The 106,127-nt window shown below is 39.3% G+C and overlaps 9 protein-coding genes across 17 annotated transcripts in view; 5 read left to right on the forward strand and 4 right to left on the reverse strand.

Moving 5' to 3' along the window:
• Positions 1-3,824: 3,824 nt before the first annotated feature.
• On the reverse strand, positions 3,825-24,511 carry podn (podocan). Of its 5 annotated transcripts, none has more exons than XM_037770796.1 (12): positions 24,061-24,511; positions 23,189-23,270; positions 18,480-18,773; positions 18,256-18,349; positions 15,057-15,121; positions 13,127-13,236; positions 12,881-13,037; positions 12,657-12,772; positions 12,249-12,462; positions 11,607-12,050; positions 9,663-9,811; positions 3,825-4,427 (listed from the first exon to the last, which is right to left on the reverse strand). In XM_037770796.1, exons 3-12 carry the CDS (start codon positions 18,753-18,755, stop codon positions 4,289-4,291), a joined length of 1,764 nt encoding a protein of 587 aa, XP_037626724.1. In that variant the 5' UTR covers positions 18,756-18,773; positions 23,189-23,270; positions 24,061-24,511; the 3' UTR covers positions 3,825-4,288. The 5 variants fall into 5 exon arrangements, with proteins under 5 accessions (XP_037626724.1, XP_037626723.1, XP_037626722.1 ...); XM_037770795.1 differs by having other exon boundaries at positions 18,480-18,776; positions 24,091-24,509; XM_037770794.1 differs by having other exon boundaries at positions 18,480-18,776; positions 24,061-24,300.
• A 5,600-nt stretch (positions 24,512-30,111) lies between these two features.
• scp2b (sterol carrier protein 2b) lies at positions 30,112-39,507 on the reverse strand. Its single transcript, XM_037770708.1, has 5 exons — positions 39,345-39,507; positions 38,141-38,231; positions 34,276-34,405; positions 33,958-34,037; positions 30,112-30,826 (listed from the first exon to the last, which is right to left on the reverse strand). Exons 1-5 carry the CDS (start codon positions 39,365-39,367, stop codon positions 30,731-30,733), a joined length of 420 nt encoding a protein of 139 aa, XP_037626636.1. The 5' UTR covers positions 39,368-39,507; the 3' UTR covers positions 30,112-30,730.
• Positions 39,508-44,076: 4,569 nt separating this feature from the next.
• Positions 44,077-49,742, forward strand: cpt2 (carnitine palmitoyltransferase 2). The gene is made up of 5 exons (XM_037770531.1): positions 44,077-44,652; positions 44,953-45,033; positions 46,287-46,393; positions 46,476-47,783; positions 48,638-49,742. The coding sequence occupies exons 1-5, from the start codon at positions 44,471-44,473 to the stop codon at positions 48,964-48,966; spliced, it is 2,007 nt and encodes a 668-aa protein (XP_037626459.1). The 5' UTR covers positions 44,077-44,470; the 3' UTR covers positions 48,967-49,742.
• Positions 49,743-50,540: 798 nt separating this feature from the next.
• On the reverse strand, positions 50,541-53,430 carry magoh (mago homolog, exon junction complex subunit). The gene is made up of 5 exons (XM_037768797.1): positions 53,212-53,430; positions 52,801-52,859; positions 51,919-52,029; positions 50,895-50,977; positions 50,541-50,774 (listed from the first exon to the last, which is right to left on the reverse strand). Exons 1-5 carry the CDS (start codon positions 53,300-53,302, stop codon positions 50,675-50,677), a joined length of 444 nt encoding a protein of 147 aa, XP_037624725.1. The 5' UTR covers positions 53,303-53,430; the 3' UTR covers positions 50,541-50,674.
• A 2,945-nt stretch (positions 53,431-56,375) lies between these two features.
• Positions 56,376-58,367, forward strand: aatf (apoptosis antagonizing transcription factor). 3 transcript variants are annotated; one of them, XM_037771037.1, is made up of 2 exons: positions 56,376-56,773; positions 56,978-58,367. In XM_037771037.1, exons 1-2 carry the CDS (start codon positions 56,476-56,478, stop codon positions 58,120-58,122), a joined length of 1,443 nt encoding a protein of 480 aa, XP_037626965.1. In that variant the 5' UTR covers positions 56,376-56,475; the 3' UTR covers positions 58,123-58,367. The 3 variants fall into 3 exon arrangements, with proteins under 3 accessions (XP_037626965.1, XP_037626964.1, XP_037626963.1); XM_037771036.1 differs by having other exon boundaries at positions 56,376-56,759; positions 56,811-58,367; XM_037771035.1 differs by having other exon boundaries at positions 56,377-58,367.
• A 2,134-nt stretch (positions 58,368-60,501) lies between these two features.
• uck2a (uridine-cytidine kinase 2a) lies at positions 60,502-68,875 on the reverse strand. Its single transcript, XM_037770539.1, has 7 exons — positions 68,687-68,875; positions 66,092-66,251; positions 65,765-65,861; positions 64,805-64,947; positions 63,592-63,689; positions 63,439-63,487; positions 60,502-61,647 (listed from the first exon to the last, which is right to left on the reverse strand). The coding sequence occupies exons 1-7, from the start codon at positions 68,789-68,791 to the stop codon at positions 61,511-61,513; spliced, it is 789 nt and encodes a 262-aa protein (XP_037626467.1). The 5' UTR covers positions 68,792-68,875; the 3' UTR covers positions 60,502-61,510.
• An 862-nt stretch (positions 68,876-69,737) lies between these two features.
• On the forward strand, positions 69,738-74,777 carry tmco1 (transmembrane and coiled-coil domains 1). Its single transcript, XM_037770540.1, has 7 exons — positions 69,738-70,008; positions 71,424-71,501; positions 71,605-71,664; positions 71,759-71,805; positions 72,087-72,154; positions 72,400-72,544; positions 74,281-74,777. Exons 1-7 carry the CDS (start codon positions 69,939-69,941, stop codon positions 74,377-74,379), a joined length of 567 nt encoding a protein of 188 aa, XP_037626468.1. The 5' UTR covers positions 69,738-69,938; the 3' UTR covers positions 74,380-74,777.
• Positions 74,778-81,207: 6,430 nt separating this feature from the next.
• On the forward strand, positions 81,208-94,099 carry aldh9a1a.1 (aldehyde dehydrogenase 9 family, member A1a, tandem duplicate 1). The gene is made up of 12 exons (XM_037770594.1): positions 81,208-81,354; positions 81,537-81,694; positions 87,542-87,687; positions 88,056-88,185; positions 88,887-89,021; positions 89,165-89,361; positions 90,690-90,830; positions 90,947-91,135; positions 92,556-92,643; positions 92,802-92,943; positions 93,225-93,337; positions 93,565-94,099. Exons 2-12 carry the CDS (start codon positions 81,553-81,555, stop codon positions 93,657-93,659), a joined length of 1,518 nt encoding a protein of 505 aa, XP_037626522.1. The 5' UTR covers positions 81,208-81,354; positions 81,537-81,552; the 3' UTR covers positions 93,660-94,099.
• Positions 94,100-100,753: 6,654 nt separating this feature from the next.
• The window catches only part of med8 (mediator complex subunit 8), a 7,853-nt gene continuing 2,479 nt past the window's right edge, over positions 100,754-106,127 (forward strand). For all 3 annotated transcript variants that reach the window (XM_037770854.1, XM_037770855.1, XM_037770856.1), the window contains exons 1-5: positions 100,754-100,847; positions 101,121-101,239; positions 104,862-105,006; positions 105,097-105,237; positions 106,064-106,127. The exon at positions 106,064-106,127 is cut by the window's right edge and continues 24 nt beyond it. In XM_037770854.1, the coding sequence (XP_037626782.1) occupies positions 100,842-100,847; positions 101,121-101,239; positions 104,862-105,006; positions 105,097-105,237; positions 106,064-106,127 (475 nt within the window). In that variant the 5' untranslated portion in view covers positions 100,754-100,841. The remainder of the gene's footprint in view (positions 100,848-101,120; positions 101,240-104,861; positions 105,007-105,096; positions 105,238-106,063) is intronic.

The raw sequence follows: 106,127 nt of genomic DNA on the forward strand, positions 1-106,127 counted from the left end.
GATAATAACACGTTAACGCAAATTCGTTTTAACGCCACAAATTTCTTTAACACATAAATGCAATTTGTGATTTTGAATTAACCTCTTAAAAATCTGATGGGCCACCGATCTTTCCAGGTTGGTTTTAAGGTTTTAAAGGTTTTAAAGCTAGAGTGAATATACTGATATATGAAACTAGAAAACCTAGGTTGGTACCAACCATGTCATACTAGCTTGTCGTGAAGGAGGCTAAATAACGCTCCAAAGTTATGCTAAATTTGGTGAGGAAAAACTGGCATGGCCATTTTCAAAGGGGTCCCTTGACCTCTGACCTCAAGATATGTGAATGAAAATGGGTTCTATGGTTACCCACGAGTCTCCCCTTTACAGACATGCCCACTTTATGATAAGCACATGCAGTTTGGGACAAGTCATAATCAAGTCAGCACACTGACACACTGACAGCTGTTGTTGCCTGCTGGGCTGCAGTTTGCCATGTTATGATTTGAAACTATTTTTATGCTAACCGTGAGGGTTTCTGGACAATATTTATCATTGTTTTGTGTTGTTAACTGATAAATATATAGATACGATTGCATAAAGGATGCATATTTTCCCACTCCCATGTAAATTTTAATGTGAAATTTTGAAAAGATAATTAATTAATTAAGTAATTAATTATTTTAATCTATTGACAACCCTAGTTATAACTGTAATATGTGGGCAAAAATTTGATTTGTTTGAACAGCCTCAGGAAGACTTGATTTAATTAAACTTTCCTGGCACTTGAACAGCCGAAAACAAGCACAGGTAATTCAACATAAACCGAATGGTTCTTGTTTGTTGGTTGAGTGGATTTTTTGCAATGTATCAAACACATGAACCTACTTTTCTACTGTAGTCATTTATATAACTTCAACACAACATTTTTCTCATGGGAAGATAACAGATTGTGTTCTGAGATGTATTTTTTCCCCTCTCTACAGATTCTGGCTTATATTTATGATATTGGACATGATTTATGCTCTAGCTGCATATAGGAGACAAATGATCAATGAGCAGTGATACTGCCCTGTGTGGGGAAAACCTGCTGAATTATTGATCAGATCACGCACACGTCTTCTTCAGCCTTTTCAAATAATTTATTGCTGTTTTCAATGACTGTATATGTGACAATGCTATACTGCTGTATGTGAAAGTGACACTGTATTCATAGCAATATGGTGAGTGTAATAGAATGAGTATTTTCAATGTCATATAAAAATATTTGCTATCATTTAAAAAACAAAAAAAGAAGCAGAAATGGACTGAAGTAGCAGCAGCATGGATTGAAGCTTCAGATATGTTGAAATTAATTTTATGTTTGGAGTTTTTCATTCACAAGCACATGGCAAAAGAATAACATAAAATGATGATCATATCAATCAATCATCCACGTTGCAGGTAAATTACTGGTGTTTCAGGATAATTGCTGTCATTCCAATACATCACTGGCTGTGCATCGGTCACTTTTTACCACCTTCTGACTGATTTGAGAGTAGTGCTGCTGAAACAGTACTCTCAATTCAATTAGTCATTTGAAAGAAAAGTAATTTAGGATCATTTTGATTCTGATTAATAATTTAAATAACTTATCAAGTAAATCTGTATTTCAGTATTTACTGGCTGAAGTTAATGCTATTTATCAATCTAGATTCTAGATTGTTTTGGGGTGAGTTGATGAGCGTTGGAGATATCGGCCGTAGAGATGTCTGACTTCTCTTGAATATAATGGAATTAAATGTCATAAAATACTTTGCAGTTCCATGAAGGAACTATTTTCTTTCTACCGAACTACACCCGCCAACTGTATCACTCGACTGCATCGACTCGAGGCACGGACGAGAGGCTCATAGCTAACAAATACTGCTAGCCCCACTGAGCGAGCGAATGTTACAACTCAGCCGAGGAGGACGTCATTAAAGCTACAGTTGGAAACTTTTATAAAAATAACTTTTTGTCATATTTGCTCAAACAGTCATTATATCCTGACAGTAGTACATGAGACAGATTAACCGAGCAGTCTCTGGGCAGCTGTCAATCACTGCTTGTGAAGCTCATGAACTCCAAACAAACAGTCAAACTAGGCAGCGCTGATCAAATATAAATCAAGATTCTGTTATTTCTCTCCTCAAATGTTTTATGAAACCTATTTTAGTGTACTGTTTAGCTGTAAAATTACAAAGTTTGTGACCCGGCCGCCAGGTTGAAAACTGTCGAGCCAAAACCAAGCAGCGCCCACGGGCTGGAGCAAACTTTCTCATTCTTCCCTCTGCGCAGTGATTGGCGGGTGTAGTTTGGTAGAAAGAAAATAGTTCCTACATTAAACTGCCCACAACAAGGCCTGTGGATTATCTTGAGTAACTATAGGCAACGTTTTCTCATACAACCAAAAAGTTATTCCTCCTTTCTTGTTCTTTTTTCTACGAATGTCCAGTTATACGTGTCAATTTCCGCTTGTTACAGTATACAGTCTTTTCAAAAATTAAATTCTGTCTTCACAGGAAACAACTTCCTTAGGTTTAGGCAATAAAACTACTTGGTTTGGTTTAGGAAAAGATCGTGATTTGGTTTAAAATGACTCTGGAAGTGGCGTTACTTAAGTATGTAAGTTATGTGACAAAAAAATCAACGCTGACTTCTGGTTTCACATGGGATACAAAAGCCGGTCTCCTGGGCGAAAGTCCTGTATTTTTTGACAAACCCGTCCTCCCCGACCTCCGCCCTACGCGGCGTTCTCCATTCTTTATATTTCCTGGTTCAGGATTACGTGGATTGCATACAAATTGATTTTTTTGGGATATATATGAATTACAGTGCATTACTTTTCTTAGGTATAGCTACGAACGGTGTATGAGAACAGCCTGAACCGGGTCATGATCTCTGGAAAGAGACATTGCTGTTGAGTTTTTCCAAATGTATTTTTTTTTTTTGGCACTTTGAGCACCACAAGCCGAGTGCCATCGGTAACTCACACCAAAACAATCTAGATTGATAAATAGCACTACAGGTAAGAGGGAAAAATACGCATTTTTGATTTTGGGGTGAACTGTCCCTTTAAGATTTCAGTCATGGTTGGTTTGTTTGTTGGTAACAGCAAGTGCAATTTAATAGCACAATTCTAAGAGCTCCGTTGGAAGCAGCTATCATGCTCTGAGTGGCTAATCCATCCATCTTTTGGAGTGCCTCCAACAAAAACGTGGGCTAATAGAACTCATCACGTTACAATGTTTTAATAAAAGAGTATACTGAACTCATGATCAAATATGAGCATCACGTCCAGTACGTTTATGCATCATGTCTTATAAATCCCGTGTGCTTTGAGTCTCAATTTGTATTCCACCATAAGCGCACTCCGCCAGTAACAATGAAAACTGCTGCTGTGTTTACTAACTCAATTACACAACGCAAATACAGTGATTTGCTAATGCTAGAAAATCAAAAAATCATATCAAATATGGTGCTTGATACAATGAACGTATTAAGTGTTGTAACTTCAAAGCTTCTCAAATGTGAGGTTTTGTTCTTTTTTAGCTTTTCTCTATCATTGACAATTTAATGAGTTTTTTGATTGATGATACAACAAAATTAAGCAATTTGAAAAATCCCTTAAGGCTTGTAATGACAATTTGTCATTTCTGACATTTTAAAGACTAAGAAATTAATCAACTGCTTGAATGTAAATTGAGCATACTTGTTGCAGTGTTTCATTCAACAGTTTGTGATTACTGAGGCTTCGTTGGTTCTGATGGGAAATTGCTTATCTTGCTACCCTTGGTGTTAAAAACACTAATTTCCTCACAGTATTTCTGGTAAAATCACTTTTTTAAGCCAGGGAGGGAGACAAGGCAGCCATTAACAAAATGACATAAAGCAGAGAAAGACGCACAGTGTGATCGTGTCCTTTTTCACTTTGCTTAAATTTTTGTTATTGACTCTGAAACATTTACATGGGAAAATTCACACTGACTTCTGTGAATGTATTTTTGAAATAAAGCACAAAAATCTGAATTAGATGATAGATGTTGCGTGTCAACAGTCCAAAACAAATATTTAAAGCTCAGATATAAAGATATGCTATACTAACCAGCCCAAAAAATGGAAACTACCGTAAAGTAACTTCATCCGGCATCCTGCACCAGAAATATGTAACTCTGCCATTCAGTACAATAATGGACCTGGGAAATGACATTCACAGGTTCACTCCCATTTAAAAGCCCTTTCTGTCCTTGTCACAATGCAGTCCAATGTCAGTTCAATTAAGCGCGTCTTATGTTTCCTGCTCCTCCTCCACCTCTTCCATTTTAAACGGGAGGTCGGTGTTTCCTGTGCCGATGTCCAGCACTTGCAAGCTGGACAGGTGTGCGAAAGAGCTCTCGTCCACAGAGTTCACAGACAGGCGGTTAAACCTTAAAGGAGAAAAGAAGAGAGGCATTCGTGAGATGTTTTTTCCTCACTAAACAGTTGATCAAAATAGGCTTTTGATGACCTTTCAGAGTATAAAAGCAAAAAGCCTGTCATACAGACGAGATGGTTTACAGACAGCAGGTGACATTTACAAATCACATCTGAAAGCTTTGCTCTACTCAGGGATCAGTATGGTGGGACCTATTTGTTGAACATGTGTGCCACACTGAACTGCATCAAAGACTGTATATAAGAAGTGGACGTAGTCACCGTGACGTCAACCATCTGTTTGTGGACTGCCGTTTTGAAGCCTCGAGTTTGGCATTTTGGCCGTCGCCATCTTGGTTTTTTACAACCAGAAGGGACACAAGAAGGTAAAGCCAAGTAAAATTGGACGCTGAATATTTGGACGCGACCAAACTGTTACGATAGAGTTCTGCAGGAATGAGCCATAAACCCGGAAATGAGTTAGCATTTTAGCACTTCCGATTCCCTCGTCTTGAAATCAGTGGGTTTTTTTAATGGGTTTTTGGTTAAGGCTGGCCCACACCAAAAGACTTTTCAAATTTTAACAGTTTTTGAAAATGTGAGAGACCCCACACATAACGACATGCTATGTTAAATTTAACAGTTTTGTTCCTATAGTGCGTGGTGAACAACGATTTGGCCAAAACAGCACACCACGCACTAACAGATTCATTCATGAACAACAAGAGTTCCCACTAAAAAAAGGTATATCTTGCAAAATCTAACACGACCAAACGTGACTTTAGTGTAAACAAACATGGCGGACGACGGGCAGGAAGAATTAGCGAGTTAGAGCGTTAGTTTTTGCACTACTTTGTACTGAAAATTCATGAAGGATGAATGGATGAAGTCATGGAGACACGTTAAAAAAACACCTGTGTTGTTGCCATTAATCAGTTGTTCAATTCAATTGTTAACCAATTGCCTATCGTTCTTTCCCACATGACTGCATCATCGGCTGTCCTCGGGGTTCCCCACACACAACAGGATATCCGATCGTAAATATTGAACATGTTTAATATTTACGATTTAAAATTGGTGCGGCCAGGATGGACTTCCGAGCCGATCGGGGATGTAACACTCTTAACATACCTCACAAATCTGTGAGGTATGGAGGAATATCTGTAAAGATCATCTTTAGGACCATAAAAAATCGTGGCTTTGCTGATGATCGTCGGAAGGGAGGGATCGGGCCAAAAATCAACATGATTGACAAGCTGAAGAGTTTTAATGTTTTGTTGTACAATATAAAATACGTAAGTAAATATCCCACTTGTGAATTTTGAAGCTTTTATGTGTGGTTAAGGTGTTGAGGGTTAAGGTGGTTGCTAACAAGTGGCTAAATGAGACTACTAAACGTCATCACGCTGTCTCTTCCGCCTTTACAGCATTGTGGTGTATACTCGCGCTCCTGCAACTGTGGTGTAGTTTATAGCCTAACGTTATAGCTTTTTACTTCTGGCAATTGCATCCACGCTTCCAAAATCATAAAAGTGGCGTTCATTTGTGGAGAATATCTTGTTGAACAAAACGTATCAGAAAAGTGTGTTTGCCACAGAGCTTATTTTCTGCAATAATACAAAATCCAATGGAAAAATCTCATTGGCTTTTTGTTGAGGGAACCAGTGCGATGCTAACTTCCTGGCTGGCCTAAAAAAATACATCATCTCTGCACCACCCTATCAACTTTCATGAACTGAAAACACACTGTGAAAGGGTTAAAGCTCTAAGACGACAACACGGACAACTCCCAGACCGGACAACGCCGTGGTAGCGACTTGTCAATCACAAGGTAGCCACGCCCTAAAGCATCCCCTGCTTTATGGTCTATTTAACTCTAAATGGGACCATAATTTACTAAATGAACATCATGCTGTATTGAAGGAGACTTGAATTTAGCGATTGAGACCATAAACTCATCAGTCTTCTTTTTGCAATCAGAGGAGTCGCCCCCTGCTGACTATCAGAAAGAATGCAAGTTTAAGGCACTTCCGCATTGGCTTCATTTTTCAGACCTGGAGGTTGCCCTCTGAATTGCACCCATTAATGTTTTCGATGGACCAAACACAGTCACAGATGCTTCACTCACTTAACATCAAAGCATTTCTGAAACACCTGCATCTGCTCTTATCTATCAGTGAAAATGTTCGCATATGTTTTCCATGAACTTTAACAAGCAGCCAACATGAACATGCAGTATACATGCAATTAGTAATGAATACACACACATAAATCCCACTGACAGAAAGCATTCCAGCGGCTCTAAATTGGCTCAGGCCAAAGGCTCCCAGCTGTGGGGGGTTTTAGTGAAAAAAAAGAAATGTGGCAACAGCTGATATGAACAACACGAAGTGCACAACAGCCTGGAAGGGGTCAAGGCCCGTAAACACGAGCCATAAAGCGGCTAGGTTGAGGTCAGACTGACAACCAAACAGAACAAAAGCCTTGAAAGCGCTTGCCCGAAACCTCTTTACTCTGCTGTCTGACCGCTGCTTTCAGCTGCAGTGCTTGTGGCTATAAGCCTGCACTATGTGGAATAAACCAAAGTGGAAAATTTGCTGAATGCACACAAGTTAGAGGAGATGGAGAGATTAGATACCACAGCGCGGTACTCTGCAAAATGAAGTTCGGCCAGAGTGTCCAACACACAGTAAATTTAGTTGATTAGTAACAGACCAGGACACGGGGGATTTTTGAAAAGTTTATCACAAGGTTCACTTTTTATGAGGTAAAATCTCTTTCACATAACACTGAAACTAACATTTCTTAGATTGAAAGTGAGTTTTTTAGAGTTTAAACTATGGAGTGAGGAGTTAAAAGTAGGGTTTAATGTAATAGCTGGTTTGTACTCATTTGCAGTGTTATAAAAATGTAAATGTATACACTTTCTTTAGCAAGAGTTAGATAAGAAGATTTATATCACTGTCTGGTAATTATGAAGCTACCGCCAGCAGCAGGCTGGTTTAGGAAGTCAATGCGCTTGGCCAAGAAATAGTAACATAGTATTCATACTAAGTATGATGTAAAATTGAGCATGTGCTGCGTTCCGACTGAATAGTTTGTGGATGTTGTGTGCACGAGAAATGTCCAAATGTATACTAGATTAGCAAGAATTTCTGAGGATGAGACGTGAGATTACTGGACATTCTCAACCCGCTGGCTCTTCAGACTGTCCAAATAGTTAATCGTTGGATAAAATAATTACAATGATGGTGAGTACAGTTAAGAGGAAAAGCACGGGAGCTCACATATATAAGACTATACTACTATAGAAAATATATTTAATGCTAAAATGTTTAATAATTTTGATTTTAAATACTACATACTTGATCTTTAATTTATTACGCCGTATGCAGTACATACAGATGAGTATGTAGTATGCAGTATGTTAGTATGTGATTTGCAAACACAGGTATAGTCTGGCACATAGCCCTCATAAAACAACAAGGTGTCATTTTTTGACTTTTCAAGTCAGTTTTTGAATGAATTAAAGGGTCAGTGTGTAGCATCTCAGGGGCTTTATTAGCAGAAATGCAATATAATATTCATAACTATGTTTTTATTAGTGTATAATCACATGAAACTACGAATCGTTGTGTTTTCGTTAGCTTAGAATGAGCGCTTCATATCTACATAGGGAGCAGGTCCTCTTCACAGAGTCCGCCACGTTGCTCCACCATGTTTCTACAGTAGACCAGACGGACAAACCAAACACTGGCTCTAGAGAGGGCCTTTCACGTTTTTACATTATCTGAAGGCCACCGTAGTTCTCAGATCCGCTTGTGAAACTGCAGCAACATGAGCCGCAGAGTGCAAAACTGTGGTACCACCAGTCGCCGTCTGACTTCCGTTGCTGCTAAAGTAGTGTTATTACAGTAAGGATGGTCTCTGAGCGAAGTGAACGGCGTAACCATGGTTTTGCGCTTGGCGGCTCACGTTACCTCAGTCTTGGAAAGAGAGGAATGAGTGGAGGGGTACTCAGTCGGTTGCAATCTGCAACCACACCACTAGATGCCACCAAATCCTACACACTGTGCCTTTAAACAAACAAGACATAATGTGTTTATATTGAGCTTTAGAGGTGCTGGTAAGCAGATTTTGTTACTTTTGGACAGAGCTAGGCCGGCTGTTCCCAGTCTCTGTGCTAAGCTAAACTACAGTACTGTAACCAACTGCTGGCTGTAGCTTCATATTCTGTACAGAAAAATAAACGTATTCGACAAACGCTCCTTTCAGAGATTGTGAGTTTTATGCACTGTGAATGTCATCTTTCCTCAGACACTTTCACAAGAATAAAAAGAAGGCTACAGAAATCCAAACCTTTTCATTGTCCTGAAAATCACTCTGAGCTGATTGTAAAAATATGTTTTTTAAAAATGAGGGGGAAAGATCACTGGTTTTCGTTTACCCGCCTGCAGCTGTATCTTGGAGACTCGCAGAGCAGTAAAACAAAAGCAATAATTTCATTCACATTCTTCGATTACACTGGCACAATCCTTTCCTGAGTGGAGATCGATCCAAATGGAAAACAAAGTTATGCAAGGAGCCACCCACCAGATTCCCTCAAAGCCCTGAGAACGGTGAAGAGTGTCAGATTAAAGGGATAGTACAGGTGTTTTGAAGTGGGGTTGTATGAGGTATTTATCCATAGTAGGTATATTATTTACAGTAGACGATGGTTGTCGTGCCCTCAGCATTGAGAAACAGACAGGAGCACTAGCACTGGATCAAAGCTATGAACTGCTGTGGACGGGGCCCAGCAGAAAAACGTATTTTAGCCACCTAAAAGAAAGGCTATATTCAGAATATTTTCCTTTTGTCATCTGAGCCTGCTAGCTTCTGAGAGAGCATAGATAAGTTTCACTTTCAGTTCAGTTCCATTGGAAAGGAGACGTATAGGGTTGTCTGACGGAAAGATAAAGCGGTGAAAATGTTCTAAATATAGCGTACACTTAAATGGATACCGACTATTTGAGGTGAGCCTTTCTTTTAGGTGGCTAAAATACATTTTTCTGCTGTCCCCGTCCACAGCACTGCATTGCTTTACTCCGGTGTCGGTACTCCTGTTTGTTTCCCAAGCTGGGGGCACGCCGTCCTTCAAAACACCCAAACTATCCCTTTAAGGCTTGTAACCTCAGATACCAGTAATAAGGTTGAATCTAATAACTACAACCTCCTGATTGATAAGAAATGGTTTGTGTGTCCCTTACCGGAGGAAGATGCCTTTGATGTTTGGAGTGCCTTCAAATGCTGAAGCAGGAACACTGGAGATGCGGTTACTTTGCAGGTAAAGGTACTCCAGAGACTCAGGCAGGTCAGAGGGGACGTGGGACAGCTGGTTGCCAGACAGGTCTAGCGTCTAAAATTACAAGATGCACAATGAATAATGAACATAACGAAACATTTTCCCTGATCTATGTGATAAATGATTGTAAAATGAGAAGAATTATACAGAAATATGCTTTATGTGTGTAACTCATATCCCTTTTCCCACTGCAGGAACAAATCTGAACTTAAATTGTAGCCATTGTCGCAGGCTCTGCTTTTGCTTCCACTGTTTTCCACTTTACTTTTACTCTGTGACAAAGCAGAGCAGGTACTGATATTTTCCCCTCGGGGCTTACCATAGATGTCCGCCATTTTAATGCACAGGCTTAAGCCCCGGGGCCCGATGACGTACAAGGGCCCACAAGGCTCTGGGGAAAAAAATGTCAATAAAATTCCCAGGGAGAAACGCTAGTGGGTCCATAACGGGATGCTACGCACATAAAAACACAACAGCAGAAGGGTTTTTAAGTCTGACACAACCTGCCAGGAGAATTTTTTTTCTAGCAGCTGTATAACTGACTGAGATCTGTTTCTCTTACTGACTGAATGAAGCCTTGAAAAAGCCCCAAGGCCCATGGTACTTTAATGTTGCCTTGACTGTGCTCGTTGCTGACATTGTTCAGCACTACAAACCTGTATGCTCGCCTCGACCTGACGTGACTCGGATGCTTGGGAATCCAGAACACCTACGTACTCGCTTTTATCAACACTTCCTGTACTTGCTAACCTTCTGCCCATACACCGAAGCATACCGAAGAAAAATAATGACACATACATTGCTTTACTTCTGACACATCCTCTTAGTGTGCCCTGTACACTTGTGGCTAAAGCCATAGATTGTATATAAAGATAGACGACATGACAGCTTCCCAAAAGTGAAGCCAAAACATCCTGATTGTCCCCTAGTGGCTGGCTGCAGTATAGGTCATAAAGCCCCCTCCATGTTAGCGGATGGGACATTGGCCAAACTAAAAAGTCAAAGTAAATTTTTCCCAAAGATGGTTTCTGTCATTTTTGGTAGTTCATATCACGCTGATGTATGTTCATGTGTTCATTTTTCTGATAAGTTTGGTTTTAATTAGTTATTTGATGCTATAAAAAGGGGGTGAGATGTCATGATTGACAGCTGTGATTGACAGCTGCTCTGAGTGAAGAAGTCGCGGAGCCGGAGGCTCGGGAATTGTACGAGAGAGGACATGTAACTTTAACTTTCCATAACCGTCACCAGTCTGTGTAATAGAACCTTTTTCAATTTGATCATAAATGTATTTCTACAGATATGATGGTTAGTTTTTGTTTCTTTCTAGCCAAACAGCTACCTTGGTGCTAACGTAGCAGCTAGGTGGCTCACGCTAACAGGTTGTGCCCGTGCTCGGCTCGTGATTGGCTCGGGCGGGTGTGTGGGCGGGACCTCGATACAGTGGCTCCAGACCCCTGATCACTAATGCGCAGACTCTGGCTCCAAATGACGTCAAAATCTCAAGATGGCTGCTCCCGTGTCCGGGATATTTTGGCTTCACTTTTGTACAGTGGGAGGAAGTGGAGACGCGTCGCCCATATATAGCCTATATTACAATATATTAGTCTATGCCTAAAACGTGCCAAACGCCTAATACTCAAAGACCTGAAAACTCAAAAGTTTGATATATTTAGAGGTCCAAACCAGTAAATACAGAGGCAACATAACACCTCCTGGCATTAAAATATATACACATATTCATCCAAAATGGTCCAGGGTGCAGGTTCTTAAGTTCCTGCAGCGGACAAGGGCTACAAAACATCTTGCACTAATATCTGACATGTTTCTTCCTCCCCCATCCACTCACTGTGAGCGCACTGAGCTCCATCCAGGCTCCCTGGTAGGCTGAATTCAGTTTCAGCTGGTTGTTGCTTAGGATGAGCTTCAGTAGCTTGTCCATGCCCGTCAGCGCACCGTCCGGTATGGAGTTCAGCTGGTTGTTCTTGATTTCCAGCGTCTGCAGGCTGCGGGGAAGACCCACGGGCAACGAGTGAAGGCTGTTCCCCGACAGATCGAGGGTTTCCAGAAAACGCAGCTTCCTGAAGGCATCGCGGTGCAGCTTGGGGCTGGTCAGCTTGTTGTAGCTGAGGTTGAGCTCGGTCAGGGTGTACAGCACGGCCAGGTCGTTGCGGCTTATTTCGGCAATGAAGTTGTGGAGCAACATTAGGATCTTGGCCCGCTTAGGCAAGCCCCTGGGAACCCGTTCCAGCAAGTTGTTGTACATATGGAGAGTGTGCAGTTTCTTCAAGCCCTAGTGAAAATGCAAATGTGTTATGCATGAGGTTAAAATGACGAAATTTGTCAGATGCTCACAGCAAAGCAGTTGCGCATATCATCTCTTCCAGCCTGTTCTTGCAATTGAATACACAATCTGAAATGTCCATGCTTTTACACAGCTCAGCTATCCTGTAAAAGATCCAAAAGAATATGAAATTTTAAAGAAATGTACCTGGAAGGCAGTCGGGTGGATGGAACGTGAGCGCAGCTTGTTATTGTGGAGGAGCAGGTACTCAAGGTTTCGGACAGAAGTAAGAGCGTCTCCAGGGATGCTGCGGATGGAGTTCTTCTCCAAGTGTAGCAGCACTAGATTGCGAGGCAGACCCTTGGGGACGACACTCAGGTTGTTATTTGACAAGTCCAGACACTCCAGGCTGCTCAGTTGGCTGCCAGGAGAGAAGGAGAGAAAGCCATCAAATCATGAGCTTTCTGTATGATGCTGCAATACGGGAATTCACATAGTCTTTGTCGAGTGGATTGCTCTTGTCTGGTACACACTTGAAAACACATAAATCAAGACTTTTCTTTTTCTACACTTGGCAAGATGTTAGAATATGTTAACCACTAGGGGTTTGTCCACCTGAAAGTATCGTTGTCCATTCCCTCATTGCTGAGGAGGTTGTCCTGGAGATACAGCTCTCTGAGGTTTGACAAGTTGTCGAAGGCCCCTGCTGGGATTTTCTCCAGCTTGTTACTCTGTAACAACAAGAGCAAACCATATGCTATCATCATTTACCATATTCATCAATGAAAAGAAACTATCATCCACCTAACGTCTAAATGCAAACATAACAGGTGCTGGACCTTCAGATGAAGACGGTAAAGGCTGGAGGGCAGGTTCCTCGGGACAACCCGCAGGTAGTTGCTGGACATGGTGAGGATCTCCAGGGCGTCAGAACCGTTGAACGTATAATCAGGAAGCCCTGCGTCAGTCAGCTTGTTGTTATGGAGATACACAGACCTGGGAGCCACGATCAAGGGACATTGCCAAGTGTAAATGGACATGATTCCAGGAACAAAAAGTAAATTTACACAAACACACATTCGTACCTCAGTTTTGGTTTATGGCCAAACGTGTATAGGTAGATCTTTGTGAGCTGATTAGCAGCAAAATCAGCACTGACCAAAGAGGGTGGTAGGACTTTTGGTGCTGAGGTGAGCTGCAAGCACAAGAAAAGAAGCATGACAGGACATTGTTACTATAGAGATGGCAATGTCCACTGGTTGGTTGTTCGATCAGTCAGCCGCTTCGGTCCTGAGTGAATTCACTCAACCAATATTGGATGAATTACCATGAAATTTTGTACAGAAATTCGTGATGTATCCTAATGACTTTTGCGAACCCCTGACTTTTCATCTAAAGCCACCAGCGGGTCAATGTTTGTAGAGTCACTTATCCAGTGAAACACGCACTATAGACTCCACATCTACTAGATGGGTTAGCATTCAATATTGTACAGACATTCATGGTTCTCTGAGGATGTACAGTTAATCTCTATAAACCGATTCTGCATTCATATGCATCAGAATGCAGAATCTGTAGGCAATGGGACAAGATTATGACATCGGAAGCGTTCTGGTTTGTAGTCCGAGTAGCATTGACCAATCACGTTCTGGCAGGCTTTGGTTGAATGCAGGTAAACAGTCCATGTGGAGAGCGAAAGAGGCGGAACGCATCGGCCGACTTGCAATCTGGGAAACCACCAGTTATTGTCTGACGATGATTTCGCTTTTTATTGGTTTAAAATCAGCTTGCACACTGGCTACTTGTGAAATAATCCGGTTGTACACATCAATTCCAACTCCGGGCTCGCATCTCAAGTTGCTAATCGGACTGTAAACAACGAGCAGCACGCGGTAAAGGAAGTCTCGGCCCGGATATCCGCTGGCTACACCAGAGCCCCAGAGGATTATCTGCCGCCTGACCGATAGCCGATGGGTTCCGAGATTGATGCACAGTATATAACTTTGGTGATCCCCTGACTTTTCATCTAGTGAAATCATCAGGTCAAACTTTCAACTTGCTAACCTGCTAAACTAAGATAATGACCATGGTAAACATTATACCTAATAAATGTCAGCATGTTATCATTGTTATTGTGAGCATGTCAGCATGCTAACGTTATTGGTATACGTATTATTAGCATTTAGCTCAAAGCACCACCATGCTTAAGTATAGCTTCATAGACCTGGTAGGGTGGCTGTAGACTTGTAGTCTTGTTTTTAATCATGCATGATCACATACTTTTAATAACCTTACCCAAGTAGTTTTAGTTGCCAAATTTAACCAAAAACCTTAACATTGGAGGTGGCTGACGAAACACTCACATTCATTTTTGTGATAGGCATATGGGCTGTTTTGAAAGGCAATGACACACTACCTATGTGCTTCAGGTATGACAACTTGATGGATTTTTTTGCCACAAAGCAGAGATGCTGTATGACAAGTCGTGGCAAGGTTTTCATCACTTTTGTCACTCCTACCAAACGAGCGCTACATTGTACAAAATAGCAAATCCCAGAAGCACTGGTGAGATTAGATGTTCATTTAGAGCTCTCTCCTTTATAACATGGTTTATGGATTAAAGCAGCATGGGTGTCTTTGAGGCTTAGTGAGCACTTAAAAATCCCCTATTCTTCCTGTATCCCGTTTGCCTATTCATCCCTGTGAAGGCACAAACAAATCTGTCCATCCTTTCTCTCTTTCTCTCTCTCTCGCTCGCTCTGTGTCCAAAAGGGTCAGTAACATTTTAGCTCTCACCAGCTGGCACAGCCATACTGGAAGTGATTACAAGCATAAGCTCGCACAGAGTGTATGAGAGGAGACTGCCACCTTTCTCTGCCAGCTGGCACTATGTTAGTGTATCAGAACAGAATAGAGTAAAATTATTGTGAGATGGACACAGACAAGATAAAGTTGCCATTGCATAAACAAATCTGTGTTTAGAACAAACATGTGAAAGCCTGGTGTATGACTCACCTTGTTATTTGCCAAGTATAAATAAGACAGCTGCTCAAGCATCTCAAAACCTTCATCTTCCAGACCTATAAAGAGAAAAACAAACTGAATTACCTTCCATCACAAGCTGATAAACAACAGTGAGCTGTGGAATGCCAAATTATGGAGTGATATTACTCTGCAATATCTGTCTGATTTGATATAGGCTAATCTGTGCAGAGGTGGAAATTACGTATCACTTTGCTCATTTAAATTGTTTCGTTCGGTTAAGCTCGATGATTTGTTGACAATGACTGGATTTAATTCCTTTTTCTATAAGCTAAGCAATGGTTTAACCGTCCAATTGCACATCAGTTAGCAATCAAGTCACTGTGTCTTGAACGGTGACGTTAACGTGCTGCTTCTGAATATCTTCAGTTCAGTGTAAGTTAAGTCAGTTGCTGATTTTAACCGTTTTGTTCAGTTCAGGACAAAACCAGGTCTCATAGTCATTGTTTATAGCTCAGCAACCACCTGCATCATTATTGATTCTGTGGCTTTGGCAGCGCTAGCATACTGTACAATATATCACTGCTAACCTTTGGTCAGTGACACTGATGATTCATGAAGGCACAAGTTCAACTTGACAACTCGGTGTTAAAAGATGAATCTGTACAATCTATTCTTCTGGGGCTGCAGTGGATAAAAGAAGTGGACCCAGCCGCTCTGGAGTCTGAAGTAATATTTTAAGAACCACTTAAAGCTGCAGTCGGTAACTTTGAGCAAATATGATAAAAAGTCATTTTTATGAAACTGTCCCTATGTCCTGACAGTAGTGCATGAGACGGATAATCTGTGAAAAAAAATCAGGTTCCTCTGTGTCATCCTAGTGCAACTAATGGCATTTGCGCCCAAAGGAAAACAACCAATCAGAGCCGAGCAGTCTCTGTGCAGCTCTCAATCTCTGCTCGTGAAACTCTCAAACTCCGATCAAACTGTCAAACTAGGCAGCGCTGATCAAATATGAATCAAGATTCTGTTACTGTAATGCCTATTTCTTGCCTCAAATATTTTCAGAAACATCTTGTAGTGTACTGTTTAGCTGTAAAATGAGAAAGTTTGTGACCCGGTCGCCATGTTGAAAACAGTCAAGCCGAAACCAAGCACCGCCCACCGGCTGGAGCAAACCTTCGCATTTGGCCTAAGAAGAGGTTTTAGCTGATCGACTGGACTAAAGCAAGTATTGCAAAATGAGTCCAGGCTCTCCAAGGAGTCCTCAAGTGGATATCATGAGAAATGATCCCAGTTTGAAAATGTATTAAAATGACTATTTGTAGAAACTCATCTTGTCATTTCTTCTTTACTCTATACACAATCTCTCCATATGGAGTTATCTCACAATCGTCCTTTCCCAATGGAGGATAATGGCCTTATGTTGGTCTATGTGGGGTACTATTTCAACAAAATGCTTAATTCACAATGATTTGGAAAACTGCAGAGCTTTAGCAACAGAAACACAAGCTAGCAGTGGCCACAGCTGGCCAGGAAGATAAGATCCATCAAGCTATATCTGTTCATCTTGGAAGCACTGTTGAGCACAATGAAAAGCCAGAATGATGACCAACTGGCATCAAGCCACACCTGTAACAGAGACAACAAAAGCTTAGCCAGTAGGAACAAACAATTGTTAGCGGTTCGAGGTTTGACGTCTGTTTTGCAATTCGACATTCTGTTGGATCCTGTTGTGAATGGCAGATCCACAACTGGAGCTTCAATTTTTCTTTAAAGACAAACAAAGAACAAGAGACAATCTCAAGCTGGGATCCCATCAGCCGCGACGCCAAATCAATCACTTTGATCTCAACTACACACATTTTGCCATGACGACACACACACACACACACAGGCTCACAAGGCAAAAACAATACCACCCATACACTGTCCCAGTTGGTTGGTTCTCTAACAGCTTGTATATGGCTGCAAATCATAATTTGTGTGATTACGGGTATTATGTGGCTAGCCACTATTGTAGATGTCATAGCTAGAATAGGTTATCTAATATAGGGATACTAATTGTGTCATCTGATCCTCCAAAACACACAAGAAAGAAACCATTCTATAGCTGCTCGCAATATTATTTGTACATTGATGAAGCACATCCACCCTCGACATAAGCATTAACATTTTAATGCATTTCTTTCTGCCTATTAAATCAAGACTATAAAACCTTTGCTGAATAGCACCATTATCTAGAGAAAATTATTCTGATACCCCCGTCAAACTATTGTCTGGAAGCAAAGCCTGGTGTTACAGGCGCAGTTCAATTGGGCCTAAAATAAAGAGGTGAAGTCCCAGCCCTTCCGGTGGACCACCATGGGACCTTATTTCGGAATAAGTATGTACGGTAATCAATGGCGAGAGACCATTTTTTTTATCCTGCTTGAATTACGCCATGAATCACACATATGATGTTTTGGCAATTTAAAAGATAAGCTTGCAAGTCAAAAAAGTCGCAGTTTGTTGAAGTATAAGACTGTGAAAATACGTAATTAGAAAGACTACATACCCAAGGTTAGTGTTTAGCATTTCCCGGTGATAAATAGACCAGGAATCGCTGGATAAAACACATCAGGTACGATAATGTTTCATTTGTGTGTGGATCAAGTTAGCTAGCTGGCTAGTGTTGGTGACGAATATCGTGCGAGACGAGAGATGTAGTTTACTGAGCGGTTTCACACAAAACGAAATGAAACTACGACAAACCCATGACAAACTGAGACTTTCCTGACTTGCAAACTTATCTTTTAAATTGACAAACATCATATGTGTGATTCACAGTGAAATTCAAACGGGACCAAAAATGTATTTGTCTCTCACCGTTGACGTACCATACATATTTCTTGTGAAATAAGATCCCATGGTGGTCCACCAGAAGGGGAGGGATTTCGCCTCTCTATTGACAGTAAGCCAAAAAAGTCTATATTTAATATTGACACACACCAAACAGCATGTCTCCTATAAAAAAACTCCCAGAGGCAGAATAACTAAGATTGCTCTAAAGTGATCTGACATTTAAAGGCTCTGACCTCAAAGGTATAGTTGACACAGACCCACTGCTGAGCAGAACAAGCAAGAATTCAACAGCCACAAAACAACCTTGCAAACATGTCTGCAATCTGTCGCCCTGCTGTACACCTCCTAACACTCCTGCTAGGTGTTTAGACTGTTTGACAGTGTTTACCATTTGTAGTGAGCCAGTTGTTCTGAAGGTTGAGAGTCTCGAGTTGATGCAGATGGGAAATGTGCTCGACTGTTATCTCCTCGATTTTGTTGTTCTGGAATCACGGGACAAAACAAAGACAGTAATTAAATACGACGGCAGATGATAGTTTGCACTGGTGAGCAGAATTACCAAAATGTGGACGTGTATTGCTGTTTATGTGTGTGTGCAGTTGTGTGAGAGACCTGCAGAGAAAGCTGGCGAGTTGTGTCAGACAGCTCGGCGGGGAACTCTGTGAGGTCGACTCCGGCGCAGTCAACTGCCCCTTCGGACGTACAGCTGCACTCCGGCGGACATTCAAGCGGCTCAGATTTCGTCACCGCTGTTGCGATGTCGGTCTCCATTATTGGCTCTTCCTCATCCTCTTCCTCTGGTTCGAGAGGGGCCTGGCAATGCACCAACGCCCAGGCCAGGAGCAGCACACTCAGGGCCTGCAGGATGGAATGCTTGGGAAAGGCCATGTCCACTGCTGCTGAGCTCCGCTGTTGCACAAGCACATGGACGGTAAAGTTACAAACACCAGGAGTATTTTGTTCCTGTAAACAGGACCTTGTTAGAGCTACAATCTGCTATTTCTCGGTCATTAAAGCAGTGGAAGATCGTTTTTATACGTCGAGACTTCTCGATCAGTGTAAGTTATTATTATGTTGGGTGAGTGAGATGCACCACTGAGGCTTTCAGATAAAGTTTGTGTTGTGTTGTCAGTCATCACTGACTACGTTTACATGCAAATTATTATTCCACTATTATTCCGAATATGACAATATTCGGAATTTGATACGGCTCACGTAAACAGCATATTTCCATGGATGTTCTGAATTACTTCTTACTCCCGAATGGAGCATTTTCCAATTAAGACATGCCGGATATGCCGATATTTTTAGTTTTAGAAGCATTCTTTGGACATGCATACAGCGCATTTGGAATAGGCGTCTCAATTGGGATTTTTACAGCAGTTTGCGACACACGGCCTCTTGCTTGTTTGCGGCCAGCTCTGTGCGTTGTACACAAACCAACTAATTCGACAGGTTGCAGAGATGCATGCCCAAAAGAAAAGCAATTTCTGGTCGGAAGGAGAACCACACCTACTTTTAAACATTATGAAAGACTTGGATATCAACAGGTTTTTGGATATGCGCAAATAACACAATGCTGACCTTTTCAAGAAGGAAGTTGAAGGAATGAAAGAGGGAGGCTGTGTTCACACGGTCAAACAAGTCCGCCACCGGTTATGTTAATCGGAGTATGCACGGCTTCATGTAAACGGGAATATTAGAAATATTCGTTTTCATTAGGCATGTAAACAGCTTGGTAGGAATATTGTCTTTTCAGAATAAGGGCAAAAAACAGAATATTTTGTGCATGTAAATGTAGTCACTGTGTATAGCTACCACCTCACCCACAGTGTCCCCCCTGGTATGTGGGAGAAGTTTGCCTTCAGGGCTTTCTGTCAGAAATCTCCTTAGGTTTAGGCAACAAACCTATTTGGTTAGATTTAGGAAAAGATCATGGTTTGGGTTAAAATCTACTCTTTCTGGCAGAACTTGCTGTGTCCTGTGGGAAAATGCCACTGGAGATAACCGTATCTGAGGTTTAACTTAAAGCAGCAGTGGGTAGAATTGGAGCAAATATGATTTAAAAAAAATATTTTACTATATCCTGACAGTAGTGCATGAGACAGGTAATCTGAAAAAAAGTCATGTGCCTCTGTGTCCTCCAACCAGTCAGAGCCGAGATGGAGTGCCGTCTGTGAGAGCCAGCTGTCAATCACTTGTGAAGTCCGATCAAACGGTCTAACTAAGCAGCGCTGATCAGCAGCTGTAAAATGAGAGAGTTTGTGACCCGGTAGCCATGTTGAGATCTGTTGAGGAAATACCGAGCACCATCCATCAGCCGGCGCACAGCCAATAGGAACGCTCTCTCTCTGAAATGATCTGTGATTGGCCAAAGTCTCCTGTCACGGGCTAGATATTTTTAAAACCTGAAAATAGAGCCATGAGTAGATGCATATGTCTAGTTTTCTCTCAGAACACTTGAATTACAATATGCTGAAAGGTTATTACGGAATATTTGCCCAATGATGCCAAAAATATACTGCCTACTGAAGCTTTAATGCCAGAAACTGACAGTTATTATGTCACCTGAGGCCATAAGTTACAAAAAGACTACAGCCATACTAGCAGAGGCTGTACTTAGGCACAGCGTTTCTTTCAGCTAAATGCTAACAACAGCATGCTAACATGCTCACAATGACAATGCTAACATATTGATGTATAGCAGGTATAATGTTTGCCATGTTCATCATCTTATTTCAGCATGTTAGCATGCTTATATTTACTAATTAGCAAAGTGAGGCTGATGGGAATCATAGTAGTTTTGCAGGTATTTGGTCATTAACCAAATTGACCTGATGATGGTGCTAAATGAAAAGTGATCTCAAGTCAAAAGGATTAATCCTTTGGGGAACATAAAGTATGTACCAAATTTCATTCAACCTGCTGGTAGCTCTAGAAGGAAAGTCAGGGCAGTAGTACAGACAGAATTATTATTGTAGGGGCAAAATGTTTTACAATAACATCAAACTTATTAAACTGATCAAAACATATTTTTGTGATAGATTTCTGTGAAGTGCAGCAATTGCATTTCTGAAATCTTTCCTTCGCAGTTGGCGATTAAGTCGGCTGAAGTGGAAACCATTTTTCTGAGCGGACATATAACGCAATCAAGCAGTGTTCCTCTGAATCGTCCGTGTGGGGTGTAACTTCATCACACATCTGGTTTCTCTGCAGTCGTTTTGTGACAGCAATCAAGTCCAATCACCAGCCACTTTGGTTTAGCTAAACCACAGCTAAGTTAGTCAGATGCCAAGTGTATGAGGGAATCATCATGGGTCAAACCCCGGACAGCGAGTCAACTCCAGCTGCATAGCTGGAGCTGTTCAACACACTTCCTGATTAATTATAGCACCCCAAAATCACATTTTTTCCTCCCAACTCAATTTAAACTCAATTTAGTTCTCAGCTGATATTCAAAACACCAGCGGCAAGTTAGAGATAAAAGACATTTTGACAGCAGCAGAAAGGCACTTCATAAAACAAAGCTGAGCATATTGCTTTTCTTTTATCGTATGTTCCCCGTGTTCACCACCTGTTGGCTTCAAGCACATACTCAGCCTTAAACCAGAAACTGTTTCAGAGCAGACAGCTCTTCATGACGAGAATATAGCATTTTGGCGGGAGGCTGACTGATCCTAAATGACAGAACAGAGGGTGAGAGAACAAATTCTTCTTCAAGGCAAAAAACTGTACTTTAAAGGGGCACTGCACAGATTTTTCATGTCAAAATCCATTTGTGAGTCGGAGGGAGTACTACTTAGTTTTATGAAATATAGTCAGAAAATTTTTGAAAATAGACTTCACCACATATAAATTATGCCTTAAAGGTCAGGTCGGTAGTGCTGAGAAACGAACAGGAGTACACTAGATTTAAAAAAATTATCCAACCAAAAAACCCAGCCCAGTGTTGCCAACTCATTTCCAATGAAAGTAGCTAGCAGCACTAGCTCCAAAAGTTCATAAATCTAGAGAGAAAGTCGCCAAGTCGGCAACACTGACAGTCCGTCCCTAAGACACATAAATTATGATAATTAATGTGAACAACGAACATGGCTACTGTTAGTACTCACAGCTGTCAAGCTAGCAGCTTGTGGAATACTCTGGTGAGGCCCAATGAGTGCAAGGGCAGAGTACGCGCAGGTAGACAGGTTATCATTACATTCAGGCAGAAGGAAATGATTGGACAGGCTTATTACAGTCCTACGACAGCCACAGACTCAGGATTGTTTTCTTTTTTTTTGTCAGAGCATTTGATTGATTGATTGATTGCTGTCAGGATGTAATGAGAATTTTAAAAAATATTACAAAAAATATGTTTGAACAGCACCACCAACGCTAGCTTTAATCGACTCCTCTGGTTGCAAAAAGAAGTCTGATTGTATAGAAGTCTATGAGAAAATAAACCTACTTCTCACTTGATTTAGTACCTCAGTGAATATTGTAAACATGAGTTTATGGTCTCAAGTCTTCTTCAATACAGCATGATGTTCATTTAGTAAATGATGGTCCAATTTAGAGTCAAATAGACCATAAAGCAGGGTATGCTTTAGGGCGTGGCTACCTCTTGATGAACGATCTGGCAGTTGTCCGTGTTTTTCGTCTTTTCAACCCTTTCACATTGTGTTTTCAGTTCATGAAAGTTTGTAACATTTTGGTCGCTTAAAAATGTCTCAGTCTGCGTTTGGATGTTTTTAGCTCCACCCTCTCGTGTCACTTCTGGTTGCAATAAACCAAGATGGCGATGGGCAAAAACCAAGATGGCAAGGTTTCAAAACGGCAGTCCACAAACCAATGGGTGATGTCACAGTGACGACATCCACTTCTTATATACAGTCTATGCTTGGGACCCCGAAATATTTACAAATTACAAATAATAGAAAGCCTGTGTTACAAAATGGGGGCGTGGCGTTTGAAAGATGTAATGATGGACACTTTTGAGTGGCATCGTGGGAAGTGTAGGATCCAGGGTTTTTGGAGCTTGACCCAGACTAAAATTCAGGATATATTTCACCTCTCTTTTAATCCTTCTCTGTCAAGTGCCCCAACCAAATAATAACTCATTAGGGTACCCTTTTAAAACAAGCGAAACACCCATGTATCTGTGTACCACAATGTCATGTACTGTATGACTATGTACTGCCTTTCAACTCTTTTCAATCCACCAACACTGGTCTATCCCTGCAGGGCCATTTCTAACTGGTGTATTGGAAAAGAAAACTGTATCATTACCTCTAATGACATGTATTTTAACTGATGGAGGGTTTGCATCGTTTACGCACCAGGTGAACAACAAAAGGCAGCCGGGTCTCTGTCCGCTCTCTCTGCTGTGTCTGAAGCTTCGGTCCTCACCAACTGCAAGGGCTAATTTGAAAAAAAGAGCATAAGCATCACCTATGACAACCCAATCTTTTTGCTTTCCAATCATTTCAAACAGAGAAAAATCAACAATTTTAAGAAAGTCAAATCTTCAGATATAGATTGAATAGAATAACATGAATCTAGCCTTTTGCTACTTTTTGACAAGGACATTGTGTGAGGCTAGTGTATTGGCCAAGCCAGGAAAAAGCCCTCTAATTGTGTCCACCAATGTTGGTAGAAATATTACAAGGGGGCACTCTAGACAGCTCTCAAGGTAAACGTTTAAAAGCCATCCATCAGAAGAGCCTGTTCTGTTTGTTGCACCACAACAACTACCAGAAAAGAAACGGAAACCCACGCAGCAGCATGCGTACACCCACAGCAAATTAAAAATAAAAGCCTGGGCACTTTCCTGCACTTATTGTACAATATGGACCCTGGTTAGAATAAAAACATCCAGCATCCAGGGGTCAGAGAGGAGTTTAAAGCCTTCGCTAAATCAACAGCACTCTCATGTTACCTTATAATTTAGAGGCTAGAAGTGAGAACATTATTTAATAGCAGAGATGCTGAGCATTGTAAAAGTCATCATCTTGTTTTCATGCTCTCTCTCAGCTGAGCAGAGGACGTGAAAAGGCTTTACTGCAGTGTCTGGATCGTCTGAAATACACATGCCACATCGTCATGCATGGATGAATGAGGCTGACAGCTCAATCTAAGCTCCACATAGCATAACAGCCACCAGCAAAACATGCAGCAGTAAAGTCTGCCAAAGCAACATCTACTACTTTACCCCGTCCGACCAACGTTTGCTGAAACGCACTGAAGTCTGACGTCCAGTCCAAACACAGGCTGTCCCATAGCAGGCGAGGAGTCACACAGCCACACCAGATACCCTCCAGATGTGAGAGAGAGAGAGTGGGAGTGGGAGAGGGAAAGTTAAGAGAAAGGAAGGGAGTGAGTAACAGAGACAGCTCTGACCTGAATGGGAGCCAGAAACACAAATTCTTTCCTTTTTTCTCATATTTTTTCCCGAGGAATTGATTTTTTTCCCCTCGCTGTAGCAGTTTTTGTGTAATATGTTTGTGTTGTGATCATTTTCCACTGGATTCAACAAAAACGTTCCAATCCCACATGGTTCAAGTGCGATTAGAACCATAGATTTGGGATGGGAGGCCAGATCACTTCAAATAGATGCGTATATATCTCGGATAAAACTGCTTAAAACATAGTCTTGTTCTCCAGAGGAGAAGAGGCCGATGAGTTGTGCTAAAGATCCAGTAATAAATCAAAAAAGAGGAAGAGTAGCCTGCCAAATAGGGGCGACAGGATATGATCTAATGTCCCACGTGTTTCTGGATCAGACCTTTTCTTCAACAAGCCCACCTCCCGTGTGTGAACATCTGCTGCCATTGCGATGCAATAGCACAGTTCACTGAACTTCATCTTTATCATGTGGAAGAATTCTGGGATGATTCATCACCGCTGGTAGTAAAAATATGCTTCAACAAAATATTGATTTGTTTTTGTCCGTTTTGTTTCCTCAGTTTCACACCTCATTTCTTACCTTCTGCTTCTGATTAAAAGCAATTTCAACAACCTGTGTGTGAGCAACCGTTAAAGCCTCATTACTCATCTCCACTATCACAGTTGATTTTATTTTTTTGTGTAGAAGGCATTTAACAGCTTAAAACAATGGACATCCACACTGTTAACTACATGGTTGAAATTGAATTAATCTGGCTTTTTGATGTCTGTGCCATATTAACAATTATTATATGATTATAAGAGGGTTAGATAAGAGGATCGACACTTTTATGTGTCTATAGTAAATATGAAGCTACTGTTAGCTTAGCTTTTTGTTTTATTTTGTATGTATTCATGCTGGGACAGCAGTAAGAAAGTTGTTTAATTTGACCATATGTGGATTTTGCTCTCATGAAATGTTCCGTTTTGTTGTTAAAAAGAAAAAAGAAAGAGCACGAGTAAGTTGTTATTTTACACAAGGGTTATTCTGCTATTTTTTGGGCAGACATAGTGACTTTGTGGAGTCTCTGCTGATTGCCTCACAACCTCACTGTGACAACGCTGGGCAACTCTCATAGGAATGAACGGGAGCCCGCCTCTAACGCTGTATCCAGTTCTCTTTACACCTCCATGAGACAGGCAGGTCGGTAAACAGACAGGTAGTCCGTCCAATCATTACATTCGGGCCAAATGAAATGATTGGACGGGCTTTCTACAGTCCTGCAACAGACACGGATACCAGATTTTGTCTTTTCTTTGTCAGAGCATTTGATTGCTGTCGGGATGTAATGAGAATTTAACAAATATAAAAATGGATTTAAACAGCACTATTAACCTTACCTTTAATCAGCATTGTGTGAACTCATTTGGTAAGGGCTTGAATGTATCTGACATTCACGTATATGTGAAAGCTGCATTCCAGCTTTTGAAATCATTATAACCGTTGTATCTGTTTCAAGGTTTACACAGCCAGTTTCTCTGCTTCTGTAGGTCTTAGGTATCAAAAAGCAGCCAGATGTACCCATGTATTTTCAGTCAATTTTGAATTGATGTAGAAAAAATGTAACACTTTGTTTTATTTGACCACAAATGTCCTGGATTCTTTTCTTTCAATTTCCAAGAAAGCAGCTGGTATTTATCTGTTCTTATTTTTCCAGGAAAAGCTATAATCTATGAGATAAATGCTGAAAGGGTTTATTTGCTACAGTTGAAAAAAAAGAAAAGAATAGGGAGTATACTGTTTATGTACACTGTGAAACGGAACATAAAGCTTGTGATTCATCTGCACAATCTGCTCCTTCATCAGTGATTCCTACGTTTATATAAGTTTTAAATCTGAAAGTGAATAAAAGTTTTCATCAAGTGCACCTGGACTTACTCAACACTGAGCAGTTGCAGTGAATCATCTAGAAGTGGCCTCTAGTATTTTTTTTCTAGAATAATAAATCTCCCGCTTAAAGCTATTTGTGATGGAACTGTGCAGACAGACAAGAATGAAGACGGTGATGAATGCTTGGACCGGGGTGGAAGATACTAGGTCCCTTGCGGTTAGTGAGAAGTGATGGGGTTTTGGGAGTCTCACTTACAGATCACATGCCTGCTGAGCTGCTGTTTTCAGAGAGAGAGAGAGAGAGAGAGAGAGAGACAGACCTCAGTTTGTAGCCTTGAGTCCCCTTCCTGAAAAGGGAGAAAACACACTCTGATCCATGCTCTGGTTATTACTCATCATATTTTTTGGCAGGCTGTATTCCCCTCAGAGGGGCTCTGGTCATTGCAACGTGTTTTTCATAAGTTTCCACTGGTTCATTGGCCCCTCCCAACACTCATTTTACAACAGGTTTGAACAGGTTGTTATGTTTCATGCAGCACAGCAGCGATCATGTGAGCTATTACAAAAACACCTATACTGTTGCACACATAGTCAAACAGCCCCAGCAGCATGATACTATTTTGTTTACAGCTTCTATCAGTTACAGCTGGGATATGCCTGCTCTCTTTGCACACAGCTGAGGTCCTGCCTGCATTTGTATAAACTAATCCTTTTCATCATTTACTTGGACAAACTATTTTCCACTGAGAGACGCTCTTTAAAGGGCAGCTCTCGTGTAAAAGCAAACCACGAAACAAGGATTCAAGTCCCACCCAGAGTGTGTTTGCAATGTAAAATGTGTCCAATAAAGCTTTTCAGCTGCTGCCCTCTTAGTCATCGCTGTTAAAGGGGATCTATTATGCTTTTTTCCTTTCCTTTAGTGTGATATATAGTTTTTTGTGAATGTAAAATGTCCGCAAAGTTATAAAGTCCAACGCCAAAGGGAGTTTCTGTCCCCCACAGAAACACTGCTCCTGAACTGCTTGAAACACCTCGCTTGAAGTCCCGCCTTTTCTTTCGTAAAGTGGTGATGTCACCAAGTAACACATTTGCATAACGGCTAGTTTGGCATGCCCTCAAACAAAGCAGCTAGTTAGAATGGAGCTGAAGTGGAGTCCAAAGAGTTTGGTTTGGTTTGGTTGACCAATCACAACAGTGGGCCACCTGACCAATCAGAGCAGACTTGGCTTTTCGGAGGGTGGGAGGTTTCAGACAGAAGGTAAAAAGAGGTGCTGTAAAAAGTAAAGCGTTTTTTGAACATTAAAGCGCGTAAACATGTTCATGCACCTGAAAATAAGTATAATAGGTCCCCTCTAAACCGACCCTCTACTGTATATCACCATATAGCATTTAACAGCATGCAAATCTATATGTTGTCTAATAAACTGGAAACTAGAAGATCTTGTCTTTTTTCCTGCTTTGTTGCAGCAATGGAGAGATGTTTATCTGGTGGTTATCGCTGCTCCGAACTACTTTGGAAAAGTACAACGAAAGCACATGTTGCAGCAGATAAGCGATGACGTGTATACGAGCTGAATCACCGCTGTGTTACATCACTCACAGAAAGTAGCAAACATTTCAATCAGGTCAGGGTCATAGTGACAACAAAGCAAGCAGAAACACCATGGAGGATCATTAAAGGTCTTAATGCACAGCATCACAGCGTACCAGGACTTACAAATAAAACATTTTAAAAAGAATGGTGAAAATTGTCTAGGGCTGACCCGAATGTTTCAAAGTTTCGACCGTTGCCATGGTAATCGACCTCCAAGTAGTATGTAAGTATGTTATAGCAATGTATAAATGAAATAAGGAATTACTTATCATTGGTTATTCTCAGACGGATATCGCTGTTTGTTGTGTGTAGAGGTGCAAATGTGTACAGTACTGCGGCATTGGCGCTGTCCCCGGCACTGAAATGGGGGAGATGGAGACAGACAGACAGAAGAACATGTCAGCCTGCTGCACCGCGCCGCCAAGATTCATATAACTTTGAATATTACTCACCGAAGCTTCGGAGCCCAAAACAATGGCATTCGGGACAGCCCTAAAATTGATGCAGCTGTGACTGGGAAAACCTGACTTTTAGTCAAGCTCCAAAAACAATGAATCCTACATTTCCCATAATGCAACTGTCTATAATAGCATCTTTTGATAAGCTCTCCCTTCCTGGTAAACACCCAAGTCTTTAAAATTCCCAGTTGCCACAACAGGCTCTCTGTTATAATTTGGCTATGTTCCAAATCGCATACATTTTATTTTTATTTTTAGCACGTACTGCTGCTGCCTTTACAAAGTACATACTGCTGCATGCAGTATGCATACAATTGAGACATACTACTTCGTAATAACATTGAGCCTTGAACTTTGACCCTCTTGCTCATATATCTGCTGTGCAGAGGATTGTGGGTCAGAATAGCCAGAAAAGCATGCTGGCTTGCATATTGCAACACGCGACCGGATGTAGTAGGACATGTTAGTATTTTTGGCATACTGCATTTGACATACTATCAGTGTGTTCCAAACCGCGTACTTCTGTACTTACACTTACTACTTTGAGTGCATAAGTGCGTTCACACTGGGAAGTACGGCAAAATGCAGTGCACTCAAAGTACCCGGATGTTGTACTCAAAACGGTCAGATCGTTGAGTGTGGAACGCTGGACACTTGTCGCCATCTTGGATACGTAGCGGAAGGGGCGGGACCACGACAACTATTCAAACATACGCAGATAAAAGAATAAAACAATACGTAAACATACCGTCGCATTTTCAGCCAACAGGAGGACACATCGTTGGCGTAGGCGACGACGTTGGAAACGTAATTTCCACTCTGCTTTCATTTTTTTCAGAAGATATTTTGGCGGGTAGCGAGCCGCGGTCAAATGTTGTGATCGTCATTTCCGGTCAGTGCGCCGCAGAGTATTCGATTTGAGACGACCCTACCCCATTGAAATGTACGCACTACTCAAGTGAGTACAGAGTGCACAAAGTGCACTACATTGAAGTGTACTTCTGGAAGTACGTGGATTGGAACACACTATGTTTTGGGACATACTAAATCTTTTTCTGGCATACTAAATAGTATGGAAGGATGGGTATTGGAAAGCTCACTTTGTCTCCAAGCAAAGAGTCTAGACGAAGCTCCTCCAGAGCCACAGAACACATTATACAACTGTTTTTACAAGCTGAGTAGTTCTGTTTATTAAAGGTAAGAGAACTTCATGTGTAAAATTGGTGGAGTGCCCCTTTAAGTACTCATTTTTTCGGGGGAAAGTAGAAAAACATCTGTAATTCAACTATTTTCTTTTGCCTTTTTACCGTACGTTTTTAAATTCAGCTTGTTTAACATTAAGATTACAGCATTTATGATATTATTCTACTTGTTAAGCATGTTTTAAATAAAGGATTGATGCAAGTAACCCCCACTAATCTAATTTAAATGTAATATAAGATATTAAACTTATGAAATCTCACACATACTCAAAAGCAGTCATTAGCGACCAATGAAATAACACCACTGCGACTACAGAGCAAAAGTGTAAGAGCCGAGCCAAAGCTGCAGTGGAATCTGGGTCAGAGCTAGTTAACAGATTTGTCTTTCAGCCATGCTCCTCGGTTTACAAAGGAAAAACTACAGCGTGGCAGTCTGGAACAAGGTCGCTGCAGTGATGGAAAAGTGCAAGGTCCTCTGGGAGGGGGGGGGGGGGGGGGGGGGGGGGAATACGCAGGCCCAGTGCAGAAGTCCTCATCTTAAAAATCAGGGCCAGCATGTCTATGTCTATTTGTTATTATTATTATGTCTATTTTTATGTGCCGTTTCACAGATAAACTACTCTTGCTTTTTTTGTTTACGCCTTCAAATGATTAGAAACATAAAGTCAATGGCATTAGTCAAGTAAATACAATTACTGCTTTAAGAAAAACAGACTCAAGTCAAGACCACCCGATGGACATTGCAGCTACGGCAAATTTATTTAGTAGAAATCTGTTAGAGATTCAAACAACAATGGTAGTAGTACAGCAGAAAATTACAACCCCCTTCCTTTAAATCGTCGGGCGGCCACAGTGAAAAACATTTCAATGATGTTGGTTAAAAACCTTAGAGCAAACTGCAAGTCTGAGACGAGGAGGCACTTAGATGCATGATTGTGGAAAATTACATCAATCTGCTCTACTCAAAACATTTCCGGACACTCAAAGAAAGATTTCTTTAGCAAACAGACATGGGAAGTTATTGAAAACTGGACATACAGTGAATTAGTATCCAAGTAGGGAGCACTTGTCTCTACTCTAGTGTACGGACAGCATAACATGAGAGGGACTTGATTAGAGAATTAATTATCTGTCCATCTATCTTATTCTCCAGCTATATTGGCAGGGCTGCTGACTAATCCCCTGGTCGGTCAGTGAGGTCGCTTAGTAGGGAAAGTGGTTCAGTCCTGTGATGAGAAGCTTTACGGACCTTAAACGTTTATCTGAAATCAGACTTGCTGTTAAATTCTTCGTGGTTAACTCTGTTCATTGTTCAGAGAGGTGCAGTTACACAGCTGGCTCCGGCGTCTCGTCTACAGCTTGGCTTTGCCCGGCTGTAGCTGCAGGCTCTGGAGCTTCATGGCCAGTCCCATGTTCCCTGTGATCTTCAGCTTGCCCTGGAAAAACGCCTGTGAACAAAGAGAGGGAAACGAAACAAAACAATCATCCACAGAGTTGTGAATCTGGGTACGCTCTGTACTGGAAGAGAACTACATGCTGCTAGTTTTAAGAGTTACCGTGAGAGATTAACTCAACCCAGGGAAAGTGGGGCAACAACAAGCTTATGAAATGTCAGGAAACTGCGTGGCACACAGGCGCAGAGCTGGTAGAGTTAGAGAAATGAATATTTGTGGACTGGAGTGCAGGAGGTAATGATTTGACTGCTCTGAGTAAGCAGAAATTCTTAGGATATGTTCTCAGAAGGAGAATGAAAACTTTTTCATGTGAGATTATGACAGAAAAGGAAAAGGTGAAATAGTCAATTTTGCTTTAGTATTAAAAACACCATGCAAAAGGTCGATCTGTCCACATTTCGGGGAAAAGCAGTGGAAAAACTGTGTTTCTTGAAGCATGCACAGCTGTCCTTCATGACATAAACACAGTGCAGTGACTTCTGATAATCACTGTAAATGGCCGTGGACTGATTGCAGAGAGGTGTGTCATCACAACACTCTTCCAATACAGATGACCTGGTGGGCCTCATGACTCGCTGCTTTGGCATGAAGCAATTCAGAGTTGGAAAACAGTGTCCGGAATTAACTTTTTGACTCACCGGTTCCCCTTGGCCAGTTAGTCAACTGGTAGATGAAAAAATCCACCAGCCAAGCATATTTTTTACCGGCCAAAATAATAAATTGCCTTTTTGTGTCACACATACATTTGTTTCAGTACATTTTATTAAGATAATGAAGCATTATGTCTAAGGGTGTAAGAAAATATTGAGAAAAGAAATCAAATATCGCAATGTTATCTTTTGTGATACTGCATCGATTCTCAAAAAACACTGTATCGATTTTTAATTAACAGTTTACATGCAAAAATGACCTCAGTTAATACTTTGTCATTTGCAAAGATATGTGTCCTCTTTAAGTAGTGCTATGATGTTGGATGTTACAGGGACTGTGATAAATGCAAATGTAGATCCTTCTGTTCTGATTGCATAAAAAAGTAAACTTTTTTACTCAGATTTTATGCATATGGTGGTGTGTTCTTTATACTATGTCAGTTTTCCTTAAATTAAATTTAAAAAAATCACAATATATCTCGCCTTGCTTACATTATCGCAATAGATCGCAATGTATTAAATCGTAACCCCTGTATCATGATACGTATCGTATCGCCAGATTCTTGCCAATACACAGCCCTAATTATGACAAATGCAAACTTAGAGAAGAGGCCAGACCAAAATTTGAAGCAAAATAATTTAAATATATTGATGATTAATCAATTTCAAGCCTGAATACTAGGCTTGGGTGGGATCTATTTTGTCTTACCTCCCTGACATTTCACCAGGTATAGGCTACAATATCAATAAATCCCATGTACTTCAACATTTGAAAAGATCATGATAATGTTAGAATTCACCTTTGCCCAATATTCATTTTTACTGACTAGAGCCTGAACTTATCATAATGTAAATCAATCACACTCCCGTGTTGAAATCGGCAGAACGAGAGCTAGTTAACGTTAGCTGTTAGTCCTGCCAATTTCAACACGGATTTGTTGTTCGCAGTGTAGCATTATCAGGGAAGGACGGGCTGCACGGCATGGAGGATGTTCCCACTGTAACGTACTCACGTTGGACTGACAAATTACGCACACACAAAGTTCATTCCCATCCAGACCGCAGTGATTGTTTTAAAGAAATCTTTTCGATAGTGAGTTTACCGCGTCCCAAACACATTTTCTATCGTCCCCGGGGCAATGGGATGCCGTTAGTATCGCGCCCTAGCAGAAAAACGAGGACCGTCACGTTTACAAAATTTTGGCATCCACTTTGTACCGAAGTATCGGTTCTCGTAACATCAGTAGTGTGTGTGTCAATCTACGACACAGCAGCAGCAGAGGAGCGCGCCTGTAAATGACACCAACATGCTGTAGAGACTCTCAGTGTAACCGAGCATAGTTTTTTCATTTAATATTCTATGTGGGATTGAGTCAAAATAAACTACAGTGTGTGTTTATAGACAGATGTGTTTTTAATAGTTCTTGGCACAGAGGAATAGCATATATCAGGCTTTGGATACATACACAGCACTTGTTAGTAGGACCAATTCATTGTTGGTTTTGGTCTTGTTTTTCTTTGAAGTCAGGCATGAAATGAATCTCCGTCATTTAATTGTCTAGGCTGCACGCAGGAAATCTGTCTTGTGTTTTAACCCTACACAGCGACGGCTTTATGGCCTCTAGTCTGAGGGCGGTAAATTGGCACATTCAAGCCAATAATGACGCAGCACAGCGTTTCCTCTTAATTTCACCCAGGCGCTAACAAAATATCCTGTCAGTACCGCATCCAGCTGGCAAACAAATCTGTTCCACTGCTTAAAGGAGAATCTATGGACAGGACACATAAAATACACTCACTGCAGGAAAAGCCTACACAACTCAATCAGTCCCCACATTAATATTACTAGTGCGGTGCCCATCGGTAACGGGCCGATTCCTTGGCCCCCAGAAGTGCTGCTTGCAGTGTTGTCGTGAATCACGGTAGGGCTGCTTACACCCGCCAAGTGTAAAGGTGATCGGGTGAGCGGTTCTCGAGATATGAGTACGACATACAGAAAGACAGACAAAGATTCCTCCCTTTATAGTTAGATTAGATAGTTAGATATGGCAGTGTATTGCTGCCACACAAGAAAAAAAAAAACAGATCTGTATCACGTTATAACATGAAAAGTTTATTGTAATAACAAGACGTTTTTCAAGTTACGACATACAAACTTATCGCGTTATAGCAAGAAACTTTTTTCTTATAAATATATTATATATCTTGTTATAACGTGAAATGTGTCATGTTAAAAACGTGATAGCTTATTGTTATAACAATAGACATCATTTATATGGTTATAACGTGAAACGTTTCACAAACCTGAACCTTTGATGTTAATAACATATCGCCCAACACTAAAATACTCCCACAAACTTTTGCCTTAAAGAGGCAAAAAGTAAATGGTGTACTCGTACCTTCTCTGAATCAGAATCCTCATCAATACTACATGCAAACAAGTCCACTCAAACCCCACTGAGATTGAATACTCACAGTCTGTGGGTTCATCTTCCCTGTCATCAAGGCCAACAAGTCTGTATCTGACATGGAAATGGTGCAATCTGCTTTCTTAGCTGCAGGGCAGAGACACACATAGCTCAGTTAAACAAATAGGAACATGCATCTCAGGGTATTTATTCAGTGGCTTGCAGGTATTTGAAGTAAAGTAAGTTGAAGTTTGAATGTAAAAGTGTAATAAAGGACACAGAGACTGAGCAGACAAAACTGTCGATATGTGCAGACCTTGAGCATAATACTGTTCTTTCCACCCACAGTTGAATAGTAACATGACAAAGCCCTAATGTTGTTTACCTGCGTCATTGTGAACACAGCCTTTGCCGTTCTTCACGTCCACATACCAAATCGCTTCCTGTCCATTTGGGCCGTCCTTTACTTTGAAGGCAAACACTCCACCGATCTTTTTCACAAACTGCTCCCCTTCCTGTTGAAAGTGAACAGAGATTTTACACATTGTAAACTCTACAGCATCTGTATTATATATCAATTACATTTTCATCACCTATATTTACAAGCTTATAGGGCATAGTCACTTAGCTAGGCAGACCACATATTACTCTTTTCAAGATACTTTATGCCACTTGGAAATATGTGAGTGACACTATACATATATTCAAGGACACTTTATATGAAAAATATTTTACTGAATTAGGAATTGTTTCAGTTATTCTGTCTGCATAACCACGGGTTTTCAACACACAGTAAATATCTATATATGAGCCATCGAGTGTATATAAAAATGGACGACAAGACAATTCCCCAAAAGTGAAGCCAAAACATCTGGATCGCCCCCTGGTGACTGGCTGCAGTATAGGTCATAAATCCCGCCCCCTCCATGTTAGCGGATGGGGCAAACTAAAAAGTCAAAGTACACGTCAAATACATTTTTCTCAAAGATGGTTTCTGTAAGTTTAGGTAGTTCTTATCACACCGATGTATGTTCATGTGTTCATTTTTCTGATAAGTTTGGATTTAACTAGTTATTTGATGATATAAAAAGGGGGTGAGATGTCACGATTGACAGCTGCTCTGAGTGAAGTAGTCAGGCAGCCGGAGGCTCAGGAATTGTACGAGAGAGGAGATGTAACTTTAACTTTCCATAACCGTTACGAGACTATTTAATAAAACACGTGTCAGTTTGATCATAAATGTAGTTATAGAGATATTATGTTGATGGGTAAATGTATATTGTCTCTGACTCTGCATCATGCATGAAAAGGCATGAAATGATGATGACTGTGAGGGATCATCTGAAATGATATAATTATGCTTGATTATCATCGAAGATACTGGAATAGTAAGTTGTACTCATTTTTGTAATTTTGATGGCTAATGCACTGATAGGGGTCCTAATGGTTAATGTGTTTGAGACACTTATATTTGTTGGAAAATCTATAATACATTTCTTAATTTCGAAAATAACTATCCATTTGTGGATAATGTTTAATCTTAAACATATGTTTAGTCCAAAATATATCACAAAGTAATAGTGTGTCACGTGAATGCAAAGCTAAATGTTTTAACCTCAAGTAGACAAAGTGTGCAAATAAAAGTGCTTTACAAGCATAAACCACAAAGATATTTTAGGAACTCTGTGGAGATATTCACCACTAGTAGCGCTAGGAAAAAGAAGACTGCTAGCAAAATAACATGGGTGTAAACAATGTAGACTTGATTGCAAAATAGCAAACAAAATTGCTTTGCAGATGTTTTTATGAGGAAGGAAATGAACCGACCGACACACAATTTGTGTTTTGGTGAGAAACACTGAATATAAATAGAAACTTTGTTAACAAGAAAACATGACAGGGAACCTTTAAACTCGCAGTTTACACAGGCAACATGTTTTAAGATGACGCTCTTCCACAGGCTGCATTAACTCACTCTTTTTATATTATAAACATGCATGTGTTTATGAAGATCACTCTACAGCTGAATATATATCAAATAACAAAGGTAGGGAATATGACCCTAAATCTACCTAAACAACTGGGATCTGAATAAAAACAGGAAAATCCTCTTCCCTCCAAACATTTAACTAATATAGAAATACAAAAGTGGGACAACAGGTTCTCTCACTAAATATAAGCTCTGCATCTAAAACTTTAAATCTGTTTGTCTGATCAGTTGCCTGAGATATTACACTAAACCATGTCTCTACGTATCCAGACTGCTCCGCTGTTGCCATTTTCTCATTGATGACAAATCCCATTCATTACATAGACAGCACTGCCGGCGGGCTCAAGATGAATCTGTTGTGATTGAGGTCACACAAAGGTAACTGCTTAAAAACACTGACGTTTGGAGGAAACCACTTGTCTGATTGAGTCAACATAAGCTTGAAATTATTTTTTGCGCTATGAAATGACAGAGGTGGAGGTGATCCAAATGTGCCCCCATGAGGCTAAAGGCCCATATAGACGTATGGCACAGACTGCATGTCTGTCCGTCATGGGAGAGAGATCCCTCCTCCCTTTCTAGTGAGGACGGAACCTGCCAAAATCAAAAATAAATGGATAAATAAATGACTCGATGAATAAATATATGTCATTAAATACAGCAGAAATAATATTAAAATAAATGTGACCATTTGCTAATTACTAAAATGTAACATACATTGATATTTCTGTTTGAATTAATCTTTGTTATTAATTCCCTGATTTATTTACTCCTCTATTTAATTTTTGCTTTTTATTTATTTATATTAATTTTAAAATGTATTTATATATTTTAGCATTTGTTTTTTTATCTATTTATTTATGTTTGCATTAATTACTTTATTTATTTCTACAAGGAAGAGTAAATAAATAAGGGAATTAATAAAAAGATAAATAAATACATTTATGTCACATTTTTCCAATTAATTAATGGCTACATTTATTTTTAATATTACTTTTGCTATATTTAATGACATATTTATTTATCAAGTCTTTTATTTATTTATTCATTTATTTTTGATTTTGGCAGGTTCCGTCCTCCATACCTTTCTACCTCCAGATCTTCTTCCATATTTTACCTATTTTTTTTTTTTTTATCGGAATCGAGGGTCTAAAGACAGCGGATGTTGAATGCTAAACAGATTGTAAAGCCCCTTGAGGCAAATTTGTGATATTGGGCTATATAAATGAAATTGACTTGACTTAGAAACACTGTATGACTAGATAGATTGATATATACTTACATAAATGTATATGTACTACAAATGAATTAAAACAAAGCTCTTGAGCTTCCTTTTTAAAGAACCATTGAAATAAAAGTCTCAGAGAATACATAGTTACATACATACTGTATAAAACGTGATAATAAAGTCACAGGTCTGTGATTAACAACACTGACCCAATCCCAATGTCCACACTCAAAGACTTTGGGGGAACGCGAGTCAAAGTCTGTGATGGTTTAGGGCTGTCCCACTTTCAAATCACCAAGTCCTCGAGGGCTCTCTCGCAGATAGTTTGAGCCTTTTATGAACACTTTCCGTAAGTCCACATTTCTGCAAACTTTGCCTAAGGGAATTACCCACAATTCATAGCGTTGTGACATTAAACACAGGGTTAACAGGGGACGCTCGGAGGCGTAAAAAAAAAAAGAAGGCAAACAAGGAGGACGGCACATAGGTGTTCAGCCAGGCATATTTAAATTTACACAGAAACACTAATAATAAGGATTTAAGATGGTACATAAAAAAACAAATGAAATCAGAGTAATGCAAGCATTTGACTATATTACACACCTGGTTTATTCATAAACTATTTCTTTTAATTTTGCTTAATGAAGTTTGACAAAAACAAGTAAATTGAGGTTTTGACAGTTACCTCTAGTCTCGTAAGGCTGGTAGACGTTCAAATAGGCAGTAAAAAGGTAAAATAAAAACCCTGAATTGCATCAACAAGGTAACGTGTGTGTGTGTGTATATATATATACCTCGCTGCAAAGTGCTGTCCCATTCATATTTATACCATTTCAAGGCCTTGCAGCCTCTCACACTCAACCATTTACCAGGTGACGTCAGTGAAGTCCTTGAGGGTTCAGGGCTAAAGGCCTTAGGAGGGACATTGGTATTGGGCAATTGTCACTCACTCACTCCTATTCAACCGCTTATCTGGGGTTGGGTCGCGGGTGCAACAGCTCCATTGTCTCCTATTATAAGTCATGCAATTACCTCTTGGAGCTTCTTGTTGATTTCCTGGAACACAGCATGTGCCTTGAACCCCTCCAGTCCATCACTAGCACTGGCGTTAATGGCTTGAATTCTTGGCATGGCGAAGGCATGAGAATGAGAAAGTAAGGTTAGCGATAAAAAAAAAGTGATGAAAACACAACACAGAAATGCCAAGGTTGCCGAAGACAAAACAAATCATTGATCAAACATTAATTTTGATACTCATTGGTATGTAACGATGTCGCCACTGGATCTGTGTGTTTACCATTGTGAATGTCATTATTATGTTATATTTTAACATAATAATATGAATACCCCATAGAAATTAAATATATTCTATCTCTATGACAATAACTGCACTATACTGTGCAATATCATTATTACTACTAAGGTGTAATTCATACTGTGCAGTATTTTCAGGTGGAATTCCATTTCATTCTCACTGTGCAATATCATTTTCCACTTGTGCAATTTTGTTAATAGTCTGTTTATTGTCAATACTGTATATACTGCTCCTATTTTTATACTTCCTTCTATTTAAATGGTTCATATTTTGTTACACTTTGTTTAGCTCTTTTTTTTTTTTTTTACTGTGTTAGCTGATGCATCTTGTTTTCTGCACTATCCCCTTTGCTGCTATCCACTGCAAGTTTCCCCACTGCAGGACTAATAAAGGAATATCTTATCTTATCTTATCTTATAGAATAAAGCCCACTCAATTATCACTTTCACAAATGGATTAAGGTGCATCATGATCTCACACCTTCAGTGCCTGGTTCACAGTCACAGTGCATCTAGGCATCAAAACAGCCACTTCAAGCTAAATCCAGGATGACACCATGTATATCTTTATGCACCTGTCAGTTAGCTGAGCACTAGCTGACACTTCAGAGCGAAGCAGCAGAGCACCGAGACTGTGCTGGTCGTCCACATGAATGTACCATCACAGTTACAACAATTAGCGTTACATAATTAGCTTATGTGCTAATTATGTTGTAGCCAACGGCCAGGTAAAGCCTTGCAGTGATGTATCACAGAGCTAGAGTCAGCTAGTTGAGTGACTTAATAACATAAATGATGTGATAGCTCCCGTTAGCTGTGTGTATAACAGGGTGTAATGTTACAGCGAGGTGACCTCAATGGATTATTCAACCACATGCAGCATGACGTCACAATAAGACGGTACAGTGTTTAGCGTTCTTACCGTGGTGAGTGTATTTCAGGCATGTTGCTGTACTGTTAGGTGAGCTGACAGAGAGTGGGTTAGGGTTTAACAGAGCGGTGATGTGGGTGAAGCTAGCTGGATCTCTGCCTGCTGTTTGCTCAACTACACTTCCTGGTTTCTTCCTCCTGTCACTGATCTGCAGACTCGACGTGTCGAAGTCAGATAACACAGAGTAACCGAGCGCGATGTGAACGGCCCCAAAGTCCTGTGCACTATTAAAGTGACCTCATTCTTAGTTTAAAGGGTTTATTTAAAGGTCCCATATTATAAAAACGTGACATTTTCATGTTTTTTTATTATAAAGCAGGCTTAAAGAAACTGTTTGTAACTTTTATACACGTATAAATCTACTGGGTCGGTGTCCCATGCGCGCTCACGTGTGGCTACGCTGTTCAGACTCAGACTCCAACACAATTTACATGGAAGCACCAAAACCACAAAGTTATATCTAGTGAAGCCCGTCTGTTAAACAGTGTCAACTCTTCCTGCTCCAGCCCCCCGACCACGGCCAGAAGACACAGGGGAGACCGTAGCTTTGGTCTCCAGGGCCGGAGTCTCTGCTCCTCTGCTTGCTTGCCTTCACTCACACAACGCACGCGTTCTCGTGCTCCACCTCTCATGTGCATGCGCGCTCACTCCACACTGCAGAAGAGTTAGTTTAGCTCTGAGAATATCTAGTGAATGCACAGTGGAATTTTGTGTAGAAATAACTGCTGCAGCTCCTCCAGACCAACAGAGGTTTTCCGTGTCTTGTGAAGTGACAGGGCTCTGCAGCGAGAAACGTTATTGTCTCTGACCGGGTGCCGGTGTCTCCCCTGTTCCCAGCGTTCGGGAGGCTGAAGCAGGAAAAGCCAACACTAGGATCAGATCTAAATCATGTTCATGGAGAGACCTCCGTCTGGTCAGCTAACATTACTGCCAAGCAGGTGAAATATGGAGTGATATTGTTGTTTTAGCTGACGTGTGTCGCTTCACTGTTTTGAGCAATGCTCGTTCATGTCTATTTAGAGCGAGCAAGCGCTAGCCCGACGCTGACTTTCGTTGACTTAACGGCCACAGGTGTCGCTGTTAACAAGGATTTCTGATTCTTACAAACAGTCCCTTTAAATCCTATACAAATAGGCCTACTGTGAAAGTATCAAAACACTCAATCCACAGGGAAATACACACAGCCCGTATTCAGAAACTCTGCATTTGAAACAAGCTGTCAGGATTTCTGTCCATTTGTGATGTCACGAATATACAACATTTAGACCCTTTACACAATTTTCGTCCCAGCTTATTTCCTGGTTGCAGTTTATGTGAATGTCATCAGCTGACAGGAAGTACACATGGACCCAAGCTGCTGACTAGCAACGCAATTCTGTTGCAATTCTGTTGCAATTCTGTTGCAAATGCGCTAAAACGGAGCGTTTCAGACAGAGGGTAAATACAGGTACATTCAGGCCGACAGTATGAGGAAAATAATGTGTTTTTTGAACATTACAGCATGTAAACATGTTCTAGTAGAAACACAAAATACAAGTATGAACCTGAAAATGAGCATAATATGGGACCTTTGAAGGACCATATGACTAGCATTGTTTTGCATGTTTTTAGCCCAGTCAATACAACTTACTTTTATTAGCCTTCATAACACTAATAATTCTGCAAATAATGCTGCTTTGTTTTGCATTTTTAATTGTAGTGTTTTCTAACTTTATCAGGCAGTCATTGGTTTACCTTCCCCTCTATATGCTCTGAAAATCAAACTCTTGAAACCTGCTTGAGTTGTGTGATCCATCACAGTAAAGTCCAACACCACAGTGTTTTAATTTGTATGAGGTAATGCAGTTCAAATCTATCTTACACCATATGCACTTAAACTGCATAACCACATAATGTAATGGAGACCTTGTGATGGATTATACAACTGAAGTATGTTGTCTGCTCACTGATTATTGTGCAGAAATTAAAGGAAATCAATAGAAGTCTGGAACTGTAGAAACACAAATATGATGGAGGTAAGCATACATATCAACATGCACATAACAATTTAGTTGATTGTCCATCATCAGCCATTCAATACAATTTTTTAATTTCAGATGGACACACAAATGCTGAATATGAATACAATCAGACAGCCAGATAAGAGAAAATAATTTAAATGGGCAGAATTATGTTCTCTATATAGAGTAGGCTATGCAAAGAGTGTATGTTAGTAAATGACACTGCAATGTACATAGCATGAGTGGAGGCAGAAAATCTCATCAGTCTAATGGCAGCTGTGCACCGACATGGGAAACCAGGCACTGCTGTCCTGTTATTATAAGATTCTGCCTGGTGTTCTTTCTGTAGATGTGAGAGGTTTTAACCACACAGCTTAGTGAACTTAAGGCCAGAACAGCCACTAATCAGGGAAATACTGCCCTCTGCTGGCCAGAAGACCACATCATAATATATTAGAAATATACTGTATGGTTCACAGCAAGTGAGCCATCAGCTCAAGTTTAAACTTTTTCTGCATGATGCATCAAAAATGTTAAGGTTCGAGCTTGTAAATGTGCTTTTCAAGTTTTATACTGTATGTTTGAGATTTTACATGTGCAATGTTGGATAGGCCTGAACTCAAATAGAGTTATATTATTACATAAAAATAAACTCAACTGAGCCCCCTATTTATACCTGTGAATGAATAACCTACTCTTTTGGCTCATATGAAAAGGGAGCTGCCTTTCTCTGTAAAATATTTCACATCTGAGGGGTAATGATTATACTCACTGTCAAAACGACAATGCGTTTTTGTGGCTTGCACAGTGGATTTTGAGTTTAATCAGATTCAATCATGCACCTTTTAATTTACACTGGGATGACACGCAGGGAAATGTTTCACATGTGATAAAAGACATTAGTTCCCTGTAATATTTTATATAAGAACATGTCTCTATTTTATGATAAATGTTTTAACAATGGTATTATACTCGTGAGTCAGTTGAGATGGGCTACTATACAATTACTCTGAATTTTTCACCAGGTACAATATACCAATAACCCCAAAAGAATATTTGAACACTATCCCATCTGGTATGTACATGTTATTTAAAAACGTTGACTACGTTCCACCCTTGACCCAATTCAGTATCCATTAGGTAAAGTTTGTTTTTCTTTTAATAGAGGTATGAACTTTCTATTCTGGTAGCAACATTTTATTGGAGTGATATTGACTGAAAGAAAGTTTAGTCCTTACCACAAAAGTTCCTTCTAACAAATAAGGTAAAAGAGGTGTCATTTAAATTGATCCATAGATTATATCCAGTGAAAGGTTTCTTACCAAATTTAAAGAGTGACATACTGTAGATGTAATTGTTCTTTCGTAAATTACGTCCTGAAACTTGCTCTCAATTATTATGGTCCTGTAAACTTACACATGAGTGGTGGAAAGATGTTCAAAGTTTTATACTTGACAGATTTTGCATTTTACTTTAGAAATATTATATTTGGTTGCTATGGTTACAGTGACAAAGACAGTAATGCATTTCTCCTAATTTTTTTGTATTTTTGAAGGAAATGGAACAATATTTGTCAACCATTTCTTCTGCACAAAACATGAACACTATGAAAACAATGAATGTATGCAATATCTTTAAAGTTTTTTTAAGATACTTATTGCCATACTCTTGCATGTTTTTCTTTCTTATATATTTTATCTTGGATTTGTTTCATTTCAATTGTCCTTTTTATGTTTGGCACTGTTTTATGTTTATGTTTTTGCTATGCTTCATCTGTATGTGAGTGATTCTATTTTTCCTTCTGTTACTTTGTATACTGACAGTTTGAAATTAAAAAGTATTCAAAAGAAAAATTAAAAAGACATTCGTTTTCACTCATGATGATAATGCTTACACTGATTAAAGTGTGTTGTTTGAATAACCTGACTAATACTGAATATTTAAGGCCAACAAGTCAACTTCTTCTTCTTCTTCTCTCGGTTTCTGGCGGATCGCAACCAACTTTAAGGTGCATACCTCCACCTACTGTACAAGAGTGTGTAACATCATGTCATTTTACACATTACTGCTACTCTTAAATTCTACCCAGCAATCCTGTGTCTCTTAAGAACATTAATAGTGAACATTAATAGAACATTAACAATAAGAACATTAATAATAATAATATTAATAGACCATTAATAATGCCTTCCTGGTGCCTTCAACCCCCTCACCCTCTGTTCCCAGTATCACCATCAAATCCCAGTCCTGTCCCTCCTCCCTGACTTGGTCCTGTAGTCTTTTTGTCTTTCAGCCTCATACTTTTTACAATGAATTAGGATATGCTGCACATTTTCTTTAACACCACAATCCCCACACTGTTCCTTTTCCCCCATTAAAGCCAAAGTGCCATTAAGACCTGTGTGATCCAGTCTGAGTCTTGTTATGATGATTTCTTCCCTTCTGTTCCTTTCTTTATATTTCTTTGTTATGACTGACTTTTGTATTCTGAAATATATCTCCTTCCTTTCTAGTCCTCCTCCCATCTTTTCTGTCCATATCTCCACTCCTTTCATTTTAATCACCACTTTTCCTTCTCCCATCCCAAGTAAAACTGGTTCTGTTATTTCCCTTTGCAGTGAACTTTTTGCCAGTTTATCTGCAAACTCATTCCCTTTCACCCCCTCATCCCAACAAGTCCATACTTGAGCCTTTGCTATAATAACCCTTTGAGACACCTGCCCAGGCAACCACAGAAGAAGAAGAAGTCACGTGACAGGTTTAGCCGGTTGAACTTCCTGTTGTCAACTCAGTTAATAAGTGTTTACTTTCTGCTCTAACTTATCATTTAACTGGACCTGCAACACGTCAGGAGTGGACTTTATATGCAGGGCACATATTGTCGTCGGCTAAACGCACCTAAAGAGTCAAACTGATCCGGAACCAAACAAACAGGTCACCTAAGGCAACCTGTCAGCTAATGCTAGCTACTAGTAGCTGCAGTAGCTGGTTACCACAGTGAGCCGCTGAGCTGTGACCTGGATGTCTCTTTAGATTTAGCTTCATTAGGTCCTTTAAGTTCAGTCGGTGTGCTTCACGTGGATAATACAGTAGGTGTTCAGCTTGCTATCTAGCACCATGGCCAGTCTGCTTTCAATGCAGTGTGTCTCCTCTCTGAGGAAATCCGGAAGCCTGATTCATCTGAGATCTGCTGCTCTGAGCGTCGATAAGAGAAGCTACAGCAGCAAACAAGCCTCTTCAAACGAGTATCTGCACCAAAGTGTGGTGCCATCCATGCACTACCAGAAGAGCTTACCCAGGTAAGGAGCTACATGTGAATTTGTCATACACACATTACTCTAACACATAGCTTTCATTCAACATAACTTTAGTCTAATGTGAAGCTCAACTACTTTCTAAATGTCAGGTGGATGAATCAAGGTGTTCAGGGTTAGAGAAGGTGACCCATTCAGGTTTTAGATGAATGTAGGTGAGAGTGCACACCTGATTTTAGATCTATGACCACTAGGGGGCCGTGACATGACATCTACTGACATCTAACATGAGAGAGGCTCTCAACAGTTCCTCTTTGATAACTTTTCTTTTTTTTTATTGTTCAGGCTGCCCATACCAAAGCTGGAGGATACTGTCAGGAGGTATTTAGCTGCCCAGAAGCCTCTGTTGGATGATGACCAGTTCAGGTAAGTGTTTAGAAAGCAAATCAACCTTTTTAATTAAAGCAACAGTAGGTGAGATTGGAGCAAATATGATGACAGGTAATCTGAAAAAAAACATGTGCCGGATTTGTTCTTCTCTGTGATGCTGATGTAACTTCTGTCTCAAGTTCAGTCTAGATTTTTCTTCACCTCATTTCACCTCTGGCTCACTGCATAAAAGCTTCTGTCTTCATTGTTATGAGAGACTAAATATCTGCTTTATCATTCTTGATTCTGTATTCAATATTGTGAGGTGTTTTGGAGGTTTTCAAGGGATGTCAATAAGTTTTCTCTCTTTTGAAGATCAGAAATGGATGCAATAGTTTTCTATTTTGTTGCATCATTGCTTTGTGTGTAGAGTATAGCTCATCACAATACATGCCCTGAGGTAAAAGCAAAGTCTTTATTTCTTCTTCTTAAAGCTGCAGTAGGTAGTATTGGAGCAAATATGATTAAAAAAATATATTTTTATAAAACGGTCACTATATCCTGACAGTAGTGCATGAGACAGGTAATCCGAAAAAAACATGTGCCTCTCTGTCCTCCTCTGTGTCTTCCGGTGCTCCTAATGGCATCTGCAAGATTTTACAGACCGGAGGAAAACAACCAATCAGAGCCGAGCTGGAGGCTTGCCGTCTCTGAGCAGCTGTCATTCAACGGAGGCAGCGGTCAATCACTCGTGAACTCCGATCAAACTCAAATATGAACAAATATTCTGTTACTGTAATGCCTATGAGAAAGTTTGCGACCCGGCTGTCATGTTGAGATCAATTGAGGAAATACCAAGTACTGCCCACCAGCCGGAGCAAACTTTCTCATTTTACAGCTAAACCGTTAACTACAAGATGTTTCTAAAAACATTTGAGGTGAGAAATAGGCATTAACGTAACAGAATATTGATTTGTATTTGATCAGCGCTGCCTAGTTTGATCGTTGAGTTCACGAGTGATTGACAGCTGCCTCCATTGAATGAACAGCCAATAGGAACGCTCTCTCTCTCTGAGATGACCTGTGATTGGCCAAAGTCTCCCGTCACGGGCTAGATTTTTTAAAGCCTGAAAACAGAGCCATGAGGAGGTGCAGAAGTCTAGTTTTCTCTCAGATCACTTGAATTACAATATGCTGAAAGGTTATTATAGCATTTTTCCCCAATGATTCCAAAAACATTCTGCCTACCCCCACTTTAAATGATTTGAACCTTACTGGTCAATACTAACTACTTAATTGTGTATCCTTAGAACCACAGAGAAACTTGCACAGGATTTCCAGAATGGTGTGGGGAAACAGCTGCACGAGGAACTGGTAGCCCAGGACAAAAACAATAAGCACACAAGCTACATCTCAGGTGAATGTGCCATTCTGACGATTGCCATCCTGATATTGAGCATCTCAAATGCATACAATTACTAATGAATCTTTTCTTTCAGGACCATGGTTTGACATGTATCTTTCTGCTCGTGACTCTGTGGTGCTGAACTTCAACCCCTTCATGTCCCTCAACCCTGACCCCAAGACGGAGTACAACGACCAGCTCGTGCGGGCGACCAATGTGGTGTGTTCGGCGGTGCGCTTCATGAAAACACTGCGAGCCGGATTACTGGAGCCGGAGGTTTTCCACCTCAACCCGGCGAAGAGCGACACAGACGGCTTTAAGAAGTTCATCCGCTGGGTCCCGTCCTCGCTGTCCTGGTACGGAGCTTACATGGTGAATGCTTACCCCCTGGACATGTCTCAGTACTTTCGCCTCTTCAACTCAACTCGGATCCCCAAGAGTGGGAGAGACGAGCTCTTCACCGATGACAAAGGGCGACATCTCCTAGTTATGAGGAAAGGCAACATGTACGCGTTTGACATTATAGACCGGGATGGGAATTTGGTGGAACCGGCAGAGATTCAGTCCCACTTGAGTTACATTTTGTCCGACCAGACGCCAGAGCCGGCCTTTCCTCTCGGGGTCCTGACCAGTGAGAACAGGGATGTGTGGGCCGGGCTCAGGGACAAGCTGATTGCAGCTGGAAACGCAGAGGATTTACGGATTGCTGACAGCGCCCTTTTCTGCCTCAGCCTGGACGACGAAACCATGAGGGACCACATTCACATCTCCCACAACATGCTGCACGGCGACGGCTGCAACCGCTGGTACGACAAGTCCTTCAGCATCATTCTGGCCAAAGACGGAAACGCGGCCATCAATTTTGAGCACTCCTGGGGCGACGGCGTCGCTGTGCTTCGCTTTATGAATGAGATCTTCAAAGACACAACGGAGAAGCCGACTGTACACCCGGGCTCTGCCGCCGCCGTTGCTGCGGATTCAGCCTCCGCTGTGCGTCGACTGCAGTTCAACCTGGACGGCGAGCTGGAGAACGGCATCAAAAAAGCAAAGGAGAACTTTGACTCGGCCGTGTCGAAGCTCACCATCGATGCCATGGAGTTCAAGAAAGGTGGCAAGGAGCAGTTAAAGAAGAGCAAGTTGAGTCCAGATGCTATAGCCCAGCTGGCTTTTCAAATGGGTTTCCTGAGGCAGTATGGACAGACAGTAGCCACGTATGAGTCCTGTAGCACCGCGGCATTCAGGCACGGACGCACGGAGACCATCCGGCCGGCTACCGTGCACACAGACCGATGTTCACGCGCCTTTGTTTGCCAGCCGGGCCAACACAGTGTGGAGCAACTACAAGCCATGCTGAGCGAATGCTCCAAATATCACGGGCAGCTCACCAGGGAAGCAGCGATGGGTGTGTATAAGACATTTTACATGTATTTAAATACTCTACTACAGATATATTTCTGTAGTCTGTTTCTGACATGTCCCGAATTCTTTTTTTTTCCTACTTGATGTCAGTACACTTATATTGTTGGTCATTTTATAAGCTGCTAGGGTCATTTATTAACCCTCTGAGATCAATACCGACTTTACTGTCTTTCAGAGGCCGTAGCAGGTTCAGTTTTAGAGCTAGAGTGAAGATACAGATATCATATGAAACTAGAGGACATAAGGAACCTATTGGCAACAACTAGTGGCATTCAGAGGATGTTTGGCTTTCCTGGTTAAATTGACAATAAGGGGGTTTCTGAGCAGTTTCCAGAACAGAAGCGCTCGCCATCCAATCGCCGAAAAATTAAATTCTTGCAAAAATCTTAAAGGTTTTTGATACCAAATCACAGCGTGGCTTTTTCAGCATGGTGTTCCTCAAGGTCTTGGTGTTTTAATGTGGTATTTTGGAGGGATTTTTGATCATTTTGATCATCAAATCTGTGTAACAAATGGTATCAACCCAAAAAAATGCTGCAACAACTTATGAGACATAATAGAGCATGGGAATGGCCATCATATACTTCTGTCATAATATTCTAAGCCCTTATACACGTTCTGTGGGTTTCAGAGGGTTAACAGGAAAGAACTTAATATCTTCTAACATTATCTACTAAGAAAATGACTGCATTGCACCTCATGTGCACAAGATTAAAAAAAAAAAAATGTCAGGACTTACGTAAATGAGCGATTTAAAAAGTGGTCTTAAAACACACACACACACACACACACACACACTCTGCTTTACTAACCACTTGATTTTCTTCCTCTTGCCAGGCCAAGGTTTCGACCGTCACCTGTTCGCCATGCGATACCTGGCCAACTCAAACGGCCAGGCTCTGCACAGCCTGTACACGGACCCAGCTTACGCCGCCATCAACCACAACATCCTCTCCACCAGCACCCTCAGCAGCCCAGCCGTGCACCTCGGCGGCTTCGCCCCGGTGGTGCCCGACGGGTTCGGCGTCGGCTACGGCGTCCACGACGACTGGATCGGCTGCAACGTGTCCAGCTACCCGGCTCGCAACGTCCACGAATTCCTGCAGTGCGTCGAAAAGTCCTTAGAGGACATTTTCGCCGTCCTGGAAGGGAAGGCACTCAGCTAAGAAACAAGCGTTAGCCGTCACCACAGAGAAAATAATGTTTGATTTTTAAGGAACAGTGATGGTGAGCGTGGTCATCATTCTCAGCTTCCCAAGTTATTGATTAACTTCTCTGGGCAACCATGCAGAAAGTGAGATGAATAATATATTTTACACACTACAGAAGAAACACACACAGCGCTCATCAATATAAATATATATATATATTTTCGCAGTCAGATGGGTGGGACTTTAAATGCATTCTTTGAAGGGGTCTGGATATTACCGTAGGTATAAAACAGGATCTTGTCAGTTTATCAAATTTGAGGTGATTAATTGAAACCAAAGTTTCTAGTGTCAGCCCTCGACTGCGGATACAAGTCATAACATTTATTGTATAATGAAAACCACATTGAACATAAAATCCTGGAAAAACTTGTTTGAACTGATTTAATCCACTGGCTTTCCAATGCATCTGTGTATTCAGCAGTCTACTGTAGCCTAACATTAAATGTTGAATGTGTTTTTTTTGTTTTAAGGTAAGATAATACAGTGACAGGTGACAAGATTCACAGTGCTGGTCATATTATTCATGCAGCAGCTGTTTTTCAGATGTACAACTTCTCTGCAATACAGATTACAATATGGAGTCAGCTTCTGTGCCTTATGAAAATGTGAATTTAACAGCACAATTGCAGATTGTCACTTCTATTTAAATTATCATCAGTTTGTCATTTACAGCCTTAGTGGTGTGTTTGAATGTATTTTGAAATAAAATTTGAATTTGCTCCACGATTTCATGTTTGTGTCTTCCCATTTTACTATTTTACCAAAAATTTGCATTTCTATACACTAGAATATAATATATTAAAATATTTAATTAAAATGAATCACGATTGTCCATAGCTATTTGTAATTAATTGCAAATTAATCACTTATTTATCTGTTCAAAATGTACCTTAAAGGGAGATTTGTCAAGTATTTAATACTCTTAACATAGGAGTGGGCAAATAATAATAACATATTGTCCAGAAACCCTCACAGGTACTGCATTTAGCATTAAAAAATATGCTCAAATCATAACATGGCAAACTGCAGCCCAACAGACAACAACAGCTGTCAGTGTGTCAGTGTGCTGACTTGACTATGACTTGCCCAAAACTGCATGTGATTATCATAAAGTGGGCATGTCTGTAAAGGGGAGACTCGTGGGTACCCATAGAACCCATTTTCATTCACATATCTGGAGGTCAGAGGTCAAGGGACCCCTTTGGAAATCACCATGACTGTTTTTCCTCGCTAACTTTAATAATAACTTTGGAGCGTTAAATAGCGTCCTTACCCAAAAAGCTGGCATGACATGGTTGATCCCAACGGATTTCATAGGTTTTTTAGTTGAGCCCGCTACAACCTAAAAATTGTAAGTTGCATTAAAGAAATTAGTGGCATTAAAGCAAATTTGAGTTAAAGCGTTATTATTGTGTTAACTTTGACAACCCTAATGTAATATAGAATATATACTATGACATTCTCATTAAAGGTTAAGCCATGGTGTTGATACCAGCAAAGGACACTTGTAATGAAATGTTATGAGTTGCTCAGAGAAACTGGATATTTTTCTCACCCTTTATTTAAAATAAAAAAGTTCCACCAAAAGCAAATGTACAAATGCGGTAGTACAATAACAGAAAGAAACATTAGCTAAAGAAATTAAAACGAGCGGAATCCACATTTAGATGGGCTTGATCTTGAAGTGTAGGCCGATGAGACTGAAGACGAGACATTTCAGATCCTGCACCAGGTAGTAGAACACACGAAGACCTTCAGGGTCCCTGGAACACAGCGAAATTTGTCTTTAATATCAAACTTAAAACTTTTTTTTTTGTAATGTTAAGCCCATTCATCACTGATATACAGTGTCTACTTTCCCAACTCCTGGATAAAGTACTCACTTTGACTGGTTGACGTCAATCAAGGAGCCAATTTTGGAAGTTGTGAATGAAATGTGCTCATCTCCAATGACGATCTCCAGTTCCTGTGAAAAGGAAGGACAAAGAAAGGAAAGTTATTTTAAGGCTTCAAAAACGTTTTTTTGTCAAATTGATCATTGTGGAGTGTCAAAAACTTGTGACCTGTCAGACTTCATGTCCATGTGATCAACAATGGAAAAAATATCAATGGGTTGACCAAATCTTGAAAGGTAGGGTGCTCTGCAGGTGCTATCAAAATGTGTGACCCCCCCATTTAAATAAAATCAGGTCATAACAAAATACTTAAGGTTAGAAAATCGGACCTAATTCAGATGAAGCAATCAGAATTATACAAAATTACGGAACTTGAGAGAACATGGGCAAACATTAGAGAGATGCAATGATTAATCGATTAGTTGTTAACTATTAAATTATTCACCAACTATTCTGATATTTGATTAATTTGCTTTGAGTATTTTTTTTTTTAGGGAAAAGTCCAAGTTCTCTGATTCCAGCATCTTAAATGTGAATATTTTCTGGTTTCTTTACTCCTCTATGACAGTAAACTGAATATCTTTTACTGATCCACATTTTTGTGACATTTTATAAATAAACAACTAATCGATTAATCAAGAAAATAATCAACAGATTAATCAACGATGAAAATAATCGTTAGTTGTAGCCATATCAAAAACGTTTTTGGTCAAATTCATCATTGCGGAGTTGATTTACTACAGGGCCAGTGCCGATATCAAAATCTGTGAAAGGGTCCATGTGATCAACAATGGAAAAAATATCAATGCGTTGACCAAATATTGAAAGGTGGGGTGCTCTGCGCATTTAATAATATCAGGTCATAACAACAACTTTTTCAAATAGGGTCAGAAAATTTGACGAGACAAGAAATTCAAATGAAGCGATCAGAACTATACTTAATTACAATACTGGAGAACATGGGTAAACATGGCAAATAATCTGGTCACTGACGGTGAACTGAGACACGAACCTGTCTGCCAACTCTGTCAGGAGGCGGCCACAGAGCGTCATCTTCCTTGGTGATCTCACTGTCATCGATGATCCTCTTCAGCTCCTCCATCACACTTTTGTGTACATATGCCTGGGTAGGGGCACAGAACAGAGATGGACCAGGTTAAATTAGTAAATGTGTGGAAGCTGGGTCATGGATATATATAACACAGATATGATGCGAGAATATATACATACGATAACGATAATACTTTATTGTCAGACAGGTCTGAAATTTGTTTTGCATCACAGCAGCTCCATTTGCAACATCACAGAAAGGACAAAGACAAGGATACATCTCAGATATTGACTATCTTAATGTCAGAATATGAATTTTATGATGTTTTGACTGAGAAACAAGAAATCTGTCTGCTTGGTTGATCATCATTATCACAACTCCCATCCCCGAGTTACGTACAATACTGCATGAAAGCACTTTGAAACACATTGATATCGCAGAATATAGTCAAAGATATTGTTCTTATGTTAAGAGTGCTATTGTCTAGTATCAATGCTATGCTCATGTATGGTTTTTCTTTTGTTCCTTTTCCCAGATGATGGTCTTTGAGGCTAAATGGTTGTGGAAGATGTGTATGAATGTGAAATTTATATATGTTTGGAAAATGTTAATGTTATTAGTGTAACACAAATATGATGTTGTATATAGTATGTATGTGATAAATGTAATGTACTTGATTTCATAACCCAGGAAGACTAGCAGGTGCCATTGATTTCAGCTAATGGGGATCCTTTTTAAATAAATGAATAAATGCTGGATGCTAATGAAGGAAACCCAAACAGCATGGACTGCACATGAGCCTGTTAATGAGGTAAAGTTACAGTGTTTAAAAACATAACTTACCTCTTTCCTGATCATGACGTCGTTCTTGTAGTTGCTGTTGTTTGCATACCTCAGTTTACCTGCAAGAAAAGATCAATGAACAGTAGAAATGTTAAAACAAAGCATCACTTTTAACTCAACTCATGACTTAGTTTAACCACCTCTACAGGCCACATGGCGCTCACACACTCAGGAGAGCATACCTGAATCATTACTGCATTAATAATGCATATTGTTGCGGTATTAATTCAGTCTAGACTTTAACTATTATCATTTATAAGACAACAGAAACCAGAGAGAGAGTTTGGCGCTCGCAGCTCGTTCAGAGTGCTGCTGCGGCCTAGCTAGCTGTTAGGCTAGGCGGCTAGCTACGTTAGCTTAGCATCAGGAGAGCTAACACATTTATTTATATTATAGTTAAACTGAACTCACCGTCTGGTCTGAACTCAAACTCCAGGAACTCGTGTCCAAACTTCCCCTTGTGCCCGACATAATATCTCAAATAGAAGTCACTTGTTGACATGTTTGCTGTTTCTGGTTCAGTCTGCGGAACTAAACTCAGTAAACTCAGCTAGCAGGAGACGCTGAGAGGAGACACCATGCACGCATGCGCAGAGGGGGCCCGGCTGAACGAGGCGCTATGCTGCCCTGAGATTTGTCTTTCAGGATGTAAGGCAGCTTTATTTGTAGAGCACATTTCAGCAACAGGGCAATTCAAAGTGCTTTACATAAACATTCAAGAACATTGAGACAAAGTGCAAAAGAACATTAAGAGATAATTAAAACAGTTATAAAAACATAAAAACATTAAAGATTAGACAAATAAAAACAAGCTAAAAATAAAAGCGGGGATAGAAGCTAAAATAGAGTATAACATATAAGAGTAAAAGCTCTAGTGCAGTATATAAGATCATTGTCTGGTTTAATAAAAGGCAGCAGCAAACAGGAGAGTTTTAAGCTTTGTTTTAAAAGAACTCAGAGTTGGAGTTGGTCCTGCAGGTTTCTGGGAGCTTGTTCCAAATATTTGGTGCATAAAAACTGAACACTGCTTCTGCATGTTTAGTTCTGACTCTGGGGGACACTAAGCAGACCTGATTCAGATGACCTGAGAAGGAAGGAAGTTCTTATTATACTATCTTATTATACTATGGAGGACCTTTTTTATTTTAGAAAATATAAGTACAATAACAATATATACATACAAAACACATTTAAAAAAGTAAAACAACAACAAAAAACACACCTTTATAGAGAAAAAGTGATACAAAATCAGAACAGAATTTCATCAGTCCAAAATACAACCATATTGGCAAGAGGTGGCAACTGAGATCCATAAAATAATTGGAATGAAGTTAAAGTACTCATTCATTACACTTTACTTTGGAAAAATACCAGAAATTGTTTTACACAAAGATAAATATTTAATGAAGATTCTCTTGGCAAGTAGTAAGAAAGCCATAACTCGAAAGTGGTTGCAGACTGATCCTCCAACATTAGACCAATAAATGTAAATGAAATGAAATATATTGTATGGAAAGACTCACATTTATTTTAAGGCTTGAATTGGAAAAAAAAGTATTGAGTACTGGGAAAAATGGATTGTGTATTTACACCAATGGTTGAAGTGTGACATCTTATACTAAGATGTATTTACAAAAATGTACTGTGATCTGACATTGTAACACCCATGATGACCTCATGTTCTTCGTTCTTAAATAAAAAAAGAGTTTAAAAAAAGAAAGAAAAAGAGTTTCATCGGTCCAACAGAAATTTATCAAACACATAGTTAGTTCTGATTGCCTTCTTACTCTTAATATTTTTTTTTTTATCGTGGTGCCATATTGTCTCAGTTCTTGATAAAAAATGTTCAAAATGAGGTTTGTAGTCTGACCATCTCTTCTTGCGAATGTGGAATTTTCCCAAAAATAATAAAAATAATAATAATCTTTATTTGTATAGTACCTTTCTAAACATAGTCACAAAGTGCTTGCACAGATACAATAAAATACAGACAAAATGAAAACAACACTAAAAGAACGAAACATAAAGACCAAATAATGAGAAAACTAAAACCCATAACCAGTGGTATCAAAACAATAAGTTACAACACATATGCCAAAAGAGGACAATATAAGGTCTGGAAAAGGTGCACCAAGCTGTGGCCTTACGGAGTTAAAAAAGCCTTTTTATTAAAATGGGTTTTTAAAAGAGATTTAAAATTGGTTATAGAGCTAACTAACCTAGAATTAACTGTACAGAGAACATAATATCTTTTTCCTCCTCAACACCTTCAAAACATTGAAGAATGTACTTTTCCTGAAATTTGATTGTTTGCCCAGTTTTCCTTCTTAAATAATGTTCAGCATCCACCCAAAATATTCTGGTAGACATACACTGATAAAACAAATGAAATATTATTTCTTCTTCTAATTCACATAAAGTATAAGAATATTTAATATCAATTCTAAATCTCTCCAATGTCTTTTTTGTTGGATATATGCAATGCAAAATTTTAAAGGAAACTTCTTTAACTTTAATACTAAGACAAAATTTGTCTCCAACTAGCCAAATTTTCTGCCAATTAATTTTCCTATAAAGCGAAGCCCAAAAGAATCTTCCTGGAGGCAGAGTTACAGCTTATGCAATTCACAATGTATTTATTAGAGCATTTATTCTTGGTAATGTTGACTTCTCCAAGGAATATACCACTGTTAAATGGATCGATACTATGGAGGACCATGGAGAATGTGCATTCCCTGAAATTATGTATACACAAGTTTAGACCCGATATTAGCCTTTACGTTCCATCTACAAAATAGCAATGAGTCCAATTATCATTTTTGTATTTAGTCAGGCTCAAAGTGCCTGATTAAGCCGAGTAAATGTATGCATCACAGAAAGTATGAATCCTGAATGTAGAGTCTAACAACACCGTGTCTCTTGGGAAAACATCACATTGGGGGCGGCAGCAGCTCAGTCCATAGGGACTTGGCTTGTGAACTGATCGCTGGAGAGATGCCAGTTTGCCTCTTGGGCACTGCCGAGGTGCCTTTGAGCAAGGCACCAAACCTCAACTGCCTGGCTCTGACATCTCTCTCATTAACGCATGTATATAGATCCTGTTTGTGCATGTGTGTGTGTGTCCTGTATATAACAGAGTGAGAAAAATTGAATTTCCCCTCGGGGAATAGTAAAGTGCCTTTCTTCTTCTTCTTTCTTCACAAAACAAGATTTATTCAGTGTTAAAATATAAAGCTTGAGTTTAATAATAATAATAAGAATACGTTTTATTTATATAGCGCTTTTCTGGACACTCAAAGACACTTTACACAGATAAAATGATCACAGAAACAAGGACATTATAAAATTCATAAAACACACAATATTAGTTACACATTAAAAGCAGTTCTAAAAAGGTGAGAACTTTATTTTATTCTGGTTTTATTCTGGTTTTCAATCCTCCCTTGCTATTATTGTTGATCTTAAAATATTATAGCTTCTTTAATTCAGCAGTTAATTGCTGATGTTTGGGTTTGCTTCTGCCAGACATGATTAAAGGTTCAGCCTGAAAGACTCAACCCAGGGATGTAATACATAAGCTAGTCGCTTATTGCTGACGTCATCACTCCCCGCACAGTGGACCGGTCCTGTCTGCAGCGCTCCACGTGTGTTTGTGCTTGTTGTAAACTAGTTCCCATGGCGGGCTCGTTCTCCCAGGAACTGGAGGATCTGTTGAATCCTTTACCCAAATTCGCTGATCCGGAGGATGACGGCGACGAGGCGACCAAAGCCAAAGTGGTAGAAAGATTCACCGAAGACGATGATGAAGATGAAGATGAAGATGGCCTCAGTGCTCTGCGGAAGCACAACACATCCCTGCTGTCAGAGACGGACAGACGGTATGTGGGGAAGACGGTCTCTCGTAAAGATCTGCTGATGGATGATGAAGCATCTGGTGAGGAGGAGGAGGATGATGATGATGAGGAGGAGGAGGGCAACATAGAAGAAGATGAAGAAGAGGATTCTTTAGGGGATGATGATGATGATGATGTAGAGGATGAGGAGGAGTTGGTGGGCAGTGAGGCCCAACTAGATGCTAAACTGGCGTCTAAGACGAAGGTCGCTGACGTGACCTCTCGTCAGGGGGTGGACTTCCACAAACTGACCGAGGGCATGGATGACCTCGGAGTGAGTGAAGATGATGATGATGATGATGATGATGACAGTGGCGAGGAGATCGAAGGCAGCGATGAAGACGACGACTCGATGGAAGACGACGACGGCGAGGATGATGATGGAACCGTCCGCACGTTCTCTCAAGAGAAAGTAGACGAGGAGGTGGAGAAAGGGAAGGCCGTGAAGGGCCAGCTGGCCCTGTGGGACCAACTGCTGGAGGGCCGGATCAAACTCCAGAAAGCTCTGGTGACCGCCAACCAGCTCCCGCAGCCGCAGACCTTCCCGGAGTTCAAGAGGAAGGGCGGCGCCGAGCTGGCGGGGGAGCTGAAGAACACCCACAAAGCTCTGAAAGCTCTTCAGAGATCTCTGCTGGAGCTGCACGACCAGCTGCTGGACCAGAACGCCGACACGAGGGCCGTCGCTCGGGGAAAGACGGACGCTCGGGGCGAAGACGAGGAGATAAACAGCGACGAGGATGAAGAGGGGGCCGTGCCGGAGGTCGGAGCGCTTAAGAGAAAACTGGAGATGGCGGAGTACCCGGACTTCATGGCCAAGCGCTTCGCCGCTTTCCAGCCTTACCGTAACGCCACGTTGCAAAAGTGGCACGACAAAACCAGACTGACGATGGGCAAAAGCAGCAAGGGTTTCGGGGCGTTCGACAGGAACATATTGACCCAGGTGGAGCAGGTGCTGATGGACAACGAGAGGCTGGTGCGGCGCACCCAGACCCGACGCTCGGAGTACAGAGTCCTGGGGAAGAAAGAGGCCTCTGCCGTCCCGTCTGAGACCGTCCACACCGAGGAGGAAGAGGAGGTGGAACAGCAGCTGAAAGCAAACACACATCTCAAGGATCTGGACGAGGATATATTCGACGACGACGATTTCTACCACCAGATGCTGAGAGAGCTGATCGAACGCAAGACGAGCGCGTCGGACCCCAACGACCAGGTGGCGATGGGCCGGCAGTGGCTGGCCATCCAGAAGCTGCGCAGCAAGATCAAGAAGAAGGTCGACACCAAAGCCAGCAAAGGGCGTAAAGTCCGGTTCCAAATCCACAGCAAGCTGGTCAATTTCATGGCTCCGATCGACCACAGCTCGGTGAGCGACGAGGCACGCAGCGAACTGTACCGTGGCCTCTTTGGCCAGAACTCGACAGTCAGGGAGTGATGTGATGTGAAGGAGGTGCATCATGTGGAGAACATGCCTGAAGTGTCGGGATGTAAACAAAGTCAGTGCCTTTCTTCAGATGTCCTGGAATGATGCTGAGCAGCAGTTTGTTAGAACAGACTGGGCCTGCTCCTGACAGAACATGGACTCATAGGGCACATACTGTTCCTCATTAATACCTTTATACTGAAGAACATTTTCAGTATGTGTTTGTTGCCTGACGACCAATTTGTGATTTAAAAAAATAAATAAATACATGTTTCCACCAAAACAAAATGCATAGTGACGAGTTGGAACAATTAATCGATTAGTTGTCAACTATTAAACTGATTAATCGGTTTTATAAAAAATAGTCAAACTTCTCTGATTCCAGCTTCTTTAATGTGAATATTTTCTGGTTTCTTTACTCCTCTGGCAGTAAACTGAGTATCTTTGACACAACAAGACATTTGAGGATGTCATCTTGTGCTTTGGGAAACACTGATTGTCATTTTCACCATTTTTCTGACATTTTATATATACCAAACAACTAATTGATTAATCTAAAATGAATCGACAGATTAATCAAAAATGAAAATAATCATTAGGTGCAGCTCTAATAGTGACTGCTGAGTGGATTTGAAGGAAAACAATGAATGTATCAAATTTTCTTCTGTCACTAAGTCTCATGATTCAAGTAAAATGTGTACTTCAAATTATAAGGCCTTTTTTTTTTTTTTAAATAGTGTACTGTCCTAACGTATATGCTGTGTCCCAATTCCATATAACATGCAAACTGTATACAGTATACTTATCTTAATTGTTTACTGTTTTTCCAGTTAGTATACAAGAAATCAACATAGTTCACTGCTTTATACAAACAGGGAATGATACAATATTTGCATCGTAAAACTGCAATTTTAGAATGTCACTGCCAATAAACTTCACAGAGAAACAGCTGAATTATAATAATAATATATTATAATATATATAATAATTTCCCCCCAAAAATAGTTATTTTTTGTTTTGTGAGTTGTTTTTTTTTACCATCATCCACAAATTAAAAACAAATTCCAGTTGAGCATCTCCTTATTTTCCTTTTGTGCATTGCATTGTGGGAGAATACTGTCCATGAACAGTGCACTCAAAAATTAGGTACGTTTTTTTTTAGTATGCATACTGACTGTGTGATTGTACTTTATTTTCACAATACAAACTGCAAACCTGCTTAGAATTAGTAGGATTTGGGACACCGCTGTAGACCTGTGACAGGAGAAACAATGAAACATTGATGTATTTTTGTGTTGCCAGAAATTAGTCAAATTTAAGGCCTTTTTCATAGCAGATATTTTGATTTGTTATATGCTGCGTTCACGTCATATCACGTAAACCGTAGTGTGGGAAAAACCGTTAGCGTCAGCCTCCGACCTGATTCAAAGATATCGGGAATTACTGACATCGACAATATCTCAGAGTACAACATGGCTGTGAATGCACCACCACTGTCAGTTACATCAAAACCAATATTAACGCTAATACAATAAATTAATTTGTAACTGGTTTCACCTGTTAACGGCTACAATACGTGACACAACAAAAGAAGCTAGTTTAGGCTTCTTATATGGTGTGGCTACAAGATTAGCAGCGGGGCTAACCACCTTGGAATAATGCGTGAACCCCAAAAATAATATGACCTCAGTGCCCTCAAAGGTATCTACAGCCTCACTGTGACTACATTACTTAAAATACTAACTAATATAGCACCAAGTAGGCATAAAGCAGTGCAACATTTTGGGGGAATCTATTAGCAGAAATGGAATATAATATTCATGACCATGTTTTCATTAGTGTATAATCACCTGAAACTAGCTTAGAATGAGCCCTTCATATTTACACAGGGAGCAGGTCCTCTTCACGGAGTCCGCCATGTTGCACAGCCATGTTTCTACAGTAACCCAGAACAGACAAACCAAACACTGACTCTAGAGAGAGCCTTTCACGTTTTTACGTTACCTGAAAGCCACCGTAGTTCTCCGACACGCTTGTAAAACTGAAGCAACGTGAGCCGCAGAGTGCAAAACCGTGGTAGCGCCAGCCGCCGTCTGACTTCCATTGCTCCTAAAGTAGTGTTATTATGGTAAGGATGGCCTCTGAGCGAGGGGAACAGGGTTACCACGGTTTTGCAATCGGTAGCTCAAGTTACCGCAGACTTGGAAAGGGAGGAGTGAGCGGAAGGGTTGTTGGTTGCAATCTGCAACCACACCACAAATGCCACCAAATCCTACACACTGTCCCTTTAATATGTAGATATGAGTGAAACAGAACATTGCCTTAAAAAAAAATATATATTTTTTTAAATGAAATGCAAGTGACAGACTAAAGTGTCAACTCAAGCAAACAAAGAGTACCTGAGAATTTTATCATGGGAAAATGTATACAGGAAGAAAACTCCATTAAACAACATTTACAGAACACATTTACATCGGGTATCTTGTACTTAATGACATTTTAACAACTTTTAACACCATTTTCAGTGTATCCTTCAAATGAAACTTGCATACATACATCTGAGGATTCAAGTTTCTGGGAATCAAAAGAAAAATAATACTTTGTGGTAATTTCATTACAACACAAGTAATTGTTTCTATTTGTTACCAACATCTTACCAAATGAGTTACAGTCATGTCAGTATCACGCTGAAATAATCATTTACACAATTAGTCCACAAAGACGGTACGGAAAATTATCTTTGGCGATGTCATACATCAGGTGATTTGAGGTGGGAATCGGTTGTTTGATTTGACTTATAACTAATTAATTTTGTTAGATTTAGACGAGACAAAGCAAGTGACAAACTTCAGACATCTCAACCCATTAGTACATCATTTCAAAATCCATTTGTACAAGTCAAAATATGCTTTACACAGAGCTTGAAAAAAAAAGATGTCAAGTTGCATTGATAAAGGGAGTTAGTCCGGTCAGACGGTGCACCTGTAAGGTGAGATAATGTAAGGCCCTGCCATTAAACAGCATTTATTGTATGGTTAAAGGCTGTCAAGTGCTCGGAAATCTTGTTAGACACCGTAATGGCTTCTGTAGTTAGTTTCAGTGCTGTTGTAATGGAAAGCAGCAGTTTGAAATTAAATTACATGTTAGCCCCTTTGTATTTTTCCCTCTTCCATTTCATACAGTACACAAATTAAAGAGAAAAATAACTGAATACAGCTTTAAACCAGCCCCACAAAGGAATGGTTTCCTTTCTTATTTCCTCAGTCCAAACAGAATCATATCAAAAAGAGGCCTTTTTGATTCCCTGGTAATTACTCCTGCCCTGTGAACCACAATGTAGAGCACATTGGGCCCGTGCGGCCCGGTGAACCCTCCCTCCTCTCACCGGAGAGGGCTGCACTCAGTGAGGCCGACTGCTGGACTCCATGTTCGGCTGCTTCTTAGTTGTTCCACAACTGTTAAACCAGCCGTTGAGCCGTTTGGTCAAACCGCCGTTTAGAATATCCTGGATGTGCTGAACTATGAGATTTATGGCAACTGTGTGAAAAGACAAAGAGATGGTGTGGTCAGGGTTCGCCCCAGTTTGTGTGTCTGATGTATTACATTAAGCTACACAGTGATCTTTGAAAATCCCAGAAGGTTATTTAAAGGATAACTTCGGTATTTTCCAACCCTAATTTCCCATGTTTTTGTGTTTAATGGAGACAATATTTTTTGAAAATGGTCCAGTATTGAGGGAGAACGCTGCAGCCAATAGCTGCTAAACAAGCTGTAATGTAATCCTTTGGGGCAACTTGGCACCGTCCGTTTACATCCACTAAAAGTGCTTGTTTTTGCCACTGACAAATCAGATTGTTGTCTGACAACATTATGGAAATTAAACCATTTTCTTACTTTTCGCTTGCTGTTTGTTATTGTGTCATGTGACTTGTTGCCAGAAGAGACAACGGTGGAAACGTGAGTGAGAGTGGAGAGAGGAGTGCTACGGGACACCCGTCTTGTCAGTTTGTTGTGTTGGAGAGCAGAAAATGTTGCTTAGTGTTATCTAAAAGATTTTTAAATGTCATGACTGAATATTTAGCGGATTTCGTTTATATGGATGCGACAAGATTTCAGAGCGAGACTTTTCCAAGGAAAACACTTTTAGCACGTTTAGTGGACGTAAACTGACGGTGCCGGGTTGCCCAAAATGGTTACATTACAGATCGTCTGGCGGCTGGCAGATGCAGCGTACTCCCTCAATACTGGACCAATTTCAAAAGGTTTTGTCCCCATTAGTCACTTAGACACAAAAACATGGAAAATAGGGTCCAGGTTGAAGTATTCAGAAGTTATCCTTTAACAAAGATGCTGTTTTATCCACTGCATGATAAAAAAAAAAGAAAAGAAAACACTTTTAACCTGTAAATCCAAACAAAGATATTAGGAAATAACATATTTTCTTTGTACAATGTGAAACAAAATTATATGATATGCTGTATATTGATATTTATTTCCAGTATTTTGTATTTTTTTATTACATAAAAAATCGTCATAACTTAAAAAAAAGTTGTTTTTGGCACAACAGACATAATATATTTTCAGTGGTGGAAGATATACTCTGATTTTTTACTTAAGTAAAAGTAGAAATACCATAGTCTAAAAATACTACATTTCAAGGAAAAGCCTTGAATTCAAAATGTTACTTAAAAAAAAGTAGAATGTAAAATGTAATTAAAGTATGAAAAGTAAAAGTATTCATTATGCAGAATGGCTCACATCAGTGTTATATTTAGCATAGAATATTATATTGTTCTGTTTTTATCATTAACAAATACATGTAAGAGCTCTTTAATGTTGTAGTTTGTCAATGTGGAGCCAATTTTTTATATACGTTGTATACTACTGGGTAGATTAGTAGTACAGAACTGCATCATATTATATAATCTGATCATTTAAAAAGTAACTAGTAACTATAAGTGTCAAGTAAATGCAGTGGAGTGAAAAGTACAATATTTACATTTGAGATATAGTGAAGTAAAAAGTAGCATGTAGTGCTCCAGAACAGAGGTAACTGTTGTATTTAAGACAGTGTCTTGGTAGGTATCCTGCTCATTTAGACTATCTACAGTACTGCTTTCTTTTGCAGTTTGTTTTGGATGTTTTAAAGTTCTTTTCTCAAATCACCAAACAAAGCTGTTTTGTTCTCACAGCAGCGGAGGCTTCGGCTTCCTTAGTGTGGAGAGTACAATTCCCAGCTCAGAGGCCGACAATAAACACAGCTGTGTCCTTCACGATAACACAGTTAAGATTATAGTGTCTCCAGCACTATCAAGCACAAATACTCACCGAGGTTGTCAACTCCTCTCGGTATGATCACATCAGCGTATTTCTTCGTCTAAATAAAAAAGGAGAAAGGTTTGACCATGAGTCAGTGCTCAGGGACGCAGCCATGAAAATGACTCTGGTATTGTTACGGTTCATTTAGAATATAGCACTTACTGGCAGACAGAATTCCTCAAATGCAGGCTTGACAAAAGTAATGTACTGTGTTAGAACGCTTTCCAAGTCCCGTCCACGTTCACTTATATCACGCAGCACTGGGGGAAAATGACACCATGGAAAAGTTATCTTTAAAAGGAATACCAGTAGTTCCACATTTTGGGGAAAGAAAAAAAACGCTTTTTGCTTGTTTGCCGAGAGTTACTATAGATGACTCTCATGTCAGTTTGGTAAATGAAACTACCGCCAGTGTGTTTAATCAAAGACTCCAGGAATATACATAATATACATAACCCCACATAAAACTAGGGCTGTAAGAAAATATAGAATATCGTGATATTATGTTTTACTGTATCGATTCTCAAAAACGCTGTATCGATTTTTATTGCACAGCTTTGTTGAATACTCAGTTCTGGTTGGTCAATCACGGCGTCCTTTATAGCAGACCGTTGCTATGTATAAGAGACCGTTAATATGGTCACAGTTCTGATCTCTGGGTCTGGTGGATCATTTTTGTGTCAAATTATTGATTTCTTAAGTAAGTAGCCGTGTAATAAGTGGGATAATGTACAGCTAGCTAGTTGTAAAATAAACCTGCATTGCCCAGTCAGGGTTTATTTCACAACAATGACTGGCTCGCTGCTCGTTATCCCTTACTTAATTAATAGTTTACATGCAAAAAAAAAAAACTCAGACAATGTGTTATTTCATTTGCAAAGAGATGGGCCCTCTCAGTGTATGTGCCCTCTCAAAGTAGTGCTATGATTTTGGATGATACAGGGACTGTGATAAATACAAATGCTGATCCCACTGTTCCGTTTTATGCATATGGTGGTGTGTTCTTTATACTATGATGGTTTTCCTAAAATTAGATTTTTTTTATCGATATATCGCTTTGTTTACAGTGTCGCAATATATTGAATCGTAACCTCTGTATCATGATACGTATCGTATTGACAGATTCTTGCCAATACACGGCCCCACATAAAACCACAACGTGTCGTTTTCCCACTTAGTTTTTTGTAGAGTTAGAGATTCTGGTAGGGGGATTTTATTGCTTTTGACAGAGCCAGTCTAGCCGCTTCACATCTAATTCTCAGCAAGGAAGTGAATAAGCGTATTTCTCAAAATGTCCAGTTGTCTTTAATTTAGTGTCTTGCCTCTTGTGTTGAGAAACCGAAGGGATTTGCCGAGTCATGATTGCATGTCTCACCTCTTCGAGATAAACGTGTGTCAGCATCAGTGTCCACAAATAGCTTCATTTGGAAAAGGTCTCGGACCTCCTGAGAGTAGAACATCAGGATGCCCTCAAACAGCACCACGTCAGCAGGATACACGGTCACCGTCTCTTCTTTCCTGCCATACAAAAGACATTCAATATAAAAACACTTAACGTGTGTAACATTTGCTAAACCCAAGAGTGTACTGAACTGAGCAATGGTGTGTTTTATTGAACTTTTCCTTTGTAAAAAGGAAAAATTTGTAATTTCTTCTTTCAAAAGTTACAGTCTCAATGAAAATCTTTCAGTGTTTAATTAGCCTATTCATTGCTCCAGTGCAACACATAGATGAACTAGAATTACCACCTAGTGGTTGTATCCCTCAGCCAACCAGTCAAGTTGCAGTTTACATCCATGTCTGTCCAAAAGGTCATCACTTCATCATTTTATCCTGTTAGACCGTTGTGTTAAATTGTCATAATTAGCATATGAATTCTTGAGTTATGGCCAAAAATGCATTTTGTGAGGTCACAGTGACCGTAATCTTTGGTTTGTGCCAAATTTGAAGAAATTCCCTCAAGGCATTCATGAGATACCGCGTTCTCGTGAATGGGACGGACTTGAGGACAGAGTGACCTTTGACCACCAAAATGTAATCGGTCATTTACTACAATCTATATTCTGCATTACTGATGACCATTTTCCATAGCATACTGTGGGGCTTCCCATTTTGAAATAACTATATTTTCCTGCCTTCCGGGCAGATATTGGTTTACATTCATTTCACTATGCTGGGAAAAAACATTGTGTGGATGCGGACATTATGTCTTCTTTTAAAGTTAATGTTACTGATGCATTGGAGACTGCTCTTTTATAGTGCCTGGACTGAAAAATAAAAATACACCTTTAATGTTGTGTCTGTATGTGTAGCCTACTTGATGAGACTCATTCACCTGGAATGGGAGACAAAGTCATAAACAGGGATGTGCACGGTTTTTCCCTCATTGATGTCCCACAAAGTCGCGATTATGAGGTCGTTGTCGAATGCATCTGCACAGATACAGAGGGAAAAGAGCACAAGAAAGTTCAAATGATTTATCTAGCATTATGAAATATTACCAAGCAAACCGCACACCAACATCCTGAATCACAAACAGATCAACAGCTGGAATCCCCTCTGAATAAACAAGGCCAACGTTTCCCTGCAGCTGTTTCAGGCCAGCAGACTTCTATCCGTGATTACAACGAGGCGTGTGAGGAGGCGACTAACGCCGACATACCCGGGTGGTCGAAGTTGAACTGGCCCTTGAGTGCCTTGGCCTTCTGCTCCGGGGTGAGGACCCTGTAGAAGCTGTCTTGGCTGAGGATGGCCACTTGCCGCTGGTGGTGGTCGATCTCGTTCTGGCCCAGCAGCTCCATGATCTTGCTGCACACCGACGACTAGTCACACAACAAGAAGAAGAAGAAAACAAGTAGTATGACAAAATACTGACCCCCCCGTTATCTTATTCACCACATCCTTCTGTTTTGGGAACATGAGTACAAATTAAAGCAGCGCGTGACCTTTCATTTAACCTTTCACCTTTAGGTTACGCATGTCTTCATGCCCTGGAAGCAAAGCTTGAACTGTTATTAGAAATCAGTGTCTATTTAAAGGCTGTTGACATCATATGTGAACCTGGCAGACAGATACACTCACAGTGACATAACAAAAGACTGCAGTTTACTACACAATCAGATAACATTTGTGGGAGAACAGGTGGGTTTGTGAGCAGTTACTCTTCTGGGAAATAAGGGGCATAGTACCAGGAAGTCACACCCACAAACAACTGTGTTTTCTGCTGAACACGTTTCGATCACCCATAAAAATCAACATACTGTCTCCTATATGACTAGCTTCAAGAAACAGGCTACTTAAATACATTTAACTACCGTCTAGGTTTACACCGTTACTGTATCCAAAATGTCACACAAATATCTTCACTACCTCTTTGACATTTCAATAACCATATTTGTCACACATTAAAGGGGCAGTAGGCAGTATATATTTTGGCATCATTGGCCAGAAATCCCATAATAACCTTTCAGCATATTGTAATTCAAGTGTTCTGAGAGAAAAATACACTTCAGCACCTCCTCATGGCTCTGTTTTCAGGCTTTAGAAAATCTAGCCCGTGACGTGAGACTTTGACCAATCACAGGTCATTTTAGAGAGAGAGCGTTCCTATTGGCTGTTCATTCAATGGAGGCAGCTGTCAATCACTCACGAACTCCGACCAAACGGTCAAACTAGGCAGCGCTGCTCAAATATGAATCAATATTCTGTTACTGTAATGCCTATTTCTCACCTCAAATGTTTTCAGAAACATCTTGTAGTGGACTGTTTAGCTGTAAAATGAGAAAGTTTTCTCCGTCTGGTGGGCGGTGTTTGGTATTTCCTCGACTGATCTCAACATGGCTGCCGGGTCACAAGCTTTCTCATTTCACAGCTAAACAGTACACTACAAGATGTTTCTGAAAACATTTTGTGAGAAATAGGCATTACAGTAGCAGAATATTGATTCATATTTGATCAGCGCTGCCTAGTTTGACTGTTTGATCGGAGTTTGCGAGTGATTGACAGCTGCTCTGAGACGGCAAGTCTCCAGCTCGGCTCTGATTGATTGTTTTCCTCCGGTCTGTAAAATCTTGCAGATGCCATTAGGAGCACCGGAAGACACAAAGGAGGACAGAGAGGCACATGTTTTTTTCGGATTACCTGTCTCATGCACTACTGTCAGGATATAGTGACCGTTTTATAAAAATATATTTTTTTAATCATATTTGCTCCAATACTACCTACTGCAGCTTTAAGAAGAAGAAATAAAGACTTTGCTTTTACCTCAGGGCATGTATTGTGATGAGCTATACTCTACACACAAAGCAATGATGCAACAAAATAGAAAACTATTGCATCCATTTCTGATCTTCAAAAGAGAGAAAACTTATTGACATCCCTTGAAAACCTCCAAAACACCTCACAATATTGAATACAGAATCAAGAATGATAAAGCAGATATTTAGTCTCTCATAACAATGAAGACAGAAGCTTTTATGCAGTGAGCCAGAGGTGAAATGAGGTGAAGAAAAATCTAGACTGAGCTTGAGACAGAAGTTACATCAGCATCACAGAGAAGAACAAATCCAGCTATCAGCAGATCCACCAGCAAAGAAAATAATACATGATAAAAATAATAATAATAATAATAATAATCCTCAGACCACATCTTATATCCATAAATATATGGCCTGAAAGCAGAATCACACCTTGACATAATAGACTAGACTAGATTGTGCTTGATAAGGCAAAATTGGGGACTTTATTGAGCTTTCAAGGTCTATAAATGTGTTTTATTCTTATTCTCTAATTGTCATGAGCTTATAGCTGGCAGACCTTGAGCAGCTGATGCTAATTAACTGAAATCTTAATTTTTGTACTCTGATCCTGGCCACCCTCTATATCCCCATAGATTAAAAAAATGTGAAAACAAAATAGTCATTAAGTCTGATTTCCATACATCACACTATACTGCATTAATCATCTAAGAACAAGGTGTATCTTATGCACGTTATCCTGTTTTGACATGCTGTCGGGCGGCCTCTGTATGCTCATCATTACTGATCAAGCAACACAATCAGTCTAATTGATCCGACAGAAACGTGATAAATAAGCTATACGATTATTTTCCAGAAGAAGAAAATTTGCGTGTCATCTTCAAATTTCCCAAAAACAAATCCATTTGTGTCGGTTCACACAGAAAAAAACACCTATAATAAAATACCAATAAATTAAAAAAAAGAATCCTCTATATGTTTATTCTGATCTCATCACCGACCTTGCCGCTGGCTGTCCCTCCAGCCACACCGATGATGAAAGGCTGCCGATTAATGCTCTCATTTTCGGCTTGGTCACCTGGCTTTGTCTCGCTGTCGCCTGCCATGCTTCATCTGCAGCGCGCTACGGCCCTCGAGCTCTCTTTCACAGACACACGGGGGTGCCTGCGCTCCTCGCGCGCTCCTCCCATTTCATGATGATGGTGACGATGATGAGGCTGACGTTAATGGGCATGCATGGTGGAAGCGATGATGATGATGATGATGATGAAGCGAAGTGGTGGCTATCATTATTATCTGATCATCTGCTTCTTATGACGAAATGACTGAAATCAGAGTTGGGCATAGTTTAAGTTACATTAAACATGTTGGTCAATTATTGTTAAGTCATCAAGATTGTATAGTATTTCTTTTCTAAATGTGACACTTTGTTACTTTTATTTTGAAAAGGTTTATATAAATTGACTGTTTAGTACCAAGACAATATTACTATCACCACATTTGAGATAAAAAAAAATCGTTCAGGACATTTAGTTTATTGTTTTTAGGTGCACCTCAACTTGCAATATACGGTATAATAGCCCAGACTTCACAATTTAGTTTTTCACACCTCACAATTCAATAGGCCTACTGTGGCTAAACCCTCTATGACACGGTGTCAGTTGTAATGATATATATATATTCAAATTCAAATTCAAATCCCTTTATTTGTCCCTGAGGGGCAATTGTAGAGGCTAGTAGAGTAGTACAATAAACAACACCATACAGGAAATTTTGAAACATCTTGAAAGTTAAAAATAATGATACTAATATAGTACTAATACTAGTAAAATACTTAAAATAGTGCAATATACACAGTATACGGTACATATGGATATAAAAAAACGGATGGTTGGGAGATGAGGAGCAGATATATATATATATATATATAACAATATTAACAATATTAATAATTATAATTACTATTATTATTATTGTTATTATTATAATAGGTATTTTGTATTAATATACCATATTTAATTTCAGGTTTAGGTAGGGGGGAACCATGGAGGGGGGATCCACATATCGACGGGAAACAGTACTCAACGCAACACCGGTGAACCGGAAGTACTCCTCTCACAGCATGACCTCTTCGCTAGTGCTGACAGAGCTCTATGAATGACCGAAGTGATGCGCTCATGGTGTAATCTGTAAAGCCAAACTGACTCTCCTCTCTGCGGTGGGATAAACGTGACAGTGAACGGGACAACCACAATGAGCACCATGTTCGCAGACACTATCCTGATCGTGTTCATCTCGGTGTGTACCGCGCTGCTGGCAGAAGGTGAGTCAAACACTCTGAATGCACATTACTATCGTCTCACAAACACCACCAGACGTGCATTTATAACACCATTCTGGATTACATAGCGGAGAAATGTTGTCAACGTTATTAATATTGATTAATATCTACTCGTGGTGTGTTTGAGCATGTTTTGAGGACCAGCAGTGTGCTAGTTAGCTAGCGGATTTAGCTCACCAAGCTAATGCTTGACAGCGCAAGGAATACAACTTCCGGTTACATTTTCATAATAAGAGTCTGACGAGAAGCGTGTTGAAACCACGTTTTTTTGGTAAAATAGGTATAAATTATGCTTTATTCAAGTGGAAAACTCGTCCTCTGCATTTGGCCCATCCTGATTAAGGAGAATAGAAATTACATTTTTTTTATTTTTTTTATTTAACCTTTATTTAACCAGGTGAGTCCCATTGAGATTAAGAACCTCTTTTCCAAGGCAGACCTGGCCAAGACGGTCAGCAGCAAGAACACAAAGTTGCAGACACAAGACACAAATAGAGATGAAATACAATTCACAAACACTAAAAGCACTAAAATTTGCATTAAAAGAGAACTATCTAAAGACAAATGGGGGGACAAAAAGGAACCTTTTCTGGGAGTCAGTTGTACAACAAGGGAAGCTAAAAACATTGGCATGCCATAGAGTCTGCTTCTAAAGCCTTCATTTTAGATTTAAACATATTTAATGATACCAGCTCCTTGATTTTTAGGTAATTTTGGAGCAAATTCCAGGCTGAGGGTGCAGAATATGCAAAAGCCCTTTCCCCAATTTTTGTCCAAGCTTTTGGGACAGAGAGCACAAAGAGGTTCTGTGAACGCAGTGAATACTGTCCACAATTTTTTTGCGTAATAAAAACACTTAAGTATTGTGGGAGCAGATGATGTTGTTGGAAATGTTGTTTAAATAAAAACAGTCGTTGAAGTTTCATGACTTTGATAGGGGGCATTTTACACTTACATTTTCATTGGTAGAGTTTCCAAAACAGGGTTTGCCACCTTTGTTCTTCGTAAAAGTTGATCATAGATTGTGAATTAAGTATAGTTTAGCACCTGACTTTAAATTCTACTTTAACAGAAAACTCTACTCTAGGGTGTTATCCCTAGTGTTGCACTATGACTGTGCAATATGAATACATTTCTGAATGACAGTGTTTGTAATTGTATGTTGTGATATCAGTTTATATGATGATGTAATAACTTTTCTGGGAAATCCAAATATTCAGACTAAAATGTTTGGCTGTTGACTGATCCAATAAATAAAATATAACATACACAGAGAAATGTATATAGTCTCACCGTACATGTTGCCCAACCCCATGTTGCACCATAGTGGCAGTGGTCCAAAAGAGTGAGATTATTTTATAAACTAAACTAACCTCGTCCTCTGATTGTCTCCTCAGGGATTACCTGGGTTTTAGTGTATCGCACTGAAAAGTACAAGAGGCTAAAGGCTGAAGTGGAAAAACAAAGCAAAAAACGTAAGTGACTCATATGTGACCCTTATTCATACTAGTGTAACTTCTGCATTAGTTGTTTTTATGTAGACTCATTATGCGTTCTGTGTTGCTTCTTTGATATTAGTTGAGAAGAAAAAGGAAACCATCACAGAATCTGCAGGACGTCAACAGAAGAAGAAAATTGGTAAGAACCCAGTAAACACATTTTTCTAAGTAATAAGTAGCGACATTGACAGTGTTCGTTGATAAGTGATATTATGCTTCTGAATGTATTACAGAAAGACAAGAAGAGAAACTGAAGAACAACAACAGAGACTTGTCTATGGTGAGACACAATTTGTTTACAATAAAAATTGAATGCTTAAGCTTCGAGCTAAATCCATCAACATATTGTCATATGAAATGAGATCTTGTCTGTGATTTTGGTTGTTTTGGATGTAGTTTAGAATATTGTATAACAACATTAACAAGCTTAATTACACTTAATATACTGTATTATCAATATAGAATAATACAGTGAGTGATATTTGAATGTTGTCAGTATTGCCAAACTTAAGTCAAATGTAATCTAATTTCAAATTTCCATTTTTTATCTTTTGTTTCTAGGTGCGCATGAAGTCCATGTTCGCCATCGGCTTCTGCTTTACAGCTTTGATGGGCATGTTCAACTCCATGTAAGTGTTTTACATAGTTACATCAGGTTGATGTAGCATTTTCATCTTTTGATTTACAAAAAAGCAACCGAAATAAGAGAAAAGTTCAAATGCTGATGACTTTAAGTCTGTGTTGGTCACTGAGAGATCAGGAATTTTTGTTTCCGTTTGACAAGAGTACATATTTGTAGAAAACTTCTTCATTCCACTACTTAAAACATGCCCTCGAGCTCTCACCACTATCTCTTTTTTTCTGTTTTGTTCAGCTTTGATGGAAGAGTAGTGGCCAAGTTGCCATTCGTGCCGCTCTCCTACATCCAGGGACTGTCGCATCGCAACCTGCTGGGCGAGGATTACACTGACTGTTCCTTTATCTTCCTCTACATCCTCTGCACCATGTCCATCAGACAGGTAACTTCTACACATGCAATTACTTTAGACCCACTGTAGGGTTAATACATTTTACTTTATGTCGCTGGACAGTTATGGATGTCATTGGACTGTATTGTATTGGAGGGAATCAGAGGTTTTTGATAGGAAACACTATAGTTTCTGAGCAGCAAGTAATGGGCCAGCGTACAAAGCATAGACTGTATATAAGAAGTGGACGTAGTCACCGTGACGTCACCCATTGGTTTGTGGACTGCCGTTTTGAAGCCTCGAGTTCAGCATTTTGGCCGTTGCCATCTTGTTTTTTATGCAACCAGAAGTGACACGAAAGGGTGGAGCTAAGTACAACCAAATGTTGAATACAAAGAATAAGACATCTTTAGGCAACCAAAAAGGTTATAATTAACTTTCATGACCTGTAAACACACTGTTAAAGGGTTAAAGTACTAAGATGAAAACATGGACAACTCCCAGACCAAACAACGCCGTGGTAGCGACCTGTCAGTCACAAGGTAGCCACGCCCTAAATCATACCCTGCTGTATGGTCTATTTGACTCTAAATGGGACCATAATTTACTAGATGAACATCATGCTGTATTGAAGAAGACTTGAAACTAGCGACTGAGACCATAAACTCATGTTTACAATGTTTACTGAGGTAATAAATCAAGTGAGAAGTAGGGTCATTTTCTCATAGACTTCTATACAATCAGACTTCTTTTTGCAACCAGAGGAGTCGCCCCCTGCTGGCTATTAGAAAGAATGCAAATTTAAGGCACTTCCACATTGGCTTCACTTTTCAGACCCGGATTTGCCCTCTGGTACAAAGCTTGTAGGAATGCTAACTTGCAAACATGCTTTGTTAGCATGTTAACATAATAAGCATGTTGAAATGTTAGCATTAAGCTCAAAGCACAGTTACTCAAGTGCAGCTGATTTGACTTAGATATAGCAACCTGCTCTTTCATCTTTCAACATCTGCTGTATTAGCCGTGTGTTTACTACTTGTTTATTTGCAAGAAAAAATGGAGGAAATATGATTAAAAAAAGTTATTTTTATAAAACGGTCACTATATCCTGACAGTAGTGCATGAGACGGGTAATCTGAAAAAAATCATGTGCCTCTGTGTCCTACGGTGCTCCTAATGGCATCTACAAGATTTCACAGACCGGAGGAAAACAACCAATCGGAGCCGAGCTTGAGCCCTGCCGTCTCTGAGCAGCTGTCAATCACTCGCAAACTCCGATCAAACGGTCAAACTAGGCAGCGCTGATCAAATATGAATCAATATTATGTTACTGTAATGCCTATTTCTCGCATAAAATGGTTTCAGAAACATCTTGTAGTGTACTGTTTAGCTGTAAAATGAGGAAATTTGTGACCCGGCAGCCATGTTGAGAACAGTTGAGGAAATACCAAGCACCGCCCACAAGCAGGAGCACAGCCAATAGGAACGCTCTCTCTCTGAAATGACTTGTGATCGGCCAAATGACCTGTGATCGGCCAAAGTCTTCTGTCACGGGCTACATTTCTTAAAACCTGAAAACAGAGCCATAAGGAGGTGCAGAAGTCTAGTTTTCTCTCAGAGCACTTGAATTACAATATGCTGAAAGGTTATTATGGAATTTTTGCCCAATGATGCCAAAAAAAAATTCTGCCTACTGAAGCTTTAATCATGACATGAACATGAACTTCATCTTTGGTTTTCTCCTTTTTGAGAGAGTGTTTTTTTTTTTTTCTGTGTCTTTTCTCCAGAACATTCAGAAGATGCTCGGTCTGGCGCCCTCCAGAGCTGCAACAAAACAGGCTGGAGGCTTCCTGGGACCTCCTCCTCAGGCAGCCAAGTTTTCATAAACATCAGACGTGTTCAACAGTGCTGTTTCTGCACTGCGACTGTGACTGTGTGCAGTCATGGCTCCCTCATCAGAGCATAGACAGAACTGATTCTGCAGTGCTGGAGCGTCATCTGTTGCAGCTACTGTCTCACTACCTTCTGTTGGATTTCTCATTCATGTTTTGTTTATTTAACTTTAAGATTGTCTCACTTAGAAATTAGATTAATTAAAATAGTTCTTATTGATTACCAAAGGATACAAATGTCTACCTTGTATTCAGCACATGCCATACAATGTTTTGATATTTTAATGATTAATTGGCACAGTAACATCTGATCCATTTATCAGTATTATTTTACGTCATCGTCTGTATCCTTATTTCTTACATATTAATAAAGTTTTATGATTACTCCTTTAGTCGTGTTTTCCATTACTTAATGAATTGATCTATTTATTCCAGATTTTTTCCCCCTTTGTTCTACCCATGGATGTATAAAGAGAACTGGATACAGCGTTGGAAGCGGGGCCCCGTTCATTCCTATGAAAGTTGCTCAGTGGCGCATGAAGCCAAAATGGCTCGACTTCTAAGTGGAAAAGTACCCGGATCTTCCGCATCCATTGGGCCCATAGAGGGGGCGCAGTAGCGTCATGGCTTGCTAACCTCACCTCCCAGCCCTTGATCTGGGTCTCATTCACATGAACGGAGGAAGGGAAATAACTCTGGTTTCAGCTATTAGTGCATTTTACAACTTTTAAGACCTAATAATTTAAATAAGGACTATTAGAGTGTTCGTACTGGGAAGTTGATTCACCTAAAAAAAAAGTATCCGCTGAGTTACAGACGTCTCTTTCCCAATGTAAGTCTATGAGAAAAAGTATTTTTTGGCCCAATGGCATCACGTGACGGACATGGAAGTTCCGCCATTTGGCCATTACGAAAATTGGCATCATTGACTGGCGCTCATCCTGGGGCTTAGCTCTACCTCTTTGGAATGCAGAATTCCCTCTGTACTGCCATCTTTGCACGCTTTGGCAGGGACAACCAGGAGGCGGCTATCAAGACTCTGTTCCCTGCTGACCACCAGCCCCTCACACTCTCCCCCACCGACATATGTGCTACACTGAGTTAATGCATGAAAGGCTGCTGGACCTGATGGTATCCCTGGTCGCGTGCTCAGGGCTTGTGCTGGGCACCCTCAACGGTTCAACCCTAGTCAAGGAGGCTTACCAGCATCTCGTCTTCCTGAGGAGACTGAAGAAAGTCTGTCGGTCTCCTCAGATTCTGGTGACCTTCTACCGCTGCACTATCGATAGCATCCTAACCAACTGCATCACAGTATGTAATTGCACTGCAGAGGGTGAAAACTACCCAACGCATCACCGGTTCTCCACTTCCTGCCATCGAGGCTGTCCAGCGCAACATCGTCAGGGACACCTCTCACCTCGGCCACAGACTGTTTGCCCTCCTCCCCTCTGGGAGGCGCTACAGGACTCCATTCCAGGACCAGAAGGCTCAGGAACAGCCTCTTCCCCTCAGCTGTCACCTTGCTGAACTCAAGACGGGTCTGATTGCAGTCACGGAGGGGCGTTCCTGTTATAAGATAAGATAAGATATTCCTTTATTAGTCCCGCAGTGGGGAAATTTGCAGTGTACAGCAGCAAAGGGGATAGTGCAAAAAACAAGATGCATCAGCTAACACAGTAAAAAAGAGCTAAACAAAGTGTAACAAAATATGATATGATAGAAGGAAGTATAAAAATAGGAGCAGTATATACAGTATTGACAATAAACAGACTATTAACAAAATTGCACAAGTGGAAAATGATATTGCACAGTGAGAATGAATGAAATTCCACCTGAAAATATCAGGTTATTGTCAGTTTTTGGTGTGTAAGTGGTCTACTGGGAGCAGTGCTGGTTGTAGAGTCTGACAGCTGCAAGAAGGAAGGACCTGCGATAGCGCTCCTTCACACATTTTGGGTGGAGCAGCCTGTCGCTGAAGGAGCTCTCTAGTGCTGAGATGGTGTCCTGTATGGGGGGGAGTCGTTCCCCATCATGGATGACAGCTTAGCCATCATCCTCCTCCTCTCTCCCACCACCTCCACTGTGTCGAGGGTGCATCCCAGGACAGAGCTGGCCATCCTGATCACTCTGTCTAGTCTCTTCCTGTCCGCAGCCAAGATGCTGCTGCCCCAGAAGACCTCTCCATAAAAAATGGCTGATGCCACCACAGTGTCATAAAAGGTCTTCAGGAGAGCCCCCTGCACTCCAAAAGACCTCAGTCAGTTATGCTCGCCAGACTACTTTGATTGGTTTGTGTGGTACAGGAACGCCCACTGTTTCTTCTTCTCTACTTTCTCAATGCAGAGCTGGTTAAGGCTGTTATTACCGTACATACTTCATCGTAAAGACGCAACAACTTTACTGAAAACTGAACTTTATTCACATGTTGCGACACGGTCAATAGTTACCTTGTGTAGGCTATGTGTGGAGGTTGATGGTGGCAGTTCAAGCTCACATATTTGGATATTGGATAAAGCCATCTCGCCTTTGGTAACCTGTTCACACATTGGCAATAAAAAACAATTAAAACATATTTACGTATAAAAACTTACATACAGACCCTTTAAAATGCATAGCCACTGATTTGACTGACACTCAGAGGACAATAAACTTACTGGGCAAAAAAAAGGAACAATACTATAAAATAATACAATATAAAATAAATAATATAAACAATACTCTGTTTTTGGACTTAGACCTTTTTACACAGCAGACATTTTTGACTTGCCATAGTAGGAAATGCACAGGTGTTACTAATAATATTAACGATGGCTCCGTTCTGTTCTATAAGTGTCTCAGTAAGCCATGACACTGTGACATTTTCATGGCATGAATTTATCAATAATTGAATGAATGAAGTTAAAAGTTCAAATGAAAAAATCAATTTTATTATAACCACGTTGCAGACAGAGTCCTGCATTCAAAACTTTACTAGAGTAAAAGAACAAAAGTATTAGCGTTGAAATATACTTAAGCACCTAAAGGCATCGTCTCTTCTTCTTTACTGAACCATTGCCGTTTACATTGAGATTTACATAACAAGTTAAAGCTATACTCTAAATAAATGACTCAACTTCCCTCAATTTAATTTAATTTTATTTGCAGATGACACAAATATTTTTTGTTCTGGGGAAAATCTGCAGCAGCTTTTGGAGGTGGCCACATCAGAAATCAGAAAATTGCAATGGTGGTTTGACAGAAATAAATTGTCATTAAATTTGGACAAAACTAAATTTATGTTATTTGGAAACCAAAAAATAGACATACCAGTACAAATGATAATAGATGATGTGACTATTGAAAGAGTATATGTAAATAAATTTCTGGGTGTAATACTGGACCACAAAATCTGCTGGAAACCTCAGATAAATTATGTAAGAACAAAGCTGGCAAAGAGCATAGCAGTCTTAGGGAAAACAAGACACACACTGGATCATAAATCACTGCACATTCTGTATTCTTCACTTGTATCACCATATCTGAATTACTGTGTAGAAGTTTGGGGTAACACTTATAAAAGCAACTTACAACCATTATGCATACTACAGAAGAGAGCAATCAGGATAGTAAATAATGTGGGATATAGGGAACACACGAACACACTGTTTTTGAAGTCACATGTATTGAAATTTATGGATATGGTCAAATTTAAAACTGCAATAATTATGTTTAAAGCAAGACATAATTCACTTCCGGGCAATATTCAAAAAATGTTTTGTGACAGGGAGGGGGGTTATAATTTTAGAGGAAAATTTAATTTTAAAAAGCATTGTGTTCGTACAAAAAAGAAGAGTATGTGTATTTCAGTCTGTGGGGTGGATTTGTGGAATGGGTTAGGTGATGGGTTGAAGGGGAGCACAAATATAAATCAATTTAAAAAGCTATACAAGAAAGATATTTTTGGGAGGTATATGGTTGAAGAAGAGTTGTGTTAAAGGTTGGTTATATACTTTTTAACTCCGGATGTATTTGTGGGTTGTAAATAAACTTGGGATGCTGTTCATATATTCAACTTAGGATGTAAATAAATCTGGGATAGTTTTTATATTATATTATATTATCATTCTATGATTTATGAGTTAATAGAGGAGAAGTGAGAAAGGGGTAGGGTAATATAAGTTTTTCTTCTACCTACTCCTTTTCGGACACTATAACTCTTGTTTTGTTTGTTATTATTTTGTATCTGTTTTTATTTATTATATGTTCGAAATAAAGTCTTTCATTCATTCATTCATTCATTCATTCAGGCCTTTTTGCCTCAGGCTACCCCACCCCTGCCATTTTAACAAACTTTTATCATCCAGCTGTTTAGAGCTAAAGTCACACTAACAGTATAGCCTCATGTTGTTTTTATTTTATTTTATTTTTTATTTTGCACAATTTAAGATTACACAAACATAACAAAAAAATAAATAATATAGTGCAAGGAGAGGCAGAAAACCCACTGGGTTTATTTGAAGCCTCCACCTACAGACAAGATTAATATACAGAAATAATATAACTATATAATAGTGACGACAACAATTAATACAAGAGATATATAATAACAACAATAACAATAAATATATTAAAAAAAAGACAAGAAATGTGTGTGATGTGCATAAGCAAGTGTGTGTGTGTGTGTGCGTGTGTGTGTGTGTATGTGTGTGTGCGTGTGTGTGTGTGTGTGTGTGTGTTTGTTTGAGTTTGCGGGGGTATATTTGTTTAAACATCTATATTGACTCTTGAGTAATAGTAATCATACATAACACTGAGTGAAAAAAACAGATACATGGACAACATGGAAAAGCAATTACAAAACAGCAGTTAAATGACCCTTTAGGTTTAAGGAGACAGTTTGTTGGCACAAGAGGACTAACCCTAACCCTAGCCTCATGTTGTAACTTCCTAAAGAACCAACATGTGTGCGAGATTTTTTTCAAACTTGTCTGTAATTTTTCAGACAAAAGTTCATTATATTTTGTGTTCATAAAGCAACACAAAATGGAAATACTCAAGTAAAGGACAAGTTCCTCAAAATTTTACTCAAGTACAGCCCTTATGTACCAAGTAATATCCCTTCACTGAGAATATGCACACTTCCACACAGTGATTCCCCTCTTATATCCAGAATTAGTCAGGATTTTTCATATAAATTCCTCTTTTTTTTAAACCACAACAACAGGACAAAACATCTCATGGCAAAATCCCTTACTCCTAAATGTAAACATTTATTACTTATTCCTAGTCTTGCCAACAATATAAAACATTAGTATTGTTGCATACAGCGTGCACAGAAAAGCTGTTTGAACTATGTGCAACTGGTGAAGATACTGCTGGCTCTAGAGTTGGGCAACTCTCCCGAGATGGTTAAGTCAGGCATTGACCTTGAATAGTTAAATTTAGGCATTGACCTTGAATAGTTAAGGTTTGGCACTGACATAGAATAGTTAAGGTTAGGATAGGTCGTCGGGCAGCGAGTCTCGTGAGTTTGTGGCGGTACTGATTTTCCCAGACTTTAGTTGTTCAAGCAGAAGACTGAAAAACAGTTCCCATCCACATAATAATATAAAATAAAATGCCTCCTTAATAATAATAATGAACAAATGCCTCTTCGATAATGAACAAATGCCTCTACAATAACAAACAATTAAGGAAACTGAAATATTGGTTTGTGTTTTTCCTTTTACCCTCCTTTAAAGTTTTCCCAAATAAAATACACTAAAAGAAATGGGTATAAAGGGATTCATTGAAAATCAACAAATGACTACAATAACAAAATAAAGCCTGCAGGAGTTAGGCTATCGTGAGGCAAGCCAGATTCTTGCACAAATAGCACCTAAATGTCCTAGTACAGGTAACCCAATTGATTGGTATTTATTTTGTTTCCCCAACTAGGATGGTCAACACTCTCAACAAACAAAACACAAAGATCACAGAATCCCAAAAGGGCCTAAAACAGACCAGAGTTTCTGGTTTGGCTGATAACACATGTTGCATTGAGTGAAGGAGAGATCAGAATGACACTGGGTGTGCAGTTTCTCTCCTCTTTTAAGCCATACAGAAAGGCCGTCGTTACACCCTGATTGGCCAAGAGGGGAATGCACCAAGCTGCTCTCAACTATCATTTAAGAGCCAGTCCCCACACCCTGCAACAGGTGAACTGAATAACCCTCTAATCACTCAGCAATTCAACCAAAAAAACACCAGGGAAAAGGGAAACAACAGCAAGCACCAGAGAATTGGCAGCTGTGTCGAGTCAGGGCTCTGCAACCTGCGGCTCCGGAGCCACATGCGTCTCTAAACCAAAAAAAAAAAATCTGAGATTTCGAGAATAAAGTTGTAATATTATAAAGTAGTAATTTTATGTGTTATTTTCTTTTTTTCTCGTAGTTATTAATTCTCATAATATTACGACTTTTTTTTCTCATTAAGTTATGACTTTATTCTCGCAATATTACAACTTTTTTTCTCGTTAAGTTATGACTTTATTCTCGTAATATTATGACTTTATTCTATAAATCTCAGATTTTTCCCCTCAATGTGGCCCTAATACTCTGTAGTACATTTGCTCTTTGGCCCTCACTGCATTAGATTTATAAACTATATACTTAGACTCTAAACTGTGTTACCTTCATCACAATGATCAAACGTTTTCCGGCTCCAGACACATTTTTATTTATTTTTTGCCTAAAATGTCTCTTTCGATAGTAAAGGTTGCTGACCCCTGCACTAACTAAACCTGAACCAACCATAGATGTGGAAACAACTCTTATGTCCCTAACTAACCCTAACCACTGCGGGGGCGCTGTCATTAGAACAGGAGAGAAACCTATGAGAAGCACTCTCTCACTCAGGAGGCGGGTCCTGTCCGGTTATCGGGGCGTGAACAACTCTTCATATAACCTCCGTCCACATTCCTCTTCCAGTCCGTCTGCTGAAGCATTAACGGTGAGGTCGCCTGCATTTCTCTCTACTAACATTCATGTATCTAAATGTATCTGCGTATGCTCTCCTGTGCTGCTAGTTTAGCTGTGTGCTTCAGTATAACGGTGATAGCATGCAGCGTGATTTACTTGTCCTAAATGTTATCCTGTATAGTTAATAGTTGTTTTCCCTGTATGTTCCTGCAGGTCCTCTCCCTCTGAAATGGCCCAGTCAACCCTCGACACTATGCCCGGAGCCTCGACCGGCACCGTGGTGGTCTCAGAGCCGCTGAACTTCTGGGGAGGGAAGCGAGTGAAGCCCTGGCAGCAGAAGGACGCAGAGCCGGTGTTTGAACCAGCGACTGGTAAATATACTGCACACTAAAGCCTGTAAATATACTGCACACTGAAGCCTGCTGCATTATGTAATGAATGCTTCCTATCTGAACTCTGTGGAACATGTTAGAGCCCAGTTTAAAGGTTTGCAGCAGGGTCACTGTATGTGGACAGAGACCCCTCCCCTGGTTCTTCTTCTTTGGTGGGGTGTACGGAGTATAAGGGCGAAATTTAGGGGGAAAAAATCTGAGATTTCCAGAATAAAGTCATAATATTACGAGAAAAAAAGTCATAACTTTACGAGAAAAAAAAGTTGTAATGTTACGAGAATAAAGTCATAACTTTACGAGAAAAAAGTAGTAATATTACGAGAATAAAGTCATAACTTTACGAGAAAAAAGTAGTAATATTACGAGAATAAAGTCATAACTTTACGAGAAAAAAGTAGTAATATTACGAGAATAAAGTCATAACTTTACGAGAAAAAAGTAGTAATATTACGAGAATAAAGTCATAACTTTACGAGAAAAAAGTAGTAATATTACGAGAATAAAGTCATAACTTTACGAGAAAAAAAAGTTGTAATGTTACGAGAATAAAGTCATAACTTTACGAGAAAAAAGTAGTAATATTACGAGAATAAAGTCATAACTTTACGAGAAAAAAGTAATAATATTACGAGAATAAAGTCATAACTTTACGAGAAAAAAGTAGTAATATTACGAGAATAATGTCATAACTTTACGAGAAAAAAGTAGTAATATTACGAGAATAAAGTCATAACTTTACGAGAAAAAAAAGTTGTAATGTTACGAGAATAAAGTCATAACTTTACGAGAAAAAAGTAGTAATATTACGAGAATAAAGTCATAACTTTACGAGAAAAAAGTAGTAATATTACGAGAATAAAGTCATAACTTTACGAGAAAAAAAGTTTTAATGTTACGAGAATAAAGTCATAACTTTACGAGAAAAAAGTAGTAATATTACGAGAATAAAGTCATAACTTTACGAGAAAAAAGTAGTAATATTACGAGAATAAAGTCATAACTTTACGAGAAAAAAGTAGTAATATTACGAGAATAAAGTCATAACTTTACGAGAAAAAAGTAGTAATATTACGAGAATAAAGTCATAACTTTACGAGAAAAAAGTAGTAATATTGCGAGAATAAAGTTATAACTTTACGAGAAAAAAGTAGTAATATTACGAGAATAAAGTCATAACTTTACGAGAAAAAAGTAGTAATATTACGAGAATAAAGTCATAACTTTACGAGAAAAAAGTAGTAATATTACGAGAATAAAGTCATAACTTTACGAGAAAAAAGTAGTAATATTACGAGAATAAAGTCATAACTTTACGAGAAAAAAAAGTTGTAATGTTACGAGAATAAAGTCATAACTTTACGAGAAAAAAGTAGTAATATTACGAGAATAAAGTCATAACTTTACGAGAAAAAAGTAGTAATATTACGAGAATAAAGTCATAACTTTACGAGAAAAAAAAGTTGTAATGTTACGAGAATAAAGTCATAACTTTACGAGAAAAAAGTAGTAATATTACGAGAATAAAGTCATAACTTTACGAGAAAAAAGTAATAATATTACGAGAATAAAGTCATAACTTTACGAGAAAAAAGTAGTAATATTACGAGAATAATGTCATAACTTTACGAGAAAAAAGTAGTAATATTACGAGAATAAAGTCATAACTTTACGAGAAAAAAAAGTTGTAATGTTACGAGAATAAAGTCATAACTTTACGAGAAAAAAGTAGTAATATTACGAGAATAAAGTCATAACTTTACGAGAAAAAAGTAGTAATATTACGAGAATAAAGTCATAACTTTACGAGAAAAAAAGTTTTAATGTTACGAGAATAAAGTCATAACTTTACGAGAAAAAAGTAGTAATATTACGAGAATAAAGTCATAACTTTACGAGAAAAAAGTAGTAATATTACGAGAATAAAGTCATAACTTTACGAGAAAAAAGTAGTAATATTACGAGAATAAAGTCATAACTTTACGAGAAAAAAGTAGTAATATTACGAGAATAAAGTCATAACTTTACGAGAAAAAAGTAGTAATATTGCGAGAATAAAGTTATAACTTTACGAGAAAAAAGTAGTAATATTACGAGAATAAAGTCATAACTTTACGAGAAAAAAGTAGTAATATTACGAGAATAAAGTCATAACTTTACGAGAAAAAAGTAGTAATATTACGAGAATAAAGTCATAACTTTACGAGAAAAAAGTAGTAATATTACGAGAATAAAGTCATAACTTTACGAGAAAAAAAAGTTGTAATGTTACGAGAATAAAGTCATAACTTTACGAGAAAAAAGTAGTAATATTACGAGAATAAAGTCATAACTTTACGAGAAAAAAGTAGTAATATTACGAGAATAAAGTCATAACTTTACGAGAAAAAAAAGTTGTAATGTTACGAGAATAAAGTCATAACTTTACGAGAAAAAAGTAGTAATATTACGAGAATAAAGTCATAACTTTACGAGAAAAAAGTAGTAATATTACGAGAATAAAGTCATAACTTTACGAGAAAAAAGTTGTAATATTACGAGAATAAAGTCATAACTTTACGAGAAAAAAGTAGTAATATTACGAGAATAAAGTCATAACTTTACGAGAAAAAAGTAGTAATATTACGAGAATAAAGTCATAACTTTACGAGAAAAAAAAGTAGTAATGTTACGAGAATAAAGTCATAACTTTACGAGAAAAAAGTAGTAATATTACGAGAATAAAGTCATAACTTTACGAGAAAAAAGTAGTAATATTACGAGAATAAAGTCATAACTTTACGAGAAAAAAGTAGTAATATTACGAGAATAAAGTCATAACTTTACGAGAAAAAAGTAGTAATATTACGAGAATAAAGTCATAACTTTACGAGAAAAAAGTAGTAATATTACGAGAATAAAGTCATAACTTTACGAGAAAAAAAAGTTGTAATGTTACGAGAATAAAGTCATAACTTTACGAGAAAAAAGTAGTAATATTACGAGAATAAAGTCATAACTTTACGAGAAAAAAGTAATAATATTACGAGAATAAAGTCATAACTTTACGAGAAAAAAGTAGTAATATTACGAGAATAATGTCATAACTTTACGAGAAAAAAGTAGTAATATTACGAGAATAAAGTCATAACTTTACGAGAAAAAAAAGTTGTAATGTTACGAGAATAAAGTCATAACTTTACGAGAAAAAAGTAGTAATATTACGAGAATAAAGTCATAACTTTACGAGAAAAAAGTAGTAATATTACGAGAATAAAGTCATAACTTTACGAGAAAAAAAGTTTTAATGTTACGAGAATAAAGTCATAACTTTACGAGAAAAAAGTAGTAATATTACGAGAATAAAGTCATAACTTTACGAGAAAAAAGTAGTAATATTACGAGAATAAAGTCATAACTTTACGAGAAAAAAGTAGTAATATTACGAGAATAAAGTCATAACTTTACGAGAAAAAAGTAGTAATATTACGAGAATAAAGTCATAACTTTACGAGAAAAAAGTAGTAATATTACGAGAATAAAGTTATAACTTTACGAGAAAAAAGTAGTAATATTACGAGAATAAAGTCATAACTTTACGAGAAAAAAGTAGTAATATTACGAGAATAAAGTCATAACTTTACGAGAAAAAAGTAGTAATATTACGAGAATAAAGTCATAACTTTACGAGAAAAAAGTAGTAATATTACGAGAATAAAGTCATAACTTTACGAGAAAAAAAAGTTGTAATGTTACGAGAATAAAGTCATAACTTTACGAGAAAAAAGTAGTAATATTACGAGAATAAAGTCATAACTTTACGAGAAAAAAGTAGTAATATTACGAGAATAAAGTCATAACTTTACGAGAAAAAAAAGTTGTAATGTTACGAGAATAAAGTCATAACTTTACGAGAAAAAAGTAGTAATATTACGAGAATAAAGTCATAACTTTACGAGAAAAAAGTAGTAATATTACGAGAATAAAGTCATAACTTTACGAGAAAAAAGTTGTAATATTACGAGAATAAAGTCATAACTTTACGAGAAAAAAGTAGTAATATTACGAGAATAAAGTCATAACTTTACGAGAAAAAAGTAGTAATATTACGAGAATAAAGTCATAACTTTACGAGAAAAAAAAGTTGTAATGTTACGAGAATAAAGTCATAACTTTACGAGAAAAAAGTAGTAATGTTACGAGAATAAAGTCATAACTTTACGAGAAAAAAGTAGTAATATTACGAGAATAAAGTCATAACTTTACGAGAAAAAAGTAGTAATATTACGAGAATAAAGTCATAACTTTACGAGAAAAAAGTAGTAATATTACGAGAATAAAGTCATAACTTTACGAGAAAAAAAGTAGTAATATTACGAGAATAAAGTCATAACTTTACGAGAAAAAAAAGTTGTAATGTTACGAGAATAAAGTCATAACTTTACGAGAAAAAAGTAGTAATATTACGAGAATAAAGTCATAACTTTACGAGAAAAAAGTAGTAATATTACGAGAATAAAGTCATAACTTTACGAGAAAAAAAAGTTGTAATGTTACGAGAATAAAGTCATAACTTTACGAGAAAAAAGTAGTAATGTTACGAGAATAAAGTCATAACTTTACGAGAAAAAAGTAGTAATGTTACGAGAATAAAGTCATAACTTTACGAGAAAAAAGTAGTAATATTACGAGAATAAAGTCATAACTTTACGAGAAAAAAGTAGTAATATTACGAGAATAAAGTCATAACTTTACGAGAAAAAAGTAGTAATATTACGAGAATAAAGTCATAACTTTACGAGAAAAAAGTAGTAATATTACGAGAATAAAGTCATAACTTTACGAGAAAAAAGTAGTAATATTACGAGAATAAAGTCATAACTTTACGAGAAAAAAGTAGTAATATTACGAGAATAAAGTCATAACTTTACGAGAAAAAAGTAGTAATATTACGAGAATAAAGTCATAACTTTACGAGAAAAAAGTAGTAATATTACGAGAATAAAGTCATAACTTTACGAGAAAAAAGTAGTAATATTACGAGAATAAAGTCATAACTTTACGAGAAAAAAGTAGTAATATTACGAGAATAAAGTCATAACTTTACGAGAAAAAAGTAGTAATGTTACGAGAATAAAGTCATAACTTTACGAGAAAAAAAAGTTGTAATGTTACGAGAATAAAGTCATAACTTTACGAGAAAAAAGTAGTAATATTACGAGAATAAAGTCATAACTTTACGAGAAAAAAGTAGTAATATTACGAGAATAAAGTCATAACTTTACGAGAAAAAAAAGTTGTAATGTTACGAGAATAAAGTCATAACTTTACGAGAATAAAGTCATAACTTTACGAGAAAAAAGTAGTAATATTACGAGAATAAAGTCATAACTTTACGAGAAAAAAGTAGTAATATTACGAGAATAAAGTCATAACTTTACGAGAAAAAAGTAGTAATATTACGAGAATAAAGTCATAACTTTACGAGAAAAAAAAGTTGTAATGTTACGAGAATAAAGTCATAACTTTACGAGAAAAAAGTAGTAATATTACGAGAATAAAGTCATAACTTTACGAGAAAAAAATCGTAATATTACGAGAATAAAGTCATAACTTTACGAGAAAAAAAGTCGTAATATTATGAGAAAAGTCTTAACTTTACGAGAAAAAAAAGAAAATAACACGTAACTTTAGTATTCTTTAAATTGAATGAATGTATTCAAAAATGGAAATCTGAAAACAAGTTTTTTTTCCAGTTGCATTTACAACTGAGATGTACCCCATAGTTATGTAATTATTTTCTTCTTGGAGCTCAGCTAATCTGTAAACCTGTTTGTCTTGTTTTTGCAGGCCGGGTCTTGTGTCAGATGGTCCCCTGCGGAGCCGAGGAGGTTGACGAGGCCATAAAGAGCGCCCAAGCTGCCTACCTACAGTGGAGGAAGATGTCAGGCATGGAGAGGGCCCGGGTGATGTTAGAGGCCGCCCGCATTATCAGGGTGAGGCGGTCAAGCTCTGTCATTATACCATCCAGTCTGGAAACTAGCCAGTCTGATTTCAGTGTTGCGCAACATAAATTGGAGCAGCCTGTTGCAAGCATGCAGTAAGACAGTAGTTATTCATTAAAAGCACAGACATGCCCTCCCTCCCTCTACTGCTGGCCTACATTTGCACAGAATAAAGCGTTTGTGTGTCTGCATGCCGTCTTTGATGTCCTGCAGGTTTTGGATTTCAACCCCAATCTGTCAGGGACATTGTATAATCTTAAAGCTATATACATGTATTACACTAGAATACCACAGATTATCTTTTTAAATAGTTCTGTCAAAGTTCGCATTTACAACTTCTTTTATTCCAATACAAATAGGAAAGAAGGGAGAAGATTGCAAAGCTGGAAGTGATCAACAATGGCAAGTCCATCACTGAAGCACTGGTGGATATTGATGTCGCCTGGCAGTGCATTGAGTACTATGCTGGTATGGCGGGTACACTGGCAGGTGGGTACACGAACACTTTTATTTTTGTAAAAAAAAAAGCGTGATTTTCCAAAAGTTCCAAAACTTCTATGTAGGACAGAACCTGCTAAAATAAAAAATGAATGAATAAATAAATAAACAACTCAATAAATACACTAATATGCCATTAAATATACCAAAAATAATATTAAAAATAAATGTCGACATTTGACGACACACGTTGAGTAACAGCCCCCTCATTTGCATAATGACGCAGTAATGCATAAAGAAAAGAATACAGAAATACAATTAGTTTGGGGAAATAAATAAGTGGTGAAATGCAAAGAGAAAATTGTGCAGAAATAAATAAATAAATTCATAAATAAATACATACATTTCAAATAAATATAAAATAAGTAAAATATACATGCAAAAATGTATTAAAAATAATGAAAATAAATTCACAAATAAATCTAAGGGAAAATTAAACAGAAGAGTAAATAAATAAGGGAAATAATACAAAAGTAAATGAATTAAGAATCAAATTAAAACAAAAATATCAATTTATGTCACGTTTTTTTCAATTAATTAATGACTACATTTGTTTTTTATATTAGTTTTGGTACAATTAATGTCTTATTTATTTATCAAGTCATTTAATTATTTATTCATTCGCAGGTTCTGTCCTCCATAAACTTCATGTGGTGTTATTTTAAAGTTGCGTTGTGTTTCATTCATTGAAGGCCAGCACGTCCAGCTTCCCGGCGGATCCTTCGCTTACACCAGGAGGGAGCCCCTTGGTGTGTGCGTGGGGATCGGTGCGTGGAATTACCCCTTCCAGATTGCTTCATGGAAGTCTGCTCCTGCTCTGGCATGTGGTGAGTGTGTAACAGGGTGTATTACCACATTATTGTAAGATTTGAGATAATGATGTCTGTTTGTCAAGCAATTATGTGTCTCTTGTAAACATAAACAGCTATGTGGGCCATAACCTGCAGTGTTAAAATCCGGTTGTGTTTAGGTAACGCCATGGTGTTTAAGCCCTCTCCGATGACTCCTGTGACTGCCGTCATTCTGGCTGAGATTTACAAAGAGGCGGGGGTCCCCGATGGGCTCTTCTGTGTGGTACAAGGCGGAGCAGAAACCGGCACCTTGCTTTGCAATCACCCGCAGGTCGCCAAAGTCTCCTTCACTGGCAGTGTGCCAACAGGCAAAAAGGTACAGAGACCATTGGAGTGCTGTGGTTTTAACATAATGTTATTTAAGAGGAAAAGGGTGTCATAGAAGCCCAGACGACCACCCCCGTCACCACAGTATCCAGTATACAAATTGGTTCCTAAACAAATGTATCCTTCTATTTAAAGGGTGGGTCCATCATTATTATTATTATAATTATTTTTAGGTTTTTATATCGCTCTGTAGCTTCACAGTGGTGTTCCTTATGTATTCAAATCCAAACAAATTTATGTAAGTTTTAGCGGCAAAATTCTTTTTTCCAAAGCCCTTCTCAAAACTTGTTCCCACCTGACCTGATTTTGGTTTCTACATGATGAAGCTGCTACATGTACAGTATATACACATCCTTATTGTCAGTGTATTAACATTTCATACAGTAACTTAGATGGCAGACGGACAGAGAAGAGTACCGCAGCACAGAAGCTAAGCAATGTATTGCTGTGTAGACGCCACAGTAGTTCGGATGCGAAAGTCACACAATAACACAAACAAAACTAACTGATCAATGCAGCGGTAGACCAGCAACTCCTGTGTTCTGCGATTTAAAATGACTGTTTTGGGGAATGGAGTTTTTTTCTGGTAGCATTGAAGACAGCAATATAACTGCTTCAGTTCACATTATTCATAACCTTATTGATTAGCTCTAATTAGCTTACTTTGGTAACCTACGTCACTGCTTTTTGCTACGGCTAAAAAAAACAAAAACGGAACGTAATGCAGATGGACCGCCCTCTAAAGGACCATACCACTGTTTTAGCATGTTTAAATCCAACATGTAGAGACTTGAAAATTGCTTGAGTAACCCCCACATGAACACCATGACTGCATGTTTTATTATCAAAGAGAGTTCCAATGTCATCGTGTGGTGATGTAGATTAGCGTTTAGCTTAATTTGAAAAGTCTGCACTACATTATTACATAACAATAATACAACTTTAATCACAATTGATGCAGATACGTAGTGTGAGATTGATTGATTACTTGCACTTTTCAAGACAATGCATGGCTTTTTATACCACGGTGAAATGAATGGAAACCAGTGGATGCCTTGGAAGAAGCCATTTAAAGCATGAAAAATAGCAGTATTGGAAAATGTGAGGGTTTTTTTGGGATTGTTTTTTTGGCTTTTTGCCTTTTATTTGGTAGTGACAGTCATAGTTGTGAAAGGGGGAGAGAGAGGGGATGACATGCAGCAAAGGGCCGCAGGTCGGATTCGAACCCCGGGGTCATAACTCTTTTCAAGCATGCTCTGTAACCGCTCTACAAGGCTTCAATTGTCCCCATTGTTACGTTGTTCTCCTCGTCCTCAGGTCATGGAGATGTCTTCAAAGGGGGTGAAGCAGGTGACTCTGGAGCTCGGAGGGAAATCTCCCCTCCTGATCTTCAAAGACTGCGAGCTGGAAAACGCAGTGAAGGGAGCACTCATGGCAAACTTCCTGACACAGGGACAGGTGGGACAGTGGTATCATATGTATTGTGTTTCAAGTCGTCAACCTCGACCTGATACATACAGTAATACATATACAGTCTACTCTGACAGCTTTAAATTTCTATTTGCATCGTACAGGTTTGCTGCAACGGGACCAGAGTGTACGTGCAGAGAGAGATCCTGCCCAAGTTCCTGGAGGAAGTGGTGAAGAGGACCAAGGTCATCGCGATTGGCGACCCCCTGTTGGACGGCACCCGGATGGGAGCGCTGATCAGCAAGCCGCAACTGGAGAAAGTGCTGGGATTCGTCACTCAGGCCAAGAAAGAGGTGTGCTTCTAATAATCCTCCGATACTTAGATCAGAGGAGCCTTTAATGATCCTTGTGTGGAAAAATTGAGCAACTGTGGAGAGGCATTTATCTGAGAATTAATCAGCTGTGATAGCACCACCAGCACTTTCACTAGACCTCTAAGCAGTTCTATCAAGTTTAATTATCCTTATCTTGGTTCTCATAGTTATGAGACTATAAAATATGCATACTTGCTAATCTGGAGACCTCAAAAATATGGAGGATTTTGAAAGTGTCTGAGGGAAGAAACAATTTGAATTTCAGAGACTTTGTTTCCTGCATTCTGGTTACTTTTAAAGAATGAAAATAGTAAAATAATAAGTACACTTCAACAGCATTTTGATCTTTATTTTTTTTTAATTATCAGGAAAGAATACAGAATAATTCGCCTCTCTGATATAGACTAATATTCATCAGTTCATCATTCATTCCTTCATTCATTTGTTGCCCCTATTCGATTATTTCTTTCTCTTAATATTCTCCATTTCTCTCTCCGTCTCTCACTCCAACCCGGTATCACAGGAAGGCGTATAAATAGCATGACATTACACAGGCTTTTCGCGTGTCATTTGTACGCCACGCAACAAAACTATGGTATCGTCCGTAGTTAGGTTGAGACAACAAAACCACTAAGTTAGGTTTAGGAAAAACGTCATTGTTGGGCTTAAAATAAGTAAACTAAGTAAAATATCTACGTAAACAATGTAACATCGATACGGAAGACACAAGACAAACGTCACTAACGTAACTTACAAAACAAAACATCAGTCTTGCACACCGGTCCCCTGGTTAAAAGCTGTGTGTTTGTTGGACCCATCCACCTCCCATCCCGTCCACCATAAGCAGTCTTTCTCACTTTTTATTCTACGTCACTAGCTCTGAGTGTAGCATATTTACGCAGAGCGTTAACATTGCAGTCAGTACAGGCTACATGGCGTACAAATGACACGCCTAAAGCAAGAAAGGCGTTATTGCACGCTAAATGCCTTGCACATTATCGTGGCATTCATACGCCTTTTCGTGCGAACGGGTTGCTCACTCACTGAAGGCCCTTTCAGACACAATGCTACCACGGCACAAATACACTCTGAAACCCATTATTTCCAATGGCTGTGATGTGGCGAGTGTGAGCAGCTCTCCTCTGCCAGGAAACAACATTTGGTGTAGCTGTATTGTTGTCCGGATAGAAACAGTAGGGCTTATACAATGCCGTACAGTGCCAGAAACAGGTTGTGATAATGAAAAGGAATAAGAAAGTGTGAAAAATTTGTCATAAATCGGGAGAAATACGGGATAATTGTGTCCCCGGGAGGAAACCGGGAGAGGGCAATGAAAAACGAGAATCTCCCGGGATAATCGGGAGGGTTGGCAAGTGTGCTAATATGTCTGTTTTTCCAGGGAGCCAAAGTGCTTTGTGGAGGAGAGCCATTTGTCCCCAGTGACCCCAAATTGAAAGGGGGCTACTTCATGTCACCCTGTGTGCTTGGTAAGTCTCTTTGTGTACTCTCCAGGATGTCTTGATTTCATGTAACAGCTACTGACGATACACCATCACATAATCAGTCCGTTTTTTTTACACCATGTGCATGTTTTGCATCCCAGTATGCACCATATGTTACATCCACTCCTTTCCCCCCGGCACAGAAAACTGCAGAGATGACATGACCTGCGTGAAGGAGGAGATTTTTGGCCCGGTCATGTCTGTGCTGCCTTTCGACACCGAGGAGGAAGTGCTCCAAAGGGCCAACAACACCACCTTCGGATTGGCCTCCGGAGTCTTCACCAGGTCAGCTGAGTACACTCGTGACTCTGCAGTCTGATGCAACTTACTGATTCACACTGCAGATGGTTTGCTCTCTAATCAGGTTATTGCGTTCAATTGGCTGCTGTCCAAGCTTTCCACAAAAAGCAGCCAATAAAAATATTGCAAGCGGAATTCGTTGCACAATAGTCGTCTCTGTGGTCAGAGGGCAGATGAAGCAACATTATAACTGCGTGGTGAAGTTGCATACACTTTTTTTTTTTGTGCTTAAAATCTGAAATCTGTTCCCTTCCGTCTGCCCGCAGGGATATTTCTCGAGCCCATCGCGTGGCTGAGAACCTGGAGGCGGGGACCTGCTTCATAAACAACTACAACATCAGCCCTGTGGAGGTGCCATTTGGAGGATACAAGATGTCAGGTATGGTGTTTAGGTTAAAATGATCAGAAATACTATGTTTGTCATTGTAAATGCAAAGGAAATACATTCATAGTTTTACATGTTATTGCAGCGAGTGACCTTGTGATACAGTAGAACAAGCCGCAATACATCGAGTATCCCCTGAGCTGAATTATCTTTATTGAATAAAAGCAGGGCGAATCACTAAAATAGACAGTGCTAACGTGATCTCTACTGTGCTCTACCAGGCTTCGGCAGAGAGAACGGCCAGGTGACTATCGAGTACTACTCCCAGCTGAAGACTGTGGTCGTGGAAATGGGCGACGTCGAGAGCCTCTTCTAAACTCCTCTCACCGAGTTGACACTGCTGCACCAGAACTGTGACTAAAACACTTCACTTCTCCCTTCGGCCATGTGCTACTGTATATGCACCAGACACGAGTACATGTAGCATCCTCTTCTTTGCCCTATGTTTATATCATACCTGCGTATTTGGAGGTGCAGGTCTGTATGAAATGCCCATGTAAGAACTGAATAAGTGGACCCTCTAACAAATAACTCTAATTTCTTTACCCAACAAGTGAACCTAATTTTGTTTTAACCAACTAAATGAATAAGAACACTTGCTGATCCAAGAGCCTTAATTAGAAATGCTGTGTAGTGAACTGTGAATCAGCATTAATCAGTCGATGTCTGAATTTTATACTGTGTGTATGTTTGACTAACACACTATTGGACAACTAACGCCTTTTTATCAAAATAAAATGTTTTAGATACAAAGTCTCTGTGCCTGGTTGCTTCTGAATAAAAGATGAAATAAGATCCATGATTAATTACTACCACTACTTTAGTAACAACTGATAAACACATTACAGTATTAAAGGGGACCTATTAGGGATATTAATAATTAAAAGTTTAACCGTTAACCGACATTAAGCATTGTAACCGACTAACACTATCGGTTAACACGGTTAAAAGAAATGTTAATAATTAATTAAAACGCCATGAGCGGAGCGAGTTGTAGCCTCGTAGCATTTATTCACCGACAAATAAATTGTACACACTGTCTGATACACCTACGTTCACAGCTATAACGCCACCGACAAAACCCACATTCACCGCTGAAGTTACGCCTCGCTGACAGACCGTATGTGTGTGACAATGGTGAGCACGAAGCTCGAGCAGAGCTACAGATGCTAAAGCTGTGTGTTTGTTGGACCCATCCACCTCCCATCCCGTCCACCATAAGCAGTCTTTCTCACTTTTTATTCTACGTCACTAGCTCTGAGTGTAGCATATTTACGCAGAGCGTTAACATTGCAGTCAGTACAGGCTACATGGCGTACAAATGACACGCCTAAAGCAAGAAAGGCGTTATTGCACGCTAAATGCCTTGCACATTATTGTGGCATTCATACGCCTTTTCGTGCGAACGGGTTGCTCGCTCACTGAAGGCCCTTTCAGACACAATGCTACCACGGCACAACTACACTCTGAAACCCATTATTTCCAATGGCTGTGATGTGGCGAGTGTGAGCAGCTCTCCTCTGCCAGGAAACAACATTTGGTGTAGCTGTATTGTTGTCCGGATAGAAACAGTAGGGCTTATACATGCCGTACAGTGCCAGAAACAGGTTGTGATAACGAAAAGGAATAAGAAAGTGTGAAAAATTTGTCATAAATCGGGAGAAATACGGGAGAATTGTGTCCCCGGGAGGAAACCGGGAGAGGGCAATGAAAAACGAGAATCTCCCTGGATAATGGGGAGGGTTGGCAAGTGTGCTAATATGTCTGTTTTTCCAGGGAGCCAAAGTGCTTTGTGGAGGAGAGCCATTTGTCCCCAGTGACCCCAAATTGAAAGGGGGCTACTTCATGTCACCCTGTGTGCTTGGTGAGTCAGCATTAATCAGTCGATGTCTGAATTTTATACTGTGTGTATGTTTGACTAACACACTATTGGACAACTAACGCCTTTTTATCAAAATAAAATGTTTTAGATACAAAGTCTCTGTGCCTGGTTGCATGTTGCTTCTGAATAAAAGATGAAATAAGACCAATGATTAATTACTACTGACACTTTAGTAACAACTGATAAACACATTACAGTATTAAAGGGGACCTATTAGGGATATTAATAATTAAAAGTTTAACCGTTAACCGACATTAAGCATTGTAACCGACTAACACTATCGGTTAACACGGTTAAAAGAAATGTTAATAATTAATTAAAACGCCATGAGCGGAGCGAGTTGTAGCCTCGTAGCATTTATTCACCGACAAATAAATTGTACACACTGTCTGATACACCTACGTTCACAGCTATAACGCCACCAACAAAACCCACATTCACCGCTGAAGTTACGCCTCGCTGACAGACCGTATGTGTGTGACAATGGTGAGCACGAAGCTCGAGCAGAGCTACAGATGCTAATGTAGCACAAACAAACACACTGCTTGCCGGACAATTGCTATCGTTAATCCGGGCATACAGAGTGTCATTACGCCGGGCAGACACAAAGCTGACAACCTGCTAAACTAAACTAAATGTGTGGTGGAGACTTTTACTGGGAAAATGGCTGTATGTCCGCAACACTACACGCAGCACCATGGCTGCTAATGCTCGTGGACGGTGAACTGGAGACAGTGAGCGCGGCATCGTAGCTCAAACAGCCGGTATGAGATAAGTAATGTGTTTTTTGAACATTAAAACATGTAAACATGTTCAAGTATAAACCCAAAATACGTATAAGTATAATAAGTATGCACCTGAAAATGAGCATCATAGGTCCTCTTTAAACATGTGTTATTCAATTATTTTTTTTTACAAATATCCAATAGTTGATAATCTCCATGTTAATGTTTGTTATTATGATAATATGTGACATTTCAGTACAACACCACCACATATCCAACTTCCAGGTGTGCATTTTACCTGTTCCATTATACAGACGTAGGCAAAATTGTTGGTACTCTTCCGTTAAAGAAAGAAAACCCCACAATGGTCACTGAAATAACTTGAAACTGACAAAAGTAATAATAAATAAAAAATTACTGAAAATTAACTAATGAAAATCAGCTGTTGTTTTTGAATTGTGGTTCAACAGAATCATTTTAAAAAACAAACTGATGAAACTGGCCTGGACAAAAATGATGGTAGCCCTAGAAAAGATTGAAAATAATTTGACCATAGGGACATATTAAACTAAGGTGTGTCCTGTAATTAGCATCACAGGTGTCTTCAAACTTGTAATCAGTCAGTCTGCCTATTTAAAGGGTGAAAAGTAGTCACTGTGCTGTTTGGTATCATGGTGTGTACCGCACTGAACATGGACCACAGAAAGCTAAGGAGAGAGTTGTCTCAGGAGATTAGAAAGAACATTATAGACCTTCATGTTAAAGGTAAAGGCTATAAGACCATCTCCAAGCAGCTTGATGTTCCTGTGACTACAGCTGCACATATTATTCAGAAGTTTAAGGTCCATGGGACTGTAGCCAACCTCCCTGCACGTGGCCGCAAGGGGAAAATTGATGACATATTGAAGAGACGGATAATACGAATGGTAACCAAAGAGCCCAGAACAACTTCCAAAGAGATTAGAGGTGAACTCCAAGGTCAAGGTACATCAGTGTCAGATCGCACCATCCGTCACTGTTTGAGCCAAAGTGGACTTAATCGAAGACAACCTAGGAGGACACCAAATCATAAAAAAGCGAGACTGGAATTTTCCAAAATGCATATTGACAAGCCACAACACAGCTTCTGGGAGAATGTCCTTTGGACAGATGAGACAAAACTGGAGCTTTTTGGCAAGTCACATCAGCTCTATGTTCACAGATGCAAAAATGAAGCATCCAAAGAAAAGAACACTGTACCTAATGTGAAACATGGAGGAGGCTCGGTTATGTTATGGGGCTGCTTTGCTGCCTCTGGCACAGGGTGTCTTGAATCTGTGCAGGGTACAATGAAATCTCAAGACTATCAAGGCATTCTGGAGCGAAATGTGCTGCCCAGTGTCAGAAAGCTTGGTCTCAGTTGCAGGTCATGGGTCCTCAAACAGGATAATGACCCAAAACACAGCTAAAAACACCCAAGAATGGCTAAGAACTAAACATTGGACTATTCTGAAGTGGCCTTCAATGAGCCCGGATCTAAATCCTATTGAACACCTGTGGAAGGAGCTGAAACATGCAGTCTGGAGGAGGCACCCTTCAAACCTGAGACAGCTGGAGCAGTTTGCTCAAGAGGAGTGGGCCAACATACCTGTCGACAGGTGCAGAAGTCTCATTGAGAGTTACAGAAATCGCTTGTTTGCAGTGATTGCCTCAAAAGGTTGTGCAACTAAATATTAAGTTAAGAGTACCATCATTTTTGTCCAGGCCAGTTTCATTAGTTTGTTTTTTAAAATGATTCTGTTGAACCAAAATTCAAAAGCAATGTCTGATTTTCATTAGTTAATTTTCAATAAATTTTTATTTATTATTACTTTTCTCAGTTTCAAGTTATTTCAGTGACCTTTGTGGGTTTTTCTTTCTTTAACGGAAGAGTACCAACAATTTTGCCTACGTCTGTAACTGATTCTGGGTGAAGACGCAGATGTACCATACCATGGTCAGTTTATCAATATTAGGCAACTATTGCTTAAGAACAATTATCACCTGTCTGGATTTATTTTAAAACATTGTACTGTTAGTACCTGTCCTGAATAATTACTATTTATTACCATCCATGTACTAACGATAGACCAGTGGAGGCTGGTCCATAGAGGCAGAGGAGGTTGCTCCTCCTCTATTTTTGAGAAGCAAGAGGGAGACCAAAATATAAAAAAAGAGTAATTGGTTGAAATAAATCATTACCAAATCTCATTATCATTTATAACATTTGTATTTTTTTCTTCTTTGGAAAAAATCCATTATTCAAATCCTGATTAAAATGCTTCAACAGCGACACCTGCAGGGCAGAGTGTGTATGAAGTGGTTGTGGGCATCATGGGGGTATGGTAGAGGAGAACAGGCACCTATGGCAAGCCGTTTTAACATTTAATAGCTAAGCTTGACTATCCGTAAATAAAATTACAGATATCCACAACTGCATTTTGACTAGTTGTAATTACATTTTGACTAGTCAGAATTCTTATTCAAGACATCTATATCGTCATTCTGACTAGTCAAAATGACAGTTAGAGATATCTGTAATTCAGTTTTGACTATCCTAAATAACAGATATTACAGATATCTCAAACGCCATTATAACATCATTATCAGAATTGTTGTGCATGACGTGGCTCATGCAAGGCTTCCCACTGGATATTGGCCCAACAAAGCATCTGAACAATGTTAGCAGAAGCTTTTGCTAACTTGGATAGTTCGGTTAAGTTGGAAAGATATTCACAGATTTACACTTCCTGGCTCAATAACTCACAAGTGAAACATTGTTAAAAACACAAACGACGGCTCTTTCTAACCGTAGTAAGGTAATCCTTGAGTCCAAGCAAATGTTTGTGCCAGATGTTATACAATTCCTTCCAGGAGTTCCTGAGATATCACTTTCACGAGAATGGGATGGAAGTAAACTCACAGTGACCTTTGACCTTTGACCACCAAAATCTAATCAGTTCATCCTTGAGTCCAAGTGGAAGTGTGTGCCAAATTTGAAGAAACTCCCTCCAGGCGTTCCTAAGATATTGCGTTCATGAGAATGGTACGGACGGACGGACGACCCGAAAACATAATGCCTCCGGCCACGACCGTTGCCGGTGCAGAGGCATAAAAAGTCCTGTCAGACACAAACTAACCAGCCTTTAAGGTAAAAAAGTCCTACTAGACACAAAAGACACCTCTTAAAGTTTCAAACCTAAAATCAAGTCACTGGTACAGACAGGCCCTGGTGCAACTCTCTACCTAGAGTGCTGCCAGTCCTGCCAGATGCAAAGGCCATCCCTCACTGCTACAAAGAGAAATCCAGCCATCAGATGTGACTGTCTCCAGATGGATTGTCGGTCCTGCTTTATACGGGGCTTAAATCCTAATCTGAGTCGCTGTCATCATACCACCTTGGCCTCTTAGCGATGACCTCCCAGTATCTCTCCCAACTCCTCTTTGTGGAGGAGCTGAGGCCAGAAGTTGAGGGAGTCGTCTCTTCAGAGCTGTCCTCTTCTCTGAGGCTTTCCTCGTAACTCCCTCTGGGCCTTTTAGCAAGATCTGTCTCCTCGTTGCCCTCCTCCCTGCTCCTCTTTCTGGAGGAGCTAGGGCAGGAAGTTGAGGGAGTCGGCTCTTCAGAGCTGTCCTCCTGGATGCCTCCTTAATCTTGATGAGGTTGTTGATGCTGATCTGGTTCCTGATGCTGATCAGGTTCCTGATATTGAGGAAGCTGCCGATGAGAGCGAGGATGTCGTAAGATGACACCGTCAATCTCAAACACAAACTCCTCTTCATCTTCATCATCACCCTGATGACCATCTTCCTCTTCTTCCTCAGATGACATGCTCTCATAGCCAGAGTCATCACTGATCCAGTCAGGAGATTCCGCCCTGTCACTCCAGTCATCGCTGTCATCTGTGACTGCATCATCTTCCTCATCATCGCCATAGAAGATGTCCACATCTTCAACCTCTCGCTGATGTTCCAAAGCCGAGGGGAGAGAGAGGAGGACACGGAAGATGTCCATACCCTCAACCTTTCCCTGATGTTCCAAAACCAAGGGGAGAGGGAAGATGAGATGGGAGAAGTCCACATCTTTAACCGCTTCTTCCTCATCTTCATCATCAGAGGAGAGACGGGGGATGCCCACACCTTCATTTCCCTCAGGAATGTGAATGCCTGCTTCTTCAGGGCTATCGTCATCAAGAACAACAACAACAGGGAGCGTGTTACCTTTGTTGTCATCGTCGATGCTCTTAAGCACCTCAGGGAGCCCTTCAGTTGCAGGACGATCATTGATGTAGGAGACAAAAATAAATAAATATATATATATATATATATGTATATATGTATTTATATCTTAATTGATTTTAAAATATTATCTGTGACTTTGACTTTCTACTGGAAAATGTATTTTTTTGTTTTTTAAGGTTCAACACAATATTTGAGAGAGAATATTTTCTAATGAATCTCATTATCATTGTCACAAAGTTTTACATTCATAAATACAAATTGGAAAAAAGTTAAACCCCACTTTAATGTTGGAACTATATATAAAGACAATATATTCTGCAAAAAACAAAAAGGCTAGTAAAATGGTGAGGTTTTTGCTCCCATTTTAATATTTTTACTTAAGTTACTATTATTTATTATTTTATAATAACCCCTGACATATTATGTTACTTTCTTTTTATTTAATGTATTGTTTACCTATTTATTGATTTAATTGTGCCTTGTATTTCTTTTTTTTTACAGATTTAAAATAAAGTCTATTGGAAAAAAAGGGAATAAATAAAAGTTCAAAATGCAAGCTTTTATTTTGACAGGGTGAACCGGAAGTGTTTCTGCCTTGACTGATTTGGTTAATATCAGTTATCTTGTAGTTACTATGCAGGTAATGTCTTCTTAATGCCCATATATCGCTATTTACAGTATGACACTTTGCTATAACATTCACTAGTGTATCCATTGACGTGTTACCTGTATATATATATATATATATGGATGCTATATGCTCGTATTTGATGCTTCTTGTTTACTCATTTGTAGAGCTAGCAGCAGCTAGCATGCTCACAGTTGTCGTTTAAGCTAAGCTAACGGTAGCTAGGTCAGTGTGTATTTGTTGTTTTTGTTTATCAGAGCTTTTCTCTTCTTTTCTCTCTCTCAGCAACGAGAGGAGAAGCAGCTGGAGGCGGCGGTGGAGTCTCTCGTTTCTCGGGTCGCTCACGTCAAAAACGCTCTTCACAGTTTCATCTACAAGCTGGAGAATGAAGAGAGATTAACATGGTGAGTACATCTCACTGGTTAACATGGTGAGTACATCTCACTGATTAACATGGTGAGTACATCTCACTGATTAACATGGTGAGTACATCTCACTGATTAACATGGTGAGTACACCTCACTGATTAACATGGTGAGTACATCTCACTGATTAACATGGTGAGTACATCTCACTGATTAACATGGTGAGTACACCTCACTGATTAACATGGTGAGTACATCTCACTGATTAACATGGTGAGTACATCTCACTGATTAACATGGTGAGTACATCTCACTGATTAACATGGTGAGTACACCTCACTGATTAACATGGTGAGTACATCTCACTGATTAACATGGTGAGTACATCTCACTGATTAACATGGTGAGTACATCTCACTGATTAACATGGTGAGTACATCTCACTGATTAACATGGTGAGTACACCTCACTGATTAACATGGTGAGTACATCTCACTGATTAACATGGTGAGTACATCTCACTGATTAACATGGTGAGTACATCTCACTGATTAACATGGTGAGTACATCTCACTGATTAACATGGTGAGTACAGCTCACTGATTAACATGGTGAGTACAGTACATCTCACTGATTAACATGGTGAGTACAGCTCACTGATTAACATGGTGAGTACAGTACATCTCACTGATTAACATGGTGAGTACAGTACACCTCACTGATTAACATGGTGAGTACAGTACATCTCACTGATTAACATGGTGAGTACAGTACATCTCACTGATTAACATGGTGAGTACAGTACACCTCACTGATTAACATGGTGAGTACAGTACATCTCACTGATTAACATGGTGAGTACAGTACATCTCACTGATTAACATGGTGAGTACATCTCACTGATTAACATGGTGAGTACAGTACATCTCACTGATTAACATGGTGAGTGAAGCATTTCACTGATTAACATGGTGAGTAAACACAACGTTAGCCAACAAATATGTAGATAACGTTACATCAACACTTCATGCTGCACTGTTATGGGATTATTACTGACATTGAATACATCGCAGTGTCCAAATCTTAAATCTGTCTCTCTGGTCAAATTCTCAAGTGTTATGTTAAAGAAACAATATCTGAATCATAGTTTAGTGTGTACTGTCCTTATGATATTGAAAATGTTTTTTTGCGCTCAACTTTTTATTGAGTTTGTCACGTGAACATCATTGTACACAAGGTACCATATACCATAAGGATTATTGCAAATACAAACAGCTGTAAACTATATACATATCACCATTGCCTTGCAAAGAAAACTAAACTAAACAAGAAACAGTATAAACCCACAGACAACAATAATTTTTTTTTATATTTATATATTTATATTTGATAAAAAATATAAAAATAAGTGTGTAGGTTTTCTTACATTTTATCAAAGTGACATATATCTGTGCAAGAAAATGTGGGTTCGAAAGAGAACTGGTGAGGAAATCCCAAGCCTCTACAGTAGATGGCCACGCTTTAATAATTACAGCTGATGACCTTTCTATGAGAGCAATATCTCTAAAATGAATCGACCATTGTTTTATTTGTGGGGGTTAAGGGGAGAACCATGTTTGTATTATGGTTCTCTTGGCTTCAGTCAACCCTGCAAATATGATTTTCCTAAGGGTTAATCTAGTGTTGTCACTAAGAGCGGAGTCATCATTGAATGAAAATAGGGTGGTCTGTTGAGGAATTTGAAATTTAGGGATATTTTCAAGACACTTTTGCCACCTTAGACCAGAGATTAGATATAGAAGGGCATTCCCAGAAAACCTTAAAGCTGCAGTGGGTAGAAATGGAGCAAATATGATTAAAAAAAGTTATTTTTATAAAGCGGTCACTATATCCTGACAGTAGTTCATGAGACCGGTAATCTGAAAAAAATCATGTGCCTCTGTGTCCTTCAGTGCTCCTAACGGCATCTATAACATTTCACAGACCGGAGGAAAACAACCAATCAGAGCTGAGCTGGAGTCTGCCGTCTCCCAGCAGCTGTCAATCACTTGCAAACACCGATTGAACGGTCAAACTAGGCAGCGCTGATCAAATATGAATCAATAATCTGTTATTGTAATGACTATTTCTCCCCTCAAATGGTTTCAGAAACATCTTGTAGTGCACTCTTTAGTTGTAAAATGAGAAAGTTTATGACCCGGCAGCCATGTTGAGGAGCACAGCCAATAGGAACTCTTTCTCTGTAAAATGACCTGTGATTGGTCAAAGTCTCCCGTCATGGCTACATTTTCTAAAGCCTGAAAACAGAGCCATGAGGAAGTGCAGAAGTCTAGTTTTCTCTCAAAACACTTGAATTACAATATGCTGAAAGGTTACTATGGGATTTCTGGCCAATGATGCCAAAATATACTGCCTTCTGCCCCTTTAATGTGTGACAAATGTGGTTATTGAAATGTCAAAGAGGTAGTGAAGACATTTGTGTGACATTTTGGACACAGTAACGGTGTAAACCTAGACGGTAGTTAAATACATTTAAGTAGCCTGTTTCTTGAAGCTAGTCATATAGGAGACAGCAGGTTGATTTTATAGATGATCGAAACGTGTTCAGCAGAAAACACAGTTGTTTGTGGGTGTGACTTCCTGGTACTATGCCCCTTATTTCCCAGAAGAGTAACTGCTCAGAAACCCACCTGTTCTCCCACACATGTTATCTGATTGTGTAGTAAGCTCACAGACCTGTGGGGTTCCTAACATAAGCTACTTTCTCTCAAAGCCAGAAATCAGAGAAGTAAGTCTCAAACTAGTGATGTCATAGGGTATAAAGTCTGGAGCTGCTCCATAGACAATAGACACTGTTTAGCTGTAAAATTAGAAAGTTTGTGACCCGGCAGCCATGTTGAGGAAATACCAAGCACCGCTTGATTTTTTAAAGCCTGAAAACAGAGCCATGAGGAGGTGCAGAAGTCTAGTTATCTCTCAGAACACTTGAATTACAATATGCTGAAAGGTTATTATGGAATTTTAATATAATAAAAAAATATACTGCTTACCCCTACTTTAAGGTATGTTCCAACGGTATTCTGGCTACATTCAGCAAAGTTTGAACTATCTATGAGCTTCATTTTGAAGCGCTTGTATGGTGTGGCATAACATTTATGCACAGACTTCTAATGAATGAGCTGGATTTTTTGATGAGATAAAGATGTTAGTCAAAATATTGTCCTAGTAGAGTTTGAGGCTCTGTCCCTCGAGGTCACGATCCCAGGACTCACCCCCAGGGTTTTGTCAGTTTTAGTGATTAAGCCATTATAAACAGTGGACTCCAATCCAGAAGAGGATTTTCGAGTGCTCAGTGGACGAGAGGGTAAAGGTGAATCCCACAGATTGGCACAGATTACTGAAATCTGAAATGTTTTTAAATTATTCTTTTATTTGTCTTTATGATGGAGGGTAGTGAAACACCATACTGTATGTTAGCACTAACATTGCCCGGTCAGTGGATGAGTTTTCTACTGCATAAAAGCAATGAGGTGAAATAACTTCATACATGTGACACAAGATGCTCTGATGTTTTGTCATCAACATGTACGGGTTTAATAAGCCCTTTTGTGGAGTGTTTTTTTCCCTCTCAGGAGCTGTGATGTGTCTTTGTGTCATCCAGGCCCTCTGTTTTGGACAACTTTGCTCTGCTATCTGGTCAGCTGAACACCATCAACAAACTGCTCAAGAACGAGAAGACGCCATCGTTTCGCAACCAGGTTATAATACCACTGCTTCTGTCTCCAGACCGAGATGAGGATTTAGCAGTGAGTATCAAAGACTGACTGACGTGTTTGCTTCTCTTAAGCAATCTCTCTGACCCGTCCATTTACGACCTCTGATTGTTCCCCCCACAGAAACTCACAGAGCAGCGTGTCCCGGTGTTCAGCCATGAGATTGTACCGGACTACCTGCGGACCAAGCCTGATCCAGAGGTGGAGGAGCAGGAGAAGCAGCTGAGTGTTGAGGCAGCACGAATTGGCCCAGAGGTGGCACAGGTCAGTTAGTTATCATATGGACTGAGTGGATCCATGCTGTCTTTTGTCTACCATACACTAGGAGACTTTGAAAAGACTTTTATTAGACTGAAGTCTGACATTCCAGTAGCCAATGGTAGCTTGCAAGTAGCCCTGTCTGGGACAGTAGCCGCCATTTTGGACTGAAAGATTCGAACCCCGGGCCGCTACGGTAAGGACTCAGCCTTGGTACATATTTTATTGTTCAACACAGGCCATTTCGGTAGAATATGACAATTAAATAGAAATGATTTTGTTTTATGTTTGTACAGCACTTTTTAGGCGAACGTTTTACTGGCGTCCAGTAGTCGAGTTGACTTTCACTTCTTGGCAATATACATTATTTGGTCTTGTTCACTCCTCAACTCCACCAGTTTCTCCATGTTTACTTTCCAGCCTGTTTGCTGCTTCCTGTTTGGTGTTGGAGAGAGCGCACCCATTGGTTGTTGACAATGTTCACGTCATTGAACTTATGATAATATTAAACATGTTTGAGTTTATCAGAATATCAAGACGAGAAAAAGACTGACGTAATACAGCTTGGACTGAGTTTTATGACCACCTTACACAAAACACGCCGCGACTCTTAACAAAACTCTGATGAAGTCTGTGATTTTCATTGCAACATTGGAAATATATCTGCAGTGAAATCACTTGAAAAGTCGTTTGTTATAAGGTCGGCATTACTCGTATGCAAAAATAATTTTGTTGAGCTAAAATGTATAACAGTCAGTTGCCTTATATTGCTTACAGCTGTATAGATTATTTTACATTGTTCAAACCCCCCTGGTTGTATTTTTATCAACAGAAACAGATCCAGACGTTGAATAAACTGTGTTCCAATCTGCTGGAGAAGCTCAACAACCCTCGTG

Source organism: Sebastes umbrosus, chromosome 5, assembly GCF_015220745.1.
Source record: "Sebastes umbrosus isolate fSebUmb1 chromosome 5, fSebUmb1.pri, whole genome shotgun sequence".
In the NCBI taxonomy this organism is placed as follows: Eukaryota; Metazoa; Chordata; class Actinopteri; order Perciformes; family Sebastidae; genus Sebastes; species Sebastes umbrosus.

Bases quoted from the DNA above. Each gene is read 5' to 3' on its own strand.
- uck2a (XM_037770539.1), bottom strand. From the start codon at position 68,791: ATGGCAGGCGACAGCGAGACAAAGCCAGGTGACCAAGCCGAAAATGAG. The intron at 65,862-66,091 runs GTATGTCGGCGT...GTATCTGTGCAG, and splicing joins GTTCAACTTCGACCACCCGG to ATGCATTCGACAACGACCTC. The intron at 64,948-65,764 runs GTGAATGAGTCT...TTTGTATGGCAG, and splicing joins GACTTTGTCTCCCATTCCAG to GAAAGAAGAGACGGTGACCG.
- scp2b (XM_037770708.1), bottom strand. From the start codon at position 39,367: ATGCCTGAAATACACTCACCACG. The intron at 38,232-39,344 runs GTAAGAACGCTA...CGCCATGCCAAG, and splicing joins CCTGAAATACACTCACCACG to AATTCAAGCCATTAACGCCA. The intron at 30,827-33,957 runs GTGAGTATTCAA...CTTTGTTCACAG, and splicing joins GGAAGATGAACCCACAGACT to GCGTTTTTCCAGGGCAAGCT.
- tmco1 (XM_037770540.1), top strand. From the start codon at position 69,939: ATGAGCACCATGTTCGCAGACACTATCCTGATCGTGTTCATCTCGGTG. The intron at 72,155-72,399 runs GTAAGTGTTTTA...TGTTTTGTTCAG, and splicing joins ATGGGCATGTTCAACTCCAT to CTTTGATGGAAGAGTAGTGG. The intron at 72,545-74,280 runs GTAACTTCTACA...TCTTTTCTCCAG, and splicing joins GCACCATGTCCATCAGACAG to AACATTCAGAAGATGCTCGG.
- aatf (XM_037771035.1), top strand. From the start codon at position 56,476: ATGGCGGGCTCGTTCTCCCAGGAACTGGAGGATCTGTTGAATCCTTTA.
- magoh (XM_037768797.1), bottom strand. From the start codon at position 53,302: ATGTCAACAAGTGACTTCTATTTGAGATATTATGTCGGGCACAAGGGG. The intron at 52,030-52,800 runs GTAAGTTATGTT...GCCCCTACCCAG, and splicing joins ACGTCATGATCAGGAAAGAG to GCATATGTACACAAAAGTGT. The intron at 50,978-51,918 runs GTTCGTGTCTCA...TCCTTTTCACAG, and splicing joins CTGACAGAGTTGGCAGACAG to GAACTGGAGATCGTCATTGG.
- podn (XM_037770798.1), bottom strand. From the start codon at position 18,755: ATGGCCTTTCCCAAGCATTCCATCCTGCAGGCCCTGAGTGTGCTGCTC. The intron at 12,463-12,656 runs GTGGACAAACCC...CTCTCCTGGCAG, and splicing joins ATGGACAACGATACTTTCAG to CCAACTGAGCAGCCTGGAGT. The intron at 12,051-12,248 runs GTACATTTCTTT...CATTTTCACTAG, and splicing joins TCCACCCGACTGCCTTCCAG to GGCTTGAAGAAACTGCACAC.
- cpt2 (XM_037770531.1), top strand. From the start codon at position 44,471: ATGGCCAGTCTGCTTTCAATGCAGTGTGTCTCCTCTCTGAGGAAATCC. The intron at 44,653-44,952 runs GTAAGGAGCTAC...TTTATTGTTCAG, and splicing joins TACCAGAAGAGCTTACCCAG to GCTGCCCATACCAAAGCTGG. The intron at 47,784-48,637 runs GTGTGTATAAGA...TCCTCTTGCCAG, and splicing joins CACCAGGGAAGCAGCGATGG to GCCAAGGTTTCGACCGTCAC.
- aldh9a1a.1 (XM_037770594.1), top strand. From the start codon at position 81,553: ATGGCCCAGTCAACCCTCGACACTATGCCCGGAGCCTCGACCGGCACC. The intron at 89,022-89,164 runs GTGAGTGTGTAA...GGTTGTGTTTAG, and splicing joins TGCTCCTGCTCTGGCATGTG to GTAACGCCATGGTGTTTAAG. The intron at 93,338-93,564 runs GTATGGTGTTTA...GTGCTCTACCAG, and splicing joins TGGAGGATACAAGATGTCAG to GCTTCGGCAGAGAGAACGGC.